Genomic DNA, 129,825 nt, shown 5'->3' with positions numbered 1-129,825 from the left:
AATAGGTTTTGTTCATATAAAAGAAAGAGTTTTGAGAAATGGAATCTAACCCCCCCCCCCCCCCGAAATATAAAGTATTAATACTGTAATTATATTCTAATTACCCAAAATAGTTGAGGACCTCAATTATTTGATCTGCTAAGTCTTCAGCAGAAGGAACAGGATCCTCGGCACAAATTGCAGCTGCTCCCAACTGCAAGAACTCTTGTGGAAGTTTCAGAGGGAAAACTATGTGAATAATAATATTCAGTTCTAAATGCAATAAAAAACACATTCAAATCAACCAACTTACAAACCTCATGTCCAGGAGGACTGATATGATATATGCAAAAGTTGTGAAGCAGTAAAGAAGCTGCTTCTGGACAGAAAAATAGTCCTTGAAAACATGACATATCTGCCCCAATACACAAGTAAAATATTGAATCATATTTCCAGATATACACGTACAATGCAATCATTATGTAACCTAAAAAGGAACTCAGAAAAATTCTAGAACAGAAGGTAAAATATAAATATAATCTTGAAACAAGTGAAAGTAGATAAAAGAAAATAAATTGGCTGCACTTACAATTTAGAGCCAAATCTGGATAAGTGATCAGAGCTGGTTTGTCGGGATCGCCATAGACTATGACAGACACAATACCACAGCCAGTTCGAATATGATGCTCCTGAAATGGCAATCCAAAATTAATTTAGCCTACACACAGGAAGACTGAGAAAAGGGTACCAAAATTTGAAGTTGGAACTTTTAGTTTAGGAATGAAAAGAACCTTCCCCTAAAGTAAAGGATATCCTTTATTTAGTATACACTCCATTTGATTAATGTTAAAATTCATAAGTGAACCTTTTTCAAGCTATTTGGCCCCTAACATGGTTCCCCATGTGCCCTTACTCCTTTTTTGGGAAACCCAAACCAACAAGCAACAGCAACAACACATTAAAATCACTATCTGAACCGAAAAAGTGAAATAAGTCATTCCAGATTCCAATAATTGTATGCTCAAGAAAATAATAATGATAAGGGGGGAGACAGTGAAAAAGTGAATAGTGTCTTTGGGTTTTAAAAGCAAAAGAATGACTGAAACTCATCTAATAACTATTGTGTGTATTCCTATAAACCAGAAAAACTAAAAAAATAAAACTACCTACATCACCCAAATCGCATCGAATACCATAAGGATAAATTTCTTCCCCAAATTTTCAAAACAATAGCCAAATAAAAACCGAGGAATGCACAGCAGATCCGCTATTTTCCGCGTTCAAGTATTCAGAAGATATGATTAAAAAAAACACATTCCAAGAGAGAAAATAAAGAAAGTAAACGAAGAAGGGTATATAAAACGAACCCAATCCCATGAATTTTCAAGAGTCAAAAACTTTTCTTATTCATTTTTTTTTCTATTTTCCAACAAAGATCCCCAATAGCAAAACACTTGCCCCATCAAATGCTCCGTTATGCAAAACAATCAGGAAATAAGGACCGGCCCAATTGAGAAACAGTGGAACTGGATCCATCCGAGCAGAAAGAAAGAAAAAAAGAAAAAAAGTTGAATGAATGAGTGTGGGAGAGACCTTTCCACCGAGGTAGATCTTCTCCATTGCTGTGGTGAAAATGGAAAGAAGCCTCTCTCCGATGATCCAAAGAAGCCTCCACCCACCGATTCCCCCTTTCTTTTTTGGTCCAAACAACAAACAAATATGAGCCTCCTTTAATGCCTTATATACCAACCACTTTCATTCTCTTGTCTGTGTTCTTCTCTCTCTCTCTCTTCAAAATTTTAACCTGGGGTTAACCACCATCGACGCTTTCTTTCCGTACCAACCGAATTTAACCTCGTCCCATTTTGTCTTTTTTTTTTCTTTTTCTTTTAACCGCGCCCTTGCCTCCCGCAACGTGGTTTCACTCTCTCCAAAGACGCCGTTCAGCTCATGGAAAAATTACAATTTACAAGTGTTTGGGAAATTAGTTGGCTTACATTTAAATATTATCAAACGTTTGTAATTCATTAATTTTTATTTTAATTTTTTATTGCAACTTAATTTTAACATATTCAACTAAAAAACAAATGTGCGTATGTTGACAAGTCTCACAAGTATTTACTAACGTAATCATACTTATTTTTTTAGTTTAAACACTTTAACAAACTATTGTAGATATATTTTAAGATAGTATTTATTTATACCTTGCTAGCATATTCTAACTAAAAAAAATATGAGATCTAAAATAGAGTTTTGATGCCAAAATACGCAGACCACCAAGTTAGATGTTGAGTTTGATCAAGATTAGGTTGATACGGCCAAGCCTAGATCATGTTTAGAACAAATATATTTATTTTAAAAAGTTATACAGTAAAAATATGCGGGAAATAATATTTTAAATTAATCTTAAATGAATAAAATTATAAATATATTAAATGAATAAAATTTAATTAAAAATCATATATATATATATATATATATATATATATATATATATATATATATATATATATATATATATCACAAATACATATTTATACCGACATGATTGTTACTCAGAAAAAGTAAAAGACAGATAAAGGGAGGATGAGGAACAGTCTTAAATTCAATGCTCCTCTCATTTGGTTCACGTTACGTTTAGCTTCGTTGAGATAAGCTTATACTTATGCCAATAATACACTTAAATGCTCAAAGTAGTAAAGTGTCAACCATATATGAGATATAAATTAGGATGTTGATACCAAAATAGGTAGACAATCAAGTTAGATAAAAAAATGCTAAAAAAGCATTATTTCAAATTACTCTAAAATGAATAAAATTTTAAATAAATTAAAATAATAAAATATAATTAAAAATATTAAAATTATATATATATATATATATATATATATATATATATATATATATATATTTCACAACTACATATTTATATAACATGATTGTTATACAGAAAAAAGTGAAAGGAAGGATGAAAAATAATCTTAATTTCAATCCTTCCCTTGTTTGGCTTTAATATAAAATAATGAATTAAAAAAAATGTGAGACTCAAATTTGCAATACTCTCTCCATAATTAGAAGAGAAAATAGAATGGAAGTTTTTTTAAGATTAAAAAAACTAATATGTATATATATATATATTTAATTTTTTCTCTAGAATGTTTATGTAATTAATAATAAAAGTATATTTAAAAAATGTGTTTCAAAATGTATGACTACTGGTATTTTTTTTTCTTTCACTCTAACAACATTTCATCCATCCTCTGTAAATTAGTTTTTCTTTCTTTTTTACTAAAAATGATGATGAAATCATGAATAGCTAACAAAATCTAAAAGGGTCGTAATTTGCGGGATGCGTCTAGCTTTCCCTTCTCTGACCAGTGACCACGGCAGTGCCTCTCGATGGCCCCATCATTTTCCCTTTGACTCCAAACCCTATTGTGCGTGCACACCTGTCATAGGATGTTTCATTCAAAGGCTCCACTTTTTCCTTTTATTCTCTCATTTTGTAGTTTGTGTGATTACTCTGTGTTTTAGACGTGGGCATGTGTTTATCAAGAGGGACCTTTGAAGTTAATAAATGGTAGTAGGTTGCTTGCCTTTCATTTGACTCCAATCATTAATCATGTCTTCCTAATCATGTTCATACACATTGCTTTCGGCTTTTCCATTTCATCTATTATTCATTCACCAATATTCTTTCTCATCTTCACCAAACCTTAATACTAAATAATTTCAAAGACCTTCCATGAAATGTTTTCATTTAGCTTTACAGAGTATATATATATATGTTCCAAGTGTCAATTCGATCCATGTGTTGGCCTCGTTCCATAACAATGTTTACTTTAATCACATCAACCAAGTTATGTATAATGCGCATCTAAAATTAAAAATATAAAGTCATTGGGAATGGGTGGCTTATTGAAATGTATGGGTAAACATTTGAAGCTATACACTGATATTATGAGGCATTACGCTAAAACTTTATACACTATTAATATATATTAACAGAATTTTTTTTTTGAAGGAAATATATTAAGAGAATTATATGTTAGTATAGCGTGTCATTTTTTTAAAGATAGCAACATCTCATATTATTAGTATAAACTCAAAGTTTATAATAACAACTAAATTTTCACAGTAAAAAAAAATGACAACTAAATTTTTAACAGGCAGACATTATATTAAGAAAGATTGATCTAATATGAAATTGTTAGTATTTTTTTTTCTTGTAGTGTATTAAACAGAGATAAAAACATTTGTAGTTTACAATGTTTCAACTAGATGAATTTTTTTAGAGAAATTTCTACTAGATTAATTTGTTTTTTGGAAGGAGAACTAGATGAATTAATAATCAATATGAATACATGTACTCTAAAACTTTGAGGAAGATGTGATTTTTTAAAAAATATTTTTCAGTTACATGGTTTTTGTCAATCAATGTGACTGATCACTCCAAAGTCCAAAAGTCAATTGCTTTTATAGGTGGATATCTGGCAATGACTTGTTACTAACACTGTTGTTTTCCACTCCACCCATAGACAGTTTCCTAGTCATGACGCAATTTAATATTGTCATAATCTCCTTTGTATCTTTGGTAAAAATATTATCACTGGTTTAAGCGACAAACCTTTTGCACCTTTTATACTTAAAGTTATTGACAGCGACCTGGAATGGAACACACGAGAACATTGCATAAGACATGCGTGATGCTCTCGGTTTGTCGTGAAATTCACAAATTTCATTGATATGATTAAACTTGAAAGATTTACGAGAACAATATTTGTAATTTTAAAGGTATAGTAATTGCGAGTATTTTAAAGGTTAAATTACTCAAATACTCAATTAGTCCCTAAACTAAAAACTAAAAATTTCTGAGATTTCTTTATAGAGATTTCAAACAGTAAGCAAATGATAATTTATGGCAATTTTAAAAAGTTTAGAAACTCCATTGAAAAAATTAAATGATCAAATTCTCAATTAAAAAAAAGAAACCTTTTAAAAAATATTCAAATAATTTAAAGATTAATTGAGTAATTTGTGTCTAAAAAAATTGAGTAATTTAACCTTTTTTTAAAGCAAAGTAATTTAACATAGTAAACATTTGTTTTAGGGAATGTTATTGAATTTTAAAAAATACGGAGATGAGAATATAAATTCACATATTTGTTAAAAGAAATAAAAAAATCAAGTACCTTCTATTCCCAGAAAATTAAGTTTTCATGTTTATACTTTTTTATATTGATTTTATTCTCATAGGAGAAACCAAGGAATGTTGGATTCCCGTGTGTGTGGTGAAAATTATATTTTTTTTAATAAAAGTTATAGGTTAAATGATCATTTTGATCTTCTATCTTAATTTTTTCTCAATTTCATCCTTTATTTTCTAAGTAATTCAATTTAATCATTTATCTTTTTATTTAAAATATTTAAAATAATCATTTATATTTTAAAAATATTACTTTAATATCATATTATCTTATTTAAAAGGTTAAAACAGTCTTTCAAATATATTTAAAATGATTGTTTATCTAAATGCTATTTAAAGGATAAAGTTAAATATATTTAAATAGTTGAAAAAGTATTTTTAATATTTTAAACAAAGATATCAAAATCAACTTTTTAAAAGATTAAAGATTATTTAAAATATTTTAAATAATATATATAAAAAAGAAAACACTTTTAAAAAGATAAAAAACTATTTTAAATAAAATAAATAAGATAAAAGAATAAAATAATCAAAATTCTATATACACCTTCATTGTTATTTGTTAATATCCATTACCTCACAACCTTTCTCCACCTCTGTTTGTACCGGGATATAACTTCTAAATAATACCTATTTTTTTTTTTTTTACACGTACAGCATATATATGATTTGATGTAAACATTGGCAATTCTGGTTTGTGGGGGCATATTGTCAACTTTTTTTTTTAATTTTGATGTAATGTTGGGGCACATATGGCTTTTAGGCCTGTTGCATGTATCAAGGATAGGTCCATTTGCTTGCATTCCTTATACAACAAGTATGGTCTTCTTTATTTAATAAAATCTCACTTTGCCCTATTAAAAAACCTTATACAACAAGTAATAAATCTCATCTTGTCTATTAAAAAAAAATTGCGTAATGCTGTGTTGCTTTCTTTAAACTTACGGAAAAGCATAAGAAAATCGAAAACTTTGGTTGTTATATAAAAATAAAATATATATTACAATAAGAATATGTTAGTATTTATAATAAAATATATATATATATATATATATATATATATATATATTTTAAATAATGTGAATGAATTAAATTTTTAAAATTTTCCTAGAAATATGAAAATATTTTCAATCAATTTAAATATTCAACTAAACATATACTTTTCTTTTTTAAAAAAGTATTCAGAAAAGTCATTTCCCGCAGGAATATTATTCTCAGGAGTCCAATAATATTGTGAAAAAGTCTCATTATTTTAAAAAAAAATTGCAATTTGAATCTTATGAATATGAAAGTTCTATAGTTAATCAATTAGAAATTATATATATAACTTTTAAAGTCATAGTCTTATCATCACACAGGTTAATGTATGGTTGGATAATGATATATTTATGGCTCAATTATACTTTAAGGTTAAAATATAACTTTTTTTCTCCAAATTTTTTAAATTTATGATTTTAGTTTTTTTATTTTTTAATTGAAATATTTCGTTATTTATTTTAAAAAAGTTAACGATTTTAGTTTCTCATTTTTTAATTAAATTATTTTTTAAAATTTTGCATTTTTAATGTTGATCAATCTTAAATGTTGATTTATATATTTTGTAAACGTCGATCCACGTATGTCTATTTATTATGTACATGACAAATATTTGTTTAAAATTATTTAATTACTAATAAGCTTAATTTATTAGAAAAGTAATTAAAAAATTACATAGTTAAGTTTGATTTACTAATAGAATATTTTAATTAAAAAATACGACTAAAATTACAGATTTTTAAAAGTAAAAAATAAAAAAATAAAAATCATAAATTTAAATAAATAGGAGATAAAAATGACATGTTAACCTACTTTTTTATTATGAATTTGTTATTTTTAGCAAATATTAGCCCTAAGGTGAATTTGATGGCTTAGTTTTGAGGATAATTTATTGAGAAAAATATAAGTGGGAGTGTGGCAGGCTAGGGTTGTCCAGTTAGAAAAATGGGGGGAGGAGGTGTGGTGGTAGTTTTGGACTTCGATCGAACAATAATCGACGATGACAGTGACAGATGGATTGTGGCTGAACTGGGTCTGACTGAGCTATTCAAGGAGCTTCGTCACAGCATGCCTTGGATCTCTCTCATGGACAGGATCATGGCCCAACTCCACTCCAACGGCGTCACCGTCGACCACATTGCTGACTGCCTCAAAAGGCTCCCCTTCCCTCCTCCCATCGTTTCAGCCATCAAATCCGCCCACGCTCTTGGCTGCGATTTGAGGATTATCAGCGACGCCAACACCTTTTCCATTCGAACCATTCTCCAACACCACGCCTTGTTTCACTGCTTTTCCCAGATCCATACAAACCCTGCTTTTCTTGACAACCAAGGACGCCTTCGTGTCACTCCATTTCATCATTCTACCCACTCTCCTCACTCTTGTCCCCTCTGCCCTCCCAATATGTGCAAGGTTTCTTTCTTAATTTTATCTCCTTTTCCTTTCCTTTCTTTCTTTACTACTGCAATAATTTTAGTGTTTTTTTCCATCTTAGGGTTTAGTGATAGACCAAATTCGAAGTTCTTTATTGTCTGGAACTGGAAATGAAGAAGAAAGAAGATTCATCTACATTGGAGATGGTGCAGGTGATTATTGCCCGACTTTGAAGCTCAAGGGCGGTGATTTTGTCATGCCAAGGAAGAATTATCCTCTCTGGAACAAGATTCACTCTGACCCAAAACTAGTTGCTGCACAGCTTCATGATTGGAGCACTGGAGAGGACTTGGAAACCATTCTACTCAACCTTATCAACAAAATATCTCTTTAGAGACCTATTCAATTGAATATCATTTCTTGCTTGGAGAGGGTTCTGTTCTGTACTCCACCCAAGGTGCATTCTCTCACACAATTTCTCTCCACCAGATACCAATTATAGGATTATTCATTGTTGGTGGAAGTCCATTAAACATGCATTGTTTTGTTCCCCATATTCCATTACAAAAATAAAGCCCTCTTTCGGTTTTCAAAACATCTCTCTATTTTAGTTTTAGTTTTGTATCTCCCTGCTCCAGTTCCATTATTAGTGACCAATTTATAGAGACAAATAAAAATATTTAAGAGGAATGAACTTTGAATTATAGATGAGAATTCATATTACATCCTGTTAGGATCAGGATACTCCTTATCATCAAACAGATTGAGAGAAGAAAACACGATGAGGAAATGATGAATCTTGCAATTTGATATGTCAAATCTGTAGATTCACCCTCTTAAAGGGTCACAGGAGGGAGACCTCGAGAGAAAAATCTTTGAGTTCTAACTATAAAAAACTGTTTGCATCTAAGTAGGTATGCTATGTATAGCCTTTTTCACGTTGTTCTAGTGTTAACGACACTGGAGTAGGTGTTATAATAACGTTGTATGGACCACAAAAAAGAAACATTTTTCTGACTTTCTAATGTTATAATGTCGAGTCTGACTCGATGATACAGAAAACTTTTTTTTTTTTTTTTTTAAATTTTCACAGGTCGTAGTAACAATACAAGGCCTTAATAGATTTTAGTTCACAATCAGCAGGTCAATATACCTAAGTCTAGTAATTACCATAAGAAAAGAACTCTTAGAACTGAGTAATTCTCAACACTTAATCCTATACCTAATGAGATATCTTACCATGTCTGAACGTTTAGCTCCTAGCTTAACAGATATATCATCATCACAAAGTGAAAGGCAAGATTGGTGAAAGTAATATATGCATACGAATCCTCGGTCAATAGAACAAAAAAGTTATCATGACTTTTATCATGCATTCATATATGTTTAATGAGATGACACTTCTGACTCACAATTCATGTCACCACCAAGAATGGTTCACAATTTCAGCCATAATGCAGAAGATGAACCCTACAAATGTTCGGTTCAGCGGTCCTAATTAAGCATCTTAGAAATTGGTTTCATAGCTTCCCGACTCTCATACATGAGCTTAATGACACAACTGTAGATGTGTAAACGATTTCCACTATATATATTTGACCTATAAGCCTAAATTTTGCTAGGAATTCCGTAATTCGTAGAAAAGGGAACTAGGCATCTCGGTTTATAAATTCGTTAGCTAAGCATGATAAATAAATTCGTTTCTGCTATGAGGACTTCAAACTGTGCAGAATAAAAGCCTCATGACCCAGGATAAAGTAGCATTAAGCATCACAAAAAATGTTATATTCCACGGATTTCTAGCACTTAGCAAAACCTTGAAAAATGCTCATAATAGGTCTCATAAAAAGGCGAAGGACGAGAAAATAGAAAAGGAGCTGAATGCGCTATTGGACATGAAATTTGCATATTTACAATTCATGTCCCTAAACTTAATTGAACTGACTTAAGGGGGTTAAGATCTTGTTTTTTTTTTTTTTTCATAACATGGGAGAACAAAAAAATTTACGGTAAAATATGTTTTGAGTCATGTAAAAATTAAAAAGTATTAATTTCATTCTTATAATTTTTTTTATTAATTTAGCCCTATAAAAATAAAAAATATTTTTGTTTCTAGGTGGTATCTCCTTTAGATGAGAATCTAAAGTGGCTAACAAATTTATACGTCTAAATTGATTACAAATAAATTAAATTAAATAATTTGTGATAGGTAAACTCCCAAAAAATGAATTAAACAATTTTTCATGGCTAAATATTTTCAAAAATTGTAAGTTTTTGTCACTTTTTGGGTGATTTTTTCACACTTTCGGATGAGATTTGGGAGAAAAATGAACTAACAATGAATTTTGGTGTTTTCTTAACACTTGAAAAGATAAAAAAAAGTAAAAAATAAATTCGTTAATCAAGTAACAGATAATCGTCTAACAGAAACAATAATTAACTTATGTATTTCAATTTTTATACAAGTTCTCTTTTTTACTGATTAAAAATATAACTTTATTTTTTCAATTTTTTTCTATTCTTTTCACTTCTTTTTATTCTTATTCTTATCTCACAGATAAACAGCGTTAATTTTAAGTTATATTAAAAAACCAATTCGAAATATGGTTGCTTTTCTGTAAAAAGAAAATTTGGCTTCTAAGATATGAATTCCACCGATTCTGAATTCTGATCAGCTATAAGGAAAGCGACAAGCTCAACAACTGTGCCATGTTCCCCATCCCATGTGTGGCTAACATGCAGACATATACATAATACAATGTTACTCACGTTTCCCAAGCATATATAAAAGAAAGCAACCATGGATTCTGTCCATGCCATACAACAAGGAGTATATTTAAATTACGAAAAAAAAGTATTTAAATTTATATTTTAAAAATAAACTATTAAATTTTAATTTTATTTTAGTGTTGACTATTAATTATTATTTTTAATAAAATAGACATTTTGAGTTTTAATTTTATCCTAACTAATCTTTAAATTTTATTTTCTAAAATTAAATACTTTAAATATCGTTTCAGTTAATCATTAAATTGTACCTCATTTACTTGCATATGCTAAAAATACATATTAATTAAATTCTAAAATTATATAATTAATATTTGTTATATTTTATAATTATGATTTGAAAGATCGTTAAATATGTTTTTGAATTATGATATTGTAAACTTAATTTATTTATTTTCATATGAAATAATTTATACTAAAATGATTTTTCTATTTTATTAATTTGTTAAAAAATAGTACATTAAAATATGTGTTGTAGGTTTTTAAGTATATTTAAGTATGAATATGGACACTAAAAGTTGTTATTTACCTGCACATGGGTTCGAATCTATTATTAGCATGGATACTTTGATACCCTACTTAAACAAGTACTTATTACCTTCTCTATAATTATTAAATTACTTATATCTTTAATTTATTTTTGGTATCTTATGGAGGTCTTTATAAATTGTAAGTTCGTTGACGAAAGGGAAAACAAAACAAAGTACTATTATTGTTTTGTTTGGATTGGAAGAATAACAATTGATAAATCGACAGTGCACAGTATCATTAATGAACTCACGATAAAGCATTACTACATGTGAGAACACATAACTCGCCTGAGACAAAGCTTGTGCCAAGTCTAACCCGATTGGTATAAAACCACAGTGCAGATATCGTCCATTAAAGATGCATATGCATTATTATAACATTACCCTTTCACTTTCCAGTGCGTATCTTTTGTTGGCTCATTATATTATATACATAGCAAACAAAATGGCCATATAGTCAATCGTGGCCTTAGGCCATCCTATTTAGTACTACTGCATTTGTATTCAGTAGGGAAAAGTTTTCTCCAGTTAATGATTATAACAATTGGCACCTTCCCACTTATATGAAAGCAACATTTTCAATTCAGCTCTTCCTAGATTTGTATTTTATTGCACCTTGTTGTGCCAAATGTGGAGTGGGGATTGACGTGAGGTGTAATTTCGTGCCCAATATAAATAATCTTAATAATTGGAACTTTCAAAGAGACTTGCACAAGAATGGTACCACACCACTAGTAAAAAAATTTCACATGTCATGTCATCAATGTCACCCTATTTGACAACTATGGAGAGTGATTTCTAAGTAAAACCTTTGTTATCACTTGCCAGTAATAATACTACTAGTACTAACTTACTAGTACTACTTTTAATATCCATTTCCCTCGGTTCAAGCGACATATTTTACACTGCTCATTCATCATCCATTACCTTTTTCATTCTCATAATTTTCGGTAACTGAAAATGGCTTGAACTTTTGTGGGTTCCTAACAATTCAGTGGTTAACATGATTAATATGACATGAACCTTTTTTCATTCAATTTTGGGATTAGTGAACAGGATTTGTCTCTACACTCTCACCTATAAATTGTCCATTTCTTCGTGTCCTTACTTAATTGAAATTATCCCTTTTTTAATTTCAATTTTCAAAGGCGCTTCGTGTCTCAATCATTATGCACAAAATGTCAGAAGAAAATGCTAATAATAAGAAATGGGGTAACGGAATCTGTTTCCATAGCCTGACGCATTCAACGTGAAATAGGTATCCTCGGTTTGTAATTTTATGAAATGTAACGTAACAAACACTGTTGCTCGCTGTTAAAACGTGGATTTTTTTTTCACTTGTGTGTGTGTGCGCTTTAACGGGAAGGTTGTTTTACTAAAGTGCCTTGAAGTGTGTGTGGCCTTCTACTTTTTCTCTTCTGGCTCTGGGTGACGCAAAAGAAGAACATTGGTTTCCGAGGGTGTTTATTGTCACTGTTCATTGCAGTAAAGTTGCAATATTTTGGCCGATTCAGCGTTTCAGATGGCTTTTGGGGTTGCAAGCTGAGAAATTTGAGATGAGCAGCCAAAAGGGTCGTCATGAACATGAAGAAGAGATGGGTACCGGTAAAGTGGTTGTGGTTGCAGTAAAAGCTTCTAGAGATATTTCAAGGAATGCTTTGGTGTGGGCTTTGACTCATGTTGTTCAGCCAGGGGATTGCATTAAGCTGTTGGTTCTCATTCCGCCTCTTTCCTCAAGTATTGATTCTTTTCTTTCAATTTTTCTCCATCTGCTTAGGCAGCCTGTTAGTTACTTTATTCAATTTATGTCACACTTAATGGCTTTATAAAGCTGAGATAAAAAAATAAAAAATAAAGTTAAGAACATCACATTTTACACAATTCAGTTTTCAACTTTCAAATATGTGAGGCTTTAGGACCTTAAGAGTTGCTTGAGATCTGAACAATCCAGAAACCTTTTCTACTCATTCCGGTAAGGAGGTTCATTTCATGATTGACGATAATCTGTGCATTTTGCAGGCAAGAGGGTATGGGGACTTTCAAGATTTACTACTGATTGTGCCTCGAGTCATTGGAGATCCAGTTTAGGAACTATTTCAGATCAGAAAGAAGTTATTACAGATTCCTGTTCTCAATTAGTACTTCAACTCCATGATTTTTATGATCCCGAGAAGGTTTGAACGTCAAAGTGTAATAACTTCCAGATATAAGTTACTTTCCTTATTCTAAACTGTCAAATATTTACACAGATAAAAATCAGAGTGAAGATTCTTTCTGGTTCTTTATCCGGAGCTGTTGCTGCTGAAGCCAAGAGAGTCCAGTCAAGCTGGGTTATATTGGACAAGTAATAATGAATACTTTTGTATTTCAATTTCTCTGTTAAAAACTGTGTTGTTTCATAACTTAATATGCAATGCCATTGATATAAGATTGTACCTGCTGTGAAATTGCCTTAATTACTTATGGACTGAACAGCAATTATCTATTCTTCCACAATTTCAGAAAATTGAAGCTTGAAAAGAAAGACTGCATGGAGCAGCTGCATTGCAATATTGTAATTATGAAGCGGTCTAGGCCAAAGATTCTGCGCTTGAATTTGAACAGTTCGTCTAAGATGGAACTAAACATGGCTTGTCCATTGGCACTTTCAAACTTCAAAGACAACTCTGAACATGCAGATATAATTAGAGGTCCAGCTGTTACTCCTGCTAGTAGTCCTGAGCAAGGGTCACCACTACTGACTGCAACTGATATTGGAACATCATCCATATCGAGCTCAGACCCTGCAACTTCACCATTTTTCCACTCCGACAATCATGAAAGACAAAGGAGAGGTTTTACCTTTGTTCACGAGGGACTGACAAACCTGGAGGATATTGAGTCTGACTCTGAGAGTGAAAAGCTAAGTATGTCATCCAAGAGCTCATATTTTCAGCCATGGATTGCAAATGTAATTTGCATGGATGGTGATTACTCAAAACATGAGAACATGCAAAGATCTAGTGACAAGACTTTAGCTACTGCCTATGAAACTTTGCTTCAGAAATTCTCAAAGTTGGATCAGGATCCTATCCTAGGGATGCTCAATTGTAAACTTGATGTGAACTTAAGCAAAAGTGTTAGAGAAGCAATTTCACTATCTAAAACTTCAGCTCCTGGACCTCCCCCATTGTGCTCCATTTGTCAGCACAAGGCTCCTGTGTTTGGCAATCCACCAAGGTGGTTTACATTTGCTGAATTGCAACTTGCCACAGGTGGTTTTTCGCAAGCAAACTTCTTGGCAGAAGGTGGTTTTGGTTCTGTACACCGCGGTGTCCTGCCTGATGGGCAAGTAATTGCTGTCAAGCAGTATAAATTAGCCAGTACTCAAGGAGATAAAGAGTTTTGCTCAGAAGTAGAGGTCTTAAGCTGTGCACAACATCGCAATGTTGTGATGTTAATTGGGTTTTGTGTGGAGGATGGAAGGAGATTGCTAGTTTATGAGTACATCTGCAATGGCTCTCTGGATTCTCATATCTACAGTAAATTCCTTTGAATCCTTGATTTTTTTTTCGCTACATTCATAACCGGCTGTGGAGACTTCTGTTCTTCTTTTCATTTCTAGCTTTACCCATACTACATATCTTTGCAGGTGAAATAATCTGACAAGTTAATTACCATTATACTCCCTAATGAAAATTTCTCTCCCATGATCTTTATTCAACCTTAGTCGAGGGTTGTCATCATAATCTTCATAAAATGTCTTTTGATTGGCCGTCCTTCTGTGAATGTGTAGCAATCAAATATCTCATGAAGTACCAGTGTCATCAATGCACTTTTTCCATATTTGTTGATTTGGCAAATTCATTTAGAATGCACTAACAGTGTAAACATTTTTTTACACTATCTTAAATGTCATACCTATTATTTTGATTGGTTAATCTTTACACTGATAGTGTATTAAAACTCATTGATTTATATAGCAAAAAAAATAGGGATATTTAAGGGATTATTTGAATTTGCAGGACGAAAGGAGAGCGTACTGGAATGGTCTGCTAGGCAAAAGATTGCAGTTGGAGCAGCTCGTGGCTTGAGATACCTTCACGAAGAATGTAGAGTGGGTTGTATTGTGCACCGTGACATGCGGCCTAACAATATTCTCCTCACTCATGATTTTGAAGCTTTAGTACGTCTTATTCTTCAATTTCAAAAATGGACTGATGAGTGTTCACATTAATGGTTTCATATGCTTTATACAGCAATGACTTACTTCTGTTTGAAGATTGCTTTCTATGAAGCAATATGTTCATAACTATGCTTTTAGGTATGTTTGAAAATATGAAATGTCTCAAATAATTTTAGGTAGGAGATTTTGGACTAGCAAGGTGGCAGCCAGATGGAGACATGGGTGTGGAAACCAGGGTCATAGGAACATTTGGGTAGTGCCAATGTCTTTTTTCCCATTTTCTTTTGATTAGTTGTAAAAAATGATGATGTAAGCCTTGGTTATTCACAGGTATTTGGCGCCAGAATATGCTCAAAGTGGTCAAATTACTGAAAAAGCTGACGTGTACTCGTTTGGGATAGTATTACTGGAGCTTGTCACAGGACGGAAAGCAGTGGATATAAATCGGCCCAAGGGCCAGCAATGCCTAAGTGAATGGGTAAGATTTTATTGATATCTGAAAATGTTGACTACATATTCTAGTTTAACAGTTTTTCTTATGATGTTTGAAAACAAACACTTAAAATTATTGCTTGTGGTTCACTTCAAATGTCTTCATAGGCACGCCCATTGCTTGAAAAACAAGCTACTTATAAACTAATAGATCCGAGCTTAAGGAACTGCTATGTTGATCAAGAGGTTTATCGCATGCTGAAATGTTCCTCTTTGTGCATCGGACGGGATCCTCATTTAAGGCCAAGAATGTCTCAGGTTGGAAAATTAATTCATTTTACTTATCAACAAATTTTATCCTGAACCAATGTTCACCCCTCACTCATTGTTTTATACTTTCTCATACATATATATATAGGTGCTCAGGATGCTGGAAGGTGACATTCTCATGTGATTGCCTATCACATTTCCATTTCCCAAGAACATTAGTGTAGAACTAGTTTAAAGCTTCTTGCAGATTCTTCTGAATTTTCATTTGTAAAAAGCTTCAAGTTTTTCCTCCTAGATTTTTATATCAGTGCTGTACATGTTGTCTTCGGTTTTGTGGAGAGGAGCGTGATTCGAACTCGTGTTGATTATTTAGTTAATTGTACAGAAAAACATTCCAGTTATGGTTAAACCCTTTCTTCCCTGTGTAATGCTAATTTCGTGAAACGATTTTGAAGGTGCTTCAGTCACTCAATGGAACAAGATTGCCTCAACTCAACTAACCAAGGCACGGATCATAACATGCATCCCATTGTTGAAATGTACATATATGGAGCTCTGAAATGGGTTAAAAGTGACGTGTTAGACACAACAACAACGAATAGAGTGTGATCGCGTCATTTGAAATGTTACAAAATATTTAACGATAAAATAATAGTAATAATAAATTAAAGAAAGAAAAACTAAGGCATTCCATCTGCATCGCTCACAACTCCCCCTCATCCTTCTCACGGACTCTCAACTTATCTCTTCACTGCCTGTTTTTCTTTGTTCCTTCTTTTTCTCCCATTGTTATCACCAATGACATTTTGATGCTCTACTGTTTGATTGTCAAAGGTGATTATAGCAACGAACACAAGGTGTTCGATGAAATGCTGGCTATCTTTTACTACTTCTATTGTTCGCTGGTACCTGAATCTTTTGCATATCCCAGAAGTTACTGCATAAAGGTCCAACGATTGTAAAAAGATCAATGCCAGAAGCTACTCATGATAGGTTTCAATGGTTGTAAAAGGACTGAACCTCATGGGTTTACTTCCACACTATAATGTAAAAGTTTTAAATTTGAAATTTAGTTTAATGGTTGTAAAAGGGGTTTATGGGTTTATTTGCCTAGAATGTTGTAAAAGTTTTATATTACATATCACATCAATGAAGTTTTATATTACATAACACTTTGATCTTTTCTTCATATCAGCAATCCTGTCTTGTTTGATTTTGGAACTGTGTGGCATATGTCTACTCTTAAAGCAGAGTGTGTTGCGGGCTCCTGGTGTGGTATTCTCAGAAATTGAGTGTACCAGAAATAGACATTCTTCCGGCTTTAACACAATTGGGGAAACTATTTTACAGTATTAGAAAGCATGAACATGGATTTTTAATTTATTGTAGACAGAGCAATGCATGATGTCAGTGATTAAACAATTCAAATTGAAGGAGAATCAGTGAGTGTACAAAAAATATGCACTTTTCTAGTTTCAATGCAACTCAGGAAAGTATTTTACAATTGGAAAGCTTGAAGTTGAATTTTCGAATCTTAATAGGAACATACAGAGTGAATGCAAGTCTTAGTTTTGTTATTTATAAACTTCAGTATTTTTATAAAGTCCAGAGTGTTCGTGAGGAAGTGTAACTTCAACAATCGACAAAAATTTAAGATAATTAGAGAATATGGCTGTTAAAAAAAAAAATAGAGAAGATGGTGGAACACGAATGCACTGAGAAACAAAAATGGCGAGCGAGCGGGTACAAAGGATTTCCTTTTTAATATTATTTTATTGTTATTAATTTATAATATTTTAAATGAGATGGCAATATCTTATAGGATGTGCTTAACACGTCACTTTTAGGGTTTGTGTCCAGTGAAGTCTTTCTCATTGTCAAGTGCGTTTTTTCCACCCACAAAGCATTAGTTTACCATTGAATATTGTTCGAATTCTACAACGACGTGTATCGTGTACGCATTATTTACCAGTGAACAAAATTTGTAAAATGCGGTCATAAAAAAATTTGTAGAATGATAAAATTAACTTTTTCCTGAGTTTAACAGGTAGACTTTATTTTATTTCTGGTTGTGAGTTCTGATTAAGTGGGTATGGGTTCAATATTTTGGTCTTAGATGGACTTCAAGTTAAAACTAGAAGCAAGGTTGGGCTCATGGGTGAGTAAGACTGTGGCTACTTTTTACACTGCTCTTTTTGTTAATTATAATTATACTATATTTTATTTTTAATTATTATTTCAAAATTACCCTATTTAAACAAGATAAGTATGCTGTTGTATATTTGGGAATTAAACTTCCTAAACATTTTTAAATAGTCTTCTGAAATTTAATTTTAAAAAGTATTAAATATTTGGAAACTGATTTGTGACTCACTTTAAGATTAGAGAGGAATAACTTATAAAAAAAATCAAAATAAATAAAAGATGATGCAACTAATAAAAAAGAGGTGTAAAAATAATTTTGGACGAATGCAGTGTTTATATTTCCCTTTATCAACTTGAGTTCAATAATGGGGTCCAAGAATATGGTTCAAGTTGGGCTCCCATGAGAATAAGTCTCGTGCATATATGTTCATCCGTAACAGTCGGAAAAAGGCAAAATTTTAAACATACTTACCTTAATTATTCATTTTACCTCCTTTTTCTATTTTTTGTTGTTAAATTTACGTAAGAGTTTAATAATCATGTGCATAGCCTATTTTCTCTTAAATAACCCCATCCAAATCTGAATATTATGAACAGTTTCCTCACAATCCCCTACACCTCTCCCAAATCTCACTAAATAAAGTCCATCAATTCTTGTAGAGTTAATCAAATGCATATAACTCAAACCATATATAAATTAAGACGAGAATTAATAAAAAGAAAATAATTTCAATTATATACATCAAATCCCACGAAGCTTCAATATTGCTTCCTTGTTTGTGGTTTGTGAGCCGATGTGAGAGTGGTTGCAATGCAAGTTTTGGTATGATGCTGAAGTAGTGTCGGCTCGTAGTTTGAAATTACTCTGTCAAAGTCCATACAGTGCACGCTGGTGCAGTGAGGGTGGCATCACAATGTGTACGTAAAGAGAGAATATCCTTTTTGTGTTTATGGGTTGGTTATAGTCGTCAACGTAAATTTATTGAAAAAGATGATTGGTGAGATTTGAGAGGTGTGAGGGAAAAATTCATTGTCTTCCAAAGATAATTACTTGCTAGGAATAGAGGAAAGGTTTTTCTTATTTCTTAAACCTGATTATTAGACTGTCTAATTAATTAATGAGAACAGATATAGTTGATAATCACACAAGAAACCTAACGTGTGAATGTGATAGAGGTATTTCTGTAAAGAATGAACATATGAGAGCAACTAATTAAAAAAACAGATAATTCACAAGCTCTTCCTTACTCAAACAGCAAAGTTGGTGCCGGAAAAGGATGTTTAATTAATTTGTGAAAATGTCCGTACAGTGCATCACTGTGTCGGTTGATTGCTCTTACAGATCTAGTAGAGATATTATTTTTAATTATTTGATTATCACAACGTGTGAAATGCAGTTCTAGAACCAGTTGATAACAGCTGGCCTGCCCCTGTGTTAACATATTGACAAGTATATCAATTTTATCTGAAGTAGTAAAGATTAAAATGAAAGTTCAAGTGTTGAATCTACATCGACTTTGGTTAGTTGTACTTAGGTGATGCAAACTCAATTATTAAGCAATGAAAAAAAGAGAGAAGAAGACAGATACAACGAATTGTAAGTGTGAAATTTGGAGTAAGGCAAAGAAAAAAAATAGGAAAAACAAACAACAATTTAAATTTAAAAAGATGAAATCAGAATGCAATGATGTTGGGCCTAATATGTCTTATTTGTCTAAGATGTATAATTTTAGATTTTCCTCTATCAATTTGGTAAATTTTTCCTACACACATCTATTAAAATACTTGCCCTGATGTCTCACATTGACAAACCTATCTTACCTATGTATCTCCCAAATGTCTTTGCAAAGATTCAATAGATAAAATGCATGAAATTTTAATTCTAGATGTTTGTTTTGATGCATGGGCATAATGTAATCACTCTATGTCTAGCAATGATTTTATTAGGATACTTCTTCCTTTGTGTTCTATTAGAAATTACTCTCTCGTAAATGACTCATCCCTAAAACTAATGCATGTAAGACCTTTCTTATATTTCTATTAAGGATTATCCTTTCCTGAATGACTAACCCCTAAAGATTATACAAGAATGAATTATACATGAAATTAAAATAAGAAAGATAATAGGAAAGAGAACACCTAATCGCATTGATAGATATGAAACATTAAAGTACATCTGTTGGCTTTTTAGGCTTGTTAGACCCTAATTAAGGGGGTTTAACCTCTCATTGTCATAAAAGACTTTTACACTTTAAAGGATTAATATGCATGAAACTAGTAACAAGAAAAGGGAAAATGACTAAAGAAAGAGAATTTCTCTTAAGGAATAGACCTAGTGTCTGGGTTTTTTTTTTTTTTTTTTTTTTTCTGTTTCCTCCTCCTTATATAGGCACTATATAACTTACTCGTCGCGCTTAACGAATCTTTGGGCTTCTTGGTGGACCTTTTTTCCAATTTTTCTTCAAGATTTTTTCTTCTAGTTTTTACATCAATTTTTTCTCTAAGACACTTAAAATCTTCTTCTTTTAAATTTTGTTAATAAAAAATAGTAAAGATATTAATTTCTTTATTATTTCATTAAAAACAATAATAAAGTAAAGAAATTACACTCACTTATTAATTTAAATTAACTAACAAATGTTATATTTCACAGTTATCACCTTGCAAACCATTTCAGTTCTCTTGTTAAATACTTTTCTTGCAAACTATTTCAATTCTCTTGTTAAATACTTTTCTGGCTAGGTTCTTCTACATATATTTTCTATTTATACCAAGCTGTAGATAAGATTTTATACGTTTGATAAAAGAAAACATATATTTTAATTTCTCTAAAAAAAGAAACATATATTTTAATTTTTTTTACTGAGAAGTAACTCTGGACAACTTTGCACGTAAGGTGTGGAGTACTTATTAATCATTCCCATCCATAATTCTCAAGTTCATTGCTTGAATCCGGCACAAATAATTGGTTATTTTATAGAAGAGAGTGACAAATGAACAGATTAAGAAAATAACTGATTTTGAATCCTTGAAACATGAGGAATCTTTGGGAAACAATAAACAGATGGAAACGTATGCATTCTATATTTCTGTGTTAATTTCACTAGTCAATTATGCAGAGCTGTTTCCATCTTTCATTTTAAACTAATCGATATGTGGTCGATCGCAGATAAATTGTCAATTTAGAATGAGCTGTAATTAAAATGGAGAGTTAGATTTATGATAAGGAACGCGGGGACTTGTTAATTATCTACAGTGTTTTTCAATCTGCCATTTGCAGTAGTCTATTTTATCTCACGACTTTTAATTTGCCTTGTTTTTCTTGTTAGTAATTTTTTTATTGTTTATCCTAGCTAAAACAGAAAAACTTACTGTTTATAAGCTTCTTTTATGTTTTTCAAAGATGTGTGAGTTGTGTTATAAAATTAAACATTTTTTTATTGTTTATCATCCTAGCTCATAATTAATCTTCTTTTATGTTATTTTTTTTCAAAGATGAGTTGTGTTTGCACCATTTTTTTTATATGATTTTTGGTTAATTGTACTCATACATCATTAATGTCCAAATTTAGTTTATACAGGAAGAGAGAGAGAGAAAGATGAATCTCAGTGTGTATTTTAAGTATTCATTGATATCTTAGTGATAATTACGCACTTAAACAATGATTATGATATTTAAGGCTGATTAATAATTGCTCACTAGCTATAAAGTATAAACTATTGAAATGATTGCAACAATGAAATTTCATATTGTATGAAATGCGCAAATGGACGGCCGAATAGAAGACCCATAGTTTCCTCATTTGCACAATCATTGTTGCTTAATTTTCCATATATGTTACTTTTGACTTTAAAGAAAGCGATTACTACTCGAAAAAGTACCTCTTTGCAAAGTTAGAAAGCCGCTTTGAGGAATCTTATGTATTAGAAAATTTAATGATTGTCAATATAACAAACATAAAGTATATATTATCGTGATCCTTCGCCTCCACCAAGTGGTGCCATCATTTGGTGAAAAGTTGCAGGGCTACTCCTACCTGGCTAGCAGTATCTTATATATGCAGCTGCGAGCTTGGATTAATTATTTTTGGAGAATCAAGTGCTTGTGCATTGGATATTCAGTTGAAAAACCTTTATTCTACTACTGGATCGATTTTAGTGATGCAATCTATCTTTTCAGCTAGATTGGCACAGTGACACAGTAATATATATAATTTTCTCAGATATATGGTCGAAAAAAGTAACTAATTACTGGCTATTTAATTATCATATTTTACACGAGAAAGGTAATGACGACTTTAAGATAATGTAATGATGATCGGGAGGGAAAGTGAAGAACACTTTAAAAGGATTTGTTTGGTTTAAATATTTAGATGAGAGAGGCTCAAAATTCATCCCTTCCAATATTAGAGGATTTGGAGATATTAGGAAAAAAAATACATTAGGTGTTGGATTAGACTTTAGAGCACATTTTAATGATAATTAAAATGTTAACATAAACTTCGTGACTCTACTTGAATAATATAATATATCAAATTAACAAATAACTATATTGATGTTGAGAATTAACATACATTACTAACAAATGTAAGTATTATACATAATCGATTAATTTTCATCAAACAAGAGTTATACAAATAGATTTAATCTGATGCCAAATCTTTATTTGTTAATGATTAATGACATTTTTATTTTTGAAATGAGGAGAAAGACACAATAAATAAACTGTGCTGATTAAATTATCCTTAACTAATTAAGAAACACATCTAAACATATCTTGAATCAAAGAGTGTGCGCACGTTATATATTAAGAAAATTAAAATAACAAGCATTCAATAAAAAGAAAACTACTTATTATAAAAAAAAATATTTAATATTTATTTTTTAAATAATTAAAAACATTTGGTATATTAAATATACTTTATCGGTATTAATTTTCACGTATTCTCTATATCCGTGGTTGATTTTGACCTGTGAAGCAACCTACCCCGTTCTTTACCTTTTGTCCTTTTCCAAATCCAATATATGTTTGTGAGTAAAAGGAGGTGGAGATGTAACCATGCCGGATCAGAATTGGATAGGATAATGATATTTTAACACAAGCTACATATATGCAAATGGATTAGTATCGTACTTTCACTAAAATTATATTCTATATTAATTATACTCGATCGGAAAGCCGAATGTAAAAAGTGCTCTTTGTACTTCAAGAAATCATGAACTAAATTTTGATTAAACACTTGGTTACTGGATGCAACTCATTCTAGTGACGCACTGGTGCCCAAATATTGCTCTCAAATTTCATATGCCTTTTGGCGTTTGAGTGTGAGTGGAAGTAACTAATGGTTACAACTACATGTTATAAAACTAATACCTATAATTAATTAGCCAATCAATTAACGAAGCTTCATTTTTTAAAATCGATCTAACAAGATATAGATCGAAGATATAGATCGTTTACATTAAAAATACATAAAGTATCGTGCATGTTTAGCACACATGAAAAGGTACGAAAGAAAGTATATTGTGTGGGGCAAAATAGTTTGTTAAATATAGTAACTACATATTAAAGAATATTAATTAATATTTAGACCATGATTTGAGAGAAATTATAATAATTTCGACAATCAAATTTCTGCTAAAATTAGTCATATGATAATTATCAATATTTTTAGAGTGTGCTATTAATTTATTTTTTAAATCATAAAATCGTTTTAATTAAAAATAATATTTATTAGTTTGAAAGAACTTGAAATGTATGTTGTAAAGTTCTCTAAAATAATTAAGCATCGTAACAATTTTCAAGAAGATTCCTTTCTATGATAATGCCAAATGAGTCTCAGGTTTAGATGGCCGCATATATGGATGTATCCTCTGTCCTATAAATTGAAAGCTTAAAGAAACCTCCAACTTGCCTTCAACTCAAATTGTGTACTATTAATTCATGATCTGGACAGAAATTTTTAACTGTTTGGCCTCGCTATAATGATAATATTAAAATCACTAGCTAGGTTAGTAGGACTGTGTGCTAGCTTGATGAAGATAATTATCCAAAATTTCTGTTTTCATATGCAAACTTAATGATATATTATCCTATTGATCAACAGCAATGTCCTCATCAGTCATCACTTTTTTTTTATCGAGTGATTCTAATTATGGCGAAGGGTACTGTATCCATTGCAAAACAGACGTGCATGATGTTTTTAAAGAGGCTTATTATCAATTTATTATCATATATTTTTTAATCACATTTTTAATTTTTTTTATCTTCCTTCATTCTTATCATATTTTATTCACTATATCTATCACTTTTTTTCTTCGTCTCTTTCTTCTTTCTATGCAGAGACAGACTTTAAAAATAAGCAGGTATTCTTCATTTGATATTTTCCTTTTAAATATGATATAATTGACCCGAACTGGTCGCGGTTAAATACATGTAAAATTTATCTATGAGAAGTAAAGTAATTACCTACATGATAGCAAAAATATGGGTAGTTACCCACACATTAGTACATATTTAATTATAATAATAAATATGCATGTGGAATGTATAGAAACCTAATAGACATTAATCCTTATTATTTTCTGTCATACTTCAACTCGAATTCTCTCATGATACGTGAGTTACTGAATTGTAATTGAACTAATACACAATAAGCTTCACATTCTGTATCTCTTGCAAATCTAATTAGTAACATTACAAGGACTAAGAAGTTAATAAATTGTATCACAATGACATAAAGCGATAATCATAGCCCTTCTATCTTGCAAAGAAGTTAGTCCACTTCTCTACTATCAAATGTTTGAATAAAGTGGCCACCCCACAAAATGGTTTGATCTTTTGACTTTGAACAGTATAACCATGAATTTATATTGACTAGAAACGTTAAAATGTGTGTCGTAATGTATGAGTTGGGCTAAAAAAAAAATAAGAAAAAATTAATCGAACTTAATAATTCTATGGAATTTCCACCATAAGTTAACTTAGGTTATATATTATTATTAATAAATTATTTAAAATAATATTTTATATTCTAAATATATGAATAAATTATACTACTAATGTTTCAGTTTAAATACTCTTCAACATAAAACCAAATTAATTAGGCCAAAAAACCTCGCTGCCGTTTTACTACCTGAATTCAATTCATACCACCCGACCCTAGTAGCTTAACATACACAAATATGGTTTCTATAGATTTAGCTGGAAAGTCAGAAATTTTCTGATGACGTTCACTTCACGTTATTTAAATAACAATGTGAATTTGTTGTACGTTTAGCAACTTCCTTCGAAAGAAAATTTTAGTTGACGGACACAACTTTCAAAGTCCACCTTTCCTATGATATATTTTTTTTTCTCAAGTCATACATAGACCTACCTATGGAGAGAAATTCCTGACGGTCTTGTTTTTACGCACTAAATCAATATTCCTGGGTTGAACAAGAATAAATTAGTATATGCATCATGCATGGAACTAATTAAAAAATATAAGTAATTAATTACATGTATGCATATATGTAAGTTAGATCTACCAAAAAAATATTGTTTGTTAGTAAATATTTATGAAAAATTTAAACCATAGATATATATGCAGTTCCCTTAATCACTCTGGTATGTATAATATATTATATCCATTCTTAAAATAATTTGCAGGGTAGCTGTATCCTTTATAGTCCCAGAGGACATAAATGCTCAAAATAAGATAAGGTATTCCTATCTTTATGATTTTTTTTTATAAAAAAAAGAAAACAGGAAAATGTTTATAAAAATACCCAACAATAAACTATATCCATCCAATAAACTTCCGTGGGGTGTGACTCCATTGACATTAACCCCACACCTTACTCTCCATCATCATATATACCATCAAGACAATCCATTTTTTCTCCTCTCTCTCTCTCTCTCTCTCTCTCTCTCTCACACACACACACACACACACACAGAGTTTGGTTTTGATTTGAGGGGTGTGTGGGCTGAGAAAAGAATCTTTGTTGTTGAAGTAAGAATAATTAATAATGGGGAGGAAGTGCTCACATTGTGGAACCATAGGCCATAACTCAAGGACCTGCACATCTTTGAGAGGGGCTACTACTAGTTTCGTTGGACTTCGCCTCTTCGGCGTGCAATTAGACAGTACTAATTGTGTTAGCATCAAGAAAAGCTTTAGCATGGACTCCTTACCCTCATCATCATCTTCCTCATTCTCTTCATCAAGACTAACCATTGATGAAAATTCTGACCGAACCTCTTTTGGGTATCTCTCAGATGGTCTCTTAGCTCGAGCCCAAGAGAGGAAGAAAGGTATCTTTGTTGTTTCAATCTATCCCAATATATATGTGTCAGTACAAAATATGCAGTTTCTATAGCTCTTTTTTCCCCATTATTTTTAGATACTATATGAATTTGTTGATATATTATTTGAAATTATTGTTAGTAAAGAAATTATATATGCACTAGCTAGTGTCTTTTTTCCTGACTTTTTGGAAAATCTTTTGATTATTATTGTTGTAGTACTTTTCCTTCATCCCTATCTAGTATATCTACCATTTCATTTTTTATACATATACCTATAAATAATCTAACATTGTTGTTATGCATTTTTTTTAATGCATATATACTTAACAGGAGTGCCATGGACAGAAGAGGAACACAGAATATTCCTTGTTGGACTTGAGAAGCTGGGAAAGGGTGACTGGAGGGGAATCTCTAGAAACTTTGTGACTACAAGAACCCCAACACAAGTGGCAAGCCATGCTCAAAAGTACTTTCTTCGATTGGCAACTATAGACAAGAAAAAGCGACGTTCAAGTCTCTTTGACTTGGTATGCATACATAACAATGAATTAATTTACTATATATTGCTTTTATTAATTAGCTACCTGATAATTTCACACTGAATGAATGATAAATGTTTCTCTTTAAACTGAAAAGTAATTCACTTTTCTTTTTTACTTTTCCTTTGTCGTTGAATTATTGTGGCAGGTTGGTAGCAACAAAGCAGGTTCTAATTCAGTTTCGGCTCATCAAAAGGATGAGTCTAAATGTGAAGTTAAGAATAATGATGCTGCCACTTTGTCTTTGCTAGGGCGTATAACTTACTTTCAACAAGAAAACAAATCATCAGAGTATAAGCAAGAAACATTTGATAATTGCTCATATCAAAGTCAACCAGGTGAAGAGCATCAAGTCGCAGTTCTTAATCTGGATCTCACTCTTGCAGCCCCCAAGGCAAAGACCCTGCAGGAACAAAATAAGTCATCTCCTTCTGCTCCATTTCTGCTTGGGCCAATTAGCGTGACTTAAACTGTGTCAAGTGTTATATATATTAATTGTATTAGGAATGTACCCTTTTATCTGTTGTCAAGTGTCAACTCGTGTAGAAGATCTTCAGGTCAAAGAAACACATTGTTCATTGCAGTAATAGTAGTGACTAGTCGTTATTAATTATATCCCTAATCCATGGAATAATCAGATCCCTTCAAGATATATAATACACCATCATATATATATAAAGCAGTTGACTAATACTATACAACATATTTATATGCAAATCTCTGTGGAATCCAAATTCCAGCTAGTGTTCATTAGGTAATTAGGTTAAGTAATGAGATCATTCGTATCAAATTAATTGAATTAATTTGATTAAATATTGTGTTTTTAGACTTCAATAATGAAGTTTTTCCTTTCTGCCTTTTTCTTTAATTAAATTTAGCACCTTCACTTAGTGCCTAAACCATTATCAAGAGTATCTTTAAATGTGTTTCTTAACTAACCTTGTCATCATATTTTGAGCAAAGAACTCAATGAAAGATAAAGTATAATTAACCATAAAAAGGCCAATAATGTTAATGAAATGTAATATCAAACATTTGGAAAAGAATACTCTAATTCATTTACATAAGCCTTATATAACTAAATTAAAATGAAAAACTTTTATTCAAATTTGTTGATAATTTTTCACAATATTAAAGATCGCTAATACCACAATTTAAAACTTTGATTCCAATATCAAAGTAAAGGTTTGTTTAAGTAGCGGTTTAGGAAGAATGAACTAGTTATGAACCATTTTATTTTTAAGATGAATAATGAAACCAAATTAACCCACACGTTTAATTTGATTCAAATTTTCATATATATATATATATATATATATATCCAGACTAAACAAAGCTGAGAAGACCCCTCAAATAATCCCTGCAAAGTTTTTGTTTGAATGTAATTATTTATAACTAATAAAATTTATTTATTTTTATTTAAAACTTAATTGATCTCAATTATTAGTTATTTACAACTTGGAGAAGAAATTCTTTGATTTCTTATTTTATAGTTTTTCTCTATATATGTGAATATATTATATTGAATCAAGTGCTTGTGGATATTTTTAATATAAAAAGAATTTCAATTATTATTTATTAATTAATTTATTCTGATAGTATTATTTAATAAGTATAATAATTTATCAATTGTTTATTTCATTAAATAATGTGGCATATAGATATCATTATGGAATTATAACTGTGCATAGAAATTATAAATGTATATAAAGGTTTTTGATATGAGGCGATCGAATTTTGATTCTGGAAGGAGATTTTGCAGATTCAATATTACTACTGCTGTCTTAGAGCTGGCGTGTGGCTTTAGTTCAGATATTATTCTGCCTGTGTTAGTAATTTCAAAAATCCCTTTTCCATTGTTTTGTCCCACACGAGGAGGATTTTTCCCTCATAAACAGAAAGGAAAGGGAACGTACGTGCGTAGCACTACTGCAAGTTGAACTTGAACACTAGGTTCTAGACTAGTAGTTTTCTTAATTTAACATGTGGAGTTGATTTGAGTGTTTAACAATACATCAAATTATACTCCTTCAATAATAGTTTAGATATCTTTCGTAAGTGTGGTGCTGTTTTTCTTTCAGTAGCTCCCAAGCAGCACAGTGGAAGAAGTGTGAGTTTTTAAACAACCACAACAATCAAGGTTTTAAAAAATGTTTTACCATTAATTTTGGCCGTAACATCAAAGTTTTTAGAGTCTCCATAATTATATATATGATTGCATTCGTATTTTGTTGGTAATTTTTCACAATATTAAAGTTCGCGCTACACCACAATTTAAAACTTTGACTCCAATACTCAAAGTAAAGGTTTGTTTAAGTAACACGTACGGTATAGGAATGAACTAGTTATGAACATTTTATTTGTAAGATGAGTTAAGGATTTTTTTAAAATACCTTATCAGTGCTCTTTAGTTTTCTCTTTCTTTTATATTACTTTATTATATATTTTATTTCTGTAACTGGGTGTCAAATAGTAAATCTGATGTCCAAAAATCATTTTTGTTATAAGATTGAAGTGAAAGTGGATAACAAGCATGACAAATGTAGCTCAACTACTTGGTACATCTAAACTTCCTTCTTCTGTGAAGTGCAGGTCTTTGAGGGGTTTTAAGACTAAAAATAAGTATGGAATTTGCATACGTACGTACGTAGCCATAAACTTTATTTGGTGAAGCATTTTTGGATTAATTGTTTTCTTGCTGCAACTTTTCAGTCATTATGATTTCTGAGTATAATAAGTAACAAATTTAATGTTTTTGTAATGTAATGAATAATTAAGCTGTTTGGAAGTGACCAGAAGGGCGACCCCTCTCAGGCAAATTTAATTTATCCATACCCCAATATATCTGCATTGGCACTATATACCATATGCCTCTTCTCACATCACAATTCACATTCAAGATGATGTAGATGTGCAGCTTTTAAGAAAGAAAGCATATGGCCCCCCACATAGTGAACACGGACATTTTTGTCGTCACCGTAGAATCGCTGGCTTTTCATTACTCAATAGTAACCTGCTGGCCCAGAAATAAAGTAAAATAAATGAAATTCCTAAATATGCCAAAATTTGAATCTTCTTTATTTGGAAGAAATTATTACCTTGGCTGGATCTCTTCCAGTTTGACTAATTTCTCAACTCTATTAATTATATGCATGCTTCCACTTATAAATTTGTAAAAAACCTAGATAATTTTCAACAAGTCCAAAATTAAAGGAGTTATACCAGCTTGTTCAAGGCTTATATTGCTAGCTACGTGTGAGCTTAGTTGGTTGGATTTGATAATGCTCTTATCATCAGAATATAAGCGATCACTTGATTAAATTTCACTTGGCAGGGAAAAACACAATTAAAGCTACGGGTTCATTAAACAACAATCAAAAGTTCCATCCTTATTAGTAAGATATATATAGTAGCATTCCTTGTAAGGCAAAATTGTAAAGGCACGGAATTTTTAGTCAATATTAATTTAGTCCAATTATTTTTACCGATTATTAATTTCTCTGCGCCTTCTAGCATAATATATAGTATGCTTTTCCACAATTATAATTAAAATATTTTTCCTAGAAATTGTGTTATTGACTTGACAGAACTCGCGTATCTTATATACGATATGATTGTCATTAATTTTAATTACAAACAATCGGTGGATCTATCGGCTGACTTTTCATTTTGATACTTTCAACCAGATATGTTTTTCTTGGTTTTACACTTTTGATAGGAAAGTGCAAACAACTTGGTAAAGAATTAACAATCCGATTTTTTTTTTCTCATATATTTAAGCATCTCGTTTCTACTTCAATCACACGGCAGACATGAATAGATTTTGGACTGTTTAATTATTATTTTTCGTTAATTAAACTAATATCTATGAAGTATTATATAGTCCAACAGGAAAGTATAAATAAAGTATTGTTCATGATAGAATATATATTTGTGTGACTAAAAACTGAAGCACATCCTGCCATTTTGATTATAAATATGAGGATAAGGATAGGAGGGAAATAAAGCGCGTCCACAAGATTCTGTAGATAATATATTCCAATCAAACCCTTCTAGGACTTTCTCTGTCCGGAAAGTTCTATCACTTTGTGTTAATTTGTTCAGATCCATTCACGAGTTGTTGAGAGAGAATTTCTTGGATGCGAATATGTTACTTTTTCTTTGGATTTCGCATATTGAAAGTAATACTTCTCAAGAACATTTATGAGAATCCATCCGAAGTTTCGGCATATATGATAGTAATTTACGTTTATACGCAACAAGTTACAAATTAATATAATGCCTTCAGTCTACCAATTCCAATTTCTGAAGAATGAAGAAACTCCTTGATTCATACAAGATCGACCTTGAAATTGATGTAGAGATTCCTATTCATTTGTGTGCACTATACACTTATTTATAAATCATATATTATTACTTTGACAGATGAAATATTTAAGTGGCATAAGAAATAATAACAAAATTACTTAATATAATTAATTGACTTAGAATATGTACGATTTAATAATATACAAGATTTTCTTTATTGATAAATAACGTCAACCTCACTATCATAAAGTTTGAAAAACTCACTATATATATTCGTCTGTTTTTATTTCTTTGATTGAAAATAAAAATATTAATAACTTTTCCAGCTTAAATAAGAACGCTATATTTGTTTTTTGTATGGTTAAAGCTCTTGCATCTTAACTTGAATTCTTGGTCTTTTTGGTCTGCGCCTTTAAGTCAGCGGGTTAAGCTGTCTCAGACTCTCAGTTCTTACCTTATTGGACCGTTAAACCTGCTCATATATTTCTTCCAGGAAAATGATCAATGCTTTAGCCTTTTAGGGTTTACGTATGTGGAAACAAAAAGAGATACAAACAAAAAGAAAAAGTAAACAAATACCGTAACTACTTCTAGTTAAAGATACCCTGACTTTAGAAGCGCGAGCAAAAAAAATTAAAATCTCACCATTTACTTGATTGAAAACACTATAAACCAGATTCAAAACACAGTATCACAGTGCAACTAATTGCATCTAAGTTTAAACATGCATCTCATCATTCAACTATCATTATTTTATGAATTTTATCATTTAAGTATTTTTTTTAAAAAATTATCACTTAAATTGTTAATTTTTACACACCCAAGCTTATTATTTCTGAATTTTACTATCACCTAAAATTTTTAATTTTTGTACACTTTATTATTATGTTGATAACAAAATAACATTATTTCAAAAATAAATATCACTTTTTGAGTGATACGTCACTAACCGTAAAATATGAAAAAAAATTAAAAACTTAAATAATAAAAATTTGATGATAAAATATGTAATTAAATCTTTCATTTATTACTTACAAACTAGAGTCATGTAGTTGTAAATTGTCATGGATGCAATCAGGAGGAGGTATAACTAATATTAATATTATAAGAAAAAAGAGTGAAGAACAAATCACACCAATAATAATTTTAAGAAAATTATTTGACTCGTCAAGTTATTTTTTTGAAATTTAATGATTAAAATTAATAATTTTCTTAGAATTACTTTGCTAACTTGATCCCTGCTCGAGATCGAAAGGAAAGAAAATAAATTTTATGTAATAATAATGATAGTTTAAATAAAGTAACCTAGTAAGCACAAATGAAAGGATCGAAGACAAACTGAGGGGCGGCATCTCGGGCACGGTCTCCCTTGAAAAAAAAATATGGGCAGCGTAGCACAGCACTCATGGAATTATCTTGACATAATATACAAGGACCACCATTTTTCTTGGGGGAAAATAAATATGCTGTCATGTGATCTCCACGGACGCATACCTGCTACTTTCTTCTGTTAATGTCATTTTGAATACAATACAAACACACCAAGAAGTTGATACCACGAGCCAGCCCACGCCGGTTCAAAATTACTTCACCTATCGCTATCCATCATAAAACATCACCTACGCGTTCAAAAAGTAAAACATATATATAAATCTGCAAATAATTATAAAAAATATATATTTCAACTTGTTATGTAATATTTGATGATCGTAGATGTGAATTGTGAGTAAGAATTAAACTTGTGTGTTTCTTTTTGAAATATGAAGATATTTGGTTTGGGGAGTGGCACCCAGATAGAAAGCACGTATAATATTGGGCCAATGGGAGGCATCCACTAACACGGTTTCTGAGCAGCAATGTCCTCCTCTTCAGTTAAAATTCAGAAATAAATGAATTAGGGGAGGGACCACTACACAAGTGGAGATATTGAGGTACGTACGATTCCCTTTTGGTTGATGTTGATTTCTGAATCAACAATGGACAAACATGCAACCTGCTGAATAGTGATTGCATTTGGAAGACACCAACGTCACCGGGCTCGCCACCATTCATTCTTAATATGATATGACAGCACATGTTTATGCTCGATCTATATATATATATGATAAACATGGGATTTAAGATGCCAAAAACATCAAACCAAACCCCTTCCGGTAATTATGTTAAACTTCCTGCAATGCGTTTTGTCGTGTCCGTAAATTTTGAATGCTTGGCTGATGATCACCATGTCCTCACTGTCCCTGTGTATCAGCACGTGCACGGGAGATAAATGTTTATCTAGTCTTACATACACCACACATGCAGTTAATATAATGTAGTATTATGTTTACCTGTATGCATACTCTAAATCATATTAAAAATAAGAACCTACAAAAAACAATAATATTAAAAATAAGAATCATAAATTATCAAGTATGAAAAATTTATTCAATTTTACGATAACTAGCTGTTAAACTAACCAATGTTTCTGACTGATTAATAATGCAGAACTTTTTATAAAAAAATTTAAAAATAATGGTAAATAATTTTTAATTTAAAAATCGACAATATGCTCTTTTGAATTTCATTAGGTTAACATTTTTCAAATTACCAGATCATAGAATTCCATTCCAAACAATCAAGTAACAGAGACGTGAATAATTCTTCAAACGAAAAAAAAATGTTTTTTGGGGGGGGAAGAACGAAAAAAATGTTAACATAATAAGATTCCGTCTATATACCCAAAAACTAATACCATTAAAATTCAAGTGCAGAACAGTAAATCTACTTGAATACAATAATATTTTTACAATCCTATTTTTAATACCATCCCTACATTCCCTGTTTTGTGATAAAAAATTGTTACCCTAGAAATTTAGGATGTTGGACAAACATTATTCCAACAAACTTGAAACAGACGCTGGTCATTTATGTTGACTCAAGAAAAGACCAGCTGTTTCATGGGCGGTGATGAGAGAGATTACCGGTGACTCTCAATAGCCGATGAGGTTTGCTGCACAAAGCATTCCACGTAATTAACAACCAATTAGAAGAAATGAACGGCAAATCAATTTGCATTTCGCTTCATATATAAAATAATAAAAATAAAATACCTTCCGCTTCCACTAATCATTCAAAAGTTTATGAACATGATACATTTGACTTTGATGACTGCCTTAACGTCTACACTTGTACAGGGACAATTTACACATTGAAAACTTAACCAACCCAAAATTTTAAATAAAATAAAAGGGGAAAAGTTGAAGGAAAAAAATTCAAGAGGATTGCTTCTAAAATGAATTACACTATCAACTACAACTACAGATTCCTTTATACACAAAAATAGGCCATTCAAGTTAATAACATGGCCCAGGTTACTAGGTTAGTGGATGGATGGATCCGGTTTAAACTCCTGGTCCCCTTGGCCTGCGTTTGCCATTTGCATTTACTATTCCAGTGCGTGTTCCGAAAGCAGACAGTATACAAAGTATTTTGCAACGAAAAATAGTTTCATTTAGTAGTAACCTTATTTGCACTCTTTAGCACCTGCCCTCCTTAGTACGAGAAACCGTCAAGTAAAGCCCGCAAATTTCTTTTTTGCTTCATAATATATTTTGATATCATGAATCATGAGAGCCTTGAACCATTAAAGGAATACGCTTAGCACTGTCTGCGCGAAAGCTGTCCCCTTTAAATGCAATCTGAGAGTAAAAACATATTAAAGATCCTCAAGAAATTGAAACAACAAAAACCTATAAAAAAAAATTTTTTTAATCACTTCAGTTCCTAAAGCTGTAAGTTACCTCCCCCGGACTATCAGGAGGGAACCACCGCAACAATGCACCAAGATGGACAACAGCAGGAATTAGCTTGAAGAGCAAAGGTGTAGTCACCTGCACTATTTCTGTTTGTGTAAGCTTCAAAATCTCTAAAAATATTGAGCACTTAATACTCAACACATCTAGATTACCCATGAAACTGGCTATAACATTCAAATCAAAACTGTGCACAATAATTTTGCATAGGAAGGCCCAAAGTTTTACTTGTGATAGACTGCTTAAACTTCACTCAGATTTACAAGTTATATGATAACTGCTCGTACATGTGTATGCAAACAGGTAAAATAAAGATGAATAACAAACAAAATTTATATACCTAAAACACATAATACGGTTCACTGATGCTGGGTAGCTGAATACCGTGCAAGCTAATGACAGGCATTGTGCCCATCAGCATGCTTTCAGATGAAAAGGAATGTTTATCATATTTTTTTACATTAAAAATGTTGAAACATTATGTGAGAAAAATGGCCATGGTATGTGGGCTTGAAATAATAGTTTGGCATAGAGTACGTGCAAGTGCAACTTGCAAGCACTTCATCGTGGATATAGATAGCCTAATAACCATAATTCTAATCTATACAACAGTCCATACATACCAGACTAAGAGCAGTTGTTCCAAGGAGCAATAAGTACAACTTTCCCTGCAGTAAGAATCAGACATTCAGTTTATGTATTTAATAATAGCTGCAGAAACAATGCAATTACATTCACATTAAAAATGATAATAAGCACTACCAGAAAACTGCATATTTTTTACATAAAATATATATCCATTTTTGTGTTAAAATTGTTTCCTAAAATGCAGAAAGATAAATTTCACTGTCTTCATAAGCATAAGCACAACAAAGTAGCTAAAATGTTTGTCTCGAAATGAAGCACATACCTCAACTAAATGAAGATTTGAAGCACGACTGAGAAGAACAAAGGCAAACTCCCCAATTTGAGCCAGGGACATCCCAACCTACGCATGTGGAATAACCTAAGGCTCCTCCGTCGATGAAATGTATGATGTAATCAACAAGCAGATGTAATTGTAATAACTGTTGTCAAATCTTACAAGAAGTGAAGTCTTGTTGTTGTATCCAAACCCCTTGACAACAGATGCAGTTACAATTGTTTTTATAATGATCACCAATATAACAGCTGCCAGTAAAATGTCAACATGATTCCAAAGGAAATGGACATGTATAAGCATCCCAATGCTGGCCAAGAACAGAGCAGCAAAAAAGTTGCGAATTGGTTCAACCTACAAACATTACATTGAGTAAGCTCAAATAACTACAGCAAAACACGAATCATCTCAAAACTTATGTGCATGTGCTTCAAGAAGGTTCTTTGAAATTCATTTGGGTGGACCACCCCCACTTTACAGGCATCCATGATGAAAATACAAAGTGGTATGAAACAGAATACTCAAACATCCCACTCCATTAAAACATGCTAAACAAGAGAAAGAACAACTGAATACCCACAAAGAAAAAAAAATGATAAATAACAAATAAATGATTCTCCTCAAACTGTTGGGTTGGAGAGTTAATACAAACTACACCATCGGAAAACTTCTAAAAGCTCCCAAAAAACATTATATAGTAAAAATAGCAACTACAAAGAACATAGGTTCTAGGACAATGTCTTACTTGTTCAAGTGTATGTTGACCAAGATCTGTTGTTGATATCATTACTCCCGCAGCAAAGGAACCTAGTTCAAGGCTTAAACCCAACTTATCGCTACACTGAAATGAAACAACAAATTATTAAAACATTTTGTTGAAGGAACACAAGTTGTTTGGACTTTATAAATGTATGTATAAATAAGTGTCAAGCATGCACGCATTTTAGCAATACAAGTTGTCTGGACTTTATAAATGTATGTATATATAAGTTTCAGGCATGCATGCATATAAGCAATCCCTCGGATTCAGAGAAATAAAGTTCGGTGCATGCTACACATCAAGAGAAAACAACCACAGACTTGTCCAAGATTAAGGCTATTATACAGTGTAGATAATAAAACAGACTTCACAAAAGACATGGTTTGCCAAGTAATGAAGACTAAGACTTGATAGAAGTCATACCCAAGCAACAAGTAGGCAGAATGCCACTGATGCCAACTGATAAAGTTCATTGGTCTGCACCAAAATAAGAAAAAAATCAGTTAAAAACTAATGCATAAACAATCATTTAACAACAGAGCACAAGGCCTATCTTCACCTGAGAGGATAAGCTTATCATAAGCTTAAGGAGCCATGGCACACAAGTACGAGATAATATGGTCAAAATGGCCAAAAATGCAATTAAGATCACCAACCTGAAACAACAGAATTATTACCAGAAAGAATAACTGACTGAAACAAGCATACAACCAAGTAGGATGAAGAAAGTTAATATCATCATCAGCACAACAAGTAAAGCTGACTGCCTAATAAAATTCAACTAGAAAGTGAGTATATATGCTATTATTTTAATTTAGATTTTCAGGGATAGAATATAAATTTTTTTATGACATTCATCAGGTCCTCATCTCATGGTCTCTTCAAGGAAGTCTTCCACGATCCATCCCAAGAATGCAAAAGGAACAAAGCTTAATTCTATTCACAACTAGGGGCGAATTTGTGTTCTCTTTTATATGTACACCTTAATAATAACTTTTTTTTATAATTATAATTATAAACGTTTTATAATTTCTTATAGAAGACTTTTATAATATCATAATATAATAGTGATATTAAAATAAGAAAAGACCAGGGAAATCCATGCACTACAATGTTTCTTTTGATAAAATTTACAATAGAAGGCATTCAAGAAGTGTAGTAGAACTTAATGTTAACATATCATGCTCGCTAATGGCTAAAAGGGGCCAAGCACACCAAAATTTCTCATTTAACTTGCATCTTCATCTTAAATCTCATAACAAGCAAAGAATCAAAACTATAAGCAGAATATCTTTTGTTGACCCACAAAATATATGTTGAATTGGCCACAATGGAAAGACAAGATGAGAATACAATCTAGCTGCATTGGAAAACCTTGGGGTTTAATATCATATGCCATAGATCTTCATAAACTATGGAGAGATAACATAAATGAGGGACAATCCATCCTACGATTAACTTACGACTTAGTCATGGATACTACTCCCTGAAGAACACCTGATGTTCCACCCAAAACAGGAATCAGTGCAAAGAGCAATCCAACAGCACAATCCTGAAAAGAGCCAATAATTTCAAACATTTCAATAAAAAAAATGTGAAAAAAAAAATTAACAAGGAATATCAGTGTCATTGATAGCATTAGTCTCTAGTCTTTTTGCACAAGTGGCAGAAGTAATGTTTCAGCCATACATGTGCATTCATTAATACAAAAACTACCTGCAGTATCAGAGTTCCAATTGTAACCTGACCATGAAGGCCATTGACACTATTCCTTTCCATTAAGAATTTCAAGACCTATGGATCAAAGAAGAATGAAAACAAATTTAAAATAACATTAACAGTAATGAGCAAATAAAATCTTTGAAGATATGCGAGTGACACCAAAGAAGAATGATAACATTTAGAAAAGAAATGATCATAGAAAGAGCTTAGTACTTTAGGTTTTTCATCTACAAGAAAACTTCTCTCAACTTCTAGTGCATTGCACAAGAATTTCTCCTCAGTCAAACACTAAATAGAACTGTATCCTTTATAACATTCTAGCCATAATCTTCGTTTTCTTTTTTTGATGAAATAAATCTTACTAAAGGATTGCAATATTCGCATCACTGCATCAGTAATCAATATTCACATCAGCAATTTAATAACACTTAGCTGAAACACTATGATGGCTGTACAGAATATAGAAATTTGAATCACCAAATCTAATCCAAGTGCAACCAGGCAATGATTGCAATAGTATATTTCAACAATTAAAGTGCAGGCATAGGTTACTTAAAATACTATATGCCTGCAGATAAATATTAAACAACATAACAAGTTCATTGTCCAACAAAGCTTTAGGCTTGTAGTCATACTTGAGATGTATATCTAGAAAAAGAATAACAGAAAACATCTAACAGTGTGATCGGAAAATTACCACAGCTGTTGAAGACATGGATAGAAATGCACCAACAAATATTCCTTCAGATGATTTACCACCACATAACTGCAGGTAGGATTTAGGTGCATTTATCAGAAATTCACTGACACCAAAGTGGAAAACTTTTGTAATAAATAAGAGTACAAGACAACATCAATTGTTTCACTCAATATAATGCCTCTAAACCAAACCATGTTCCAAGCAAACTATTTTAACAGTGTCTTATGGTCCTGTATCAAAATAAATTTGATAACAGGGTCAATTGACCCATAATACATTAGACCAATAAATGCAAGTCACTGATATACCAAAGATCTGAACCTGTGTTGTGTGTGGCCTGTGTGGGTTAGGGGGAGAGAGGGGAGAAAATTTTTAATGTGTAATTGGAAAAATGATCCATGTTATTATCAAAGTCTCAGCATGATATCAATTTTATATGATCAATGATGTTGCGGCCCAAATGCAGAATGAGGAAGTCCAGCATAGGCCCAAGAGGAGTATTAAGCCAAACTGTGAGACTGGATATGTCTATTACTGATATAGGCAGAGTAATGTTCTAGGGGAGGCTTATGTGAGTCTCTGTTAGTGAGTGTGGTCATTCTGTTAGAGGGATAATTCTGTTAGAATAAGGCAATTAGCCTAGCTATTGCCTATATATGGTTGTATTTCCTTTTGTAGAGATATGCTGAATATTGTCTGATTCCTCTCTCTTGTTATTCTTCTTTGGAGGTTTCTCTGTCCTCTAATGCAGAGAATTTATTACACATCACAATTTGATCTGTAAATAAAAAAAAAAACTTAAACACAATTATTAGGGAAATGGAGAAAGTTGTTGAGAAATAACTCTAAATTGAAACAGCAAGATTACTGTATCAACCTAGGAAACTTTCAAGTTCCTTCCCATCAATTTTTTTTATCTAGTTTGATCTCATATTACATAAAAATATTGTGGCAGCATACTCTTTTTTCTCGCCAATTCTCACAATATTCCCTCTGAGATTTCAATTATTTACTTCATTGTTCAAGACAGGTCTCATATTAGAAGAAAGCCATATCAATTCATCGTGCTCCATACATAAATCAGTAAATCTTTTCAGAACTGAAACAAAAAGTAAGCATTATGGGCATTATGGGCATTATGAGTTTGTGGTATAACAGATAACATGATGTTTTGAATGTTATGGGTTGCAAACTAGCAAAGCATATTTATAACGAATTAAATTTTTGCAAACTATTTGAAGAAGTAAAAGGCATACTGAAGCCGTTATTCCACACAAGCACATAAATAAGAAAATTTGGAGTAGGCCTCCAAGAATAGCCACTGCTCGAACAACTCGAAGCTGCAAGCATGAAAGAAAGATATACATTATATATGGCTGAGCTAAAAATATACAAGTTTAAGCTAAAAGGAATAAATAAATTAGTATACAAGCCAACCTTTGTTGTTGAAAACTCTAAGCCCAATGCAAAGAGCAAAAAGATGACACCAAATTGAGCAACTGTCTCAACCTGCAAGGAATGAACACAATATGTGAAATTACTAGGAGATAAAATAGATGACATTTAAATGATAACTTCGTTTCAATATGTCATATAGAAAGAGATTATCCATGACATCATGATCACACAATGATTTTATTTCTGGAAATAATGTGGAAGGTAAAAAGAAAGGGAAAAGAATCATTAAAATACATAATAAAAGAACTGTAAGGGTAACATACTTGGACCATTTCACTAACAAAACTCAAACCTCCTGGTCCAATGATTGATCCTGCTAGCAGATATCCAGTCATCACCTGCAAGTTGGAATGATGGATGATCCCACTTTTAAGAGGTATATGGTAGAGATATCTACTGAAAACAATAAAGCTATGTTTGTAACCAAACCGGTTGTCCAGCACAAGCAAAGGCAATGCCACCACAGGTTGCAGAGACAATGACAACTACAAGATCTGATATCAATCTGAAAATATGGCATAAAAAAAGGATAAGCAGACTGACTAGTTAGTAGTTACAGCCACTCACATGAAAGAAAAAAGGATAGGAACAGAAAGTAAACCTCAAGTCTAATTGAAGAACAGGATACTTTGACTTGGGATTGGATATGATAAAGACATTGTCCTGAAGTTGAAACAATTAGAAAAATATAAAAAATTAAATTCACATCTGAGAAGAGTGGTTTCATGCATATCGTGATGATGTGTGTGGTAGTAAGTGGTAACAGAATATTATTACACTGTCTTTGAAAGGCTTAAACTTCAAGAGCTTGAATCAGACATACCTTTCGATCTATTAAAGTTGGCATATCCTCTGCCCTATTCTCATTATCCAAATTAAAAACATCATGGAACTGAAATGACCTGATAAAATACTTAACAAATGTCATAAATACTGAAAATAGTTAAGGCAATTGCATTAAATTTTAAAAAGGTTCCCTCTTGAAAAAAAAAAACCAATCCTTTTGATTCTACAAGAAAGAGGTGCATACTTTTCCTCTTTGCTCTCATTTTTCTTGGGCTTAACTCTGGCAACAGTTTCCAAAACAGCCTGATACATTAAATATATCATGAGAAGGACATTACATCACAAGTCTTTTCATGGGAAAATAATAAGTCACATATATAAAATCCAACAAAAATCAGAAGAAACGATAGTTATGAAAAGGAAGTAACCAAGACTCAGGTCCCCACCCAAAAATTCATTATCCCAGAGAATCTAAAACACAAAGTTGACACATCAAAAGTGAAATTTGAACAAGTTATCATCAATTGTAACTTCTGTCCTTGAATCAGCTTAATGCTCTTCCAACAAATTATCATCAACATACTTTTGTATGTGTTTTGATTTCCATTTGGAGCCTCCAAAACAGACTTTTACACCTTCCAAAGGAGAAAATGAAAAAGCAAGATTTATCATTGAGTTCAACGCCAGTTTGTGTTGGAGTGGACTGTTCTCCAAACAAACTGTTAATTCCTGACCAGATTGAACTCTAGCCTAAAACTAGATACCTATACTACCAGAATTAGGTTGCTAGAGTGCTACACTCTTTGCCCTCACTCTCAGGGTTGCTTCACCTCTGAAAATCCAATAATTCAGGAAGCAAATAAATATATCATTTAAATCAGTTCACCACATACCTGCTGTTCAGCAACACTGTTGTTGAAACCACGAGGATCAGTACCTGCAAAAGAGTCAGGGAAGTTCGCCAATTGCATTCGTTTGAATAAAACTTTCCACAATGCTACACGTGGTTCGTCAAAGATTCAACAAGTTTCATGCTAACGTATCCACGTGAAAATATTTAGAAGTCGACAGCATTTCAATGGTTTTCCATCATAGAGCAAAATTTAGCAATAACGTTTCTTCTCCTATCATGCATCACGCAAGATTCTAATCACAGTACACATTACTACAAGAAGGTTTCAAAGAATAGAGAATTTAAATCCAGTAGCGCCTCAATATCACATGAAGAATCAGGAAATTGCAGAAAAACGCATCCAGAGAAGTGAAATGAAACTCCAATTGAACGGCATTTTCGAAAATTCACATTGCAAAGGCAAGCAAAACCACGATCCGAGGAGTTATAGGAACCGAATTAAACGAAAAAATGTAGAAACTCTTGAACATTAAAAACAGAAAGTGAGAGAAGGTAGATCTGCGAACCTTCATTCTGCTCATTATCGGGGAACTCTCTTTCGAGAGCCCGATCAATCATGTTGGCGAAGCTACCATCGTCGGATCTCGCAAGCGAGGCATTAAGGAGGGCGGTCGCGTTGTCTCCGGCGAGGAGAAGCTCCGTATCGGGGTCGGCGTCAGCGGCGAGGAGAGAGAAAGTGAATGAGGGAAGACAGAGAAGCAGATCGCAGAGAATGAGAAGGCTGAGAAGCGCAGGTGACGTTAACTTCATCTCCCAGACTCAGAGAGAGAGAGCAATGGAGGAAGTGGTGAAACGACACCGCTGGGAGTTAGCAGCACCGTCGTGTTTGGCGCGCGAATTGTTTGTTTATCTCTTACACGCAGAAAGATGCGACAGAGGGGTTGCGTTGTGGGTTAGAGTGCGAGTTGGAAAGTACCAAATGGTCCTCGATGTTCCATGTTGTGAAAATTGAAAAAGGAGGTTCAAATTCGAACGCAAGGATGGATGGCCAAGTGCCAAGTGCCATGCACAATGAGGCGCGTGTGTGTCACTGAAAAGCCGAGATGCTTACTTGTGTTTAACTCATGCAAGGAACGTTGCCAACAATATACCAACACCACCAAGAAGCAAGGAACTGCACTTTTTTGCTTAATATTTTCACATTTATTGTACATTCAAAAATTCCCCTTTTAACATAAATTTCAAAGTTGAATTTTAAAATAAACAAAAATTATTTTTATAATTATATTTTATCTTATTATTTTTTATATAAATTATAAATTGACATAAATTTAATGTGTTAATACAAATATTTTTTATAAATTAAAATATAGAGGAGTTTTAGTAAGGAATTGAACGGATAAAATATACTCCATCTTAACTATTCCAATGGAGAAAAATAATCCAAGAAAATTAAAGAATAAAATAATGTGTGTCATCTTATTCATTAATGTAATGGGACGGCAGATCAAAATTCTATTAATAAAACAATAATAGTGTATATAAACTAAACTAAATTCTATTAATAAAAAAATATTAAAAATACGTGATAGATAACTTGTTAATAAAGCATATATTATTATTATTTTATTTTGTCCAACTATTATAATTAGAATCTTTGGCTCACCGATAAAACCTTAAGATATTTCATAAGCTTTATTCTTTTAAATTAATTATGAGATTAATTTATAATTCAAGACTTAATTATACTTAAAATTCATCATCTCTATATTATGTGACAATAAAACTCAACTACTTTCTCACAAACTCAATCTCAATGTATTCTCAACTAATTTACTTATTGAGTAAGTATATACTATTATTTAACTTAAGGTATTAAAAATTTGCAAACAGTTTTGAATACTGAGATATAGATGTCCAATAAAGTTGGAAAGGGTGATAAGAAAGTTATTTTTTATTAAAAATGTAATTAATAAATAATTATTTTAGTTTCTAAAACTAGAAGATGTTAGTAGTATTTCATTAGCCTCTAAAATAAATAAATAAAAATATATCAAATAAATTCTTAAACAGTCATATAAGATTTTAAATTTAATTACCTATTATTATTTCTTAAACATATGTCAGTTATCGTCTGATTCACATATTTTATTAATTTTAAATTTATGTAAATATTGATTTACACATTTAATTTTTTTTTATTTTCTACAATTTAAAGACGAATACAATAACTATTTACAAGAATATAATTGAAAAAAGTATTAATTATCCTCTTAAACAATTTAGTACTTCAACAGTCATCCAAAAATTTACAAGAATATATTTTTGCAATAATATATTTCATTGCTCTTTTTTGCAATAATATATTTCACTTGGAGATTAAATTTTAATTTTTAAAAGAATCAATTTAAAATTCCTTTCCCAGTTTCACCAAATCTCAACCATACATTTGCTGTGTGAACAATGGAAATTATTGTATGAGAAAAAAGATTATACAACGTGAAAAAAAAGTTTTGTATCATTATTCAATCAAAATTTATCATATATGATAAGATTATTTATTTTTATGATAATTACTTTAAAATTCATATCAACGATAATTTATTATTAAATAATAATATAAAATAATTTTGTGCATAACCATTGTATACATCAATGCACAAAATAGTCTTATGTGATCCTTAGACAAACTCTCTGATTTGTTAGTTTTTCCTCCTTTCCTTGCGTGGGAATATTCACGAGATCAACTGTATTTGGCCATCGAACAAATCATCCAATTCAAAGTTTGACTACGGATAAAGAAAGACATTACTTGCAAAGACACTAACTCTGAATTGAACAAAGTTCTAAGGATAGATGATAAATGGATCCAGTTTGAGGCTACTCAAAATATTTCATATAGTGATTTTATCCTCAATATCGAAAACTTGCTATTGACTTTTAAAATTATGGTGCCGGGTTCCTAGGTTTTACTGACAAAATAAACTAATTTAGTTGCTTGCAGATAAATGTTATAAAAGGACATTTTAATTGTATGATTTAGGAAAAGATAGTGTTTTTGTAGTGTTGTAACTTGTAAGAGCATGATTGAAGTATAGTGTAGATTGTGTGAAATACTTGAGTTTAGTGCTTGAAACTCGCTTTGCATGATCATGAATTTTGGAAAAGTTCAAAGTGAAGATTTGTAAGAAGTGATTCCAATGTTATGAATGCCAAGACTTAGTGCTATATATAATACCAGAAAGTCAAAATTATACTTCTTTTGTGGTCTATTCAACATAGTAACGCTCATTTTAATTAGAGTAATGCTAAATCCTCCATAAAAGTAGGAGGAGGATGAATTATTCTTTTAAGTAGTGTTATTAACATTAACATGATGTGAAAAAGTTATAAATAATGTTCATACTTGAGTGCAAATAATTTTATATATACAATTGAAAAACTAAATATTTGCTTGAGATTTCTCTCTTGTGACTTTTAGAGGGGGAATATATGTGAATTAGTTGTTAGTTAATTTGTTAATTTTTGTTAGTTAAGATTTAAACATATGATCTCTTTTCTTCTTTCTTTTTTATCATTAAATTAACCTTATATCTTCTGGATATATGTGAATTTGAGGCATCAAAGTACAATATTCATCATTTTCTCGAGTTTTTTAAGAATTTATATATTCGCAGTTCCTGTTGGGATTGAAGATGAAATTTGGAAACCCGATACTTAATTTCTTATATAATTATCTTAATTCATTTTCTAATTTCTATGTGCGGCGCCAGCCAAAAGCTGCAGATAAAACTCTCTTAATTAGATTAGCATGTTTGTCTTTTAAGTTAGTAAACAAAAGTCTTGGAACTACTAATCGTATCTTTACAGTTATTATGTCATGCATGATGCATGTCCAGGGATAGTTAAATTACCTTGAAATCGAAAACTCTCAATAAAATAAAGCACATGGGCGTTTGAGTGAGTGAGTAATTCATCCTAATCATGTTCCAACAGCATCCAGCCAAAACCGCCCACTGGTTCGATTCGCTCGACCCACATTCCCTTTCTACATTTTGCCTCTTAATTTGAATGCAACCTTTTCGATGACACTGCCCCTAGTTATTGATTTACCAGAGAAAGAAGCAGGCTTACCCATAATGGCTTAAATTGGCTTTTAGTTGAAAGTATTAGTTAAGAATTTTTTATGTGTAAATCAATAACCACGACTAAAATTGGACTTGAAGTAAGGTGGAGATAAGAAATTAAACCAAAACTTTGTGTACAAGCGAAATTCGGTTAACCATTGGAACAGAAGAATAAAAAATTGTACATGATCACATGATGGCAGTGAAATAGCTTTTGCATCATTCTAGCTAGCCTTTTCTCTTACAATTTTTGACGTAGATTTAGATCTTATTTTTCGCCCTATATATACCCCATCCTCTGTAACAAACCTTCTACAAAGAAACATTAAGTATCTAGTCTAGTATACAAAGATGGAGATCCCTGTGATAGATTTTAGTAACCTCAATGGGGACAAGAGGGGTGACACAATGGCCCTATTGCACGAAGCTTGTGAAAAATGGGGCTGCTTTATGGTATGGTATATAGAGAACACAAATTATATATGTTGTCCCTTTGTTTTTCTATTCTTCATCATTTCTCAATAAATTTTCTTCTTTAACACATTTGCATATGCAGGTTGAGAACCATGAAATTGACACACAACTGATGGAGAAGTTGAAGCAGTTAATCAATACATACTATGAGGAAGACCTAAAGGAAAGCTTCTACCAGTCTGAGATAGCCAAGAGGTTGGAGAAAGAGCAGAACACCTCTGATATAGATTGGGAAATTACCTTCTTCATTTGGCATCGCCCCACCTCTAACATCAATGAAATTCCAAACATCTCTCGGGAGCTTTGGTAAGTCAATCCATATACGTGACTTTTTTTTTCCTACATGTATTGTCCTTCAGAGATGATTTTGACCGAGATACAGTTGAATATTAAATGTGAATATCTCTCCTAATATAAATTTAAACTTTGACTTACCATGTCGTGGAAACTAATTAACCCCTTCAGCAGTTCTGCTACCAACCCTTGTTGATTCATTTGTGGCATCTATAGAAAAGCAGTACTAGACCTCTTTATTTCCCACACACAAGCAAACTACAAGTCCTAAGACATACAAAACTTATATTAGGAGTCCTGGCAACACTAAAAGAGAGTAGAATGGAAAGAGAATGTTTCAGTTATATTAAAAATGTTAAGAGTGTGTTGTAAACATATTTTGGCATGATATATAAGTGTATATGTAATTAAATGCAGCCAAACAATGGATGAGTACATTGCACAGCTCCTGAAGCTGGGAGAGAAGTTATCTGAGCTCATGAGTGAAAATCTTGGTTTGGAGAAGGATTACATCAAGAAAGCATTTTCTGGAAGTGGTGAGGGTCCTGCTGTGGGAACAAAAGTGGCCAAGTACCCTCAGTGTCCACGTCCAGAACTTGTGAGGGGACTTAGAGAGCACACAGATGCGGGTGGCATCATTCTACTGCTCCAAGATGACAAAGTGCCTGGTCTGGAATTCTTCAAAGATGGCAAATGGGTCGAGATTCCACCACCCAAGAACAATGCCGTTTTTGTGAACACGGGTGATCAAGTGGAAGTGTTGAGCAATGGCTTATATAAAAGTGTTGTGCATAGGGTCATGCCTGACAATAGTGGAAGCAGAACCTCCATTGCTACCTTTTATAATCCCATTGGAGATGCCATTATTTCCCCAGCTCCTAAGCTCTTGTACCCAAGCAATTTCCGTTATGGGGACTATTTGAAGCTCTATGGCAGCACCAAGTTCGGTGAAAAGGCTCCTCGATTTGAATGCATGAAGAACATGACCAATGGCCATAAAAATATTCCAGCTTGAGACTCAGAAGACTTGGAAGAACGTCGCATTATTACCCTTGCTTGGGATAGCTAAACTTACAAGTTATTATTATGTTTACATTTGGAATGGTAATATTTCTTTTTTGTTCTTGATTCCACAAATAGAAAAATTAAGGGTTAAGATTTATCTAGACATCTCACAATATTATATATATATATATATATATATATATATATATATATATATATATATATATATATATATATGATAAGAAATATTTATTTTCTTTGCTCAACTTTTTTCCCCTTTGTTTGTATGAACTGGTACGTGTATTACAGTCTAAGCAAGCAAAATATGTCTGCAGCATGCTACTCCGTGGCTGCTAACACAAACTAAGGCTGATATACATAAGGAATGTCTTTACCCTAATTGTATGATTAATTCGTGTATAAAATATTTATTTTAAATTAATAAGAATATATACATTTAAAATATTAACCTTTAAATTAAAGATGCTACACAGGTTTTGAATGCTAGAAAATTAACCGTTAAAATGTTAATAAATTAGATTAGCATCGTGTCATCACTTAATCACTTAATGGTGATATTTGATTGAGACAATTCAAACTTTTATTTAGAAAATAAAAAAAGATATTGAAAAGTTTCATGAACTAAAAATATAATTAACCAAAATGAAGATGAGTTCGCACGCATGTAAAATCGGGCCATGCGTGTTGACGCAGTAGAAATCGTTCTATTTACCCTTGAGTGCACAATATATAATGGGAATTTTGAAATTATTTATTACGTTTCAATTAAAAAAAAAAGATCATTTAATTAAATATTTGTAAACAATATTTTTTAAACTATGATTTAAAAAGTTTTTATGATATGTGATTTCCAACATACCATTTTTAACTTGGAATATAACCAATTTAATGACGGTGACACTAGGAATTAAAGTCTAAGCAAAATCAATTTCTTTTCATCATTTGCTGTAAAATTTAACATTGGCGGTCATCTACGCGGTGAAGTATTGCGACTTGATTTAATTCCTTTTACCGACGGTAGGGAGCATGACGGACAAATTCCTATTCTTCCTCTTCATCCTCGCCGGCGCCGCCTTGCAAATCGGAATCTGAACCCACATTTCCTTCTCGAATTTGTGCTCAGTTGGACGATTCATATACCCTTCATGCTCTGAAACAACAATTTAGACATTAGGTTGAATCGGACCTGAACAAACAAAATCAACCAACTTAGGCCTCCTTTGGCTGATTGTATGTTTTCTGTTTTTATTAGAGTTGAAATGATTTTTTTATTGGCTTTTAAAACATGGTGGAATTTTGTTGTTAGTTTTAGACACCCCTTCATATTAATATTTCTCTGGAGTCTCCACGACTTCGCTCTCTCTCTCTCTTCGGCCTCTCTCTCGTCGCCGTTCTTTGCCGCTCACTGCTCGCTGGTCGTCACCACCCGCTTCCCGCCGCCGCCTCTTTCAGTCGGTGAGTTCTCTTTCGCCGACTCTCTCTCTCTCTCTCTCTCGCCTACGATCGTCCTTCTCTTTGAAGAAGCAAAGACTGGTTCGAGGGGAGTAGATTTGAGGGTTTTCTGAAAGGGGTTTTTTTCTGTATTTGTGATAATGTGTATGTGTATTGCTTGGTGAAGGGAGGTTTTCTGCCAGATTGATGAAAGGGAAAGGGGAGCATTCTCATTTGTGTGGTTTAGCATTGCTTATACCAGCAATTGGAGTAAAGTATACATTCTTTGAATAAGCAAAAATCCAAAAGCAATTAGATAATAGAATATTGCACATATAATCAAAATTCTTTGAATCTGGGCATCGTGCATCAGATTGTCCAAACGCTTTTAAGTTCCCACATATATATGTTTGGGCTGCTGCCACTGTTTTTGACCTAATGGGTTCCAGAAAATTGAAAGATGCTTCCCAAAAGAGTTATAGAATCAATATTAATTTGCATCTCACGTGTTGGCATGATCTCCACAAGGACCTCTGTTTTTCGTTGAGTCTCAATGAAATTTAGTATTTGTTTTGGGAAGTGGTATTGGATAAAGAATAGTGTTAACAGTATGGTTATGTAAACAGACAGGAAAAATGAATGAAAGATGAAATCCCAAAGGTTTATGCAGAAGATTCATTTACGTTCACTTTTTCTGCGACATATTTAAGTGTTAAAAAAAATCACAAAATGATGTAAAATATTGCACATACAATGAAAATTCTCTGTCTAAATTGGTTTTTTTTTAAGGGACTTGGACTTCCATCATAGAATTGCAAAAATCTAGTGTTGGCATATGCAGTGCTAACTAATGCATAGTCTGTAGTTAGAGAAGCAATGGAAACCATGCTGCATATCAAGGGCAGGAGATTTGAAGTTCGAAATTTTAAGTTGAAATTATCGGCTTTAATATCATTTTGCTGTAATTTTTTTCTTCTGAATCTATCAATTGGGAATTATTTTTAAATTATTATCCATTGGGATAAGTGATAAGGTGTAACGAATTTTGTGTTAACTTTTTTTTTTTATTTTTTTAGTTGTTATAAACTTTTTTATGATTTTTTTTTAATTTACAACTTTAAAGTCATAAAAGTGTTTTTTATATTTATAATTTTAAAGTGGTAAATGTCTTTTTTTTTACCTTTTTATGTTAATTTTTTTAAAAAATTATAAGTATTTTTTAAAGTTAATTTTTTTTAAAAAAAAATTGCTTACCTTTTTCCTTTAATTTTTTTTTTAAAAATTATAAGTATTTTTTTAAGTTAATTTTTTTTAAAAAAATTGCAAATAATTTTTTATTTAAATATTTTTCTACTTTTTAATTTTATTTAATATTTTATATATATTTTTATATTGTTTTATTTAATATTTTATATATTTTTTTAATATTGTTTTATTTAGTATATTTTTCATATTTAATATTTTATATTTTTTTACTAATGTTAAGAAATTTAATTTTTTTAATAAATAAAAAAATAATGCAAAATACTTAAATCAAATAATGAAAAATAACATAATATACTAATATAAAATCAATAATACAAATTAAAAAAAATATAATACATTAATTTAGTAACGATTAATATTATTTTTATTTTTTATATTTCTCTTTAAATTTTATTATTCATTTAATATTAATACATTGTTATTTTATTTTAACAACAACTTTTATTATTAAATTATTATTTATTATCAATATTAAATTCATTTATACAATAAAATTAAAATGTATAGAAAATAAAATCAAGATGTTATAGTAATATTTTAGATTTGACCTTATTTTAATTTTACATTTTACTATGGTAAGAAGTTGAGCCAAACTTAAGGAGAAAGAGTGAGAATTATAGATTGATGTTGTGTATAAATAGAGATAAGGGATAAATTGAGTAATCTAGGAAGTAATATTGGGGTTGGGGTTGGGGTTGGGGATGGGGGTAAGCAACAACATCACCGCAGTGCTGAACTTGATAGCTACGCTGGCCTCAATCCCGATCATAGCCTCCGGCATTTGGCTGGCATCGAAGCCCGACAACGAGTGCGTGGCCAACTTCCGGTGGCCCATTGTCATCATCGGCATCCTCATCCTCCTCGTTTCCCTGGCCGGTTTTGTCGGTGCCTACTGGAACAAACAGGGTCTCCTCGCCCTCTACCTCTTCTGTATGGCTCTCCTCATCGCCCTCCTCCTCCTCGTTCTCGTCTTCGCATTCGTCGTCACCAGACCCGATGGAGCCTATGATGTCCCCGGAAGAGGCTACAAGGAGTACAGGCTTCACGGCTTCTCCTCCTGGTTGAGGAACCACGTCACCGGTTCCGGGAGTTGGCAGAAGATAAGGCCCTGTTTGGCTGCTTCTGATGTCTGCTCTAAGCTCACCCAGGATTACATCACTGCTGATCAATTCTTCAATTCCCATATCTCCCCCTTACAGGTTCTTACCTTCCCTAAAAATACTTTCTGTTTCAAAAATAACCCAAATTGGCGTCTCTGTCATTTGTCTTTCTTACTTTGTTCGTTCCCCCTGCATACTGCTACCACTCCCCAGATTGATCCATCACTGCTGTTGGAGATTCCACCTTATTTAGTCTAAATATCTTAAAGACAACTCTTTCTTTTTGAATTTTATTTAGGCCCAAAATTCTAAATTTTAAGATACTACTACTAGAGTTTATCTTAATCTTAGAGTTGTTGTTAGACCTATCGGCCATCAATAATCAATAAACTAAAAAAAAAAAGAAAAAAAAGCAGTCTTTGGTGTGAGAGAGTGCGCTGGAGAGCACACATTGATTAGTGATATAATCAAAATTAGGGGCGACGACCTTTGTCCCTCCCATGAATTAGCTTTAGCTTTTGGGGATGAGGTATCAAAATTTTAAGAACTGGGTTCATCACTAGCTTCTTGGAAATAAACAAGATATGAACTATTGTTTGCGTAAATAAATTGATTTTTAAAGGCGTTTTTTATTCCTCGATTGTGGTTGTTAGACCCACATCACATGACACCATGTTATTGTGTCTGAATTTGAGAACTATTTTTCTTCTTTTTAGGGGGGGACGGGGAGCGATATTCTAGGGTCTTGAATTAGAAGGAAAAGAAAAGGATGTTGTCCGGCCGAATCCTCATCACTCATCAGTTTAAAAAGCTGATATCCATGTAAACTCGATGGATCTACAAGCTTTTATTTAAATTGATTGAAAATCAAGTAATTGAACACGAGTGATTAATGTGTTGAAGTTAAGGTTAAATAGTTGAAGTACTTTCATCTTTGGCAGAAACAATTCTTAATTTTTACTTTCTAGTCAAATTTCGAACTAGTTGGGATCTCTTTTCCCTGATGAATCAAAAGGTTAAAAAAAAAATAATTGAATCTTCCTATACGGTTCTGATATGATAAGAATAAAAGAATAAAGGAATCCTTCTTGAGTGAGGTTGGTACTAACAGATAAGTGTATCCTTCCTTCTCACCAGTGGACTATGTGCGAGGGTGGTTGAAATTTGGGTGTTAGCATCTAACAAGCTCCACACACCATAGTGATAGTGTGACCTACCAGCATAGAGGTCAGTTAAATCTAAATGTTACACTACAATTTTAAATAAGAGATATTTTAAGAAATAACATATTTATTATTCTATCAATAATCAAGTCAGAATTAGTGCATCATAAGAAATTTGTTTTTTCTATTGATTCCATCATATTGGGTCAAAAAAATTTCTTCAGTAAGTTATTCAAATCTAGAAATTATTCGAAAAATTACTTTTTATTTGATTCTACTTCCTCTTTTTTAAAAAAAGAGAATGAATCTTTTTATTAATGGATGATTAAAAAAATGGGTCCAGACCTCTTGCATCATTATTGTACAAGACATTCGAAACATCCCTTATTACCAGCGTGGATGACAATACATTAGTGCCGTGTGGGGGCCTTTCCGGTATAATTGAGCCCCGGAAAAGTCTATGCAGCTGAAATTGCCACTGATTGATTCACATGCATGCAGAGAAATTATGCAAATTTTGGCCATATTAAATTAATCAGCCAAGAATATTTTCATTGTTTTGTCGCTATTCCACGAGAAGATAAAAAAAAGTTATATAATATTTTAATTATTGCCTGGTAGTGGTGTATGATTTGGTAGCTGGTCACCCATCTTTTCTGCATTAGACTATTAGTTTCATCTTTAATTAAAATAATAATAATGACGAAATAGAAGTTTTGTATTAGTCCTACTAAATTGGATTCGTTTGATTGTTGGTTTTACTACAGTCAGGATGTTGCAAGCCTCCCACTGCTTGTGGGTACAATTATGTAAACCCCATACTATGGACAAACCCTGTGAACCCTATGGCTGATTCAGATTGCTACTTGTGGAACAATGACCAGAATCAGCTATGCTACAATTGTAATGCGTGCAAGGCTGGTCTATTGGGTAACCTCAGAAAAGAATGGAGGAAAGCAAATATCATTCTCATTGTGGCAGTGGTGGTCCTCATATGGGTCTATGTCATAGCTTGTAGTGCCTTCAGGAATGCCCAAACAGAAAACCTCTTCGACCGTTACAAACAGGGTTGGGTTTGATCCCGTTTCCCCCCCCAACATTTACAAGTTTTTAACGCTGCTTCTTTTGTTTTTTTGGTTACCTTTCCTTCTTTCTTTCTATTCCCTGTAATTCCGTTTTTTAAGTCTTTTTGTCTTTAGTGTACATATTCCTTCTGTTTAGAAACACGGTATTGGAAGTAATACGTTTCTCGATGCTCAGGAAAAAACGAAGAATAGAATATTCTAATAATCCTTTCGCTGAGCTAGCGTGTGATTAGAATTTAGATTAATTATATATTCAATTGTTATTCTATACTCCTATTTTTCTTTTAAATAAACTTTGGTACTTGATGCGGCTATCCAACAAACTTGTCATGCATACGCGTATGCAGTATTAACTTCTTTAAATACTTAGATAAATGAAATTAGTGCTTTCGAATTTTGATGCTCTAAGATCTTCTATCAATGGAGGCAGTTTTCTTTGGATGGTTGCAGGTAGAATACAAGAAAGTGAGAAACCAAACATGGAGTTCAATTTATGTCAAATGCTTAGGGTACCAAACTCAGTTTCCAAACAGTCAAATACATGCTTAGGGTACCGAATTCATTAGATGGTTTCTGGGCTTACCAGGAACAACGCCTTTGATAAGAGAAGAGGGTGGAGGAAGGAAGGGGGGTGAGCCGAAACAAGACAGGAATTATTTCAGACAGGAAATAAATTAGGAATGCTATTTAGGAAAATTCATTAGAAAAAAAACGGGGAAGGAAGTATGTTTTATTAATAAAAAGAGGATAGTTACTATTGGTTCCAATTTTTGCTATTGGCCCTATCATCCTTCAAAATTCTAAAATTACTCATTTCAGAGATATATTATGGGAACAGGAAGTGAGAAAATTATGCACAACAAAATCATAATTTTATTATGTAATAGATTTTGTTATAGTCTAATATCTTATGCAATACAACAAAATTGTGTTTTTATTGCGTAACATAATGTATGATATAATATAATCGTGATTCCATTGAATAACAAAAAATAAAAAATGAAATCGTAATTTCATTGTGTATAATCGTGATTTTGTTTTGACTACAAAACCAGAAAAAAAAAATACATGTGCAGAGAGGGAAGAGAGGAAGAATCAATGAATGAAGAAAGGAAAGGTGGGATGGAGAAGGGTAATTTGATAATTGCACTTGACTGGTAGGGGCCAAAAGCAATTTGGTTGGGGTTAAAAGTAATACCCTAAAAAGAGAGGTATATTTATCTTTTGGCAGGAAGAAATATCAGGAATTTATAAGAGATTTGTGAGGTTAAGGAATGTGAATAAAGCCCAGCCCAGCCCAACACAACAAAGAAAGCAGGACGATTTTCATGGAGTAGGTATTTTTAAGATAGACCAAACACGGGGCTTGGCCCTCTTCACGAAACAAAAAAGTAATCGCGTCAAAATAACTTTATTGCGATAATAATTTTCTTCAATCGTGTAAGTACATGAATATTTCTAAGATTCCTTTACTTAACTACATGAAATGAATGTCAACTCCTACTTGATTATAAGTTTAATGCATATGTTCAACGCTTAGCTGTGTGACACATCATCTCATCACTTTTTAATACTTTTATTGGGTACACCACATTTCAACATTTTATGAACATCTTTTCTATAAAAAAACATTTTATGAACATAACGCATATTTTAAGCTTTTAGTTGATAAGAAAATAATATAATCTTGGTTACAGTTGACGTAAAGTTTGCAAAAACAATTATATCACTGAAAGTATTTGATATATATTTTTAGTTTAATGTTGATGCACAGATCATATAAAACAACTTTATATTATCATTTAATTATAAATGATTTTTTAATTTATTTGAGATAATTATTTTTAAAATAAATAAAATTATAATACGATTGGAAGGAAGAATAAGTGAGTAACTCTTCTATAAATATAATATATATCAACAGGTCATTAATTTAAATGGTAATAAAAGATATTATCTTAGATAAGATCTATGAATCTTATGAATAAAAAACATAATTAAAAGGAATAAATCTCATTAAAAGTAATCAATTAAATTTTTGGACAAAGATTAATCATTGAGTAAAGTTGATGTATATTCCATACCAACATAGTAAAAATTAATATTTTAATTAAAATTTTCTACTTAACATATTTACAATTAGTATTTAATTTGAAAAGTTGTATAACATCGTATAATTTTAAGTGGATTTTTTTCTCAACAAGTTTTATTTTTATTGGTTTTATATTTATCATTTTAATGGATTTTAGTTAATAAAAAATAATTATTAATATAAAATTACTTATTTAAATATATTCTAGATAAATTTTATCGCTTTGCAAAAAAAAATAAAAATTAAACTATTGTCTTTCTCTATCTCATGCATCTTATTGCATGAGTTAAGGGTTAAAAAAACTGTCAAACAGTTATTATAGAAAAACAAATCATGTATCAAATGTTTTTTGGTTCTTTAATCTACATACCTAATATATATGTTAGAAAATTGTTTAAATATTAGTCGCGTCAAGATAGGTTCACTGCTATAATCATTTTGCACCTATCGTTTTCATGAACACTTCCTTTAAGATTCCTTCACTTTACGTCTTTACCACATGAAATGAGTGACAACTCCATAACTCCATTCAATTTGTAATTAAGTTAAAATGCATGCATAGCTGGAGCACATACTTCGTCAACACATTTCGATTCTTTAATTGAGGATATCACGACATTTTCTTTTTTTTAAATAGAGCTGGCTAGACCTAGGCTCACAGTAAAAAAATAAACATGTAGAATGTGTTGTTGTTGAGAGATCAAGCTTATTGTTATTTAAGCAATTACGTATGAGTACGTATTTTTATAATTTTTTTTTTATAGAGGAGTATTTTTATAATCGAAGAAGAAAGAAAATTAAATTGTTCTTATATAAGTTGTAGTTAAGTCTTTTTTTATAAATTATGATGGAGAGCTTATCGAAATAAACCGAAAACAACTTGTAGACACATTATAAGTTATTCTAACAGTCCCTTTCAAATTTTAACAAATGTTTATGTCATAAGGTTAATTTAAATAAGTTGTAAATGCGTTTTTTGAACGAAGTAATAAATATATTGTATTAATTATATTTTATAAATTAAATTTGTTTAATCAAGGGATTTTCGGCGGGGATTATTACTTTTTCTCTCTCAATAAATCATGACTTCTTTTAATGTATCAAATTAATAAATCATTACTACTTTTATATATTGTATCTCACATTTTTATTCCCCACTTTCAATTTATAATGTATCAAATTAATAATTATAAATATTTTACACCTTAATTTAAATATTTTATTCTATATTTCATCTTTAATCTAAAAAGACTTATCTATTTTATTTATTCTTAATTTTTTTATAAAATAAAATCTTCATTATTGATAATAATTAATATTGTATCTTACTATAGCACTTTTTTTCATTTAAGATGCCAAATTTCATTATGAGAAATATTAAATTTTATATTATTATTATTATGTATAATAAAATTGTTTACTTTTATAATAATTATTTTAAAAATTCTATCAAAGATTATTTCAAATTAATTGAGGATAAATTAATTCATGCACCTATAGTATAAAAAAATATATTTTTATCTAATAAAAAATTATCATATTTATAAATATATTAAAAACTATATTAAAAATTATATTTATCATAATTTGTGATTGATTGATGATATAAAAACCTTTTACATTGTATAAAGTCTAACAAATTTAGACTCTTAATAGAGATTATAGAAATCCTTACACTCAACATAAAAATTAAACTCAAAGAACAATGTTATTTTTATAATAATCTGAGCCTCATTTTTATGCAATATTAATATAATTTTTTTAAATACATTCAATCAATTGGAAATCATCATCAATATCATTTAAGTAATTACTTATTGTAAAAGAAATAAAAAATACTAACAATATACTATTTGAACATATCAACCCATTAAGTTAAGTGGAGTTTGAAGTTGAGACTTGTGAAGGAGAGAGCAAGAATTGTGAAATGGAAAAAATAAAAAAAATATTTTAGCTATAAAATATTTCAATTAGTTTTTATTTATTTTTACTGGTTAAAAAATTATTTAATTATTTAATAAATAAGCTTTTTAGTAATTTTTTAATCGAGTTTATCATTCTTTGAAACCTTACTTCAATTAGTGTTTTTTAAAACACTAATTTTTAATTTTTTATATTTTTTTCTTATTATTTTTAAAATAAATTATAGTTTTGTTTTGTTTTTTTTGTTATTTTATATTTTTTAACTATTTGCAGGAAGAGAAACTAAAAAAAAGAAAAGTATAGATATGAAGAAATTTATTATGTAACTAGAAGAAGAGATAAATTTGGGGTGTTACTTAGAGCGATTAAAATAAGGAAGAAAATAGCAATGTATCCCAATCACATATAAATACAAAGATTGTTGTTGGTTGAGCTTTAGGATTAGATCCAATCCATTCTCTTCAATCTTGGATGGATCAACCCAGCCGTAAGTTCTTAATCTCAGCCTCGGAAGCCTTGGCCATGGCGGAGTCCGCCGCCGTGACCCTCCCGGAACTCCTCCCCACCCTGGTCCCCACCGCCCAGCCCCTGGCCCGCCCCCCCATCTCCAAGTTCTCCGTCGCCGCCGTGGGCCTGGCCCCCTCCGGCCGCATCTTGGTGGGCGTGAACCTGGAGTTCCCTGGGCTCCCCCTCCACCACTCCGTCCACGCCGAACAGTTCCTGATCACCAACCTCTCCCTGAATGCAGAGCCCCACCTGGTTTCCCTTGCCGTCTCCGCCGCCCCCTGCGGGCACTGCCGGCAGTTCCTCCAAGAACTCCGCGCCGCCGCCGACGTCCAAATCCTGGTAACCTCGGAGCCCACAGCAGAGTTCGGGCCACTCTCTGACTTGCTCCCTCAGAGGTTCTGTCCCCACGACCTTCTCCCCCTTGAAGCTCCCCTTCTCTTGGAACCCCACCACAACACCCTCACCCTCACCCTCCACCACCAACACCTGCCCAATTATAAGTTGAAGACTGCGGCTCTGGAGGCCGCCAACAACTCTCATGCACCCTACAGTGGCTCCCCCTCTGGTGTGGCTCTTCTCGACTGCCATGGCAATGTTTTTAAAGGTTCCTACATGGAATCCGCCGCCTTTAATCCCAGCTTGGGCCCCGTTCAGGCAGCCCTCGTCGCATTCGTCTCCGGCGGCGGCGGCGACTACGACCAGATTGTGGGTGCGGTCTTGGTGGAGAAGGAGGATGCCGTCGTTAAACAGGAGAGCACGGCGAGGTTGTTGATTAACTCCATTTCGCCCAATTGCCAATTCGACACATTCCTTTGCCACTGCAACCCTAATCACATTGTTTAATTCTAATTTTATTCGTTTAATATTAATTGTTCTCTAGTTTTTCTTCCCTGTCAATTAATTGAATTGGGTAGATGAATACAAGCACCAACCAAACGTCTATGGGAGCGACCATTCTTTACTCAAGGCAATACGTAAATAAATAAATAAACTAGATTTTTTCTTTTTCAGTTGAAGAAAAATAGACGTTACTAAATATTTTATGTAGAGAGCTATACATGCTCGTTCTTGATATATGTACGATCACTTTTGTTCATATTAAACAAATGAAACAAAAGAAGTTGCGGTTCAATACCCTCGTACTTAGATGCATGAATTAATCAAATCAAGAATGGTTTACTAGAAGTGCGGATACAGTGAAGGATAATTATATTTATAAATTTACTTTTGTTCCCATCTTTCTCATTTTTTCCCCTATATTACATCACTTGCTATATTTTACACTTTCTTATTCTATTTTTTTTTTTCATTTTCTTTCTTATGCTTATTCACTCGAAAATTAAGTAAACTACCATTTTAGTTCCTGCATAATAGCAATGTGATATTAATTCTTGATGCTAAAAAAAAATCATAATAGCAAATTATATATATATATACGTCGCGTATGTAAAAGAATCAAGGTGTTCTTTAATTTTCAGTGTCATCCTGTGAAAAGCATGCATGGTGATTTGTCCTGTATATCGCATCCGAGTAAGTGATACTTGTACTTTTTGGCCCACGTCTTTTTGCCTTCCAATTGGTGGTTTGTGGAGTGTATGATTTGGTAGATCACCCTCCAACATTGTTGAATCTTTTCAAGACATCTTAAGTTTAATGAACTGCTATCATTATCAATCATAGCCATAAGCCCTGAATAATTTCATACAAGTTCCCATAGCATCAAGAAAAGCAAAGTAGAAAAGTCGTGTTTATCTGTTACGTACATATATAGTTCTTATTAATATATATGGGCAGTTTCATTGAATAGCTCCCACTTAATAAAACTACAAAAGAAGGATAGAAAACAAAGAGTAAAGAGACCCCAATTTAATTTAAGGGACTATGATGCAAACCGTAAGGTTGCTATCATCATTCTTCACAAGTGCATTATTTTCCTTTATCCTACTCGTCCAAGCACAATTTACTCAGTAAAGAACATTGCCGGCTTAATTATCAAACAGGACTAGGTGCTCTGAGTATGCAAATTGAATGGACCAACACAATCATTAGCCCAACAGAGATACCTTGACACTGCCGCGCGCATTATATTCAGTGTTACATCGGTAAGAATAAAAGCAAACCTGTGCTGTCCAACAACAAAAAAGACCAGCAAATTAATACTCCCAGTAGGAATTAGAGGAAGGTCTTCACACATTATTTCTGACTTGTTACTGTCTTTGCAACACATTTTTCATAATTAACACTTTTGGATTATGAAAGATTTTGATAAGTATGAAACAGAGGAGAGGGAAATAGAAGAGAGAATGAGTTCAAAATAAGTAAATTTTAAGTTGTCTGGATTGAAAAAAAAACACTAATATCATATTTTAAAGACATGTTTTTGTTATTCTTAGCCGGTCCCAAGCCCGGATAAAAGGAGAGGGTTGTGTTAGACTTTCGACAGCCAACGTAAAACTTTGTCGAATCTCTATGACATGGATCAATTACGTAATAATGTGAATGCTAGGTCGTTGCCCGGAAGCAACGCGCTGTATGGCTCGAGTACAGTGTCAAAAGAGTAAGGGTCGCTGCATCGCCGCCCGGATGTAGTGAAAAGTAAGCAAGGGTTCCCACATTTTCGTGAACGGGTGTGGGTAAAGAAGCTAGTTCATGACAGGAGGATTCGCTTTGGTACATGGAATATAGGCACACTTATTGGAAAATCTATGGAAATAGTGGATGTTATGGTGAGGAGGAAGATCAATTTTATGTGCCTACAAGAAACTAAGTGGACAGGTGGAAAAGCGAAAGAATTAGACAACTCGAGATTTAAGCTGTGGTATACGGGAAAAATCAGATCAAGAAATGGGGTAGGGATTATTGTGGACAAGGAGTGGAAGAAGGATGTCGTAGATGTAAGAAGAGTAGGAGATCGTATCATAGCCTTAAAATTGGTAGTGGGACAGGACACCTTTAATGTTATTAGTGGGTACGCACCTCAGGTTGGGTTAGCAGAACACTTTAAGGTAAAATTTTGGGAGGATCTAGAAGGGGTACTTCAGGATATATCCCAAGGAGAGAAAGTTTTCCTAGGAGGGGATCTCAATGGACATGTAGGTAGCGTGGATAGAGGTTTTGAGGGGGTGCATGGGGGTTTTGGCCTAGGGGAGATGAATGGGGAGGGTAAATCCATCTTGGAGTTTTCGGAGGCTTTGGATCTTTCTATAGCCAATACATGGTTTAAGAAAAGAGAGGAACATCTTATCACTTACAAAAGTGGAGGGACATGTTCTCAGATAGATTTCTTCCTTATCAGGAAGTCTGATAGGAAGTATTGCTTGAACTGTAAAGTTATCCCGGGAGAGAGCTTGACTACCCAACATAGAGTTTTGGTTATGGATGTAAGAATTAGAGATAGGGCAAAGAGAAGAAGTCCTATGGTAGCACCAAGGATCAAATGGTGACACTTGAAGGGTGAGAAACAAGGAATCTTCCAACAAAAGATATGGGAGGGATGGTGTGGACAATCACAAGGAAGTGCAAATGATATGTGGAACAAGACGTCCCAAGAGATTATTAAAGTGGCTAAAGAGACGTTGGGTGAATCTAGAGGTTTTGGACCTAGGGGTAAAGAATCGTGGTGGTGGAATGAAAGTGTTCAGAGCAAAGTTTGAGTAAAAAAGGAGTGTTTCAAGGAGTGGTCTAGGTGTAGAAATTCTGAAACTTGGGATAAGTATAAGATAGCTAGAAATGAAACCAAAAAGGCGGTGAGTGAGGCAAGAGCCCAAGCTTTTGACGGACTATACCAAGCTCTAGGAATCAGGGACGGAGAAAGATCTATATATAGGCTTGCTAAGGGTAGAGAGAGGAAGACTAGAGATTTGGATCACGTAAAGTGTGTTAAGGATGAAGAAGGCAAAGTCTTAGTGCATGAAAAAGATATCAAGGAAAGGTGGAAGGTGTATTTCCACAACTTATTTAATGATGGATATGGATATGACTCTAGCAGTCTAGACACAAGAGAAGAGGACCGGAACTATAAGTATTATCGTCGGATTCAGAAATAGGAAGTAAAGGAAGCGTTGAAAAGAATGAGTAACGGTAAGGCGGTGGGGCCAGACAACATACCTATTGAAGTGTGGAAAACTCTTGGAGATAGAGGTCTTGAGTGGCTCACCAAACTCTTTAATGAAATTATGAGGTCAAAACGCATGCCGGAGGAATGGAGGAGAAACACGTTAGTGCCAATCTATAAGAACAAGGGGGATATACAAAATTGTGCAAATTATAGGGGAATCAAGCTCATGAGTCATACCATGAAATTATGGGAAAGAGTGATCGAACGGAGATTAAGAAAGGAGACTCAAGTTACTGAGAATCAATTTGGTTTCATGCCGGGAAGGTCGACCATGGAAGCGATTTATTTATTACGGCGGGTGATGGAGCAATATCGCATGGACCAACAAGACTTGCACTTAATTTTTATTGACCTGGAGAAAGCGTATGATAGAGTGCCTAGAGAGATTTTGTGGAAAGCTCTAGAGAAGAAAGGGGTTAGGGTTGCATATATTCGAGCTATCCAAGATATGTATGATAGGGTATCGACTAGTGTTAGGACACAGGGTGGAGAGTCAGACGATTTTCCCATCACAATTGGTTTGCATCAAGGGTCAACCCTTAGCCCCTACCTTTTTACCTTAATTCTGGATGTCCTCACGGAACAAATCCAAGAGATAGCGCCGAGATGCATGCTTTTTGCAGATGACATAGTCCTCCTTGGAGAGTCGAGGGAGGAGTTGAATGAGAGGTTGGAAACTTGGAGACGAGCTCTAGAAACACATGGCTTTCGCCTAAGCAAAAGCAAATCGAAGTATATGGAATGTAAGTTCAACAAAAGAAGGAGGGTATCTAACTCAGAGGTGAAAATAGGAGACCATATTATCCCTCAAGTCACACGGTTTAAATATCTTGGGTCTGTAATACAGGATGATGGAGAAATTGAAGGGGATGTGAATCATTGCATTCAAGCAGGATGGATGAAATGGAGAAAAGCATCGGGGGTGTTATGTGATGCAAAGGTACCGATCAAGCTAAAGGGAAAGTTTTATCGGACTGCGGTAAGACCGACGATTTTGTACGGAACAGAATGTTGGGCGGTCAAGAGCCAACATGAGAATAAAGTAGGTGTAGCGGAGATGAGGATGTTGCGGTGGATGTGTGGTAAGACTCGACAGGATAAAATTAGAAACGGAGCTATTAGAGAGAGGGTTGGAGTAGCGCCTATTGTAGAGAAGATGGTGGAAAATAGACTTAGGTGGTTTGGGCATGTAGAGAGAAGACCGGTAGACTCTGTAGTGAGGAGAGTAGACCAGATGGAGAGAAGGCAAACAATTCGAGGCAGAGAAAGACCCAAAAAGACTATAAGAGAGGTTATCAAAAAGGATCTCGAACTTAATGATTTGGATAGAAGTATGGTACTTGATAGAACATTATGGCGGAAGTTGATCCATGTAGCCGACCCCACCTAGTGGGATAAGGCGTTGTTGTTGTTGTTGTTTTTGCAATTAAAATAGTATAATGAAAAATTATAAAATAAAAATAATTATAACTCAAATTACTTTTTTCATCCTAAAATAAGTATCGAAAAAAAGAAAATAATAATTTTATACAATTAATCTTATTAAATAAATAAAAAAAATAACAATATTATATTGAAAAACTAAATTGAAATTATTAGGGATATTAATTGAAAAAATTAATTAATATTATATTAAAAAATTAACATTAGACTTATTCAAAGATATTTTTTTCCCAAGTGCAACTTATTTTAGAACAGGAATTATATGATATCACGGGCTGCTATTTGCCCATTACTGTACCTGCGTGTAGGAGTGGCTGACCTCTCAGTTTTGTGGTGCAGACTGCAGAGTGTGGAATCAACAATCAGCAAACTGAAGGGGACAGAAATTAACTTGACTGACACAAATAATAAAAGATAGCAGCTGTAATTTAATTTTGAACGTAATAATATTTTCTAGAAACACGTGGTTCACATGTTCAGACTAGTCAAGTATATTGCATATTATAATTATATTGATTTTTACTACATTAATTAATAATAAATATTAAATAATTTGTTATTTTATATTTTATAATCAATATATATTTTACTTTTATAAACTAAAAACTAATATATTTATATTATTAAAAATAATATAAAATATTAAGTGATACATAAGTTATTATTATAATCAAATTGCATCACGATCATGCCTATTTCCTTTTATATGTTATAAGTACTATGAGATAAGAGTTACCCTCCCCATAAATAATTAAATATGACCAACCGAGAATTAATTTGACTGATTTAATGATTTTCAGAACTAAATTGATTCGTAGTGCTCATTTTAAAACCAAATTTATTGATAATTAATAAAGTCAAATGCGTAAATAAATAGCATAAGCTTCTACATTAAACAAGCCTTTGAAATGATTTTGGTTCTACACCGACGTAGTTTAGGCACTAAATTTGCTTCTGTTATATCAACAGTTCAGCTTCTATTTGTTTTAAAGTTTTTTTTACAGTGTTTGTTTTAAAGTTAGAAAATATAATCTTGTATTTTTCAATGCAAAATGCACATTTCAATGAAAATATGTTATTCAAATTAATTTAAATTCCACAAAATTAGTTGGAACATTTAACAGTTCAAAATCAATTCTCACTAAACTAAATGGGTACCAAATTGACCAATAATGTTGATTTTAAGGATTAAATTGATTAATGTTTTACCGGCCAAACGATCAATCAGGTATTTTTTTTAAAGGGTAAAATTTAAATTAATATCTTGAGAAAGGCAAGTTTAATTTTTTATATTTAAGTCATAAAAAACTTTATGATTTTAATTTTTTTTTTGTTTTTTTTCATATGAATTTAAAGTTGTAAAAAGATATTTTCTTTTTAAGTCGTAAATTATTTTATGATTTTAATTTTTTTCACTTAATGTTTTATTTAAATTGAAAATAATTTTTTATTTTAATTATTTAATGAATTAATGCATTTTTTTAGTTTTATTTGATGTTTTATATATATTTTTGATATTTTTTATTTAATATTTTCTGTATTTTTTGTATATTATTTTATTTAATTTATTTTCTATATTTTTTACTAATGTTAAAGATTATTATTTGTTTTGTAAATTAAAAAATAATATTAACTTATAATTTATCAAATAATATTAATTTTTAAAAAAATTTAATTAATTTTTACAATTATCATTAAGTATATTAATAGTTTTATACAGTAGTATTAATTAATTTTATTTTATAAATTATTTTATAAATTATTTTAATATTAACAAAAAAAATTAATTTAATAATAAAAATAACACAATACATTAATATAAAATAAATAATATAAATTAAAAAGGAATTTACTAAGCAATATAACTTTTTAATTTTTTGCTTTTATTTAATTTATATTGTTCATTTTATATTAATATACTATGTTTTTTATTTATTTTAATAATTACTTTTATTATTAAATTATTTTCTATTGTTAATATTAAAACAATTAATAAAATAAAATTATAGAAAATATATTAAATAAGATAATATACAAAAAATATAGAAAATATTAAATAAAATTTAAAAAATAATAATACATTAATTTATTAAATAATTAAAATAAAAAATTATTTATGATTTAAAAAAAAAATTACGTGTAAAAAAATTGAAGTTGTAAAATAATTTACAATTTTAATAAAAAAATTTATAACTTTAAAGTTATATGAAAAGAAAAACCTTTACGACTTTTAAAGTCATAAAAAAAACCTTTATGACTTTAAAGTTGTACAAAAAAAAATCTTACTATTTTAAAGTTGTATTTAAAAAATAAAATTAAAATCATAATTTTTTTTATGAGTTTAGTGTAAAAAAGAATAAATTCGATTAAAAAATCGTAATATCAATTTAAATTTTACTCCCAAATGGTAAAATTGAAAGGAAAAAAAAAGGCCTCTGGTTGGTCGTTTGGCCATGTTTTACACTTCACCATAAATAATTAAATATGACCAACCGAGAATTAATTTGACTGATTTAATGATTTTCAGAACTAAATTGATTCGTAGTGCTCATTTTAAAACCAAATTTATTGATAATTAATAAAGTCAAATGCGTAAATAAATAGCATAAGCTTCTACATTAAACAAGTCTTTGACATGATTTTGGTTCTACACCGACGTAGTTTAGGCACTAAATTTGCTTGTGTTATATCAACAGTTCAGCTTCTATTTGTTTTAACGTTTTTTTTTACAGTGTTTGTTTTAAAGTTAGAAAATATAATCTTGTATTTTTCAATGCAAAATGCACATTTCAATGTAAATATGTTATTCAAATTAATTTAAATTCGACAAAATTAGTTGGAACATGTAACAGTTCAAAATCAATTCTCACTAAACTAAATGGGTACCAAATTGACCAATAATGTTGATTTTAAGGATTAAATTGATTAATGTTTTACCAACCAAACGATCAATCAGGTATTTTTTTTTAATTTTAACATTAAGGGTAAAATTTAAATTAATATCTTGAGAAAGGCAAGTTTAATTTTTTATATTTAAGTCATAAAAAAATTTATGATTTTAATTTTTTTTCATATGAATTTAAAGTTGTAAAAAGATATTTTCTTTTTAAGTCGTAAATTATTTTTATGATTTTAATTTTTTTCACTTAATGTTTTATTTTAATTAATGCATGTTTTTTTAGTTTTATTTGATGTTTTATATATATTTTTGATATTTTTTTATTTAATATTTTCTATATTTTTTATATTATTTTATTTAATATATTTTTCTATATTTTTTACTAATGTTAAAGATTATTATTTGTTTTGTAAATTAAAAAATAATATTAACTTATAATTTATCAAATAATATTAATTTTTTTAAAAAAATTTAATTAAGTTTTACAATTATCATTAAGTACATTAATAGTTTTATACAGTAGTATTAATTAATTTTATTTTATAAATTATTTTAATATTAACAAAAAAAATTAATTTAATAATAAAAGTAGTTTTTAAAATAAAAATAACACAAAACATTAATATAAAATGAATAATATAAATTAAATAGAATTTACTAAACAATATAACTTTTTAATTTTTTGTTTCTGTTTAATTTATATTGTTCATTTTATATTAATGTATTATTTTTTTATTTTAATAATTACTTTTATTACTAAATTATTTTCTACTATTTTAATTAAAACAATTAATAAAATAAAATTATAGAAAATATATTAAATAAGATAATATGTAAAATATTAAATATTAAATATAAAAAAATATTAAATAAAATTTAAAAAATAATAATACATTAATTTATTAAATAATTAAAATAAAAAATTATTTATGATTTTAAAAAAAATAAATTACGTGTAAAAAAATTGAAGTTGTAAAATAATTTACAATTTTAATAAAAAAAAATTATAACTTTAAAGTTATATGAAAAGAAAAACCTTTACGACTTTTAAAGTCATAAAAAAAACCTTTATGACTTTAAAGTTGTACAAAAAAAAATCTTACTATTTTAAAGTTGTATTTAAAAAATAAAATTAAAATCATAAAATATTTTATGAGTTTAGTGTAAAAAAGAATAAATTCGATTAAAAAATCGTAATATCAATTTAAATTTTACTCCCAAATGGTAAAATTGAAAGGAAAAAAAAAGGCCTCTGGTTGGTCGTTTGGCCATGTTTTACACTTCACCTAACTCTAGGACCTCATTGTGTCTAATAGCTTTATCCTGTGTGATTTTAGAATAGTTATGACTTCGATAACAATAATTTATATTCTATAACAATTCATCAACAAAACAAGCAATTTTAAATCGTCTCAACCTCTTTACGTATAATCCTCGATTCGCCAATCATTGCAATCAAGCCTAAATCCAAAGAGAAATTTGATTCCCATATCATTCACTTCCTCCTACATTTGATCACCACATCCCATAGCCAATGCCTAACATACCATGTCCGAGATTTCCATTCAAGTTATGAAATATATATTTAACTGAACCAGAAAAAATGTTCTATTATTCAGTGATATGCTGCTATATTAGAAACACTATTTATTGAACAAATGCCAAAGTTGACAAGGGAGCCACATGTAGATGATGATAAAGGGATATTCCACTTACATCCCAGTTAATTCTAAGTCTCACGATCCATTAGGAAGGTGTGCTTTCTACTATATTTCTGCATCTGCATGAAAGTTCAACTTTGCTGATAATGACTGAAGTTAAGGCTTTGTTTATTAAGCAGGAAATAAGTCAATATCCATATCTATATAATCAATTTTGATAGGCAACCAAATCTTCGTACCCTCCACATGCACAGTGACAATGATTTTGAGAATGAGAGTCAACTCAAAAACCATATACTGCCAAATTGAATTGTTCTCTCCTTTTCTACTAGGTGGTCTGTCAACGCAGAAACTAGCACTGAAATACACGTGGAGTTGGAAAACAACTTGGATGATGTTTGATGGAAACAAACAGAGGATTCTGTAATATTTGAAATGAATGAAGAAAAATGGACTCCCAACCGCAGGCTAGTGTAGCAGTACATTCTAGATTAGCTATCAGAGCTACATGCCTATTGCAGAAATTTATGCAGACAGGAGTTAATGAATTTTAAACTTAATAAAAGACAACGGCATTGATGTGCAAATGAAGTCATGAGTAAAGAAGATCAAGCAGCAAATATGAGAGTTGAGAAATTAAAACAACTGAAAGATGGAAACAGTTTAGTGTTCAAATCCATGGATCCTTGAGATCCAAATGGGGATCTCACTCTAGCTCAAGAACATTTAAATCCTGTGATCGTATACTACTTACAGACACGTTGTTAAAGCTAAGCTTGCCCTCTACTTGTGCTGCTCATAACAAACAAAAATGGAACCAAGTGGATGGAACTACCTTTATTACATATAGACTAATTTCAGCAATCGCGTGCAAAGGTATATGACCCCTATTCTTTCAGCATGCCCATATTTCTGATCCGAGCATCACTCCTAGAGAGCACATTACCTATCATACAGCTTAGCGATCAAATATTTTGTTCGCTAGAGTTCAACATCTGCAATGCTGTCCACCAATAAAAACTCGGTCTTAGTATCACTTATGCAGCAGATAGAAGAACAGACTCTGCAAATGAGGCAGAGCCATTATTAGGTGCTCCCTTTATCTTGAGAATAGAAGTAATCAAATTATAAATCTCAACATTTTCAAACGACGGTATCTTCCTCCCTCTAGCAAATCGAGGACCATGTCCAATGAAAATAGTCCTCATGGAGAAAACCGCATTGTCATAACCGTGCGAACCGCCACACTCTTGGCGCTTTGTTCTCTTCTGCTCAACCTTAAAACCTTCCTCGATCAACCCAATAATCGGTGCAATCCGATCACTCGCAGCATAATGAAGCCGACTAGGCAGATCCTCTTTCAAATACACCCTCAAAAACTTCCCATTGTCAACTTTCCCCGAGCTCAACCCTTCATTCATCTTAGCAACAACATCCGCAGGATCATTACCAGAAGGCGGACGAATTGCAAGCACAGGAGTATGCGTGACAACCCAATCTTTAGGAACATCAATCCAAGGAGCCAAATCATCAAGAAAAATCAACTTCTTATCACAAGTACCAACCATTCCATGATCTCCAACCATAATAATACTAACATCCTCGAAAACCCCTCTTTCCTCCAAACCCCTAATCAACCTCCCCACCATTCTATCAATCCTAGCAACAGCCTCAGTGATCAGAGGATCATCAGCACCAACCTTGTGACCCTGATGATCAGGGTCCTCAAAATAAAGCGTCATGAAATCAGGAATCTGATCACTAGGCAAATCAAAGTACCCCAAAACCGCATCAACCCTATCCTCAAATGAAACAGAAGCATTATAGCGGATACAAAAATTGAAAGGACAAGTCCAAGGACCCTTATTTACCTCAGAACCAGGCCAGAAATAAGTTGCAGCCTTTAATCCGTTTTTGAGAACAGTTTCCCACAAGGGTTCCCCGAGCCACCACTTGGGGTCATGGCTGTTACCCATGTAAAAGGGTTCCCCGGAGAGTGGATCGGTGAAGTGGTTATTGATGATGCCGTGGTAAGCAGGGTAGAGGCCAGTGGCGATGGAGTAATGGTTGGGGAAAGTGAGAGAGGGGAAAACCGGAATCAAACCGGATTCAGCTTCGGTTCCGTTAGCGATCAAACGGGAAATGTGGGGAGTTGGGGCTTTGAATTGGTAACCGAAACGAAAGCCGTCGGAGGAGACTAGGAGGACGACGGGGCGTTTGAGTTTGGAGAGAGGACGAGCTTTTGATGAGAAGAGAGAGAGAGAAGAAGGAGAAGGTGAAAGTGGTGGTTTTGAAGAGAAGTAGAGAAAGGCGAAGGCGAAGGATGTTGATAAGGCAATGAAAGTGATGAGGATGAGGGTGATGAAGAGGGGTTTGTGAGAAGAGGAAGAAGAAGAAGAAAAAGAAGAAGAAGAAGAGTCGGTGCTGAAGGAAAGAAGAGCTTTTGATGAAGGAGAGTCTTCTTGGTCGTCATGGTCTTGGGTTGAGATTGGCGCGGGCATTGTGGAAGTCAATGCAGACAAAGGATTGGAACCCATGTTTATGTTTCTTCCGTTCTGTGGTTGTGGTTATGGGAAGCTCAGAAGTCAGAAGGTAGAAAAGAGAGAGAGGGTTGAGTAAGATCCGATTAAACTCAAGCATAGTCCTACCAAAGAAAGATGGGAGAGTTGGAGAAGGATCGGTGTCAGAGTAGAAGACAATGTTCAGAAGATGCGGAATAACTAAGGAAGGAAGGAAGGACCACATCGTCCCAATCATCAATCGACTCCTTAAAAAAAACTCAAATAATTTTGGTATCCATTACTTTTTTATTTGCGATTTTCATTCTCTCTCTCTCTCTTTTTAATTCACAATTTTGAATCATGTTAAGCATCCACCTTGTTTTAGAACGGATTAAGAAGATAAAAAGAAAATAAAAAATGAAAGAGAAAATAATTAGAAGCTTATAATTATTTGAAAAAAATATCTTTTAAGTCCTTCAAAATTTAGTCAAAATTCATTTTAGTTTCTATTTGATCCTTTTATTTCTTGAAACGTGGTGGATATCATTTTTGGTAAAGTTTGAAGTACAGCATCATAAATTAAATATATTACATTTAAAAAACATGATGACTAGAACTTCTATTATGAAATGTAGAAATTATAACTAATTTCGATCAAATCTTGAAGCACTTGAAACAAAGTTTACATTTTTTATAAAACGTCATATTTCATTCGTAATAACAGTTTGAATACATGTGGAGTAAACTCAAAAACATGTGGACTAACATATGATTTAAACTTTTAGTCACGTGCAATTTTAATTAACATATGTGCAACACCAAAGTGTTTTTGTTTTTCACCATATTATTGGTGTGAATTAATATTAATTTTTCCGGAAAATCTAGTTACCTTAAGTAAAGTTTTTTCTTTTAATTACGTTAAAATATTTGAGTCCAATTCTACTTGAAAGTGATTATTCTTTGTTTTGTTTTACATTAATTATTTTTATCTATTTTTCCCCAACACAAACACAGCTCCTTGACAGCGCATACCCAAGGATCCATGGATAGTTTTCTAAAGTTTTAACTCGGCCTGCTTTTAGAGAATGTTTCATCAGTTGGAAGGAACTGCATGCAAAGTCGATTTGAAATTAACATTCCTTCTTTCTTATGAGGAAATTAACTTGTCCTTGCATACTCTTATATTTATTACTTACCGTTTCATAAGGAAGAAAATAATATCCAAGGACAATATATATAACCAAAAAGAAAAAACTGAATGTATGAAAAGTGCACTGGAGTTAATTTGATTAAACTAAACGTTAAATAACAACAAAACGATAGAAATTAAAATGCAAAACTAATTAAAAAAAAAAAATCCAAGGACAATAAACAATACACGTACAAAAACTAAAACTAGTCTACCTTAGCTAGGTCCTCATATATATAGGCTTTGAGAGGCAGGTAATAAGTAATAACCATTATTAATTGTAGCTAGCTAGCTAGGGCTTGTGTAAGACTCTTCCAGCCAGCAGAGCTGCTTCCATGACAACATTGATAACTTCAATTACATCATCCACTTGACATGCGTTTCCCTTGAATGTAGGAGCTCTTGAGTTCTTAAACTTTTGCATGCAGTTGATGAATGTTTGGCTGCACTCTTGGCTTAGGTAGTCGTCTGCACAACACCATCATTGATAATTTGGTAGTCACTTTCATGTACGTATAACCATAGCTCTCAAATAATGTACGTGTTTATTTATCACAAATGATAAAGCTTTCGAAACTTGAATATTGTTGGAAGAAAAATATAACAACACGGATATCATTAACTCAAATTTGCTTCTTCCTTCTTTTTTTATTCTTTTTTTATAATGAGAATTGAACCTAAATGTCATGTATCTAACTCCAACTTTCCACCACTAGGCCCACCCTAGTGGGTTCAAAGCAAATTTGTTTTTGCTTGTAAATTCTCCACTCTCTTTCATTTGGACAATTATAGATATATATGATTTTTCTTGCATACATAGGCTCCAGTTTATTTTAAAAGGGCAAAATTAAAATTTTGATTAAGTTGGTTGAAGTTTGGTAAAGCTTTTTAATAATTCAAGCTAAACTAACCCAAATATAGATTCAGCTTACTAGGGTGGGAATTTAAGTATTTTACATAAATTCAAACGTCATTGTGTACAAGAAGAAAAAAAAAACACTAGAGTTTACTCATTAATATTGTCTTAAACGCCTATGTACCTTAAAAATTATACATACAATTTTCCTTACACCGTCAGTATTCTCCAAAAACTAAACTAATCTTATAAAGTTTTTATTAGTTCAAATTGGATAATAGTTTATATTTTAAAACAAATTACAATTAGAAAAACTACAAAGAAAAGGATGTGGAAAGTAGAAACGTATATAAACTAGTGACCACTTACTAATGACCATTCCAAAACGAGGTGAATTGAGGTGGAAAGAGAAAAGGAGAAAAAAATGATAGATGTGATGAAAATGAAATAGATATTTAAAGTTTTTTTTTAACTGTAGGTTTCATCTCCGTTTCACCAAAGAAAAGTGTCAGCAAAATATTTCCTTAACACTTTATTTTTTGTTAATGACAGAAATTTAGCGAAAATTAATTAAAGAATAACAAGAGAAACACGGTAAATAGGACCACATGACTTCCTTAGCTCCTAAGTCAGAACTGTATTATATATGTCCTTTTCTGAACCACTGATTGTTACATCCAACTAAACTTTTCATCTAGGAAAAAGGTTTACATTATGTTTATTTTTACAAAGATATTTAATAAAATTTAACCATCTTATGAGATCAGCAAGGACGAATCCAGCAGTCCATTGAACGGAGGCTTGAATTTCCTTTTTTCATTTTACAGTCATTTAAATATTGTTTATTAAAAATTCTACTAATTTTTTTGAAAGAAGAATATGATCTTATGAGCATAATAACAAACAAATTTTTTATTCTTAAAAATGAAACAGTATAAGTGAGTTTATGATTCACACACATATCATTAACTATTGAGGTAGACTTCCTTATGCACAATAAGGATAAATAAAATTCACATTAATATGCTCTCACAATCTAAAAAAACAAAATAATTTTATATATTAATAATTGAAAGTCATCAAATCCTATAACAATATACATAATAATAATAATATAATATCTATATAAAATATATATTTTATATATATGGGAAAGATAACTTATGTTCATTACGAGAGAAATGAATTTTTTTTATCAAAAGAGCTTTGAATTCTTAACATTTTCATGTAAGAAAAAATACAGCAGGATATTAATTTATGTTCTAAATTTATGGTTGTTTTAGTGTTTGATGATTAATATTCTATATAATTATTTTTAAGTTATTCTAGACAATTGATCGGGATCCAGAAATTTTAGAAGTGTCGCAAGACAATATGCAATTTTAAGAACTATTGTGCAACACTATATAAAGTTACACAATTATATTTCATACTTAACAAATAAATGAACCATCTCTGGGGAGGGGCTCAGGTCCCTGCTTGCCCCCTCCTAAATCGGTCTCTGGAGATCAGGTAAATTATTTACTTAGATATCAGATCTGATATAGTATAAAATGTTTGAATACAATAAATTAAAGTATAGAAAATCAGATCTGATATAGTGTAAAATGCTTGAATACAATAAATTAAGAAAGTATAGAAATAGAACTCACTGTTTTTGGCTTGGACACATTTATCATGATACATACAACAAGCATCAAGGCCATCACAAGGTTTTTCCCCAGGGCACCCACTATACAGAAGTCCACAGTACTTGCCATATCTCAATAAAGGAGGCACTGTCATTCCAAAACTTCATTACATTTTCTTTTTATTTCTCCCAAACACATCATAACAAATGTTAAAAGAAATTTAGTACCTGAACAGAAGCTTGACTCACATGTTCTGCTGCACTCTTTGCTCTGCAATTGCAAACAAAGAAGAAGAGTTAGAAAGTGTTGTTAAGTTAAATGAAGTGTTTGGAATTTAAAAAAAGAAAAAAGATGAAGCAAGAAGCGAACCACAGAGACAGTGATTCCGGTGGTTTCAACTCCTATGTTGAGGGAAGAAATGGGAATGGTTAAGAAGTTGATAAGGAAAAAGGTGCAAGAAATGAAGAGGAGACCATACTTGGATAACTGAGATGGAACCATTTTTGTGGAAAGAAGGAAAAGGTGAAGAGAAAAATGCGATTAATGTATGATTTTGAAGGGTGGTTTTGCTTGAAGGCTCTAATTTATATGAGATACTACAGTGACAAGTGAGTGAGGAAGAGAACACAGAAATCTGAGAGTTGGCAGAGCTCAGAAAGAAAGATGGGAGTGTTTGTTTTGTAGTAGCACGTGACTGTAATTTCATCATTATTTCAAATATTCTCTTTATACTATTTTCTTGTAGCTCTGTTCTAGCTATTATTAGCTGCATTAGCGTTACATTCCATTTTTATTTTTATTTTATTAATGGGTGGAAGGCCAAAAATGCCAAAACACAAAACATAATTACATGAAGAAGAAGAAATTATTATATAGTTCAAGCCTCCAATCTGTTTATAATTCTTGTCAATCTTTACCTGATATGTTTTGAGATTTTTAAATTTACAAAAATAAATAATAATAATGTGAGAGGTGAGATTGATCTATGCATATAAATCACAAGCTGAATAAGGATGGAAAGAACTTGAATGTTGAAAGGAATGAAAGATAGGGCTAGGTGTTGATCTAGGCATCTAGCAGAGAACTTTCACCATTCCAGGTTCCAACCAATCAATTTTAACTGTTCTTTCTTTATCATAGCACACAAGCGTGAAAAATTAACTAGATTCGGTACATTCTGGCCAATCTTTGACTCATTAGAACCTACACGATGATTATCAATCAAGGTTCTCTACTAATTAATCAGACTGTCACACTAGTTCTCCTCATATCTATGCAGGGTAGCCTTTCTTAACTTGAACCATCAAATAAGAGCAGACTATTTTAGTATCCAAACACAAAGAGAGATTATTATTTCGATTAGTGTCCAAGAACTATAAAATCCCACACATCTTTGGTTGAGATTGATGGTTGACCATTCTTTTGAAGAAATTAAGAAGAAGAAAAAAATTCTTATTTTATTTCATAAGAAAATATTTATTTCGTGATAAATAAAATAACATATTCAATAAATTACTTAATCTCATGTTAACAAGCAAGAAATTTTTTTATTTCAATTGTTATAACAATAAATTAAAGAAGTTTATTTTCACTAATAATTTAAATATTAAGTAAATTATTTTTCGTCAGAGTTAAATATAATTTTCCTACGTGTATCTTTGGAAGATAATTTTGCTTGAAATCACTCGTTAAAATGAGAAATTATGTGTCATGCTAATTGATCGTGCTTGATAGTTAAGTCAAACAGATTTTATTAAATAAAGAAAACTAAAGATGTGACTTTTTACATTAATTAAGCAATAAAAAACTCAAGATGTGATTTTTACAGGATAGACTTCCATAAAAGATTTTGTAAATATGTACGCAAGTGCCACACTTTTTCAAAGAACTAAAGAATGAAAAATGTAACTTAAAAAAAGCAAATTAAGTCCATATTTTTTTATTTTATTAAATTAAACCTTAAATTACTGTACTATCCTTAAAATAAAATAATGAGAATATATATATATAGAGAGAGAGAGAACTTCAGAAAATACGGGTTGCATTATTTTTTGTCACACATCTACCACATAAAGTTGTGACTTGCGTATACCATCATCTAATCATCTATTAGGCTACAAATCCTTTTTATTTACTTTTTCTAGGTTGCTTTTACTTAGAGGCCTCAGGTTTCAGCTGTACCACTACCTCACCCTTTTCATACAACCATACGTTTCTCACAATAACTCTTAACCGTTGATCAATGATCACAAAATGTTGATCACTCCAATCTTCATCGTTTTTAATGAAGAAACATCGTGGTTGAACCCCTTCAAAGAATCCATGTAGTTCTCAAAAAGTTTCTCGCACTTTTTTGCCCTAAGAGACAACCGTGCTTTACACGGACAATATATCTAACTTAAACTCTAAAATAGAGTAAATAAATATTTTTGTTTCTGACTTTTGACCCCTTTAATAAATTAGTTCTTATCTTTTTGAAATGTAAAAAATAATTTTTATCTTTGTATAAATTTTGCAAAATAGTCATTGTTATTAAACTTAAAAGTAACGCGGTTAGTGAGGTGCATTGTTGACAATTTTAATGCCACATACACTCTCTAATGTGACAGATTGTCCCAGATTGTGACACATAGATTGAACTTTGATGTAAAATTTAAAAAGTTGTCAAATATTTTCTTCTTCACTTATTTCCATTTATTTTCAGGACAGATAACTGCAACATTCCTACTTTTAACATTTGATTTCTATTTCCAAAATTGTTTTTAATTTTCAAAAAATTAAAATAGAAAAATTGATTTGATTAGTAAAAATTATTACGTTTCACTATCCCTATTGCTCGAATTACACTTTATCCACCCCACCCCCGGTGAATCGGCTCAGGTGATTGGAAGTGAGGGCCTCTGTCACACTCACAGTATGTAAATTCTAAATAGTTTCACAATCCCAACTCACATTCAAGGCACGTCAAGGCATGAGTTGTGTGCTAACTACTACTACTCTTCAAACCAAACACGCATCGATGGAGAAGATGCAGCACACGGAGGAGCTTGTGAGGGAGTTTCTGGTGTTCCACGGCTTCACCAACACCCTTGAATCCTACGAGGCTGAATTGCGCACTGACATTGGAAAAGGATTCGAGGTCGACAAGATCCTCGACCTAATCTTCTCTCTTCTACGCTTCTAGGTTGTCCATGCCGTCTAGTGCAACCACAACGACAAAGTCGTCGACTTCTTCACGCTCTATGGTGTCGAATTGCTGCAGAGGTCACAAGATTGGACTAACTGGTTCGGTGCGTTTTGCTTCTCTCATCGTCGTTTTTGTTTTGTAACTGGTTCGGTCACAAGATTGGACTAATTGTGTTGCAGTTATTCCTTATAAGAAGAATCCACACTTGGATCTCGAGTTTCGGGTTTTTTTCTCCAAGGAGTGGTATCAGGCTTTTCATCTTTCTTCTAGAAACTTCTTCTGCAAAGTCTTCAATGCTACTCATATCCTTCATAGAGTTTAATTCCATTTATTGTTTTTTAATTCACAAAATGTTGGCGATTTCTTTCGCAACTTGTTTTGTTTAGCCTTAATGTTGTATCACGTTTAGCTGAAGGTTAATTCAGAGATGAATGCTACTAATTAGAGTAAAGAAGAAGAAGCAAGTAAAGAAGAAAATATTTGACAACTTTTTAAATTTTGCATCAAAATCCAGTCTACGTGTCACAATTTGGGACAATTTATCGCATTGGATAGTCTATGTGGCACTAAAATTGCCAACAATGCAGCTCACTAACGACGTTACTTTTAAATTTAATGGCAATGACTATTTTGCAAAATTTATACAAAAATATGGACTATTTTTTACATTTCAAAAAGATAAGAATTAATTTGTTAAAGGGTCGAAAGTCAGGGACCAAAATGTCTATTTACTCCTCTAAAATATGTAATAAGTTACAAAACTATTAAAAGTCTATTATATTGATTTTATAATCTAAGGATTATAACTACATTTCGCCATCTAAAATACACCTCTTTCAAATCTAATAATGTAACGTGAGCTTATTCTAGGCCGCGAAATACATGAAAACAATAAAAAGATTTGATAGAATTACAATGAGATTGACAGCTGCGATCACAATTATAAGAATGATGATGCAATACAAGTATTAACGGCAACAATGCTGTTTAAATTACACGTGCACAATCGCCAGATTCACATATCAAAACTGCAGTGTCTTTGCTTATTTGGCTTGCTAACTCTGGCTGTACCTTGAGATATTCCCTCCTGACAAATGATGCAGCTTCAGTTGCAAGGTCAGCCTCCACAAATGCAAGGCAACACCCTCTAAACCCAGCACCACTGAAGCGCGCTCCCAATACACCGGGAGCCCTCAGAAGGATCTCATACAGTTGAATCAGAGGTTCACAACCTTGGCAGACACATCATTCAACATGATCATCAATGGTTACTCTAACATCTAATTATCTAACGATAACATGTCAGTTTTCATGTCTCAAAAGTATTAGATGTTATTTTTAAAGCACGCACGCATACAATAAGAACTGATGAAAAATTTTCAATTGATTTTAAATCAAAGCTAATGAAAAATTATTCATGATGCCTTTGATTAAATTATTAGATTCCTCTTAAAAATCAGCTGTGTTTCATTTTGGTCTTCTATTTATCAATACAATCCAGATATACTGCAAATGATAGGACACCAGGGGCAGTTCAATTAAATTTGGATAACTAAAATAGAAAATAAATATTTTGCTTTGCAGAGAATCTGGATTCATAGTGAACATTCCATCATGTACCAAGGGCTTGGAAGAAAGCTTTAGGAAAGCAATTAAAAAAAGTTTAGAGGAAAATATAGAACAGTAGAGAAGGAAAGGACAGAACTAAAAGTGTTTCAGAGTACTAAAGGTAACAACAAAAGTTTAAAATCCAACACTATTTTGTGTAAAATGTTAGCGGTTTCTAGGCTTGATTTTTTATTATTTTTTTTTTGTGTGTAAATTTTCAAGGCTATATACTTATAGAAATATGTGCAGCTAGATATTGGAAAATTGAATAACTGCATAAGAAATATATATGTTTTTCCACCCCATTTTGGTTTCCAGTACTTCATGTCACTTTCATATTATAAAAGCAAGAAGATGAAATTTCAAAACATTTCAATAATGAACTTGGGGATTTAAGTTATACCACATTCATAATTTTGAATGGAACTCCGACCAGAAGCTGTAATAAGCATTCCAAAATCTTTTAAATTGCCCATCGCCCAAGCCTCAACTCCTGGGTTAAAAATTAAATAAATTAATAAAATTATGTTTATAGTAAAAAAAGTTAAATGAGCAGGGCATAAAACCTCAAGATGAAATTTATCTAAGCAATTCAACTGATTATACCTTTCATAACTCGCATATTCTCTGAGAAATAATGCTCCGCTCTTTTGGCTAGATTGGGTTCTAATTTGTGCTGCACAAACAAAATGTAGGAGTACTTGATTAGTTGATTATGCTAAAATCATAGCCGGGATTTAGATTATACAACATATGAAAGAAGCATTAAACATCAGTAAATAAGCTGGAACAAGTAAGCAGGTTCTATTAACTAGCATAGCAAAAAATCTATAATACTTTCTTGCAAATGTCGATATAACAGCTAACAAGCATAATTTTATCTGCATTTTGAACATTTTTAAAGTGGCAAGATTTGGAAGCACAAGATCCAATAAACTTTGGCATGTGGAATACACCATTGCTATCTTGGAAAACATTTCAAAGCCTGTTTTGAGCGTGAATGCACGAGAGATAGCTCAAGTTAAACACAAACTATTTAAACATAGACTACTTCCCATATAAGTTTGTTATTATGTTGACTGTACTCTGAAGGAACTCCAACATAGTGATTGATGAATTTCAGTATTCCATGGCCCAATCAACACATTATTTACAAATCCATTGACAACTGTGCAAAACAAAAATAAAATTCTATCAAGCTGGGTTTATTTCAGAAAACTATTAACCCTCAAAGAAGGCCATGGGAGGCACCAGTGAGAAGAATGGGCTGTATGATTATAGCCCAGTGAAGAAGAGAAGAGGGAGGCCAAGACGGACTTTGGAGGAATTGGTCAGGATAGATCTCATGGTAAATAATATTTCTAAATTTTTAGTCTTTGACCGAGCAAAATAACTTTGGGTAATCTGAGTAGCCAAACTCAACTATTAGGATAAGACTTTTGATGTTGTTGTTGTTGTAGTGCTTAGAAAGAAAATATTAGTGCATTTATTACTTTTCTACAGTTATACAATTTTCAAAATCATATTCCTAGAAAAAAAAGAAACCTATTTATTTAGCTATACATTTCATGTTTGTTATGCCATCAGCCCATCACCCAAAATATAAATTGTGCATTATATCATAGATTAACCAGGATATGTAAAGATCTGTATACTTATCAATTTAACATGACAATGCTTTATACCTTGTGAGTGTCATATACTTCTGGATCAACTGCTCAGTGGAAAAAACAAAAAAAATTACTTAGATCAGTTAGCTATTTGATAAAAAGATATAACTAGGTTCACATGTGAGAAGGCAAGATACTGACCGTTAGATAGGATGGGCTCTGTTGTGTAATCTCCAGATGCTCTGCAAAATGAATAAAAAATAATATAACCTTCTTGGGCGTTGATTATCTCACCAAATTCATATACATCAATTTAGTTCTAAGTTCTAATTGTATATTGGTTTCAAAGGGAGCAAAACCTTAATAATAGGAAACTGTATGGACCTATACCTTGGGGAGGGGGAGTATAGGGACCAAAAACCAAATGAGTAAAAACTACTATGACAAAATTTAAAACTCTAGTTTGACTTGCATGAAAATAAAAAAGGATGTTCAAGCTTAACTCATTTATTTAAATGAGCCAAATTTTAAGCTTTGGTTTAGGTTGTTTTAAAAATATTAAACCCAACTTATTTAGCTTGTTTTATAATTATTTTCCTTCTCTTCACCAAATATCTTCTTGAAATATTATTCACAATAAGAGCTAACTTGTTTACCTTGCTAATGTCTTATATATCAACTTTAGTTATTATTGCAATTAGAACTTCTACCATTCATCTTTTAATAAACTATGTGACCCAGTACACGATGCTCCAATGTAGTGGGGTTTGGGTAAGGCAAATGTATGCAGCCCTGCCCCACAAACAGAATGATTGTTATAGGATTTGAACCCGTGGTTTTCAGGTCACAAGGCAGCAACCTTACCATTGTGTCAAGGCTCACCCTCATCTTATAATAAACTAAACTGATGTAAATTTGACAACATCAAAAATGGATTCGTGAGAGACCTAGTTGAGATTAATGAGGAGTAAAAGGTATTTATCCATTTTAGTAATCAACCACTTCCATCCTCTAGCTCAGTTTATTGACACCCTTTTGTAAGTGTAAAGTTGGCATTTGGCAACAGCTCTTGAGAGTTGAGACACAAACTTAGAAATGTCTTAAATATTTTGCAATGCATGTAAAGTAAAGACAAGTTCTTATTAAAAAAATGAATGACAACAGTAATAAATTTGCAAAAGAAGAAGAAAGAAAAACTCACTCAATAAGAATTTGTGCGGCCTCTCGACACTCTACAACTCGCTTGTTATATCCAGGGTTATTCGTCAAAGCTTGCTTCAACCCCGAAAGTGCCAACAATATTCTGGTTGCTTTCGGCTGCCCACTCTCGTTGTATTCTAGAACCTTTGGTTGGTAAACAAGTTTATAATCTTTGGTCTGCATGTGCCAAACCAACACATGAAAATAGAGGAAGGACAACAAATCAACAATAACAGGGAGAAATTATTTGAAGCATAATTATTAATTAAAACCATTATTACAAATAGTGGTGTTAATTAATTATTATGCTAAATATTTAATTGCATTAATTAAGCTAACATGTCCCCCTATCTCAAGTAGGATAGAAATAAACCCACTAGGGTCGGCATAGTTGGGGGGAGGGGGGGGAGGCTAGTATGCCTGGCGTCATAAATTCAAACCTCAGTGCAATATTTATTATTTTTTATTTTCTAAAACAGCTTAATATGACAAGCTAAATACCATAGAAAAATTTTCAAGCAAAACAACTGTAAAAAAAATCAACAAAAAAACTAGTTATTTACATCTTAAAAGATATCCAGTTCATCTTTATCCAAGGGATGCTGCAGTGCAACTGCAAACAAAAGTATTTTTCAATTTTCATGTATCTGAATTAAGCAAGTATCAAAAATCAATGCCTACATGAAACAGATCTAGCAATTAATACAAGTTTGTGGAACAAGAATTCTTTATATTTGTAAGATGGCAACTTATGCTACAAGTTAGTGGCAAAATTTTGAAGTGCTTTGGTTGATAAATTCAATTGCCCCAGCATTTAGAGGAATATATAAACATTGACAGTGAGGATTTGGTAAACGATATCGTCGGCAATTTATTTCTTGGGGGAAAGTGGGGAGGTGAGCCACTCTAGTTTCCCTTGTATATTTTACAATGACCTACACTGCTCGATTGCTTTTCAAACACATAATCCCTCATTACCACCCTCCATATAGGTGAAAAAGATGCATAAACATACATATGGACACAATAAGAAGCTTGAGTGACAAAAGCGCACATGATCAACATGCCAGATACCAAATCTAGTTCTGTAACTGATGGATATGCTTCAAAAAATCAAAAGACATTTAGAACTTGTGACGACAACACATTAATCCAGGTATTACCTTGCAATTCATGCACATCAAACAACCATGGCTTGAAAGCAAAATAGCTGATTGGTCCATTATGCCATTTTTCAGACCCAAATATTCATTCTCAATCAACCTATAAAGAGAAAAGTAACATTTAAGAGGGCTGATCTAATATCACCAGACAATTAAGAAATGACTCAGTAGTATATCTATAATCACAATGAATAAAAGGATGGGGATCTAATTCCTTTTAAGCTTTGGTGGCATCTTAACTTTTCAACTTCAATGGCAACATTTTAGAAGCATTTTACTTTCCTATCATAGTGAGCAACAGCTTGAAAAGAGGTGTAACAAGAGTGTGAGAAGCAGAGATTGGAAGAAAAATATTTCCCTTTTTCTAACACACAGAAGTCAATCCATATCAAGGTAGTTAAAGTCAAGAGGTGTTAGGGGTTTTAACGCCTTGAACTGAAAGACGCCAAAGCCTTGCTAACAGAAATACGCAAACAATAATGTTGGGGGGCGGGCAGGATGAAGACTGTTAAAATATTTGACTATTTCGCATTCATGAAGACATGACATTCAAAGTAAAATTATAAGGGGTACTGCTAAAGAGTGCACTGGATATTGGTTAAGGAGCATTTAGTACACCTTATCAAATACTTTCAATTACTTAAGAAATTCTGATGCCTTTGACTGCACTGATTCATACATTTGCCCATGGTGATTGGCTTGGTGGTTGAAGGGAGGAGGGAGAGGTCGTGGGTTCGAATCTCTCCCTCTAACAAAAACTAACATTGGCAAATAAAAAAAAAAAAACACACACATTTGCCCATGGTTCAAGAAGAATGCATAGTGACTGTCCCCAAGGACTTGGATAGACTTACCTATCATATTCAATAAGTTCTGTGGGAGATATTACTAAATCATTTGCATATTGCAAAGCCATGAGGTAAGCCACTCCAACCTTCCAAACAATGAAAGTTGAAATACCCAGAGAAAGTCAGAAGACATGAACAGTTGCCAACAGTGATCTATCATGGTGTTTTTCAAAAGAAATCAAAACGAACAGCTTATTAAAAAAAGAACAAAATGAAAATGAGCATAGGATCAGATTAACAGATATTAACATTATTTGAAGAGTGAAATAATATATTGGGATCTGGTTGTAATTAAGGCATTATTAGTAATTCAGGGTTATAAAAGTATTTTTACTTTTAATAAAGTTACAGTCAAATAAATAAATAATAAATCATTTCTTCAATGATCATTTATTTTGTTACTACTAGGAATTAAAGTGCACATGGATGCACAAAGGAAAGCAGAAAACATTGACAACGAAAATTGTTCTCCTCTCCTAGTTCATCCTCTGTTCCAATATCCCCAACCCATGCTCGAAAGTGAATTTTTCTCAAGAAGCTAAACTAGCTAGATATTCTTCTGATGAATTTCTTTTCAATTATTACAAGGCCATCATACTCATAATTTTAAGGACCAAATTAAGAGAAAGTAGACAGGGAGAAGTCACTATCTTACTGCAGCAGAAGAGCTTAAGCCCGAACTGTCCAGACCTTCAGAACCACATATGTATCCTATGATACCCTGGAAACATTGTAATAAGGATGGGTGGGAATACATTTTGAAATAACAGAAATAAATTGCATGCAGTGATCTTCATTGTAAGAAAACCAGAAATACAACATAAGCAGTTTCTTATTTTCTGGCCATGAGGCTGGAGAAAAGATATTTACAGTTGCACTCATCTAACATTTACCCAAGAACCAGTTCTAAACAGGATCAAGCTGACAGAGGTAAGTTCTATTTTGTTTTGTAGTAAATCAAATGTCATCATCAATAATTTGAACAACAAGAAAAATGTTTTGTTGGCATTAACCCTTAGAGCTAATTTTAAGCAACTAAAAGGATTTTACTGGGGAAAGTATTTATTACATAAGAAATACAAAAGTGCAATAAACATTTTTTTCCCAATAATTTCACTTTAGTTGCTACGGCTGATGTTTAAAAAAAAACTAATGTAAACTTTAAAACAATTAAAACTAATGAGATGTACCAAAATAAAATCTCATAACAGGACCCCAGACATAGGATCTAAAGAGCCCGAACTTTGCTAAACATAACAACGCTGTGCAATGCTTAAAATCTGAAAGCATGTTGATAAAGCAGCCAACTAAAATATCACAAACTGTATTGCTGAAGTCATGAACAAAAATAAGCAACCTAGAAACATAATACATCTTCCAGTACTTTATGATTACTGAAAATCTTAATATTTTCTCTTTTGTATAATTCAGTTGGCCAGCTATACGACCAATTATACTCTATAATAGTGAATGTCAGATTTTAAAAGGAAAATAGAAAAAAGTGGGAGTAGCAAAAAATAAGAAGGATAAGTGATCATACAACAAAGGATAGAACACAAATGATTGTGTACAAGGAGATATTGATATCCGAAAATTAGTTAAGATGTTTGGATATGTGCAAAGAAGACATTTGGAGGCACCAATGAGGAGAGTAGATCACATTGTTAGCCAGGGAACCAATTATTATTCTTGATTATATTATATGTCGTAGCAATTAGAAATATAATCAGCCTATTAATTTTATATATTAAGAAATCCTAATTAGGTTGTCTGAATTGGGGATTAGAATTAATTTGTCATTAAGAGTTGAAAATCAATCTGTACTATTTATAGAGGAGAATAGGATCAAAGAGGGCATCAAGCCAAAATTTCTCGACATGGTATCACAAATCTCCTACCTTGAGACTTAAGCCCTCCTTCTTATGGGAGGAGTTTAATTCATTTTATCTTTTTAATTTCTTCTTCTATTAGTGCTTATGGAGAAGTTTATCCAAATAGGGACATAGCTACATACCATCAAGGAAGTCTCTCTATTTAGGATTATAATTGTGGGTTCCTTAATTTGTGGGTTGATCATTCCGCTATTTTACATGTTGGTGTTTCCAAAATTCGCTTCTTGTTGTTGTTCAACAAGTCTATGAAATCACCAAACAAGATCAATTTCTTATGAAGCTTTGTTGTTCGATGGAGAACCTTTCACGCCACTACTACTTCAATGGGCACAACCACTACTCCTGCAACCTCCAGTGCAGGAGCTTTGACTGTGGAGAGTGTGCAGCAAATGGTACAATCCGCTCTTTCTGCCTTGGGCATTTGAGGTAAGTCCAATGCCATCTCATCTCATCTCAACATTGATTTGTTGATTCTGGGGTCTTTAATCACATGACTAGTTCCCCAGAACATTTGCACAATGTTCGCACTTACAATGACACCAAAATATTCAAATTGTTGATGGTAATACTCTTTCTATTATTTCTGTTGAAGACATTAACCCCTCCTTTTGAGACATGTTAGTGTTCCTTGGACTTATTTTGAACTTAATTTCAATAAGACAATTGATGGACAACAATTGTAACGTGAACTTCTTTCATGTTGGTTGTTTTATGCAAGATCAGGGGTAGGGAAAGTGATCACGAGGGAGCCTAAAATGGGCAGACTATTGCCTCTTCAGTTTTCTCTACCACGTCTTTTTTGCTTGTCGTGATGTCCCAAATAAGTTTAAGGATTAGCATAGAAAGTTGAGACATCCAAATTTCACTGTTTTGGATTGTTGAATAATAAAATTTCACTGAATTGATTTTAAATACAAACATAACTAAATTTTAAAATTATAAGCACAGTAAAAATAACAATTATGAAAAAAAAGCTTCAGTCTGATTTGCTAGTTTATTTTAGTGTTTCACAAAAGAACTCATAGGGAAGTTGACAATAACCTCTTGCTACTAAGGTTCATACTTAGATAATATGTTAGGAGTAAAGGGGAGGGGAAGAAAATTACACTACTTGGTTTTCGAGGACCAAGACCTCCTTACAAACTAATTTTCTAAATTCTTCTCTTTCTCTTTATTCATTGATTCTTAGAGCTTTTATACACAATTGCATATCTATATTCCTACTACAATAACCGCTACAATAACCACTACAATAACCGCTATAATAACCACTACAATAACCGCACCCCCACTACAATAACCACTACTAGAATGATAACTACCCCTATGACAGGTTTCCATGGCAGAGCATCTTCTTCCTAACATTCCCTAGCCCATCAAAAACACCTTGTCCTCAAGGTGTTGGGTGTAGAAAACAGAACCTGGATCCCAAATGAAAATGGGTGTAAGAATTAGTGCCTGAAGATGATTGTGGAGACAGAGCCCTTTGGCAGCGACGAGAATGACGAAGATGAGGAGGAGGAAGGGGTGGTTGAGATTTGTGTCCCTGACCGTGGCAACACACACAACAGAAATGGAGAAGTGGATGTCAGAGGGAAGGATGCCATGACTAGAGGACTTTGTGTGGGACCGATGACTGGCGACCGGGAGGGATTCGAAGGAGAGTGCGTGGTGCTTGTTAACGGGAAGGTGGAAAGTTGCCATGGGAAGGGGAGGCAACGTGGTTTCTGCTATTGGTGGAGGTGGCGTGGTTTCTGCTGTTGGTGGTGGCTTAGCAGAGGAAGAAGTTGGGTTGATTGTCTTAGGAAGCAGAGGCGGCATGGGTGGTGACTTCACAGAGGCAGAAGATGGAGAGGGTTGTTTAGGTACCATGGTATTCAATATCCGAATAATGGCATCAAGTTTGGAAGTAATGGAAGTTTGGTCTGTAACAATGGAAGTTTGAATTGCAGCGAGTTTGGCCATGGCGGCCTCGAGACGATCCACACAGGCGATGGAAAGTTCGGTGTCCGCCATTGAAGAGTGGCAGGTCGGACCAATTGTTAGGAGCAGAGGGGAGGGGAAGAAAACTACACTACTTGGTTTCGAGGACCAAGACCTCCTTACAAACTAATTTTCTAAATTCTTCTCTTTCTTTGCCTTATTCATTGATTCTTAGAGCTTTTATACACAATTGCATGTCTATATTCCTACTACAATAATCGCTACAATAACCAATACAATAACCGCTATAATAACCACTACAATAACCGCTATTAGAATGATAACTACCCCTATGACAGGTTTTCATGGCAGAGCATCTTCTTCCTAACATACAGAATGGATGGATCCCTTTCCCCAGAACGTATAGAACATCAAACTTGGGGTAATTATGCCTTTTAGTTAACAATTTTTAAGCCCTACGTAAACTACACTGCAGAGCATAAATATTCAACTTAATCAAAGTGAAAGTGCAGGTTAAACTATATTATCATATAGAGCTGCTATCCATCTGATATACATATAGCACAAACTCAGCATAATCAAGTGATGAACAGAAAGGTGAACCTCCGGCATTATATCTGACCTTAGAAAGAATGTTTCCGCTACTCTTTAGTGCATATACGGCTCCTCTAGCATAACGCCCCCAGTTACATTGTTCCTGTAGCTCTGATGAATCTTTGTCCAAATTTTTATCTTTTGGCTTCTGAATCTCATCAACTCTATCAAATATCCAATCACTTTATAACTCAAAATTGGGCAAATTATATAATGTTCTAGATAACAAAATTTTGCAATAAAAACAGGAAGAGCCCAAGATCAGAATGACATTAGAAACGCATGTAATAGCTCAATTGACACTGGCCCTAAATCTTGAAGATTTGGGTGTGATGATGACGTTGGAGGTCTGATCCTCCACCAGACCGGTTATCCCCTCCCCTACCCAGGTACTCGCACCTCCTATGTAACTAAAAGAAGAAATAAAGAATGGTGGTTGAAATCATATACCAATTACTACTTAGAGAGCCCATCATTCAGCCATATACGTAATGATGGTGAAGCTTTACATCATTTGTCAATTAGTAAGAGTTAGCAATTATATTTCATCTTCATTAACCATTAGGAAGCATGTCTTGTAATCCTAATGATATGGTCAAAGGTAGCACATATCTAAATAAATGCATCTGGCATGCATTCAGCCAAGATAATTTTATAAGAAATGGAATGAAACTTTTGAGGAAAAAAAAAATAAGAAACAGCAAGCGTTATAATCATTGACCACAGACCTGAACTTAACTTCTCCCTCAAATTGTCCTGAGCGAATTACAACCTAAAACCCCGAGATCATTCATCAAACAAATGAAAGCATCATGAATAATGAGTCTGTGAGCATAGGGATCATATCAAGTGAAAGCATGAAAGAAGTTAATTTTGACTTTATGAGCATGAAAGAAGTTAATTTTGACTTTATGAGCATGAAAGAAGTTAATTTACCTGGTTACTGCCAGAAGGAGCAAACCCCAGAAGTACTCCCATATTGATTGTCATAGCTGAAACGATCCCACCCTGCAAATACCAAAGGAAATTGCAAGAGAACTCATTCAAATTTCAAAATGAAAATTGTGAGAAAATTGCCTGGCAAGTGGCAACTGAACAGATGAAATTTATCTGCCCAGCACTACTGATCTAGCACATATTGCTCAAGATCAATCATTGAGTTTCTTTTGCAATAACATGACAGAAAGATTAGAATACCTGATGATCAATGTGTGCCCCCAAAGGACATATTCGATAGGGAGATACCACAACTCGAACTTCCTCTTTATTCAGATCCCCTATTTTCGAAACTCTCTCTCTCAACTCATTTAGCTGCAGATTACAAGTAGATCAATCACAGAGTATCAAACAGTATTGGAATCAAAAGGAAATTCTTCCTCCACTCCAACTGTTCAGGTTCTCTTAACATGTGTCAGTTATTTTCCACTTCCATTGTAACATTCCATTCGCCAACTTTCGAAAGGCTCAAAACATTATGAATTAAATAAGTTGCTACCACATTAAGGTCATGCTGAACATTATCCTAGGTTGAGCCACAATGGAGAGGATTCACCAGAAATCCCTTGCTCACGATCAATCAATTTTATTATTAATAGAATAATATAATATCCAAAACCGATCCAAACACTCTTACCTTCTAGAGCAAGGTAAATGATGTGCAGTTACCGAGAAACAAACTAGTACGTTATCATTAAATTTTCGAGAAACAAACTAGTACGTTATCATTAAATGATATCCATTACGCGAATTTTCAAAAATTAAATAACTATCAGTTTCATTGATTTGATGATGCGTTCAACACAAATACGAACTTCCAGCTAAATATGCCAATTGCAATTTGCAAACCAACCGATGCAAAAACAAGAAACAGAGTTCAGGGAAGAAACAGAAACAGCTTCAGAGCGAAGAATATGCAATGTCACCAAACGGTGAAGCAAGAAAAGAAAATTAAGCTACGCAAAAATGAGGACGAATTAATTTAAGGAGCAGATCAGAATATAAATTAAGCACAAAACACGCACCTCGGCATCGGAAGGCCAGCAGCGAGAAGCCATCTCTGCAACTGCGAAGGGAAGATTCAGAAACAAAGAGGAGATTTGGAAAACGAACAGAAGCACATATATAAAATGAAAACGATCAACGGTTGGTGAAGGTGCAATATCAGACAACTCGCAGTAGACAACGCATTAATTTTTGGTATCGAATGGCACGCACTTTGTATGAGTATGACGTGATATTATTATCATTATTTACGAGATGTCAAAAATTCCTCTCTTTTTCTTCCCATTTAAACACAACCAAATCAATCCTCAAATTTCTTGTATAGAATCACATTTATTATTATTATCATTATTTATTCCTGTAAATACATTTGAAGATATAGTTGACTTGATATCACATGCTGAATTGAATTTCTCATAACAGCATAAGAATAACAAAAATAAAAATTAAAGTTGGGATCGTGTGTAAATTACTTCTATCATTTACCATTAAGTTTGACACTCTGTGTCTCTATATTTTAAAACTATATTCACGTAAAAATATTTTATAATAGAAAAATCTAAGAAAAATGTCTTTTTAATTTACTAAAAATTAAAAATATAGGCAAATACAAATTCTCTTGATAATAAATTAAAATTAAAAAATTATTCCGAACTAGAGGACAAACCTGTACATCTGTCTTTTTAATTTTTTTTTGGATTTTATGATGTTACGAATTTTTGTTATTTTTTTTGTTTTAGTAGTATAATTAATTTTGAATTCTTTAATTTTACTTGTTTAGAATTTCTCTCTCTCTCAAATAACATTAAAAAATAATAGTTAAAAAAAATCTTGAAATCTTTTTTCTTAAAATTCAACCTTTAGCATGAAAAAGAAAAATAATAATATATCTAATGGATGGTTTTTTGAATTCAAATTTTTTTAATTAAAGATGCTTTGAGCTCTCTCACCATGAGGAACAATTTTAAATCAATGGTCTAGATTTTTTATCTTTTGTCTTTTTTTTCTTTTCTTTCCTAGTTTTCCAATTTAACCCTAATGGCCTAAGCCTGGGTTTTTCTTTTTACCCTTTTTTTGTTTTCTTCTTCCTTCTTCTCTATAGCTACACTCTCACACACAAATGCAATGCACCAACATTGTAATGCTCAAAACACTTCTTGGTGTCATAAACTAGTACCGCCTTCAAACACCATCTTGGAGACCTAACTGGCTCTCTCACGATATATATAGCCTGCGTCTTAAAAAGAAAATGTTTTAAGCCAGGTTATTCACAATTGATACATTGTTATATAGTTTAGTGGTTTAGAATTTAAATCTTAATTTTGGAGATAAAATAAATCTTATTAAAAAAAATAATACCCACATTTTGTATGTTTACTGCCTTCAATAAACATGCTTGCAACGAAAATTATTTTATATTAATATAATGATAAAAAAAAAACATGTTTTAGGCTTGGAAATAAAAATAAAAAATAGTAACCCATGTCTCGTTAAATTATTAATATGTCATAAGTTTAATGATGATATTATATTATATGTTATATTTTCGTTAATATTTAATTGCTTTATAAAAAATATCAAAATTAAAAACTATATATTTAATATTGTGAAAGTGTAAAACACATTTATATTTATTATACAAATAACGTAGGAGAATCGGTAAGAAATGTAATAAGAAGATTTATAACTATTGTTTTAATATAAGACAATAGAATATATATAATCTACAATTTATAATCATGATAAATAAGTAATCCTTGATTTTATTTTTTTAACTACTATAAATAGACATATTTAGTTTTTAAAAGTAAATTTTCAAATTTAAATATTGTGTATGAACAATCAATGTTGGAAGAATATATTGTACCATAGACGTTCTCTTATCAAGATTGTGTTTTAGAGATACGTATATTATGGTGTTAAACTGTTTTTTTATAAATAAATAAAAAGTTTAAAAACATTTGAAAAATAAAATTTAATTTTAGTGCACTATTTTCTACATTAATATATTGTATTAATTACCTATTAGTTCAATGATTATATAACATGCGTTATTAACTTTAGTAAAAATAATATTAAAAAAGTAATTTGTGAATATTAATATAAAAACAAGAAATGCATAAAAAATATTTCTGAGAGGGAAAACATTTTACAAATATCAATAAAGTTTAATGTACTATTTTCTAATTTCGACATCTGATATTATTTAGCATAAAAAAATTATACCGCAAGTACACACATAATTAAATAATAACATACAAATTTTAGAAATCAAAATTGAGTTAAGAAACAATTAAGTTTTTTATTGATTTTTTTATGGATTTTTTTTTATTTTGAAGTTTCTTTTAAGATATTTTATTTTGGTAAAAATATTAAAAATTAAAATTCACTATCTCATCCAATGAAAGAATATATTTACAAAAAACAAAAATATTATAAATTTTATCAGCATAAAAGAAAAAAAAGGTTAAAAATTAAAAGTCAAATACATTATACAAGTAGTTACGTTTCATTTTAGAAGAAAGGAATGGGAGTTGCCCACTGCCCTAATTATTCTTTGGTCTACATTATTTTATTCATTCTAAAATATTAGCCTTAACCAAATAATTATTAGTCAAACTATCTAATTCAATTAATTGAATAAATTATAAGAGTTATTATAAATTTTTTTCCCACTATTTTTTATTCCTATGAATAAAAAAAAAATTATCACAACACTATCCAACCTTCCATGCTTTGCCCTTAAGTTTGATAGTATGATAACGGGAGTCAAGGTTGGATAGATGACATTTATTACTTTCTCCCGAGTCCTGATATTTAATTCTTTTTATTTACAGTTTTTAATTATAGTACCTTATTTAAGAACAATTGAATTTTTTTCTCTGTCAAATTATTTAATATTGATAAAAGCGTATGATTGTTTATGTTTCTTGGTACAATATAACTATTTATATTTGTAGTTGTTTATTAGTAATTGCCACCAAAATAAAATTTTAAATTGTCTCTTGTTTAACTTTTGATCAAGTGTTTTAAATCGTAGGTTGGGAATTAATTAATAGACTAAACTTTGTTTTATTTTTTAAAACACAACAAACATTCCTTAGACAAAAAAAAAAGAAGTTAAATGTAGAAAGAAGAAAAATGACACCAGAATTTTTATATAAAAAAATAGTTTTAATGTGAGTAAGAAGAAATCAAATATTTATTTCAACAAAATATCTATACTATGAAAGTATGATTATAAAATTTCTCTTTTCTTTCTCAAAAGGATTTACAAAAGTTTTTCTACTCTGGATGGTTAACAATATTAATAACGGTAGTAGGTAGACATATCACTTTTTATTTTATTTTATTTTTCTTAAAAGATGATTTGTGGATATGATTTCATTTGTGAATGTAAGTCTTCATAGAAAAAGTGGATATCAATTGTCTATTATTGTCCAAATTTGTCGCCTCTCTCATCCTTTAATACTTAATAGTGGTAGCATCTGATTGATAGAGATTTAAAAATGAGGCTTAAAGCTATACTAGTCATTTACTAGAGCCTAATAATGGATTAGCGAATTATGTAACTTTTGTATTGGGACTTTGTTGGGCTTTTGTGATTTTTGTTATGAATTTGTAAGGAAGATGCTATTCTCACTCCATGCGTGTAAAATAAAAATCTAATTCTAAATATATCCTTAAAAATAAATATGTTTTTATTGTATATTTACGCAACAAAACATGTTTCAATCGTGTAAGGAGAGGTGAAAAAAAAATGCAACGTAAATATATGTCCATTATATATGCAACGAGAACATATTTTTATTATATATTTTTTTCACCTTCATTTACACAATGGAAATATATTTCTATTTGGCTAATTTTTTTATGATAAATATAATTAATTGTAGATATAGTCTATCTTTTTAAACTAAACAAATTAATGGTGATACAAAATACATTGTTTTAGTTGAAATTAGATTAATTAAGATACAATTTATCCTTTTTAATTGTAATAACTATCAAATACATTATTTTTTAATTAAAAATGAATTGTTTTAATATATAAATTACAATTTATAAGAGTGATCAAATTAATTATTATAAAAAATACATTTATTAATGGTAACCTAATTAAATATGGCACTAAATTTATATCGTAATTGATTTTCTTACGATTAAAAAAGGTAGATTGTGACACTAAATTCATTTTTTTCAATTAAAAAGGTAATATGGGTTACTGTTAATTTGACTAGCTTGAAAAAATAACTTATATCTACAACTAAGTACATTTTTTATTCCTAAAAAATTAACAAAATAAAAATATATTTATGTTATGCAAGTAAAGATGAAAAAAACTACATAACAAAAATATGTTTCCGTTAGATAAAGTTTACAATGGAAATCAGAAATATATTTCTATTGTAATAGTTTTGCATCGCTTTTACATAATAAAAACAGTATTTCTGTTAAAAACATGGTTTGGGAATAATAAAAATTTAGAAGCACGTGGGAGGTGATAATTCAATTCATGACGTTAGAATAGCAACTGCCATTTTTTAATTAGAACCTTGAAATGTAACTACTAAATGTTGGGTCATCCTAATCTTCTAGTTTTTAATTTAATTAGTTGGATTAGATATATAACTTGTTGCGCCTTAAATTAACTTATCGGGTCATGGGCCTAACTAGCATTAGATGTATGTGCTTTGCCAGGTGCATCAGGCATATTGTTTTGTGTACCTAGTATTAAAATAAAATTTTAAAAATATTTTTAAGAGTGTGTTTGTATGAGATAATTTAAAATTACAAGAATTTTAAATTTTGAGAATTTAAAATGCTTTAATTTAAATTCTTTCATCTTTTAAATTCTGTGTTTAGATACAACCTTTCTTTTCCTTGCAAACATTATACCTTCCGTCTCAGATCCATCTCAGTCTCGGTCTAAGCCACTTCAACCCCAACCCCCTCCATCCAAGTTAACAAATCCTTGGTTTCTGCCACTCCCTCCAAGCTTCTTCCCTTTCAGATTGGTCATGGCTTTGACCTCCGCCGTTTGAAACCCGGTTATCCCCTAATCATCGGTGGAATCAACATTCCCCACAATAGAGGTTGCGAGGCTCATTTTGATGGTGACATTCTGCTTCAGTGTGTTGTTGATGCGATTCTAGGGGAGCTCGGTCTTCCTGATATTGCCTAGATTTTCCCAAATTTTAGGGGCGTTAGGTCTTCACTGCTTCACTGCATATGACTTTTAACGTTAATATGTAAAGTTAGAACTTAAGTGGTTGCTGAAATTCAACCTTCTCAAATCAAAGAATTTTCAAATTCACTCTCTTAGAAGATAGAATTTGAAATTCTATTCTTTCAACTAACTAAAATTTCCTTTAAAATTTTAAAATTTTGAATTTCTCTTACTAAAACATCCAAACAGTTACTTTTAATAAAAAAAATTAATTCTCTGTCAAAAATACATTACCTAGTTAAATTATCCTATCCAAACACACTCTAAGTGTTTTTTGTTTTTACGGACTACATGATCTATATAACTCATATGGATTACGTGATCCGTAAGTGTTTTTTTTTTTAATTTTAATAACTTTTTTTAATATTAAATATTTTTTATTTATAAAAAATATACTGATTAAATATTTCATATGAGTTATATCAAAATTAATTATCACAAAATTAATTATTTAAATTTACATGCGCATTAAATATACATTAAAAATTTTAGTGTTATATATAATAATATTATTTATTTTATAACATAATTAGATTATTAGTTCATTTGGTTAGAATATCAGATTAATGATTTGAAAGTTACAAATTTGATTCATATTTGAGTTATTAATTTTAAATTAATTCGTAAAATATATTTTTGAAAAAAAAATTTATGGATTAAGCTCATATGAATTAACTTTGAGACTTACGGATTAGTTGATCATTGCCTTTTTTTTTATCAATTTGATATGTTGAATTTTCTTGCTCTCAATACCTTGACAATAGTCTTCAACCCTCTTGGTTACCATTATCCTAGTCATCATATCATACCAATTGAAATATGTATATATGTTTTTGGTCAAATTTTGTTTCCAGTCCGTGAAATTTCATATGAATTTGATTTTGTTCCCCCAAATTTATAGAAAAAATCTTTTATTTCAATTTTGAATTTTTTTTTTCTAAGCTCTATCTATCAACACTAACAAAACTGCAAACGTGGCTAACATAAGTCACCTTAGCAATTGCAACATAAAATTTAATGACATGTTATCATCGTTAAATATTTGTCTGATTCCTCAAATTTGGATAAGTTTTTTTCCCTCAAATTTAAAAGGAATTTTTTCAATCCTCAATTTTAAAAATAATTTTTTAAATCACTAAATTTAAAAACAATTGTATTAGTGCCCAGAATTAAAAAAAAAAATTAGTCTGTCAAATTTAAAGTATTTTTTTAGTTCCACAAATTGAGTTCCTCACAGTTGGCCAACAAAAAGCCAAGCTACCTTTGCCACTTCAATTAAGTGAGACCATGTGTGTAACCCTTCCACCCATTTTTTTTCCTCCAAAAATCACAATTTAAGTAAAAGTAAAAAAAAATCATTGGTAAAAAATCATTGATAAACGATAATCCGAGCTTAACAATATTAGTAAGCTAGGATTTTACGATATTTTTCTAATATATTGCTTTTTTTGGGTTGAATATTTTACCACAGATATAAATATATTTATAGTATATTTTTATTGAAAACTCATTATTTTTTTACCATGTATTGATACGAAATAATCCGGACCGAAGCTGTACTTAGTTTTTGTTAAGAATCATGAGCGAGGTGAGTATTTTTCTCCGACACAATTTATTTCATGCCAAAAAATCAACCATAATACGAATCCTTGGTTAAGGGACATAAGCCATTATAATTTATATTGTTTATTATGATAAAAAATAAAGAATTATGCACCCGTTAGAATTAATAAAGAATAATTCGTTATGATTGCCTAACTGATCCTCTTAAAAAATGTTAATTACTAAATTATGTGGATACTGCATACTATATTTTTAAATACAGCAATAAATATTAAGATGATATCTTACGAAAATATACTCTAAAAAAATTCTTACGAAAATATAATGTTGTTTAAATAAAAAAATTATACAATTTGCTTTATTAGCTACTTTCAGATTTATGTATGGTCTCATATGTTATTCTTTTTCTTTTATTTTATTTGAGTTAGATAAAGATTATTTATGGGCCATAAGATGTTTTTCCAAACATGTAATGCAGTTACGATGTTGCATATTTAAAACGTTAAACAACTTTGCATAGGCTTTTTTTATGCTTTGCAACTTGTACGTAATAATAAAAAATCATCCATGCAATAATTACAGGACCCAGTGATCATGATCAAATAGAAAATTTCAGGGTTGCAAATGAGAACTGGATCAAAATCCATATCGATTGCTATTTTTGCAAAGAGAAGCAACAAATTTCAAGAGCCCAAACAAAAGAATGAGAATCTGATCAAATTCACCACCTGTAGTCATGTGGAAAAACTTAACTAGAATCTGATCAATTTAAGCTAAAGCAGAAGAAAACACTTTTTTATTTTAAAACTGGAAAGATCATTGGAATCTCTCACGCCAACGACTGACACATGCCCAACATTTTCTCTTATAAGAAACAAAAAGAAAAGGGAAAAAAAATAAAGTAGCGGTGTTTTGTTGATATCTGCGGAATCTAAGGGTCGAAGGTAAGGTTTAATAGGCATCAGAATACAATTCTAAAATTAGATAACATAACAGAAAGAAGAGATGCCTTTGCCAAAATACAACGTGAAATTTTTTACAGAATCTCTTTGTGCCTGTTTAGAAACTATAGAGAATAGAGAATAATAAGAATGACAACAAATCAGGTTGAGTAGTATTAAAAAACACGAAAGTGGCTCTAGTTGCTCAAATACCATACAGAATGACAGATTAGACTTTTCCAGGTACAGCTCATTTTGATTTTATTCACTTCACTAAAACAAGGCTCTTCTTCTTCTAATTTTCAAAATGCACGTCAGATTAGAGAAAGAAACGTGATTACCTTTGCTTACTCCGTGACTAAACTAATTGCAGAAACATCTATAGTTTCTCTATACCACAATTAGTATAATGACGCAGAGCAAGCGTTACTCAGAAAATAATTGCGTGTTCTTGAAAAGTAAAAGTATTAATCAATTTGCTTTTCAAAAAAAAAAAGTGTTAATCAATTTAATTTCCAAAACTATATAAAAGTTAGTTAGAATGTTATTTTTGCAAAACTTTTTCTTTGTTGTTACAAGTTTCTGTAAAACTTTTTGCCGATACCACATCTCTAAACACTACATTTGTATTCTCCAAAGAATATAATCTTATTACGATCGGATAGAACTGTTCTTCATAAAAGATACAATCTTATTTGAATTGGACTGAATCATTCTAAACTACAAAACTAAAAAACTGTGTTCTTAATAAATAAAAGCATTAATCAATTTAATATCTAAAACAATAAAAATGTTAGTTAGAATGTTATTTTTGAAATTTCATTTTGCTGAGGCCACATCTATGTACCAAAAAATAATTCTGTTCATCATGCAAGACAATATTACCCAAGACTATTCTCCAGAATCTCAACAAAAAAAAAAAAAAATTTACTCTAGTCAATTAGAATATCTGTGAATGATAAAACTTTTCTCCTAAACATTTGTTATAACTGCATATTTAAGATTCAAAAACTGATGTTATCGATTAAGCAGAAATAATTTCTGGTACTCTCTCGTTGTGAGTAATTTGGTGCATTCATTAAAGGGAAGACTATGCAAGCAAATGATATATAAAATTCAAAAAAAAAAAAAACACAAATGGAGAGTATAACACAGATCCATGGTTCTCATAAAATTCTTCATTGATCGCTAAAAATTGATCATCATCATGAAATTGGGCATCCGTTGTAACAAATAGTGAAAGATAACCCAAAGCGGCAAAGCCTAAGGACTAGTTCAAAGACATCTCATTGAAACCCACCCACTAAAATTTTTGGGGGAACGGATCCAAGGATGAGTAGAACTAAAAAAACCCCATTTCATTACATGGGGGTAAAAAAGAGATTTTACAAATTTCCTGGGTTCCATTTACAAATTCGGAGCCTAACAAAGGAAATATCAAACGAAATCGCAATCGAGAATGTCAAACCTCCGCTTTCTGGAGCAGAGGGGCAAAAACGACGACGTTTTCCTTACAGGAATCGGAGGCTGCCACGTCAGTGTCGTCCGAAACCATGCTAACGAAATCTTCGAGAGAGAGTTTTCCGTACTTGTGTTCGTCCTTGTGGAGATACTTAACGACGTTAGTGAACAACGCGACCTGGCAGGGAAGGACCAAACCGCCGTTACCTCGGAGTCCGAACTCTTCTTCGGTTTGTTTGAGGAGGCCATCGAAGAGCGCAAGGTTAAGGAAGCGCGCAGGGATGGCGAAGCGAGTGCGTTCGGTGCCCACGTAGACGAAGATGAAGCCGGGGGGAGGGCGGCGCGCGGCGGAGGGTTCGTCGTCGGAGCGGCGGCGGAGGCTGATGTGCTTCCAGCGCGTCATAAGCTGTTTGAGACGCACGATTTGACGAATCTTGTCGACTTTCATATTCATCGCACCCGCCATTGCACCTGCACGCCTATGAGAGAGAGAGAGAGAGAAGGAGAAGCGAGTGCTTTGGTTTCTGAGTTGTTGGAAAGAGTTTTGAAAACGAAGAAAGAAAAAGAGATAAAATAGAATACTAGAATGGAATAGTGGGGGAATTGATACTAATACTATCACTACTCCGGTTAGGTTAAGAGAACAGAATGATTGTGTTTTCCCCCAACCCAATCACTCACCTTAACTGCCTTTATCTTTCCCTAAATCTGATTTTTCTTTATACCTAAAATAAACTAATAAAGTGTCAATTAACCACATGAATTCCCAAAATCTGATTTTATTTATAGAAATAGAAAAAGTAAAACTTACGTATCTATTTAACCACATGAATTAGTCAATTAGGTCATCTTAATTGTACTCTTTTTTTTTTTTTTGTAGAACTTGTTTCTTTTTGTAGAGTTTGTATTTGTATTTAGCTCATCTGAAACAATGGAGATACACTTTAACCAAAAAATAATAATCAATCTTTATGTAAAACATACAATACTTTTCTTTCAACTGTGGAAATAACATAAAAGTAATTTGAAGAAGTACTTTTGCAAAAGAAGGTACATGTTTTTTATTATTATGGTTCAAAAATAAAGTTTAATGTTTTTTTTGTTTTAAAAATATTTTTTATGTATTTTTATTCTTCTTTTCCTAGTGGTATATTTATTATCGTTAGTTTTAGTAATTTATTTTAAGCTTCGTCTTTTAACTCTCTTTCCGTAAAAAAAAAAAAAAACTCTTTTTCCTGTCAAAAAATATATTTTAACTCTCTTTTTTTATTTAATCTTGGTTTTATAGCTTCATTTTCTTCTAACTTCTTTATTTATTTTTTCTTCAAGGTAAATTTCTCAATCTTTTTAAATCTCTTTGAATATATTTTTATTCTTTTAAATATTTGACATTTGCATGATGGTATTTTTGTTGTTGTTGTTATTTCTGCGTATTTCAACTACTAATGTGTTTAAAGAGAAATTTTACAATAGAGGAAAAAGGCGTATTAGTGTGCCACAAAAATAACATTTATTTTTTTTTTCTAGAATTTTAATTTACACGTTTGTTTGTTTTTCTTCTTTCTAGTTGGTTTTTCTTTTATTATTGTTTTAATTTTTAAGTTTCTTTCACTTCTTTGTTGCATTTGTTCTCTAAGATAAAATTCCATCTTTTGTTTACTTTAAATAATTTTTTAAAGTCTTATCAAATACTTAATAACTAAAACTTGTCCACTAACAATATTTTGTAACTTTCATATGTTTAATTATTAAGATAAAGAAAAATACTAAAAAAAGGAGAGTTTTACAGATAGAGAAAAAACTTACTGTAATACAAAAACAACTTTATATATGCGTCCTAGTATGTAAAATTACGTTTACACCTGATATTTTTAAGATTTTATACCTCATAAATCCAATAAATTTGTATTGATAAATGTGTTAATTATTTTCAGCTGACGATCTCAATACATTTTCAATTTTTTTTATTTCAAAACATATATTTTTTCTCTATTTAATCTCACGTCACTTATTGTCTTCGCAATAATTCTTCTGTTCCCATAATACGTAGTTATTTTAATTATTTTCATCCTTTTATCTCATGAGTAAAAGTTAACAAATTTAGTTTAAATCAAATTAAATTAAAATAGTTTTAATTTATAATTCAAAAAACACACTCAAATTATAAATCTCATATAAAAAAGTTTAAAAATTTGAATAAAAAACAAATATATTGTGGAAAAAAAATCAATCATTTCGAAGTGTAAAATAATACTTCAATAGACGCTCAATAATATTAATTACGCACGCCTTCATTTCAAAGTGTAAATATCTACTTAGTTGCATTAAATTATAAGCAATGTATACTCATATAATTTGGGAACTTTTTTGTGAATATATAATTTTGTACTTAATACATTCACAATGCACAATGATATGAATTCGTGAATAGAATTAATCTCTCACAAAAAAAAACATAATGATTTAAATTACCTGATCCATACACGCATTCATTTAAAAGTGTAAAATAATACTATTGATTACATTAAATCATAGATTATTGATGATGAATATTAATATCATATTGTAAATAATAGATTAATCACCAATTATATTAACATCAAATTTATATTTAGTCAAATTCAAATTAAATGATCTAACATAATAGTAGCAATTAATTATTTATTGGAAACAAATTATTGTCCAAATCTTGTATTATGTGTCACCAATATCTTTATTCTTTTTTTCGCTGTTGATTTTTTTAATATTTTTTAGTAATTAATAAGAGAACACTTTAGAAATTTATTAATGTATATTTTTATGCGTTAATAATTTACATATTTTTTGTAGATGTTTAGAGCAATATATGGTGTAACACAATCAAAACGTTCAACTCGTTTAAATTCTTGTTAACTTATTTTTAAATGTATTTTGGCAATGCGCGTAAGCATATTTAACTTATTTCACATTACTCTTAGAGTAAGAGAAAAATGTGTTGCATGCACAATAAGATGTTTAAAACAATTTCAACAACTTTTAGAGCAATTTTGACATAACTCAAAATTTATAAAAAAAAATATATGAAATTTACAAGGATTAACAACACTATGCTATTTAAAACATATCAAATAATTAGCTCGAAATTGTTCCCTAATATTTCCATATCATAATTGTTTCCTAACATTTTCAATTTCTCTGTATAGTTATGTTAAATCACAATCTTAATAGTATTTTCCAACAACAATAAGTAAGATAATATATATATATATATATATATATATATATATATATATATATATGTGTGTGTGTGTGTATAACTGACTCCTCTAAATTTTGCTCACTTTAAGGGGTAAAATAAGTATAATTTTTGTTGATAAGAAATTAGATACATTATACGTATAAAGAAAATTTTAATTTTAGTACATTGTCGGATTTTCTTACAAATAGTTCAGTTGGTGCGAATGATGTTCATATTTAACAGGAACATGGTTTTCAATTCTATTACTGGTACGTGGATCTCGTTGATGATCCACGGTGAATATGAGGTTGATGTTTTGAGGCTTACTCTAATTTTGGTGAAGTCCCCACATCCAACACTTTAACTTTTTATTCATAAAAAAACAGTAAATTTTGAGTCCTTAACTTTAGTAGGATCATTTTTTTTTATAACAATTACATTGATATAAAATATTTACTATTGTGAATCACTAATTTATATTATAAAATATTGCTGAAATCTTTTCTTTTAACTAGAAACGTATTTTTAATTTTAAGGATTTGATCCAATATCACTCAAATGATCAATAGTTAGTATAAATTTGAATACCAATTGAGAAAAGTGAAAAATATTTTGAAAAAATAAATTATGAATAATATAAAATAATTTTATACATTATTCAATTAGAATTCATACTGTATAAATATATTAATTTGATTATAATTATTTAAAAAGTTATATTAATTATGATTTTTTAATTTAATATCATCATAATTAGGATTTTAGATTTATATTGATACCGAATGATATCAAAAGCAATTTATAATTAAATGATGGTATAAAAATATATGAATAATGCATATTAAACTCAATTATTTTTACTCTTAAAATAAGAATATTTTCCTTTTTATTTTGTGTCTTAAAATACAGAAATGTATATTGAAATAAATTTTGAAAAAAATGAGAGTAAATTCTTAACTTTTATTCAAACAAACGTAATAAGTTAGCTGAAAATTAAAAAGCAAAACAGGTTATGGCCGTACGTTAGTGCACGGCCGGAGTTTCTCTAAGAACGCCGTAGTACTTTTCCGTATGTATGTGGATACTGAAAAAGTGGCTATTCTCTCCACTCCCATCACATGGATTCATAATACCATATTCTGTTTTTTTTTTTTTTTGCCTTGTCGGGTTCTTTAAGACGATGACAATAGTAATAGTAGTATTTCTATGACACTAGTTTCTATAAAATTTAATTTTATGCTGGAACTAGAACAGTGATTATTTCTAAACATACCTGTTAAAAAAGTGGGAGAAAAAAATTCCGATTTACCGGCCAAGTCTTCTGAGTCACTTCACATGGTGTGATGCAGATTAGTTACTAACCACTCACATGAAGATTGAGACAGTAGACCCGTGATTTCTTCACCCGCTCCTCTCTGAAAATACTCAACTTTTCCGTTGCTTAAATTAAACCTTATTACTTTTTTTATCGCAGGTTACGGATCTGCCGTCGCAAATCACTCTTTTATTTTTTTAAAATAATTATTTTATGCTTTAAAATTTAAAATTTAAAATTTGAAACTGGAAGAAGGGCAAATGAATTTATTGAACGTTTAATTTTTATTTGTTATTGTTATATGAGAAAAAAAAATTTCAGAAAATTAATTGCATAATTTTTTATCAAACAAAAATATCATTAATTTTTATTTTGAATCAAAATGTCAATAAGAACTAAAGTATTAGCAATTTTTTGTTATATAAAAAACTCCAATAATTTTTTGTTTATAAGTTATAACAAACAAATTACGCAGCATTTTCCACCGCTGAACTGATATGAAAATGAGGATTAACAAAGGATTCGGTTTGGTTTTTACAATAAAGATCTATTATTACGTAAATACTAGTATTTTTTATTATAAAGTTTAGATAATTAGGGATGAAGACATGGGTCTGAAAGTAACATTATTATAAGAAGAAAGAAGAAATGATAGTATAGTTTTGTGGCAGGAGAATGCAGAAAGCAGATGTTAGTGTGGAGGCTGAGCAAAGTACAGATTCGCGGATAAAAGGTGTCAGCGTGGACCCACTCTTATGTAGACACGTGTGGTGCACGAGCACTGGAGGAGTGGAGCGTTTGGCTCAGACGCTGCTATGCGCGTGATGATAACTCATCAGTACCCTAGAATGGCGACACGTAAACTCAATAACTATCTATGATCCCACGGTAGGGGAGCCTTCATCCTCGGTTTAAATTTAATTTGCTGGAATAATAATTAAACGCTTTTAATATTATCATAAATAAAAAAAACAAATAAAAACTATTTGTATAAAATGATTTACATATTATATGAGTAAACATATTTTAGTCTTTTGACTTGGAAAAATTACAAGTTTATGATTCTCCTTAAATAATAATATTGTTCTTGTATAAGAATTATGTTCTAGTCTTTTTTTTTTCAATCTTTACAAGAGAAAAAAATGAGTTTATTATATTAATTTATAGATTTTTTTATTTATTACAAAACTTATAAAATAATTAAACATATCTTAACCAAAAAAAAAATACAATAAACACCGTGAAAGAGTTAAAAAAAAAAAAGACAAACAAAATTTTAAAACTTCTTATGTGTAAGGAGGGTAATAGCTTGGTGAGGGAATACAATTTCTTATTCGAACAAACTTTTAATACAGAAAAAAAAAAAGCTACAGAATTGAATAAAACTCAGGTGTTGCTAAACTTTTTCATATATTAAAAAATGTATAAAATGTTGCCTTTCGTTGTTTCCAAGAAAGTTACTGTATACAGTAAAATAAAAATGAAAGAGGGATAAGTTTGCACGTGAAGTTTCATTAGAAACGTAGAAACGAGACATAATTAATGCATTAAAAACTCCTTGGGTCATAGTGATATAGGATCATTCAAACTCCAAAGTTCAAATTAAAGTCCGTTTGGTCAATCATCTAACTTTGTTATTGGGAGTCAAGTCACAGAGAAAACGACCCCATTTTGCCATATTTCAAATTTAACTCCACAAAATACAGGCAAGGCGCAAGAGGCTCTACTTCAAGGTATATTAACAATGTGTGTTTTTTTGTTTGTTTGTTAAAACATATGTGTTTTTAAACTTGAATAGCGAGTTTCAAAATAAGGTTCTGTAATTATTAAATCACTAACAATTATATTTAAATGTCAACCTCTAAGATTTGTAATTTTTAAAATTATTTATTAAATTATTGTAATTAATTTGTTTATTTTTTAATTGATAATAAAGTTAATCTGTATAATCCTTACCGAAAAATTTTAAATTTTTAATAATGCTCTATTTTTTTTTAGTTTCAAAAACTTACTTTTCCTGAAGTGATAGTTATTTGTTCTATTAATATATTTATTTGAAAAAAGATAAAGAAATTATAGTAAAATGAATGCCTTAGTTTTTAGATAAATGCTTACTCCTAATATTGCTTATGATCTAATAAATAGTTTTATTTCAATATTTGCTAGTGAAAATGTTAACAATTGATACTAACATTTTTAGGCCTACAAATATAATTCTAGTGAACTTACCCGTAAATCATTCATGAAAAAAAAATATTCATTACTGCATTATTTTAAGAGGAATTTTCCACTATTACTACACTTCATCGAACAGAAACAAACTATACACGTATTATGGCTTTGGCCAGTATGTGCAAATGTCAATACAATGCGCTCAAGTGGCAGGAACCGCTACAATAAACATGTCAGAATATGCATGCATGAATGTTGATTTTGGAAACGAGGCATGACGAATGTCATTAACCGAATAATTAAATGGGTATATATTTATTTTGATGCTAGAATTGGTTCCTGCCATGGAAATTTTGAATTTAGTATTTGAATATGAAAAAGTATGATAAATTGATCTAGATAATTTAATGATAAATTAATTTATAAATTTTATAATATAATATCAAATTAATTATTGAAAATAAAATTTTTTGTAAATTTGGTCTTTTAGTATTATAATTTAATAAAAAAATAGTTTCTTAAATTTGACTGTAAGATTACAATGCCACACCAGTTTCAAATTTGGTGACTTTCAATTTTTTTTTTTAAAAATAATCTATCATTGTCTCACATTTTCATGGATAAAAATGAGCATTTATACTAATTAAATTTATATTTAATTTTTGGATAAATATTCATTTTCGTCCCTAAATATTTAGAACGGTGACAAATTCAGATTAATAGATAAATTAAACTTATTAATCAATATTATACTTTCTATTATGTTTGTTCTAACTTATGTTTGTTTTCTTACTTCTTTAATCATTTATATTATGATGTTATGTTTGTAACAATTAAAAAAATAGAGCGAAGATAAAGATTAAATTATATTTTGAATAAATAAATGATTTTTCATAATGTGTAAAGCATTGACAAATTTGTTCATGAATATATCATGTAAGCTCTTTCATTAATGATAACATAGAAGTTAATATGTGTATAGATTTATATACTTTTTTCACTCTCGAAGACTAAAATTTAAATTTGTATCTTTTAGAAATACATTTGTGAATACTCTACACATTAACTATTTATCTTTGATTTTTTATACGTATTAATTGAAAAAGATAAATATATTCTCAATTAAGTGAACTCGACTTCTTAAATAAATGCATGCTTGATTCATTTGATTAAAAATTATATTTATCAATTTAAAAATAATAAAATTTAAGTGGTTTTCTATGGTGGATATAGTGATCCCGATGGGCCAACATTCTTAATCATCGGATATAATATAAAAAATAAAATAAAAATGATGGAGGTCAATCCAAGTCAACATGTTATTTACTGTTCAATAACAAAATCAAGTCATAATATATCATACCAAGTTGATTGCATGATAACCAACCAATCCCAATCATGATTAAACTGGGTGTACAAATTGATTGATTCAAAACTATAATTTAATAATAGAATAAATGGAGATTTTGTCCAGTCCATATTTATTTAAGTTATGTTTTTTTGTGAATTTTTTTCAAATCAAACATGATACCATTAGAGTTATCATTTTCAGTACCACATTTTTTTTCAGATAAAAAAAATAATCAAACAGAGCCTGTGTGTTGCTAACATTTGTAAAAATAAAAATGAAAATTATGAATAGCAGCTCCTTTTGTGTCGACCCAAGTAAAGCCGAAAATAACGGGTGGATTTAGATATTGGGCTATTTGTCATATTTTTTGAGCCCAGAGATAGCAATGTTGACGAAAAACATTCCAAATAGAGCGTCCAATCCAAAAGTGCATGGCCGCAACAAATAAACGGTCGTAAATAAAAGAAGGGAGAGGAGGTGGTGGTCCATGGGAATGTGTTCATTTCAAGAAACTATCATGATAGTATCTGTGAGTCCACATCTTTCAAATCCATGCCCCGCACCTGTTCGATGAAACAACGATCCAGCAGCATCAATCAATGCCAATGGCGTGCTTCTCCATTCTCTCTCCTCCTCATCCCACTCTCACTCTCACTCTCCTCCCTCCCTCCCACTCTCAATGCGGCGGCTTCACCGTTAGAGTTAGTGTTGCTCTCACCGAAAGGCTCTCCCAGCACCACAAGACCAATTCCATTATTCCTTCAACTCGCGCTGCTGCGAATGGTGGCGGTTTCGAGACAGAAACTGCGGTGGTGGAAAAGCCTCAATTGAAGACTCTCTTCCAAGCTTCCAGAGGCTACCCTTCCCCCTTTGGTGCCACTGTTCGAGACGGTGGGGTCAATTTCGCCATTTCCTCTCTCAACGCACTTTCCGCCACTCTCTGTTTCTTTACTCTCTCTGATTTCCAGAATGTGAGTCAGTTACTCCTCTCTTCATTTCCCAAATCCGGATATTCACGTTAAAATAGCAGCTAAACTAATTCTAGGTAAATAAGTGTTCTCGTGTCTGGTTTCTAATTCCGGAATTGATTCTAGGTCCAAAATTGAAATAAACTTTAAGCATGTTTTTGCGTTGAATGAAAATTTTTAAACCGAACAAACATGTGACTTTACTTCAAAATCAATTTTACTTCAATTCAATTTTGCAAACGATCACTCAATTACACACTAAAACTTCTGAAAACGTAACTCAGTGGTAGTTTGTGGGTGTTGACGATTTGAGTTTATTTGTTGCAGAATCGAGTGACGGAGTATGTTCCTCTTGATCCGTTGATTAATAGGACTGGAGGTGTCTGGCATGTTTTCCTTAAAGGAGATTTTAGAGATATGCTTTATGGGTACAAATTTGATGGCAAGTTTTCTCCTCTAGAGGGACATTACTTTGACTCTTCTCATATACTACTGGACCCGTATGCCAAAGTTAGTGCCCCTACACCCTTCTTGTTTTGATTATTTTATGTATAAATTAAATTCGAATGCTGGTGAAGAGTGACACAACAAAACTCCATCTATTATTGATTTATCTGTTTTTTAGTTATAATATTTAATTGGATTATTACTAGAGTGGACACTAATATTATATTACTGATTTGTCTAGGCAGTTATAAGCAGAGGGGAGTTTGGGGCTTTAGGACCTGATGGTAACTGCTGGCCCCAGATGGCTGGCACGGTACCTTCTGAGGATGATGAGGTACTTTATTTATTAAAATGGTTTTTAGTTTTTACTCCAACTTTTTATAACTGTGTTTCATTTTTTTTATTCCTGCTGTGCAACTTGTTTAGTTTGACTGGGAAGGAGATTTGCCTCTCAAGTATCCACAAAAGGATCTTGTTATATATGAAATGCATGTGCGTGGGTTCACAAAGCACGAGTCGAGCAATACCAAGTTCCCTGGTACATACCTTGGTGTGGTGGAGAAGCTTGACCACTTAAAGGTGAAGTTTCCAATCATTTTCTAAAATAATTTGAAGAATTCCTTGTGATATTTCTACCAATGGTTATTATGTGAAAACTGGCCGGTACTATATTAATTTAATTCTGAATCTAAAAACTTATACCATCTCTCTAATGGCATCAACATCCAAGTATCAAATACGTTGTACATTTCTGATCTAATTGTGATGAAAGATATTTGTGTGTCTTTATCTATGCCGTAGACAGTAATTTTTCAGTGAGAAGCACAATGCATGACTGTATATGAACTTGATGGAATCAGGGGGAGACTCTGGGCTGAGTCATATTGTCATCTAGCCCCTTCATCCATACTATTTTCCCATGCTGTTGGACTTGGATCTACAATATTTTTTTTTATGAGCTTGGTATTGCACGTTCTTTGTTTTGCCGCTATATTGCATTACCACATAAAGCAGATTTAAACGCATAAAATGTTTGCTAAACCATAATGTAACTGCTTTCGCTTGGCTTTATTTTTTTGCAGGAACTTGGAGTAAATTGTCTAGAATTAATGCCATGTCATGAATTCAATGAACTGGAATACTATGGTCACAATTCTGCACAAGGAGACTACAGGTAAGGGAGTTATTTGCTAATGGAATAATTGTTATTTTTATCATTTCTTGAAGTTGGATTCTAGTCAGATTTTTCTATGCATTAGAATGCTTGGGACAACTTTTTAACCCTGGATGCCTTACATCTTGCAAAGTACTATGTCATAATTTTCCTTCCAATCTCAGCTTATTTTGATCAACTCATGATCTCATTGGATGGTATTCTACACTTGTGGCTCTTAAACAATTTTTTTACCTCTCTTTAATTTTATCATAATTAAATGATAATTCTATATCTTTCTTTTAGGGTCAATTTTTGGGGGTATTCAACCATCAATTACTTCTCCCCAATGATCAGATACTCATCTGCTGGCATACGAAACTGTGGCCAGGATGGGATTAATGAAATTAAATTCCTGATCAAAGAGGCGCACAAACGAGGAATAGAGGTCACCAGAAATACATATGATTTCATTTCATGGATTCTCTTTTCGATCTTCTTTTTATTTTATTTTATGAAATTAAATTATGATTTGTCTGCTATAATACTGCTGCAGGTCATCATGGATGTTGTTTTCAATCATACAGCTGAGGGGAATGAGAATGGTCCCATTATTTCTTTCAGAGGTGTCGACAACAGTATGTATTACATGTTAGCACCCAAGGTGAGCTCAGTATTTTTGCTCTCTGTTTCAGCCAGTTTAGTTGGTGTTAAGACCAAATTTCTGAAGTAGATTGAATTAATTGAACTGAATTTATCTATAAGTACTCAGCTTCTTAATAAGCAAAACAGAAATACAACCTAATATATATATATATATATATATATATATATAATTGTCAAATTACATGGAAAAATTCCCCAACCCAGACAAAAGGTTACGCAACCATCTGCAATCCTCGAATACCCACTACCATTCCATTCCTCCGTATTCTTAATCATTGGCAGAATCCCCTTCCTCTATTCCTCTCATGCCACATGTCCTTTCTGTTATTTCCCGCCCTCCTCTAATTGACTGTTTTTCTCACCCAGCTTCTTTCTTCTCACATATACATATAGGCTTTGATTACCAAGCCCAACTCCTTGTTCTTCTCAGCCTGATTTAACTGCCCCTTCCCTTTTTTTCCCTTCCGGTTCTTATATTAATGGCCTATCAGTTGGAAATTTTAAAACCTTGGATTAACTCAAATCTTCCCCACCCAGTAGCAAAGAGCTTCTGTTGTTGTTGGAGGAACTCAGATATTAAAGTGAAAGGTTGGTAAAATTATGAAGGGATTCTTGGTAAAAAATATTTCCAATTTAAGTGACCTGAATAAAACACCTATTTTGTCTTAAATCTACATTTTTACTTCTTAAGAATGTAGTTATTATGCAGACTGGGTTTTTTATGGCTCTATGACTATTTTCAAATTTATTATAATTTATATTGTAAATTTTGTTGCTTCTAATTCATGGATAATGTCAACTAAATTACTACAACTACTTTCATGATCTTTTAGGGGGAGTTCTATAACTATTCAGGATGTGGGAACACGTTCAATTGCAACCATCCAGTTGTGCGACAATTTATAGTTGACTGCTTAAGGTATGCTTACAACGATTATCAGTTGTATGGTTTTGTGAAGTTAATTTCTCATGGATTTTATTAAAAATTATTTTAAATCTATTTTTCTATATCATATCTCTCAATTCTTGATTGAAAATCAGTTATTAAAGATTGTTGACTTTCATGCCTATGGGCATTTCCACACTTGTTTACATAGTTTTACCTTTGATGATTTGATGTACAATTATAGGTATGTTTATATCATAAATTTCAGGCATAGGGGTGCATGTTAGACAGTTCCTTGGCATCAGAGAATATATAAAATATAGATCCTTGATTAGGGATTAAGTTCTAAGTCTCCTGTCACGCAACCAGCATATCACTTCTAAGTTCTAACATAATCGACCTTAACAATCCTGTGCCTTTAACAGTTTAACCCTTTACATTTATAATGCATAATTGTATATTCTTTAAGTTTATTGTAGTCTGGTCAGATTTGTTTCAATTGTTATTTACTTGGGGGTTACAAGTTGCTAATTGAAGGGTCTTACTATTTTTCTCTGATACGACAGATATTGGGTAACAGAAATGCACGTGGATGGTTTTCGCTTTGATCTTGCTTCTATTATGACCAGGAGTAGCAGGTTATATATAGTGCATTATTTCTCAATTTTTTCTGTAGACTGGTACATCTTACCAGTGGTGGAACTTCAACTGAAAATGAGGGGGAGCCACAAAAAGATTTAATCTAATATATAATATTCTAGTATATATTTCAAACTTAAGTTGTAATTTAAACACAAAGTTAATAAAAAATAGGGTAAATAACCAAATTGGTCCTTGAAAGTGTGAGACACTGATAAATTAGTCATTGAAAGATAAAAAATTCAAATTCAGTCCCTAAATGTACAAAAAATGTGACAAATTAGTCTTGCAAACAATTTAATGAAAAATTGATTCCTAAAATTTGCAACTTAATGTCAAATGGGTTCTCAAAAAATACAACTTATTTTCAAATTGGTCTTTGAACATTACAACTTATTGTCAAATTTATCACCACATCATACTTTCAAAAATGAATTTGACTATTTATAAAAAAAAAATACTAAAACAAATATTTAGAATCCTTAAATTTATTACATTGCTTCCCATTTCATTCGATCTTTGAATTCTCATGGCATTTTTTGGGTTCAAATGATGTGAAAGTTGATTTTTTTCTTCTTTTTCACAGTTTTTTCTCTAGAAAACAGAATTTACTTTTGATCATTATTTTTTAAAAAAATTAATTTATCAACTACATAGAACAAGAAAAATTATCTATATAATTATCACAAATTAAAATAGATAAAGTTTATAATCATCTACTTGAGCATACATGTAAAGTATCTTAATGAAAATTTATATAGTGCATAAATATAAAGTGTGTGTGTGTGTTTCATCACGTTGCTCCGCCCCTGCATCTTACTGTTCTTATTTCCTCTCCCTGTTTGTTATCAGTCTCTGGGATGGAGCTAATGTATTTGGTGCTCCAATAGAAGGTGACTTGTTGACAACAGGAACCCCTCTAAGCAGCCCACCATTAATTGACTTGATCAGTAACGATCCTATACTTTGTGGAGTGAAGGTATTTCAACTTAATTCTTATAAATCATTTGTGAAGCTTTATCTGTTATCAGTTTGAGGACATACATTGAATAATTTTCAAAGTATATCAAAGTAACTTTTGAAATGAAAGAAATTTTTATGGTAATTTTCATGAAATAAACAGATTTCACCAAAATGATATTACAAAATTTGTTGGAAATCGAGATCTTCTGTTAGTTAAACGGGATTGTACATCATATATGATTTGTTTGGTTACCGGGCAGATAAAGGGGTTTAAAGCATATGCATTAAGTTTTCTGCTGATATATAAATGAGGCTTGATTTTGGGGTTTGTGGCTAGATTGCTTTGATCATTGTCGTATCTAAAAAGAAAGACGAATTAAGACATTTCTGTTGAAAGAAACTAATGAAAGGAAAAGATCGGTGTGCTTTGTTGGTCATGTCCATGTTTTATGGTTAAATTGTGTGATTAGTATAAATTGTTTTCAGTGAAACAACGAAAAATGTTGGCATTGTTAAGGGGAAGTAGACAATACAAGGAATAAGGGTCACTTAGGAGAAAAGAAGTATGGGAAACAGAAGAATCATTATGCTTATGAAAGAAATTCATCAAGTACCCCAAAAACTTGGTAAGGAAAATTTTAAACAATTTAATTTCAATAGTTGCTTAAAGATTCCTCTAATTTAAATAGATGTATATGTATGATTAAATAATTTTAAAAGATGGGCTGAACTTGGTCATAAAATTTGATTAGGTGATAGAGCTGTGGTTTGCAATGGCACTTACTGTCATTGGCTATTTACATCACCTTTGGAACTTGGATAGTTACAAGTAAAAGTCCACTGATCTGAATTGCTGTATATGATTGAGTAATTTAAAAAGAGATGGGTAAACTGGCTCATAGAGGTTATTTAGGTTATTATTTACAACTTTCTTTTGGTGTTTATTACTTTATCTCACCTTTGGAACTTGAATAGTCACAAGTAAAGGGCATCTTTTTAAGGTAGTATTTCCTTCTAGGTGCTGTTTACTATCTTGCCTCAGATTAAGTGCCATACACAAGTCGCCAGCTTGACTTGGACTTCCCTTAAAAAATTTTGATTGGTTATTGTAATCAGTATATGTTTTATGGATTAGTTTTTCACTCATTTGGAAGCAGTTAGCTAATATGCGGAGTTTCTTAATTTATCTTTTTATAGCTTATAGCTGAAGCCTGGGATGCTGGTGGCCTCTATCAAGTTGGCACTTTCCCTCACTGGGGTATTTGGTCAGAATGGAATGGGAAGGTCAGTGCAGACATAACTGTTGGATTCAAAACCCCGTTATTATTCTGTGACAAGAGGATGTAGTAAAGCAGTTTGAAATGGAACTGTGTTTTGGAAAAAGAGAACTTGATAACACAACACCGAAATATCATATGTATCCTGTAGCCTATTTAAGTGAAAGTATAAGAATAATTGCATCAGGTTTCATTTTTATTGAGAATTACCTGGTTTTGAATCATATAAACTTGTCAACATTGGAATGGAGTTAAACTTTGCATGTAGTTTATATTTGTCTTCACTATTTCTTTCTGGAATTGTAATTTATGATGGGATCTGCTATTTAATGAGTGGATCATTGTAAACTACACGGTAGCGCTGACTTCTTCAAATGTACAATCTTGAAAAAAACTGTTGGACTACAGACTTGGCATAAAAGTAGTCAATTAATTTGTATGACTAAACTGCAATGAAATTTCTCCTTTTCTAAACCAGTCTGCAATATTTATAGTTACTAGGACAATTAGACGAGTGCGGTCATATGTACTCATGTAACTAAATTCTTCTTGATTCCCTTCATGCAAGCTAAAATGCTAAGAATTTAACCAAAGTCTATGAACTGTTTATCTTCGACTAAATGCTTTCCCCCCCTCTACAGGCTCCCCCCTTCTGCTTTCAATGTATGTAAATCTCTTAAACCAAATATTGTCTGTTGTATACTCACCAATTTTCTGAATATATAACATGCACTGGTGGTGATGTGCATGAACTATCTAAATCTAATGTGCAATGCTTGCATTTTGCAGTATAGAGACACGGTGCGCCTGTTTATCAAGGGTACAGATGGCTTTGCTGGAGCTTTTGCTGAATGCCTTTGTGGGAGTCCTAATTTATATCAGGTTTATCTGCTGTCTCATGTTATATTACAATAGTAGTTTCTTTTATGTATAAACTCTCACATCTATTTTAATTAATACTATGATTATTGTTTGAATGGGTCCTGTTGTTGACTTCAACTTTATACAGTGAGCATCCTGTTTAGCTGTCTTTGAGCTATGTCCTGTTTGGTTGTTGATATCATCTTTTCTTCTACTTCATTCTTTATTTTAGTAGACATGACTTTATTCTATATCTTTGGCACAGGGAGGAGGAAGAAAACCGTGGCATAGTATTAACTTTGTATGCGCTCATGATGGGTTCACTCTAGCTGATTTGGTGACCTATAACAACAAGAATAATTTGTCAAATGGAGAAGACAATAATGATGGAGAAAATCATAATAATAGCTGGAACTGCGGACAGGTAAATGTTTAGAAAACTGCATCAGAGTTGCATTTAAAGTTATTTCTTTTCTCCAACCTGAATATCATTAATATTATGATATTCATGGCAATATCTACCCAAATATTCAATGGTTATGAATTGGACTCGCTAGATTCATGTAGATGGTAATATGTAAGTCAAAATTCAAAACTGTTCACAGGAAATGAATAAAAAATAATTTATGGAGCTTGGAGAGCTTTTCTTTTAAGTCACAAATTTCATACTCACTGACACAAACTTGTCCAGTGTGCTCCCTTCATTATAATACTTCACTAGAATCCTCCAAACTTTTTCATGATTATTTCCTCTTTCTCACTCACTGACATTATTATGAAAAGTATAATGTGTCTACTGTCTTCTTGAAAGAAAAATATTTTTAGTTTGTGCGCCAGGCTTTAGTCCAACGTATTTGCATTCACCTCATTTCCTGCCTGATATCTTGTCGTGTATATCATATTCTGTAGAGCCTTGACTGTTGTTAGTTTTCTTCTATTTTCTCCCATGTGTGTGTGTGTGTATGTATTATGCATTCCTGGGCTTACTCTTTATGGGGGACATGAAGCTCTTTCTGATTCCTTAAAATAGTTTTCGCTCAAAGTATTATAATCTTTATGTGAAGTTAAATGAGTTAACGAGACCTTCGCATTGAATTTTAATCCCATTTCTGGTACTAATGTAGGAGGGGGAGTTTGTCAGTACCTCGGTGAAGAAATTGAGGAAACGACAAATGCGGAATTTTTTTCTTTCTCTCATGGTTTCCCAGGTAGAGTCCAATTAACACTGGTCATCAGTTGGATTTTTAACTTTAATGTGACATTTTTTAGGCAGATGGAGAAGCAATGAATATGTAAAACTACTTTAGTTCAATGCTGTTGTGCTGTGTTGGCATTGTTAAATAGATCAAATTATTCTTCATTTAAAGATGTTAACAGCAAGAGCTCTGTTTACTGACTTTTATTTTATCATACCAGGGAGTTCCAATGATATATATGGGCGATGAATATGGACACACAAAAGGAGGAAATAACAATACCTATTGTCACGATAATTATGTGATCCTCTTATCTACTGGAAAATTTCAATGTACATGTCACCACATTGTCAATTCTATTAACTTATCTTCAACCTTTTTGCAGCATAATTACTTCCAATGGGACAAAAAGGAAGAATCCTCATCAGACTTCTTCAGATTTTGTCGCCTTATGACTAAGTTCCGCCAGTAAGTACCTTGTGTTTTCTCATGGGCTTTTGGTATTTTCTCATGTTCCAACGTTATAATCCTGCAGGGAATGTGAATCGCTAGGCTTAGCTGACTTCCCAACCTCTGAGAGGCTGCAGTGGCATGGTCATTTTCCTGGAAAGCCAGACTGGTCTGAAACCAGCCGTTTTGTGGCTTGTACCATGGTACAATAATTTTTTTCCCCATATTTCCATGCGGATATAAGAATTCTGTTCCTGGTGAAAAGTTATAAGACAAGCTATAATGTTCGTCTAAACATATGGAATTATCAGTAACTAAACTTTGAGCCTCTATGTCAAACCATGAAACTCTGCATCCGGCAATGGCAGTATGTGCATCATAGCTAGGTTGAGGAATAATCATTATGTGGCTGTTATAACGACAAAGAATGACTGGTTAGCAGTCTCCTGGACATTAACATTGGCAGAACATATATGCTGAGTCAAGAAAAGTTAGAGCTCCCATTATGATTGTTTGCTACATCCCTGGTACCAATTTGAACACATGTAAAGAAGCATTTATTCTAAGCCTGGGTTTTGAATTTGAAAGGCCAAATAATTAAATATGATATATATTGCCCCTTGGTATATAATATAGGTTTAGCTGCTCCTGGACATAAAACCAATACCCTCTCATGCAAAGTTGTCAATTTAACGCTCAGATTAGCATCAGTAGAGAACTTTTGATCTCAGTAGCTTCATTTACTTTGAGTACTTTTGTCTTAACGAGAATGTTAAATCCTGTACGTTCCATTATTGAGTACTCTCCATAAGTGACTAATACCCTTGTTTGGCATGAACTTGAACCCAGGTAGATTCAGTGAAGGGAGAAATATACATTGCTTTCAATATGAGTCATTTACCTTTCACAGTTACCTTGCCGGAGCGTCCTGGATACAAATGGGAACCTCTTGTAGACACCAGCAAGCCTACACCATATGATTTCCTCACTCCTGACCTTCCTGGAAGAGATATTGCCATACAACAGTATGCTCAGTTTCTGGACGCCAATATGTATCCCATGCTTAGTTATTCTTCCATTATCCTCTTGCGCATTCCAGATGAAAATCTGTAGCTTGGAAAATCTTGCTTCTTTGTTTTTATCGGCTATATATATAATCCTGTTCCTAGTATGCTGGAAAAGAAATCGTAGTAAGATGGGTCTGCAGGAAGTAAGCACCAAAGGCCCAAGAGGAAGGAACGTATAGCATGGCTGGCATCATGCATCATGCATACATGCACCGTACGTAGGAAAAGCGCAAACCCGTGTGATAGCATCGTGTCTTCTAGAAGATGCGTAGGTAGTGGAATAAAGGCATATTTGCTCTTAGGATATTTCGGATTGCTTTTATCTTTTCCGTTTTTGCTTGTCGGGACTTGTCCCCTCTATAACAGCTATATATATATGTAAAGAAATGGTGTTGGAAGGATATGAGAAAATAGCAGAAAAACGTTCCTCCGTAGTTCTCTCTCTCCCACTCTCTTCTTCTCTCTTAGGAGGCTACTTGGTCCTCGAACTCCAAGCTCGTAACATTTGATCAGTAAATAAAAATAATAGATGCATTGAATATTTTCTTTTGCCTTTACCTAGGAAAGAATAAGCTGTATTAGTGATGTAATGATACGATGATGGAAACGTGGCTAAGTTGTATTTGAGCAATTTAGATGTGAGTTTGCTCCAAGTTTTTGTAATGCTTTTCTCGTGGTGGCTTTCTGTTTGTGTGTGTGGACTGTGGAGTGAGGGAGCAAGGAAAGGAGCACTTGGAGGAAAATTTGGCACTGCCAAGGTATTTTACCTGGTGTCCGGGCACCGTCAGGTAAGCCACCTATGGCCACTCTATTCCTACTAGCGACTAAAGAGCAACTAGAAAGACTCACATCCTTATATTTATTTTATTAAGTTATAATTATCTTATTTATAAAATAATTTAAAATATTAACATATTTTTTTATCATGACAAAAAAATTTTATAATACGAAATAAAAAATAATGTTACTCATATTTATATACATGATAATATTAATATTTAATATGTAAGGGTGAAAAAATTTGCAAAAAATAAACGGTAACATTTTAAGGATTATAAAAAAACACACACACATATATATTATCTTTATCTTTATAGACAATTTTGAGTTAACTTAAAATTATAGTACTATCTTTATATTAATATATATTGAAGATAATTAATTTATAATTATAAAAAATTATTTCAAAGTTTTTTACTCAAATCTGTGAGAACTTTTCCCAAGTCTAATTTACTTTTATTAATATAAGAATATAAAAATGAAGATAAAGATGTTATCCTTAAAATAAGTGAGAAAAGTTAAGTTGCATAATTATCCTAAACAATTTTTTTTAACTGCACTAAACAGTTACTTTTATATATAGATTATCTAAAAATAAATTATCTAAAACCTTTTTTTTTCAAATACATAAGGATTCCCTCCGAGACTTAAAATTAATATAACTGTAATATATGGTTTGCTTCCATTTTGATAATAAGATCCACAAATTAAATCAAACTGTAAAAAAAATGTAATTTTTTTATATTTTTTAATTTTGTGATTTCGGGTTTAAGTGATTGTTTTAATTGATTTGGCGATTTACAAATAATTTGATTCGATTTTAGATATTTCTAATTTATATATATATAAAAATTATCTATAAATAAATTATTTAAAAATTTTCCGGCCAAATATATAAAGATTTCGTCTAAAACTTACTTATCATTAATGTAAAGATACAGTAAATGCGTGGGTTAATAAGATGTTGAAAAGAATTATGAAGAGAGTTAATAATGAAGGATGAAAGAACGTGGATAGCATTAGAGAGAGGATTATGACACGTGGATTAATAGGTGGTATCAGGTGTGGAAGGTTTGGGAATGCAAGAGTAAAAACTGAAGAATTCTAGAAAAATCTAGACCCCACTCAATAAATACTCACTCTTCAACACACACCACCTTCCACCATCGTCTTCGTTGCTAATTCGATTCTCATCTCCATGGCGCTGCAGAGGTTGTTGAAGAGGAAAGGAGGCGTCGATGAACTCAACGACGATGTCCCTCTCGCTTCGCCAGCCACCAAGATTCGCCGTCTCGTTAGTACTTCCTCTCTCTGTTCTTCGCTATCTACTACCGATCAAACTTGTTTGTTTAACATTTACTAATCGATTCCGCCGTTTCAGGACGCTGAGTTGCCGCCAATTGTGGAAGAGGACAAACCATTACTGTTACCTAACGAGGAGAGAGCTCTCGTGCTCTTCAAGCCTCTCGTTCATTCCCATTCCTCTTTCTCTCTCACTCTCGATCCTGACCTTATGAATGGAATTAGGAACAGTACGTCTTTTCTTCCATATAATGTGTTTTACTTTCCTCATTTTTCAGTTAAAATTTATCTTAATTCCTATTGTACTTACGATCACTAACCTAGAGTGAGGGATGAAATTCACTAATTATGAAAAATACAAGGACTACAATTATTTGATTTAGCGAGAAACCTAATTTAATTTGAAGCTAGGACTAAATGCTGCGGAAGACTGTGACCTAATTCTCTAAGAAGGCGATACGATATTATCGTTTAAAATACAGTGATTTGGACTAATTTTTGACCGAAAATTGAGTGTATAAAATGCATTTTTATGTAATTTACTTGTGTCATCTTATGTATTAGTATTAGCGTTCTTAATTGAAATAGCTTGATTGTAATTGCAGATCAATATCTGTGGTCCAAAGAATGTGAGCGCGTGACAGAGTTAGAATCACGTGAAAAGGAAAATGATGAATTGGCTCTTGTGCCTTGGGTACCTTCACCTTCTTACCACTACCAGTTCTCCCCTGTTGATGATTCTGACAACACAAATGCGGAGTTGATGGAAGCTGATGAAACGGGATCCATGATGATGGATATTGAACAAGAACATGACACTGACATTGACGCTAAAATTTCAACATCAAGCATTCACTATCCAACGACACACGGTGGAATAACAGAGGGGTTCCAGCAACACTGCTTGTTACCACAGCTTCCTCACAACACCTCAACCCCCATCACATGGACCCGCTGAAATTTGTTGGGCTTTTTTTTTTTTTTGATATAGTGTTTAGTATACCACTATTTTCTTTACTGTTAAGCGAGCTTTTCTCTTATTTAGGACAAGGGGGTATTAGACTAGAGTACTAGAACAAACTTGTTTAGTTTGCTTTTGCGGAATGGGAATCTCTCTTTGGAAGAGGCCATCCAAGTGGAACAACGAAAAGAATTAATGTGCATAATGCTTTTTTTGTTGCCTTCTTTGAATTGAGCTTCAACTTTCGAAATTCGCGTTGCTGCAAACTGCAAAGGAATGATCTGGATAAGAAAAGCCAATTTAATACTCTATAGTAATTGGTAACGGTCAAGTGGAGCTCTGTTTTGTTTTTAGTGTGCTAATAAACTGTAAAAACCACTAGATCAATGATAGAAATTACGATGGCACACATTATTAGACTGTGAAATTATTAAGAGATATTTTAGGCTTTGGAGAAAAAAATCAGTTATTCTGGTTCTTGGAAGAAAAAACATAGGAGTATTTAGATTTATTAATTTGATTTTTAACTTCGGTAACTAGGATTGCCCATTGAGATTTGAAATCGGCATTGAGTTTTGGAGTTTTTATAGAATTGAAACTACTATAAATTTAACTGTTTAAGATTTAATTTTATGACATTATAATATAGTTAAAATTAGTTTTTGACTTATTTGTTAGATTGTGCAATTACTTTTCTTGTCTGGATAAAATTTATATCTGATTGCATTTAGTGTTTTACTAGAGTTTCATTTTTATAATTTACTATTGTGGTAAAATTTTATAATAGGGTAAACTTTAAATAAGGAATTAAATTCTGTTCTTCCTCATTTTGCCATTTTATGTTGTCATTTTTGCCAATAATATTAATTTCTCGCTACGACGCTACCACTATGATTAATTGTCATATTACCAATATTGTAATTGCTATTATCATTACCAACTGTCATTGTTATTGTTATTATCACCGTGTATGTGTTTGTTTGTACCATTTGTATGCATGCTAACCTATGATTTTCACGTCAAAAACAAAAAAGGCTTCAGAATAGATGCATATTAGGTTACACCAGTACCACCATTGATCATCATCACTATCATTTAAAATAAATTTCATTTTAGCAAATTTTGTTGTCAATTGTCATTTAACATTAAGAAAATATTCAGTCAAATTTTTTTTCTTACTTTTAGGAAAAAATTATTAGTTCTCTTAATTATTGTACAACCCAAAACCACATATTACGTAATATCAACCGGTCTTAGTACACTTGGCTAAATAAACCATACTTGAACCCCCGTAAGAACGGTGCAGATTGCAACAGAAAAAAGCTGCTTTCATTTTCTTTTATTGGTTTATCTATAATAAACAATGGGTCAGGTTTTTCACACTCCAAATAAAATAATTCTGCTGAGTAGAATATCAAATAAATAAAGGCAAAGCCATTCTGATGCGTATAACTTCTGATAGTCACAATATATATACTATCAGAGTAAGGAATCTCTAACTGGAACTGGAGTACACTAAAAACACCAAAACCATAGCAAAAACCAAATGGCATAAAACTGGTGAGCAAACCACATGGTTGCCTTTCAGATGACAAAAGTAAAACATCAGGACATTAAAGTACATCGGTATTCCTGAGTTATGACCACTCCTATGTTATACATACCCTGCACCACATGTCCTTCACAAAGCGTGTCTAGATTCATACTATAGGTAGCATCTCTGTGACAGGGTCAAACTTGAAGAGCAGTACCAAACTAATGTAAAAGATCATTATATACACTCTAGTCTCCAGAGACGTATTTTTTCTCTTCGTAGTATCTCTGCTCACTCCTAGTTTTCTTAGCATTGCGTTTCTGCATCAGACAATAAAAGGAAGCAGATAATTATGCCATGTTTACATCTGAAAAAATCGATTACAGTTTGACTGAAAAAGATAAAAGGAAAAAAGATCCAAAAGGGTGAATGCAAAGAACATATATAACCCTTTCAAATGCTTCAGCAGTATGTGAATAACCCTTGGGTTGAACACATCAGATTCCAGCAAGTGGAGTACACTTTCAGAAATAGATGTTTAATGAATCTTTGACTTGAGAGGGAAACTATGCAACTTGCAAAGGATTATAAAATTAACAACACCTTTGACAAATTTGATATTGGCCTTATATATTAGAATAACCGATTAACCATATCGACAAAATTTGAAGGTTGCTCAAATATTGAGAAAGCAAAAACGGGAAAAAAAAAGTTGTGTTAAAGAAATTACCACATAAGCTTCATGATTAGCCATTATCCTTTGGGCTACTGTGGCAGTAGTAATATCTTTTGGGCTTTCGAGCAAGTGGAATATTCCCATGCTCTTAGGGACCTCATATGGATCTAATTCACACTGCATATTACAACTTGTTCAGTAATATGCCCAAAAAAAAAAGGAAAATTATATTGTATCCCAAGTGAACAGTAAAAGTACAGCACACTTACATTTAATGTCTTCTCAGCAACAGTACCATGCACAACTACTGAGATATTGAAAGTGGTGATCTGTTTGATTCCAAAAAATAAACTTCATCAGAATGAAAATATCCAATGGATTCAAATTATGATCAAGAACACTTCAGATGAAGCAAGGAACGAGTTAAAAAAAAAAAATAATGATCAAGAACACTTCAGATGAAGCAATGAAAATATCCAATCAATTCAAATTATACTAAAATGTTGTATTTGCAATGTATGTGTTCAACAAATATAAATGAGAAAAGGTGGAGATGAAGTTTCAATGCACCGAGAACAATTTCAAATAAAGTGGTGAAACTACTTCAATGAAATCCAAAAAATGTAGAATCAGAGACTTACCATGTCATTTGTAATTTCCCAAGGTGAACCAATAATAACTTCATCAACATAACGGCAAGCTAACACACTAAGGCTACGCTCATGCAGATGCATAATTGGATAGTGATTTCCTCTATGCTCACTGCAGAAAAGTTGGTAGTTTCCTATCTGTGGTTAACACCATCACCTGGATAATACCCATAAAATCAATTTTGCACAATCATAAATCACATACCTCACTGTCTCATCTGAGTGGATACCAACTAGAAGAAAGTCACCAAGCTCCCTAGCCCTCTTAAGTATCTGAAAGAACATGGAAAAATAAATAAAACACAATTATAGCATAACAAATAAGTAAAATGGTGCCTGCCTGTTTGATCGTGAACTTTAGCATTCAACTGTGTAGGCAATAAATTACACCCAATACAAAGCTTAACAGTGTACCTCAACATGGCCGGCATGGAAGAGATCAAATGCCCCATCAATGTATACAATACGTGCATTTGGTCCAGGACCCTAAAATAAGATGGAGTGACAATGGATCATTGCATGAAAAAGTTCTGCAAACTGTAATGAAGAAGACAAATTGCCTCTAACTATTTTCAACTTGAACACACTAATTGTCCCATAAATTTTGAACCATTGTTTGTTGTATTAAGCAAAGCCATGTAAATCTTGACATGGTTTAGCATAGCTTTTAAAGAAACAGCAACAATATATAAAAATAAATATTCACCAGAGAATAAGTTGGTTTCTAGAATTATGAACCAAATATACACCATTTCTTTGAAAGAATAGACATGACACAAGCAACCAAAATACCTTGCCATTTGAAAACTGGACAATACGTCGAGAAGTTGGAAGGAATTGGGCTATGTGGGAAGCCTTTGACTGGTTTTCTTCTTGAGGTTTTACCTCGGTGCCATTATGATCTTCACAATTTTTTTGATCTCTTAAAGAAGACAGTATTCTTCCTGTATTGAAGCATAGTTAGATCAAATACATATGATTAGCTTAACAATGATTTATGAAAATCATTGGGGAGTACCAAGGTATCAATTATCAACATGGAAGCTTAGTACCTACGATGTCTGTACTGGAAACTCCTTCAGTACGTTTAATTTGCTTGTAACGACCAGCTTTCTTTGCTGCAGCATATGCATCAGTTCCGTCTGGAAGCAAGCAAGGATCATCACCATGTATGACATAATCAATTTTATATTCATGAAAGAGACGATTCAAGAATTGCTCGGTAATTGCATAAGGAGCATCAGTTATGACCTCATCCACCCACTTCAATCCACTGACAAGGGCCAGCCTGAAAGATAAATACATTTTCAAATAAAAACTTCACTTCCATAATTCAGTTTTCAGAATCACCAATACAAGAGAAGAGGCAAATATACATCACTTTTAGAATCAAAAAGGCTATACAACATCAAATATCTATACCTCTCCTCCATGGACAAAACAGGTGGTCCTTTATTTGCCACGATTTCCTCATCACTCACTAGACCCACAACCAATTCATCTCCTAGAGCCTTTGCTTGCCTGAGTGCATTGGCATGGCCATAATGCATCAGATCAAAACAGCCATCCATGTACACCCGAATGCGCCTCTTCCCAGATTTTTTCTGGTGGAAAATCCCCAAATTAGACCAGGAACATGGCAGCGATAAATAAGGAACCCCAATCCCACCAAAGTAGCTGGTTGACAAGCCCAGCAAGGCTGCTGTAACCATTAGACCGCCAAACACACACGGGTAGTAGTTTACCCCCTCCCAAATCCAACTGTTGTTTTCATAATCCATGTTCTCTTTTTACTTTTATTTTTTTTCTTGTCTCGGAAACTAGCTATTACATATAAGAGGAGGCACAGACCTGCAACCAACCATCATAGCAAAAGAGAATCAAATGCATTTCATTCTCACCACAATTCAACCGAACATATTCCATTATTCCCAAGCTCAATTCCCACAAACATCTCAAAGAAGAAAAAATGCTTTACAAATGCAGAGAAAAAAAGTTGAATAGCCACCACAACCAAATTAAACAACTATTTGCATGCAAAATCCAGAAGGAAAACAAGAAAATTAACAATTGAGGCATTCACATGTTTCTGATCTAGCTAATAATATAAAAAAAAACGCAGCTTTGCTGCAATGAAATTAAGAGTTAGAACGAATCTTCAATATAGCTTGCAGATTCAAGAGATAAAACAAAAAATATGCGTCCAAATTGAGAAATAACGGAAACCCACCTGAGATCCCGAAGAAAAAAAAGAGAATTGAGGAGTAAACAAGTGCGGAAATGAAGATGGTAAGAAGAAAAAAACGAGCTTGATGAGATGCAATTGCCGAAAGAAAGAAAAATAAAATAAAATAAAACAGATATGAATGGAAGAACAAAACAAGAGATCGAATCTGAACCTCTTTTTTTTTGTGTGTTGCTTTTTCCGTTTCCTTTGTGTCTGTGTCTCCTCTCTCTCTCTCTCTCTCTCTCCTCCTTTGATTCGTATGGAGGAAAGCTCCTCGTAGTAGTTTTTGCTTTGCAACAAAACTTTGTCTGAAACAAAATAGGCGTCGCGTCGCTCTTTTGAAACACAAGAAAAATAAAATATCATAATCTTTCTTACTAGTCAACAATTATAAAAGGCGGAATATAACTATGGTTATAGAAAAAGAATAGAATTAAATTATCAATGAAAAAAGTAATTAATTAGAAATTACAAATGGAAATATCAGCACAGAAGTAGTACTGTATGATTTGAGTATTCGTCCCACGACGAATGGACCCTCCCTCTTAATATGTGGCGGTGCAATAACTCGTTGCGTCAGAGTGTATATTTATGGGGAAATACCAATTGCGTGTTCGTTCCGTGCTTGCACTTTACTTGCTGTGAAAAACTTTCTTTACGATCTTAATGAATTAAATTAGTGCATTCAACTGCTGATTTATACGTATCTCACTTTATCTAACAACATTAGATTTGGAGTCGTGTAATTTTAAATAGGAGACTAGTCTCTTAGTATCACTTAAGAGAAGTGCTTAAATTTAATACCTCAAACAATATTGTATCTTATCACGAATTAAGATTCAAACTTTTATTAAGAGAAGTATTTAAATTTAATGTCTCAAACAATACTGTCTCTGCTGATTACACCCGTTAAAAAATAAAAAATAAAAATTACTTTGTTGTAATGCTTTAAACTTAAAATTATCTCTTTATGTGAAAAAAATGTATTGTCTAGAATAAAAGATTTAAGTGCATCACAAATGTGCTAATATGAGTAGGAGTAAATGATATATAGTATAATGATAATGTAAAAAATATTCTACTAAAGAGTCTGATTCATTTGGATGAGTAAAATATGAGTTATTGTAAATTTTTTAATAAAAAAATTTACATGTTATTTATTTATAAGATGTTATTTATATTAATTTTTAAATTTTTTTATTAATTATTTTAAATGTCATATAAATAATATTTTTTATTATTTGATGATATAAAAAAATTCCATCGATAATACATAAAAATTAAACTCAAAATAAATTGAATCACCTCAGTTAAGCAAACTTTGTAAGGAATTTTTTTTTTATCAAAGGTATGTATTTGAAAAATATCATTAAAGAGTTTTTTTATTTCAAACAAATGTTAATCAATATTTAAAAAATCAAAATAAAAAATATTTAAAAACTTTAATTGCATTAAAAGTATAAAAAAATTATTCAAAGTATATTCAATGTTCTTGACTAAGAATTTTCAAGTGCTTGTTAATGAGGATGTTTATAAGTCAATTTATTTCAATTCAGAGAAAAAAATTAATTACTCTGATGTCTGTCAAAACCAATCCAGATATGATAAAAACAAATTAGTTTGGTTTAAGAATGAGGAATCAGGTTAGTAGACTATCCATTCCCAGAGTCACGTTTCAAGAGCAAAATCCTCTTTCTCAAATATATTTAGATGGGTATGCAAGAGAATTTAGATATTTATATTCAGGTCTCTTGGAAAATCAAAGGGGTAAAATATTTGAGAAATTTTAAGTTCTTTTAACTAATGGATTACAAACAAACAACATAAGTAATTTAACAGTATATTCAAAGGTCTCCCTTGTTGGGGTGGTTATGAGTGTGTGATTTATAATTTTGAAATGTTATTTTAAAATCAAAACGTGTTGGGTAAAATTGGTTTTTTTTTATTGATTTTTAAAACAGTTTTACCTAAAACAAAAAATTCTTAGACATCTCTCTCTCTCTCCACGTGACCCTCTCTCTGGAAGTCGTGAATGACTCAGCGGTGTGCGGAGACTACCGGTGTCCGGTGGTGTTGCCAGTTCAGGATCTTTTGACTCGCTTCAATGTGACTTGTACAATCTTGTTCTTAATAAAAATTGTTGTCATATTTATTTTTTTATTTTTGGGATAAATATGTTTGTTATTTTTATTTTCTGTCAGACCATATAAGATCTTTTAAAATTTCAAAACTGAAATTTAAACCATAACTAAAATTCAACACTTAAAAATTGATATTAGATTTAATTTTTAATAATTTTAAAATTAGAAACAAAAAAATCACCCAAATTTGAGATATCAAGTTTGCGAATCCATGGGATTCAGGATTTCACCTTTATACTTGAGTAATTTTTCCTCATATGGGCCCACCGCCAATTACAGCATTATATTTTGTTTTTGGTGAACTTTTTTCCAATCGATTTTATAGCTAAAATTAACTATAAAAATCAATAAAACATTGAAAAAATAATAATAAAATTATTATCCATATGACCAACAAACTTTTTATGAGAAACCTATAAAATATTTCACCTTCACGTCTTAATTGTATTTGGCAGTACACTTAATTTTTTAAAGCATATTAATAATGTTAATACACCTAATGATGCTTTTGGTACATAGATTTGATATCATCCTCTGAACTGAGGGGTTACAGAACATATCTGACATCATGAATAGCATGCACAACACAGCACTGATCGGATTCCGCATAATATATATTCCATTTTGAGTCACTCATCTCTCATGGTGACTGGCATCTCAGCATACAAGCCAATTTATTCAGAAGAATCATAACCCATCAAAATCATATAATATTTATAAATATTCGTCATAATTATATCCATACATACTGTTTCTTACATATTTTTATATGAATTTAATTTTGATAATATTATTATAGAGTATATATTTTTACATGATTAACAAATTAAAAATCATTCTA

The 129,825-nt window shown here is 31.7% G+C and overlaps 14 protein-coding genes across 18 annotated transcripts in view; 8 read left to right on the top strand and 6 right to left on the bottom strand.

Annotated features, from left to right (window-relative positions):
- The window catches only part of LOC114422953 (protein NDL1-like), a 3,841-nt gene extending 1,936 nt beyond the window's left edge, over nt 1-1,905 (bottom strand). The window contains exons 1-4 of the mRNA XM_028389522.1: nt 1,573-1,905; nt 569-668; nt 297-394; nt 105-193 (exon numbers count right to left, since the gene is read on the bottom strand). Of these exons, the coding sequence (XP_028245323.1) occupies nt 105-193; nt 297-394; nt 569-668; nt 1,573-1,599 (314 nt within the window). The 5' untranslated portion in view covers nt 1,600-1,905. The remainder of the gene's footprint in view (nt 1-104; nt 194-296; nt 395-568; nt 669-1,572) is intronic.
- Nucleotides 1,906-7,086: 5,181 nt separating this feature from the next.
- Nucleotides 7,087-8,148, top strand: LOC114421605 (thiamine phosphate phosphatase-like protein). The gene is made up of 2 exons (XM_028387623.1): nt 7,087-7,633; nt 7,716-8,148. The coding sequence occupies exons 1-2, from the start codon at nt 7,166-7,168 to the stop codon at nt 7,986-7,988; spliced, it is 741 nt and encodes a 246-aa protein (XP_028243424.1). The 5' UTR covers nt 7,087-7,165; the 3' UTR covers nt 7,989-8,148.
- Nucleotides 8,149-12,136: 3,988 nt separating this feature from the next.
- LOC114421120 (inactive protein kinase SELMODRAFT_444075-like) lies at nt 12,137-16,250 on the top strand. The gene is made up of 9 exons (XM_028386923.1): nt 12,137-12,648; nt 12,931-13,085; nt 13,161-13,255; nt 13,414-14,432; nt 14,916-15,076; nt 15,253-15,329; nt 15,407-15,554; nt 15,677-15,826; nt 15,927-16,250. Exons 1-9 carry the CDS (start codon nt 12,468-12,470, stop codon nt 15,960-15,962), a joined length of 2,022 nt encoding a protein of 673 aa, XP_028242724.1. The 5' UTR covers nt 12,137-12,467; the 3' UTR covers nt 15,963-16,250.
- A 9,515-nt stretch (nt 16,251-25,765) lies between these two features.
- Nucleotides 25,766-27,437, top strand: LOC114422699 (transcription factor MYBS3-like). Its single transcript, XM_028389180.1, has 3 exons — nt 25,766-26,225; nt 26,550-26,746; nt 26,907-27,437. The coding sequence occupies exons 1-3, from the start codon at nt 25,940-25,942 to the stop codon at nt 27,225-27,227; spliced, it is 804 nt and encodes a 267-aa protein (XP_028244981.1). The 5' UTR covers nt 25,766-25,939; the 3' UTR covers nt 27,228-27,437.
- A 6,349-nt stretch (nt 27,438-33,786) lies between these two features.
- Nucleotides 33,787-43,075, bottom strand: LOC114421118 (K(+) efflux antiporter 4-like). Of its 2 annotated transcripts, XR_003668488.1 has the most exons (21): nt 42,625-43,075; nt 42,099-42,142; nt 41,450-41,508; nt 41,243-41,321; nt 41,021-41,082; nt 40,849-40,924; nt 40,683-40,757; nt 40,399-40,470; nt 40,218-40,301; nt 38,959-39,027; nt 38,256-38,333; nt 38,003-38,091; nt 37,099-37,195; nt 36,963-37,016; nt 36,525-36,620; nt 35,945-36,133; nt 35,771-35,848; nt 35,484-35,528; nt 34,849-34,938; nt 34,159-34,746; nt 33,787-34,058 (listed from the first exon to the last, which is right to left on the bottom strand). XR_003668488.1 is itself a non-coding variant. In XM_028386921.1 (20 exons), exons 1-20 carry the CDS (start codon nt 42,866-42,868, stop codon nt 34,666-34,668), a joined length of 1,761 nt encoding a protein of 586 aa, XP_028242722.1. In that variant the 5' UTR covers nt 42,869-43,075; the 3' UTR covers nt 34,104-34,665. The 2 variants fall into 2 exon arrangements, 1 of the variants encoding a protein (XP_028242722.1); XM_028386921.1 differs by lacking the exon at nt 33,787-34,058 and having other exon boundaries at nt 34,104-34,746.
- Nucleotides 43,076-46,489: 3,414 nt separating this feature from the next.
- On the top strand, nt 46,490-48,073 carry LOC114424407 (1-aminocyclopropane-1-carboxylate oxidase 1-like). The gene is made up of 3 exons (XM_028391246.1): nt 46,490-46,638; nt 46,742-46,965; nt 47,371-48,073. The coding sequence occupies exons 1-3, from the start codon at nt 46,537-46,539 to the stop codon at nt 47,966-47,968; spliced, it is 924 nt and encodes a 307-aa protein (XP_028247047.1). The 5' UTR covers nt 46,490-46,536; the 3' UTR covers nt 47,969-48,073.
- A 3,274-nt stretch (nt 48,074-51,347) lies between these two features.
- LOC114421116 (tetraspanin-2) lies at nt 51,348-54,300 on the top strand. The gene is made up of 2 exons (XM_028386919.1): nt 51,348-51,875; nt 53,707-54,300. The coding sequence occupies exons 1-2, from the start codon at nt 51,378-51,380 to the stop codon at nt 54,016-54,018; spliced, it is 810 nt and encodes a 269-aa protein (XP_028242720.1). The 5' UTR covers nt 51,348-51,377; the 3' UTR covers nt 54,019-54,300.
- Nucleotides 54,301-58,463: 4,163 nt separating this feature from the next.
- Nucleotides 58,464-59,678, top strand: LOC114422738 (cytidine deaminase 1-like). Its single transcript, XM_028389241.1, has one exon. It carries the CDS (start codon nt 58,511-58,513, stop codon nt 59,387-59,389), a length of 879 nt encoding a protein of 292 aa, XP_028245042.1. The 5' UTR covers nt 58,464-58,510; the 3' UTR covers nt 59,390-59,678.
- Nucleotides 59,679-69,274: 9,596 nt separating this feature from the next.
- On the bottom strand, nt 69,275-91,171 carry LOC114424726. The gene is made up of 15 exons (XM_028391568.1): nt 90,911-91,171; nt 90,087-90,200; nt 89,826-89,897; nt 89,618-89,661; nt 88,918-89,053; nt 85,115-85,180; nt 84,466-84,545; nt 83,612-83,711; nt 82,450-82,625; nt 81,450-81,490; nt 81,324-81,352; nt 80,245-80,314; nt 80,042-80,131; nt 79,021-79,262; nt 69,275-71,233 (listed from the first exon to the last, which is right to left on the bottom strand). The coding sequence occupies exons 1-15, from the start codon at nt 90,941-90,943 to the stop codon at nt 69,704-69,706; spliced, it is 2,823 nt and encodes a 940-aa protein (XP_028247369.1). The 5' UTR covers nt 90,944-91,171; the 3' UTR covers nt 69,275-69,703.
- LOC114421115 (phospholipase A2-alpha-like) lies at nt 72,424-75,502 on the bottom strand. The gene is made up of 4 exons (XM_028386918.1): nt 75,213-75,502; nt 75,071-75,113; nt 74,865-74,990; nt 72,424-72,824 (listed from the first exon to the last, which is right to left on the bottom strand). The coding sequence occupies exons 1-4, from the start codon at nt 75,342-75,344 to the stop codon at nt 72,649-72,651; spliced, it is 477 nt and encodes a 158-aa protein (XP_028242719.1). The 5' UTR covers nt 75,345-75,502; the 3' UTR covers nt 72,424-72,648.
- An 8,595-nt stretch (nt 91,172-99,766) lies between the features above and the next one.
- On the bottom strand, nt 99,767-100,767 carry LOC114424347 (auxin-responsive protein SAUR50-like). Its single transcript, XM_028391189.1, has one exon. It carries the CDS (start codon nt 100,549-100,551, stop codon nt 100,087-100,089), a length of 465 nt encoding a protein of 154 aa, XP_028246990.1. The 5' UTR covers nt 100,552-100,767; the 3' UTR covers nt 99,767-100,086.
- A 7,843-nt stretch (nt 100,768-108,610) lies between these two features.
- Nucleotides 108,611-119,255, top strand: LOC114421114 (isoamylase 1, chloroplastic). Of its 2 annotated transcripts, none has more exons than XM_028386916.1 (18): nt 108,611-109,111; nt 109,436-109,618; nt 109,797-109,889; nt 109,982-110,134; nt 110,638-110,729; nt 111,015-111,156; nt 111,265-111,372; nt 112,208-112,293; nt 112,827-112,898; nt 113,752-113,878; nt 115,060-115,146; nt 115,929-116,021; nt 116,266-116,424; nt 117,125-117,208; nt 117,417-117,497; nt 117,582-117,664; nt 117,732-117,849; nt 118,496-119,255. In XM_028386916.1, exons 1-18 carry the CDS (start codon nt 108,740-108,742, stop codon nt 118,757-118,759), a joined length of 2,397 nt encoding a protein of 798 aa, XP_028242717.1. In that variant the 5' UTR covers nt 108,611-108,739; the 3' UTR covers nt 118,760-119,255. The 2 variants fall into 2 exon arrangements, with proteins under 2 accessions (XP_028242717.1, XP_028242718.1); XM_028386917.1 differs by lacking the exon at nt 108,611-109,111 and adding an exon at nt 109,168-109,185.
- Nucleotides 119,256-120,604: 1,349 nt separating this feature from the next.
- Nucleotides 120,605-121,986, top strand: LOC114423051. The gene is made up of 3 exons (XM_028389658.1): nt 120,605-120,787; nt 120,875-121,025; nt 121,401-121,986. The coding sequence occupies exons 1-3, from the start codon at nt 120,692-120,694 to the stop codon at nt 121,751-121,753; spliced, it is 600 nt and encodes a 199-aa protein (XP_028245459.1). The 5' UTR covers nt 120,605-120,691; the 3' UTR covers nt 121,754-121,986.
- Nucleotides 121,987-123,129: 1,143 nt separating this feature from the next.
- Nucleotides 123,130-127,484, bottom strand: LOC114421112 (ethanolamine-phosphate cytidylyltransferase-like). 3 transcript variants are annotated; one of them, XM_028386913.1, is made up of 11 exons: nt 127,345-127,484; nt 127,016-127,178; nt 126,039-126,467; nt 125,669-125,904; nt 125,409-125,560; nt 125,031-125,102; nt 124,822-124,889; nt 124,608-124,728; nt 124,236-124,295; nt 124,021-124,143; nt 123,130-123,610 (listed from the first exon to the last, which is right to left on the bottom strand). In XM_028386913.1, exons 3-11 carry the CDS (start codon nt 126,395-126,397, stop codon nt 123,539-123,541), a joined length of 1,263 nt encoding a protein of 420 aa, XP_028242714.1. In that variant the 5' UTR covers nt 126,398-126,467; nt 127,016-127,178; nt 127,345-127,484; the 3' UTR covers nt 123,130-123,538. The 3 variants fall into 3 exon arrangements, with proteins under 3 accessions (XP_028242714.1, XP_028242715.1, XP_028242716.1); XM_028386914.1 differs by having other exon boundaries at nt 127,316-127,399; XM_028386915.1 differs by lacking the exons at nt 127,016-127,178; nt 127,345-127,484 and adding an exon at nt 126,847-126,956.
- Nucleotides 127,485-129,825: the final 2,341 nt, after the last annotated feature.

Source organism: Glycine soja, chromosome 8 (assembly GCF_004193775.1).
Source record: "Glycine soja cultivar W05 chromosome 8, ASM419377v2, whole genome shotgun sequence".
In the NCBI taxonomy this organism is placed as follows: domain Eukaryota; kingdom Viridiplantae; phylum Streptophyta; class Magnoliopsida; order Fabales; family Fabaceae; genus Glycine; species Glycine soja.
Note: the sequence above shows the minus strand (reverse complement) of the source record. Positions and strands in the feature narration are given on the sequence as shown.

Bases quoted from the DNA above. Each gene is read 5' to 3' on its own strand.
- LOC114421120 (XM_028386923.1), top strand. From the start codon at position 12,468: ATGAGCAGCCAAAAGGGTCGTCATGAACATGAAGAAGAGATGGGTACC. The intron at 15,555-15,676 runs GTAAGATTTTAT...ATGTCTTCATAG, and splicing joins AGCAATGCCTAAGTGAATGG to GCACGCCCATTGCTTGAAAA. The intron at 15,827-15,926 runs GTTGGAAAATTA...ATATATATATAG, and splicing joins TAAGGCCAAGAATGTCTCAG to GTGCTCAGGATGCTGGAAGG.
- LOC114421605 (XM_028387623.1), top strand. From the start codon at position 7,166: ATGGGGGGAGGAGGTGTGGTGGTAGTTTTGGACTTCGATCGAACAATA. The intron at 7,634-7,715 runs GTTTCTTTCTTA...TTTCCATCTTAG, and splicing joins GCCCTCCCAATATGTGCAAG to GGTTTAGTGATAGACCAAAT.
- LOC114421112 (XM_028386913.1), bottom strand. From the start codon at position 126,397: ATGGATTATGAAAACAACAGTTGGATTTGGGAGGGGGTAAACTACTAC. The intron at 125,103-125,408 runs GTATTTTGGTTG...ATCTTATTTTAG, and splicing joins TCCAGTTTTCAAATGGCAAG to GGTCCTGGACCAAATGCACG. The intron at 124,144-124,235 runs GTAAGTGTGCTG...TGTAATATGCAG, and splicing joins TTGCTGAGAAGACATTAAAT to TGTGAATTAGATCCATATGA.
- LOC114421116 (XM_028386919.1), top strand. From the start codon at position 51,378: ATGGGGGTAAGCAACAACATCACCGCAGTGCTGAACTTGATAGCTACG. The intron at 51,876-53,706 runs GTTCTTACCTTC...GTTTTACTACAG, and splicing joins CCCATATCTCCCCCTTACAG to TCAGGATGTTGCAAGCCTCC.
- LOC114424407 (XM_028391246.1), top strand. From the start codon at position 46,537: ATGGAGATCCCTGTGATAGATTTTAGTAACCTCAATGGGGACAAGAGG. The intron at 46,639-46,741 runs GTATGGTATATA...TTGCATATGCAG, and splicing joins AAAAATGGGGCTGCTTTATG to GTTGAGAACCATGAAATTGA. The intron at 46,966-47,370 runs GTAAGTCAATCC...AATTAAATGCAG, and splicing joins AACATCTCTCGGGAGCTTTG to CCAAACAATGGATGAGTACA.
- LOC114424347 (XM_028391189.1), bottom strand. From the start codon at position 100,551: ATGGCGGGTGCGATGAATATGAAAGTCGACAAGATTCGTCAAATCGTG.
- LOC114423051 (XM_028389658.1), top strand. From the start codon at position 120,692: ATGGCGCTGCAGAGGTTGTTGAAGAGGAAAGGAGGCGTCGATGAACTC. The intron at 120,788-120,874 runs GTTAGTACTTCC...CCGCCGTTTCAG, and splicing joins CCACCAAGATTCGCCGTCTC to GACGCTGAGTTGCCGCCAAT. The intron at 121,026-121,400 runs GTACGTCTTTTC...TTGTAATTGCAG, and splicing joins TATGAATGGAATTAGGAACA to ATCAATATCTGTGGTCCAAA.
- LOC114422699 (XM_028389180.1), top strand. From the start codon at position 25,940: ATGGGGAGGAAGTGCTCACATTGTGGAACCATAGGCCATAACTCAAGG. The intron at 26,226-26,549 runs GTATCTTTGTTG...TATACTTAACAG, and splicing joins AGCCCAAGAGAGGAAGAAAG to GAGTGCCATGGACAGAAGAG. The intron at 26,747-26,906 runs GTATGCATACAT...TTATTGTGGCAG, and splicing joins GTTCAAGTCTCTTTGACTTG to GTTGGTAGCAACAAAGCAGG.
- LOC114424726 (XM_028391568.1), bottom strand. From the start codon at position 90,943: ATGGCTTCTCGCTGCTGGCCTTCCGATGCCGAG. The intron at 84,546-85,114 runs GTAAGATAGTGA...ATTGTTTGGAAG, and splicing joins GCTTAAGCTCTTCTGCTGCA to GTTGGAGTGGCTTACCTCAT. The intron at 79,263-80,041 runs GTATAACTTAAA...GTGTCTGCCAAG, and splicing joins CATTCAAAATTATGAATGTG to GTTGTGAACCTCTGATTCAA.
- LOC114422738 (XM_028389241.1), top strand. From the start codon at position 58,511: ATGGATCAACCCAGCCGTAAGTTCTTAATCTCAGCCTCGGAAGCCTTG.
- LOC114421114 (XM_028386916.1), top strand. From the start codon at position 108,740: ATGCCAATGGCGTGCTTCTCCATTCTCTCTCCTCCTCATCCCACTCTC. The intron at 111,373-112,207 runs GTGAGCTCAGTA...ATGATCTTTTAG, and splicing joins ATTACATGTTAGCACCCAAG to GGGGAGTTCTATAACTATTC. The intron at 117,498-117,581 runs GTGATCCTCTTA...ACCTTTTTGCAG, and splicing joins CCTATTGTCACGATAATTAT to CATAATTACTTCCAATGGGA.
- LOC114421115 (XM_028386918.1), bottom strand. From the start codon at position 75,344: ATGGTTCCATCTCAGTTATCCAAGTATGGTCTCCTCTTCATTTCTTGC. The intron at 75,114-75,212 runs GTTCGCTTCTTG...TTGCAATTGCAG, and splicing joins CCGGAATCACTGTCTCTGTG to AGCAAAGAGTGCAGCAGAAC. The intron at 74,991-75,070 runs GTACTAAATTTC...TTGGAATGACAG, and splicing joins TGAGTCAAGCTTCTGTTCAG to TGCCTCCTTTATTGAGATAT.
- LOC114421118 (XM_028386921.1), bottom strand. From the start codon at position 42,868: ATGAAGTTAACGTCACCTGCGCTTCTCAGCCTTCTCATTCTCTGCGAT. The intron at 40,302-40,398 runs GTTGGCTTGTAT...TCATGCTTGCAG, and splicing joins TAGAGTTTTCAACAACAAAG to CTTCGAGTTGTTCGAGCAGT. The intron at 38,334-38,958 runs GTAATTTTCCGA...TTTGATCCATAG, and splicing joins CCATGTCTTCAACAGCTGTG to GTCTTGAAATTCTTAATGGA.